The sequence below is a fragment of the Leguminivora glycinivorella genome, chromosome 10 (genome assembly GCF_023078275.1).
Source record: "Leguminivora glycinivorella isolate SPB_JAAS2020 chromosome 10, LegGlyc_1.1, whole genome shotgun sequence".
Taxonomy (NCBI): Eukaryota; Metazoa; Arthropoda; class Insecta; order Lepidoptera; family Tortricidae; genus Leguminivora; species Leguminivora glycinivorella.
In genome coordinates this window covers 16,373,192-16,495,087 of record NC_062980.1, presented here as the reverse complement: position 1 = coordinate 16,495,087, position 121,896 = coordinate 16,373,192, and the positions used below count along the sequence as shown (strand labels likewise).

At 37.2% G+C, this 121,896-nt stretch overlaps 4 protein-coding genes across 5 annotated transcripts; 1 reads left to right on the top strand and 3 right to left on the bottom strand.

Annotated features, from left to right (window-relative positions):
- Positions 1–5,113: 5,113 nt before the first annotated feature.
- On the bottom strand, positions 5,114–6,718 carry LOC125230407. The gene is made up of 2 exons (XM_048135545.1): positions 6,095–6,718; positions 5,114–5,191 (listed from the first exon to the last, which is right to left on the bottom strand). The coding sequence occupies exons 1-2, from the start codon at positions 6,716–6,718 to the stop codon at positions 5,114–5,116; spliced, it is 702 nt and encodes a 233-aa protein (XP_047991502.1).
- Positions 6,719–16,501: 9,783 nt separating this feature from the next.
- LOC125230108 (putative inorganic phosphate cotransporter) lies at positions 16,502–61,452 on the bottom strand. Its single transcript, XM_048135132.1, has 11 exons — positions 61,313–61,452; positions 56,700–56,821; positions 29,710–29,889; positions 26,159–26,297; positions 24,995–25,212; positions 23,966–24,115; positions 22,828–22,960; positions 21,261–21,385; positions 20,743–20,862; positions 18,567–18,696; positions 16,502–16,651 (listed from the first exon to the last, which is right to left on the bottom strand). Exons 1-11 carry the CDS (start codon positions 61,341–61,343, stop codon positions 16,605–16,607), a joined length of 1,395 nt encoding a protein of 464 aa, XP_047991089.1. The 5' UTR covers positions 61,344–61,452; the 3' UTR covers positions 16,502–16,604.
- On the top strand, positions 44,906–52,529 carry LOC125230111. Its single transcript, XM_048135134.1, has 2 exons — positions 44,906–45,082; positions 51,531–52,529. The coding sequence occupies exons 1-2, from the start codon at positions 45,068–45,070 to the stop codon at positions 52,407–52,409; spliced, it is 894 nt and encodes a 297-aa protein (XP_047991091.1). The 5' UTR covers positions 44,906–45,067; the 3' UTR covers positions 52,410–52,529.
- A 22,936-nt stretch (positions 61,453–84,388) lies between the features above and the next one.
- LOC125230107 (putative inorganic phosphate cotransporter) lies at positions 84,389–100,873 on the bottom strand. 2 transcript variants are annotated; one of them, XM_048135131.1, is made up of 11 exons: positions 100,750–100,873; positions 97,127–97,251; positions 94,100–94,279; positions 92,967–93,105; positions 90,422–90,639; positions 89,617–89,766; positions 88,610–88,742; positions 87,142–87,266; positions 86,152–86,271; positions 85,388–85,532; positions 84,389–84,423 (listed from the first exon to the last, which is right to left on the bottom strand). In XM_048135131.1, exons 1-11 carry the CDS (start codon positions 100,769–100,771, stop codon positions 84,395–84,397), a joined length of 1,386 nt encoding a protein of 461 aa, XP_047991088.1. In that variant the 5' UTR covers positions 100,772–100,873; the 3' UTR covers positions 84,389–84,394. The 2 variants fall into 2 exon arrangements, with proteins under 2 accessions (XP_047991088.1, XP_047991087.1); XM_048135130.1 differs by lacking the exon at positions 100,750–100,873 and adding an exon at positions 98,281–98,463.
- Between the last annotated feature and the right edge of the window lie 21,023 nt (positions 100,874–121,896).

Sequence of the window (121,896 nt, the reverse complement as noted above, 5' to 3'; positions counted from 1 at the left end):
GATAAAGTCATAGAAAGGGCGGTTAGTTGGCTTGGCTCTTATTTTGGTTGAGCATTTTGATTCGAATATTCAAATGCCTACAGTCAACAACGCAAACGAAGTAAACTGAGTAAGATTACAGAAGTCGAGTTATAGAATAGTCCTATTCTCGACGACACGGATATCTTCATACCTGAGATATTTTGAAAAATATTAATACTCCTGAAGTCCTGACGCGTAGCTGCATAAGGCCGATTTCACATTATCTGATCCGGTATCAGATCGGAAAATGAAATAGACGGATTGAATGGTCTACTGATACCATAGGACTTTGTAAAATGTATACAATCAAAGACAAAAACATCTGAAAATATTTTGCCTTCCTCGCCCCAGGTTCCTATGAGCCTCGGCTCATCCCGGCGTTATCCCGGCTTTTGCCTCGGCAAATAACGCAATAAAGTAAGGAAAATTTTCTAATGCCATATTTCCTTAGCAACACACACAGAACACCCCACTAGAAGCCTAATGCAAGCGATATTGTTCGAGACACAAATCACTAATTCTTGCGGGGTGAGGCGGGAGCGCACGGTGCTGCCATTGGTCGTTTCAAATAATGGCGCGCCTTTACGATTAGCAGCAGGGATGGGAATGGGACATGTCTATTATAGACAATGGTACCGGTACCAGTACTGTGGTGAATTTGTTTTGCAACAAATTAGTCCATGGGCCAGCTGGTCTAATTTTGCCAAACGGTATAATTTGGGGTATTGGTACTAAGTTTCCTTTTTACAGCAGTTAGGTAGGCCTATAAGGATGTTAAAAAACCATGATTGCCATCTCAAAATGGTAGCTAAACAAAATGGCCGCCAATCCAAGATGGCGGATATTGAGTTTTAAAAAATCGACCATAACTCCAGAAGTATTGGTCCGATTTCATTTTTATTTTTTTAAACGAAAGCTCTTTTTCTGTACTTAAATACTTGTCATATTCATTGTTTCGCTAAATTCAACCATTAGTTAGTAATTAACGAAAAATATAAAAAAAATATATTTTTTTCTAAAACTTTCTGTCAAAAATCATGTTTCTACAAAATACCTTGCATATTCTAATAAATATTTAAATGCAGAAAAATAGTGCCATTAATCACCTTTAATTTGATGTATAAAAGATACATATTTAATTTACAAAAACACATAGAGGCTAAATTTAAAGCTGCCTTCGTTGAAATTCACCGTTGTGCATACAGTACTAAAAGCTTCAGGTTGGAGTGCATACAGTACTAAAAGATGTGTGCAGTTGGGGTGCATACAGTACTAAAAGATGTTGTAGAGTACAAATATGCTGTTTTTAGTTTATTTTAGCAATTGTACAATTAGAATAATAGTTTATGTTAATAGAACATGATAGTATCCATGAGTTTGTAGATATTCGATAGTACTAGGATAAAATTTGTTTAGATACCATATGTGCAACACACCTCAATGATGAAAATTAAGTATTTAAGTGTACTAGGTATATGACTAACATGTGTCGAGACTGTAGAACCATTAACCTTTTGACCGCCACGGACGGCCACGGTGGTCACCGGAAATTCTTGCCAAGGACGCCAACGATACGGACGCCAAATGAAATAAAATTGGGACTCCGTAATGCCTAATTACGCTCATATATTCGCGAATTCGCAATGCAATTCTGTTGCGATTGTGCCTGGGAGACGGAATACTCCGTCATCATCTTGCGTATAAGGGTTAGATCGTATTCCGGATTGAAAATCGTTCCGCATTCAAGGACTCTCAGATTTGAAAAAAAAAAAACCTACGCACGAGCGGGTTAGTGAAGAGCACCCCCAGAATTCGGGCAAACTTTAGAAATGTTCTTTAGTACAGAATTAATAGATATTTCTTACCTATATTTTACCGATTACTAAACAACGAAGCCGTTAAATACCGGATGGACAAACTTTGAGACAAATATCACCGCTTAAAGTAGAGCCAAATATTATTAACATGTATTGTTCGTCATTACCGAACGAAAAACGTTAGAAGACGTTAATAACAGACGTTTTAATTACCTACTCACGTGAGTTGAATTTTCATAAAAGGTGTACCAAAATGTGAATGTTTCTATGCAACCTGCTATTGAATCAGAAGAAAAGTTAGCACCCGTATCGACGAATCTTAATTAGTAGCGAGTAACTCCGGGGTTATGCAATCTGGCCAACTTTTTAAACAGGTAGGCATTTATAAAAGCCTCAATAGGGATGATAGATGTATAAATGTATGCCTCAATTATCTTCGATATGCGGATAACATCGTCATCTTCAAAGAAGCACATGTTCCCCGTCAGATGCTGGAGGAACTGTATGCCGTCGGTGAGTGTTGGGTTAAAGTAGTTAAACATATAGAGGTATGTACAAATTGAAAGTTACGGCAAGGACAGACTTATCCAAAGCTCCATATTTCAGCCTTTATAACAAGTAACAGCAGGCCTAGCACATGATGGCCGCGGGAGTATGTCGCCGCGAGATAGACTACCCGTCCTTATGTCATTAATACAATTAGACAAAGACGTGTCATCTATCTCGCGGCGACATACTCCCGCGGCCATCATGTGCTAGGCCTACAGAAGATACGTTATCCGGAACAACAAATAAAGGTTGGGTTAAGGAATGCCATAAACGACTAACGGAGGTAAGTCATAATAACAAAATCATCCTTCAATGGGTCCATTGACCAAAGGACACAGTGGATGTCGAGGTGATGATGCGGCCTACGAGCTGGCCAGGCAGCTGGGGTCGACTGCCGATTCTCCCGATGTCCTTCAGCAAGGTATGCTCAATATGAAACTACACACAGCACACTGGCAAAACCAGATCAAATGCTGCAGTCAAACAAGCCAAGCCTAGCATCAATGGAAAACTCACAAAGACGCTCCTTCAACTAGGGAAAGTCCGCCTGAGAATGGTAACCAATGTCAGAACAGATCGTAGACTACTTAACAAACATATTTTCATAACAGATGCTATGAACATTCCCCTGTGACGAGGGTGCCTCTCACCTGGTGATGGAGTGAGCAGAGTGGCTCCATACAGGAAGAAACATCTCGGATCCCCGAGAGACCTCTCCAAAGTTCTCCTACTCAACATTAAAGGTCTAATAGGATTTCTCGAGGAGATAAGCTGGCAGGATTAGCTAAATCCCCCACATCACGCAAAATAGGCACAAAACGTCGAGTTGTGGCGAACCATAACACAATACAGAGACTTGGGTCGGCCTCGCTGCCGGCGGAGATCACAGGGAGGACTTGGATGCCTTTTGTACGCTAAAGGACGTATTAAGGGCAAGGATACCAGTCACTGGAGACCAACATGTTTGATCAGTGTGTAACTGGGTACTTCCCACCGTGACATAAGCTTGCGAGACGTGGACACTAACAATGTACTAAATGAAGAGGCTAAAAGTTGCATAGAGGTATAGAGCACAACACGTTCGGTATGTCTTTCTACGATGGAAGCGAAACGAGATGATGCTGATGCGGCGACGGGTCAGAATTATAGAGATCGTATTGCTACTCTAAAATGGGCTTGGGCCGGGCCAGGGCACGTAAGTCGTGATTGAAGGTGGAATGCCTGCTATAAAAGTTCGAAAAATTAGGAGAAAATTAATCTGTTACCTGTGATTGTCTTGAAGGCTTGATATTGGTGATATTGGCTCTACAATCTACATTAACGGTAATAAGTAATATATTTCTGTGCGTAAATTAAGGTTTATTCGGTAGGTACCTATATCACGTTGTTTAGTAGTCGGATACTCCATAGATTTGCCTTATTAATGCATTATAGTGAATTTCTCAAGACTATTTTTCTTTTGGGGTGTGTTCTTCACCTTTTGTATGCAAGGATTATTTTAACTAAATATAAGTTTTCTCGAACACGGATCAGGGTTAGGCTTAACCTTTTAAACGCCAAATAGTGAAAAAGAATACGTCGTGCCCCGGATACCAGACAGACGTGGATCGCGATTATTTGAGCAAAATTAGGCGTTAAGAAGGCCCGCATGGGTCCCCAATGTAATTGGCAAAACTGATGGCCATGGTTGGCGTCCTTAGGAAGCATTTCCAGCGACGGCCATATCCGCCCATGGTGGTCAAAAGGTTAATGTGATGAGATAGGACCTCAACTATGTCTAGTTTATTTATTTTGTATTATCTCGGTTGGTTGGCGCTGTATCACTAAAGAAATTTTATACAAATAATCAAATATCTAAAACTGTACTTTACCTATGACATATTTTATTATATTCTTAAAGCTAATGGATTTCGGATACTAACATGTTCAGTTCTTTTCTTAATTGTAAGTACAATTGCAGAAATATACTAAAAACAGCATATTAGTAATCTACAACTTCGACCTGAAGCTTTTAGTACTGTATGCACAACGGTGAATTTCAACGAAGACAGAATTAAAATTAAGCCTCTAATGTGTTTTTGTAAATTAAGTCTGTATCTTTTATACATCAAATTAAAGGTAATTAATAGCACTATTTTTCTGCATTTAAATATTTATTAGAATATGCAAGGTATTTTGTAGAAACATGATTTTTGACAAAAAGTCTTAGAAAAAAAGATATTTTTTTTATATTTTTCGTTAATTACTAACTAATGGTTGAATTTATCGAAACAATGAATATAACAAATATTTGAGTACACAAAAAGAGCTTTCGTTTAAAAAAAATAAAAATGAAATCGGACCAATACTTCTGGAGTTGTGGTCGATTTTTTAAAACTCAATATCCGCCATCTTGGATTGGCGGCCATTTTGTTTAGCTACCATTTTGAGATGGCAATCATGGTTTTTTAACATCCTTATAGGCCTACCTAACTGCTGTAAAAAGGAAACTTAGTAGCCCCAAATTATACCGACTTCTTCACTGGCCCATGGACTACTACCCTATCCAGTAACTTCCCTCAGTACGTCATATTAAAATCCACTATACATATACCACATAAATCAATAGGTGGCGTCTGGCTAAGCTAAATAACCAACGGGAATCCACAGCAAGGACATTTTGCACTTTGCCTTTGCTCTCTGCGTGCGACGCAAAATGTCTTAAGCTTATACAAATATAAGGGCGCTTACGATGTTTCCAAATTAGCTGTACTTTGTACGGTGCTATATTTTGCATTACTTTTAAGACTAGGTTGAAATATGGTCTGGAACGTTGAGATACGAGAAACATAAACTTTGTATAAGGTGCGTTTATCTTCATATTTTACGCGGACAGTTTAAAACGCAATTTTACAAGTCATATTAAAACAGCAACATGCATTTAAGACTAAACTTAAATTATGCGATTAGTATAATATATTATTACAATTGCGCGATAATCATAAATTCAGTTAGGTAAGTATACATTTCAAATTAATAATTGTTCAAAATTACGTTAAATTAATTTTTCATTATTTGTGTCGAAAATATACAATTTACATCTTATTATTTAAGTTATCATTTAGGTTATCAAATTCATTAACATCATAACAAGCCATTTTTATAAGTAAGGCTTTTAACTTATTTTTAAAAATTGTATCACTGTCTTCATTTCTCATCTCGAGTGGAATTTTATTATATAGTTTTGGCCCGAAGACGCTGAGAGACGCTCGGGCCTTAGCCAATCGTCGGCGCGGGGGCACAAGTAGGTTTTGCGCGCGATACCTATCGCTTCTTATGCCGAACGTTGAGTAATTATGTTTATTTCCTCTAACGTATAGGCATGCGGTAAGTACATATACACTGGGCAGAGTTAAGATTTTGTGATGTATAAACAATTCCCTAGCCGGGTGATCAGCTGTTTTTCCTGCAATGATACGCAATGCTCGCTTTTGTAGTTTGAATGGCCTTTCTCGATCGGCAGATGTGGCCCATAGATCCACTCCTTGTATAAGGATGGAATTAAAATAGCCAAAATATGCTTTTTTGAGATTATCAGTAGATAACATAGGGGCGAGCCTAGACAATGCAAAGCACGCCGATGCCAGTTTATTACATATTTGGTCGATATGGGGGCTCCATGTTAGTCCAGAGTCTATGATAAAACCAAGGTACTTGGTCTCCCGTACCTGTGGAACCGGTACATCATTTATTGAGATATCAAGTTCAATGTTATCATTATTTTTTAGTTTGAAGTGGATAATGTTAGTTTTGTCGACGTTGAGTAACATTCCGTTAGCCGAGAACCATCTACATATTTTTAACATTACTATAGATAAAGTGGATTTCAGTTGATCAATGTTGTCAGCGTTAACAATAATGCACGTGTCATCCGCGAACATTACGTACTCTGGATCGTCGCAGGCAGATGTTATGTCATTCATTATCACTAAAAACAGGTTATTACCCATAGACGAGCCCTGAGGAACAGAGCAGCCGCCTATCGGTTCCATTTCTGACCTTGAATTTTTGACGCTAGTACATTGGCTACGGTTATTTAAAAATGAGGCGATCGTGTCATAGAAACCGCCTGTGAAGCCGTATCGTGACAATTTGTCTAGCAGAAGCGCGTGATCAATCATCTCGAAAGCGCGCGACAAGTCGCAGAACACAGCTGCGACCTGTCGCCCGTCCTCGAGATGCTGGAGAACGCGCGCCACCACGTCCCGTGCAGCGTCGACCGTCGAGCGCCCAGGCTGGTAGGCGTACTGCTGGCGGTTAAGAAGTTGGTTATCCGTCATATGTTTTATCATCCTATCGCATAGTAAGCCTTCAAAAAGTTTTGAAACGACTGGAATTAGCGATATAGGCCTATAACACTTAGGTGAGTGCATTTCACCTTTACCCTTATAAATGGGATGAATTTTTATTTGTTTTAAGGCATCAGGATAGATTCCCACACTGACACATCTATTGAATAGTAGTAAAAGTAATGAGACTACGCTTGGCGGCAAACTGTCTATGACACGAGTCGTCATGTCGTATATGTCCTTTGTCTCCTTTCGCTTAATCCTTTTACATATTTGTAACATTTCTGAGAGTGTGAAGGGTATAAAGTCATAAACAGGAGGTGTTATGTTTAAAATATTTAAATGTTGGTCTAGATATTCTATCGCTGAGCGAGTACATGGGGTAACATTGTTTACGTTTGCTTCAAGATAAAACTGGTTTAGCCGAGTGGCGGCCGAGGCGGCGCGCTCGTCCGTACTATCGCCAGCTGATTTGTCAATGAGAACTTCTATCGCGGTGCAAGCAGTTTTTTTGTTATTACATGTTTCGCTAGAGATAACGCGCCATATGCTTCGACACATATCATTATTGTCAGTTGAGATTTGCTTGTTGACGTAACAGGAGCGTGCATTTCTTAACTCTGCCCAGTATAATAATTCGTTCTTACTTAGGTCGTCGCGTAGCCCAGCGTCATCGGGGTTAGAAACTAACTTTGTTTTTATTTTGCGAATGTTAAGACGTAACCTCTTTGTTTGTACATTGACCCACGAACCAGCACAATTTTTTATGCGATGCTGTTTCAAGGGGAAGTGTATTTCATAATAGTGTTTAATAACATTCATAACGAGTTCGGTTTGTTTACCGGGACAGCTGTTTTTTTCTATAATCGGTTCCCATCTATATAGGTCAAGGCTTTGTGTAAAATGGAATTTACTCTGATTAGTAAAAGATCTCTTTAATTTGTGCAAGTTGTGGGTTACGATCTTGTTATGAATGTTGACAACGATATTTACTGATAGGTGATCAGATAAATGCATATCTAGGCAATTTACAGACTTTATTTCAGATTTTTTAAATTAGAGTAGGCGTGATCTAGGCATGTCATTGATAAGTTTGCTATTCTAGTGGGTACATTTATTAACTGGTTAAATCCAGATTGCCTTAAAGTATTGAGTAACATTTTGGTATTTTTACATTTTGTAAGAAGGTCTATGTTAATATCTCCGACTATCAGTACACTATAATTTTGGATAGTGCTTAAGTTTAATAGATTATCTAGTAGGGATAGGAATAAATGTACGTCACCAGTTGGGGGGCCGGTACGCACAAACTACTACGAGGTCGAGTCCAATACACTCCACGGCGCAGGCCTCGAAGTGGGACTCCACGGACAGCTCTGCTACTTCCTTGCGCTCGAAGCTCGGGATGCTGGACTCCACGTAGATACAGGCACCTCCTCCAGTACGAGAAGATCGGCAAAACTGGGCGCGTAGCTGGTAGTTTAGTATGTTTACAGATTTTAATTTGTCTTGTTCGAGCCAGTGTTCTGTAAGGCACAGTATATCGACTGCCTGGCTTCGAGTCTGCAGCTCGGATTCAATCCTGAGTGTTTTATTAGCTAGTCTATTGATGTTCTGATGTAATACGCTTATTTGTGACATTTTAGCGGACGGTATGAGCTTATTTTTGGCAGTTATATTTTGTTTAGTCACTGTAGGGAGATCTAGGCTCCCTAGGTCTGAGAAAGGGCTGCCATTCGGATACACAGGTGTTTATAGGCCAGGCTGTTGTCACTAAGAAGTCTTCATATACAGCCGAAGGAATGCCTATTTTGTAGGATTTATATGTGTCTCTTTTTGATGGTATTGACTCGACGGTATACTGGACGCCTTTTCGTATGCTATTTAGATGTTCAATTATAGTTTCTGGCGAGGAGTCGTTTTTGAAAAAGCATCCATGTAGGTACCGTATGACTTCGACTCCTCGGAGTTCGGTATTTTGGGCGGACCCCCTAATAGACAGAGGTTTTTTATAATTTCGCTTGCGGCGGTTTCTACTTTGGACTTTTTCCCAATCTGCTTCTGGTATATCGCAGTCAGGATTAAGTTCTTCATTTGGGTGTTTTGTATCAGTAATCATGACATGTGTGTCACGATTATGTTCGTCTACATTTGTGCAGGAGTTTGCAGTCGTTAATATGTCCTCATTTATAGGTTTCTTTGTCAGATTTATTTTCTTTGTCGTGGCGGCCGGCAATTGCGGTATTTCTTTTTTGGCTAGCGGGACGGTTGGTTTGGGTTTTGCCGGTAGTTTCGCCTGTGTCGCGAGCCTCTCTTTCGTGCGCATTGCGGCTGCACGGACTTCCCGCGTTCCTTGCGAGTGCGTTGGAGCGGGACGGCTATTGGGCGTAGATGCGTTGCTGCTCGGTGTAGATAACGCGCCTTTGTTCTCTACTTTACCCGATATTTTTGACGACCCGTCGGTTCTAGTCATATTTAACAGCGATTTAATGTCGGATATTTCATTTAATACGCCGGCGATTTTGTCGGATAATTCACTCACTTTGTGTTCTAAGGGTTGAAGCATCCTCGTGAGGATGTTCTTTAGAGTTTCACAGTCACTTTCTTGCATTTTATCGCACGGACACTTGTTTACTTATTTGTGACCGTCGTTAACGTTCGGCCGACCGCGCGCGACTGAATAAAACACCCTACACTAAAGGACAGAATAAAACACCCAACAGTACAAAAGTAAAAGTACCTACACATTTAAATTTGTTTTGCACAATTTTTTTTAATTAACTTGACTAAATAAACTCTTCCACGATATAATGGAATACATTATAAAAAAACTTAAATAGCATTTTATACAATCGTGATATAATACAGAGATTTTCACTCGAGTACCATGTTTAGGCCACGAAGCTTGCTGAGTGGCCTAATAGTACGGTACGAGAGTGAAAAGCTTAATTATATCACTATTGTATACAATACCTTTTCTATGAGTCATCATCTTCATCATCAATGGACGAAAAATATCATCATCAACCCAGGCCACCAGCGGGGTAATTGCCGCGAGCGTTATGGGCACTTTTGCACCGGAAGCGGTGCGGAGCGGTATTGACTGATTACTTTTTGTAATTATTTCTAGTGAAGGTGCTTTTTTTTAAATTAATATATTATTAGTACATATCTTCTTCTTCTTCTTCTTCAACCTAGCGTTTTCCCGGCCTAGCGCCAGGGTCCGCTTTCCTGCTCAGCCTTCTCCACTTTGCCTTCTCCACTCTATAAATAGGTAGTCGAAACGAAAGTAAGGGAAAATGGGTAAACAAATACCTATATATGTATCTTTTTTTATTCAGTTTTTTTTAATTATATTATTAATACATATAATAAAAAAAAAACTGAATAAAAAAAGATACATATATATATAGGTATTTGTTTACCCATTTTCCCTTACTTTCGTTTCGACTACCTATTTATTATCATGGGAATTCAGAAAGACAGTCATATAAGACGTGTTACTACGTGATTGTGTCACACGTCCTCGTGTCGGAGTTATAATATTCGCCAGTGTTTCTATTATACTCTGTCAAACAAGTCTGTCAGTAAATAAGAACAAAGAAAACTATATGCATCCTTTTCTTTAGGGTGCTAGAGAAAGGATACCTATAGTTTTCTTTGTTCTTATTTACTGACAGACTTGTTTGACAGAGTATATCTCGGCCCGGCGCAGACTTCAGTTGAGGGACCTTAATACATCTCGCGACTTGAATACTAAAAGGTGACATAGAAGAGAACAGTTAGAGCACTAGGATTTCCTACTCAATAATAGGGTATCAAAGTGTGTCGCTGAACTTGAAACTCGGGTAAGGTACAACAGCAGGACAAATCTCGACTGGAGGGCAATTGTAACTAATCCATTTTTTCCATTATTACACTATGATGTTGAGTTCTACATGTCATTGTATCCACTGAACACGCCTGCCATATACCTTATTTAACCGGTTGGCAGTCTATTTCATAATGCAAAAATCATGAAACATAGAAAAAATGGACCAGTTACATTTGCCCCCATCGAGATTTGCCCCGCTATATACATTCTGCGGTAACGTTGATTCTTTTTAGATTATATAATATATATATTTTTTTATACATATTCAACCTTAAAGCAGAATGGATTTACTCGAGTTTGAAATTAAGTGACACAATTTTATTGTTGACGACGTTAAAATAAAAAAAATAAAAACTACAAGTGACCAGAGAGATTTTTAGGTACAGTCAACCAATTGGAACTAGGCCACTCTACAACCATGTCAAAATGACAAGCAGTAAGAGATGTCTTACAATCTGATATATAACGTCACTGTAACATAGTTCTACAGTGGTCTAAGGTTCCAATTGGTTGACTGTACTTACTGATCAATGACCTGAGGTGGATCTTGGCCTCCGACACTAAAACCCGTCATAATTTTTTGTCTAGTTAGTTGGTGCTCTGTCGGAAGTATAATAAAAAATATAATTTAAAAAATGAATATTTCTAAGATGCAATCCTATAGGCAAGTGCCACGACGCGGTTCAAATAAAGATAATGCGTCACTCATAGTGATCATGGTGATTCACTGCCAGTAATTTCATTCACTTTTTATTGGTCATTGATGGTAGTCAAACGGTGCTTGTTAGGAATACGGGCAGCCCATTGCTCTTTGTTTGATAAAGGTTGTATTTGTTGTGATTTGTGGCGAATTACAGTGTATTTTATTGTTAGGTTATGTTCCCGCAATAAAAGGTTCATTGAAATAGATATCATACACGAAAGAAAAAACGATAAGGCCCACCGGTGGCCGAGCTGGGAATCGAACCCGGGTTTTCAGCTTACGCGGCTAACGTCATATTACCACTAGACCACCCGGTCGCCGTGGTACCCCAGGAAATGTCTGTAGTGTATGTTATCTCTGATAAGGCTAGGCGCCTTTTGACCAACTCTAATCTATAATACCCATATTTCAAAGAACATTCCAATTCTAATAACCAGTCCACGCTATGCTACGCTGTGACGAATTTCATGTACCAACGACTTTATGTCATTGACAAGCGGTCTGGCCTAGCCGGTAGTAAGTATAGTCGTATAGTGATCTTGCCTGCTACGCCGATGGACCTGGGTTCGCATCATTTAATTGTGTGTTTAACACGACGTGTTTATAATAAATATGTAGTATACAAAATTTTGCCCGTGGCTTCGGTCGCGTTACATTCGAAAATTGAGGAATGTTTCATACAAACTTTCACTCCCAATTTTAGGGAAGTGGGGTGTTAGGAAGACACAAAAAGAAGCTTGTTTGTCTTTCCATCCCTTCAGCTACCTCCTCTTAAATAATCACGTCTATTCTTCGTTCCGTTTTGCCGTGAAAGACGGACAATTAACAAACAGACACACACACTTTCCCATTTATTATTGTTCCAAACTCTTTGCAGAATTGAAATATGTAGTATAGATTTTTCCTGTCAATTTGGCATATGTTTTTTGTTTAGTTATAAATTGTCATTGATTGTGTTTGGTTTTGTAATCTCATGATATTTATTAAATATACATTTAAAAGGTAAACCAGCAGTTATCATTCGTAATTAGTTCCATACAGTCCATCTCCGTCTTTTTCAATTATAATATATAATATATAAGTATGGATGTCACAGCGATATACTTTCGCTCTAATCATGTTGACTTTTAGATGCGATCCCTGCAAACGATCGATTACCTATTAACGAATATAATAGAAAAAAATCATCCTCCTTGCGTTATCTCAGCATTTGCCACGGCTCATGGGAGCCTGCAGTCCGCTTTGACAACAACAAAATACGAATATAATAGACAAAATGAACTAAGTACGGAGAATGAATTACATTACGATATAATCTCTAACATGTTACCCGTGATCATGATGCATGCAACTGCGTCGAAATAGGGAGCTCGGCAAAAAAATAATCACAATCTATATCCCGATTAGTACCAGAGTACACTGAGAGAAATTTGCATTATGAATTTAACAAGTTCGACTTATTGCGGTTTATCCGTTTTAATCAGCCAAACGTATGTTTAAAACAATATGTGTCAGATTGTTTTTATAAAATCGACTTGTTGATTCAAATATATTGCCGATTCAAATGACAAGTAGCTTGTTGTTTGAACCAAAGAGCACGTAGGCGCTATTTTTACCAAAAAACTTGTTGAACGAACATGAAAACTGTTTGTATTTTCTCTCAGTGTATAACCGTGATTCGTTCAACTCTTATAAATGTTCAATGTTCAACAAATGTGACATAGTTACATAATATACAATTTCCATACATATGTGTGTCATTATCATAGAGGAATAGTAAGGGAAGGGTTGTAACTTGTAACTCCATACATCAGTAAATGCGGGTTTTTTGTAGTGACGTCTAACGACAATCACGCGTCAAATAGCGTTAATTATCAATTTTGCTACTTGTCAATAGATGTCGCGACGAACGAAGAGTATAATAACTCATGAATTTTTACCTAACATTATAACAGTTATTAATCACCATTCTGTTTTCAATTCCTTCTGCTTGTAGTATAAGTTGTACACTGTTCTAATATAATTTTTTTGGCAGTCGCGACAGTGTTGACACCTAGTATCGAGTAGATGTCACTACAAATAACCCGCATTAGCGGAGTTACAACTCTTATCATTATTATACGTTTTTCTATCCAAGAATCAGGCGAGATTTTAAATATTTACACGGATGTCGTACATTTTGTCACCTAGTGTCTGCTAACTTAATGCATTTTAAATTTTCATGAGCACCTTGGACCGGACCTTATTATAGTGTTTGTCCAGGGTTCCGTCTTTGAAGAATGGTGAAAGTATTTTATTTTCATTTAAACGTAACATATAAATTCAGGATTGAAGATCATCATCATCAGCATCTTAAAATAGATTCCACGCTGACTATTGGCGACGTGCATGAAGTAGACACGTAATGTTATAGGATATTCAACATGAATGCTACTGGCGACCGAACTGCATGAGGGGGGGGGGGTCATGACCACCCTAGAAGATCAGTTTGGCCATTCAAAGACCATACGATACGTATACACATATATAGATATTTGACAAATTAGACAAGCTCACGAATTTTTTTTTAATAAATAGGCTTACTCTTGGCCACAAACTAGCTAAAGGCAAAAACGTGGCCTACGATTTTTAGTTTTAAAGTATATTATCTTATCCTATCATCCTTTGAAAATCCTCTTTATAATTTTTTTTTATACTACGTCTACGGCAAACAAGCATACGGTCCGCCTGATGGATAGCGATCACTGTAACCTATGGACGCCTGCAACTCCAGGAGTGTCGCATGATGCGCGTTGCCAACCCATTAGAAACTTGTACACTCCTAAATGCTACTGTATTAATCGATCTGTAAAAGATCTAAAAATAAATCTACGTAGAAATTCACTGTCGCAATATAAGGAAGCAAAAAGGAAAAAGCTTTATTTTCAATTAATTACTGTAAGCACGTAACAAGACTTTACTTTTCATTCAATTAAAACTTTTCAATTAAGACACGGCGGAACCAAACGACTTTGCAAGTTACCAACTTTATTTTATAAACAATTTTTGGCACAGCCCAATTATGGCAGTAGCCTTTGAAACGTTGGTAATGAGTCACTGAACACTCTGAACACTGTACATGTTCATAAATAATAACTGACTGATTACAAAGTACATTTTTTTTAACTTACAAATTATTGGTAAAAAAAATGATGTACTTTTTTTAATAAATTGGAAAAGTTGGTTCAAATAATTCGAAACCTTTGCTGCCAACGACTACAGTTCCGGTATAAACGTATCGTGAACGAAAACGTTGTTCTGAGACAATTATAATAATGACAAAAGTTGTTATTTTGAAATAAATCAATTCTAAAGTAAAAATAGATACCGTACTCTACAAAAAAGTAAATGCGGACTGGGTGGTTTAGAGGTAAAGACGCTAGCCTCGTAAGGTGAAGACGCGGGGTATATTTATGGCTCGGCTACGGAGTACTATGTAGCTTGATATTAGTTCAATAAAAATACTTACTTTGTCAGCGCGATGACTCGAAGTGATTCTTGGCATCTAACACAAGAGCACGCCACATTACGCGGACCAGTGTGCGTAGCTGAATGTACTAACGCTCGCGAAACGCTGACACTTTCGTAGCTATCTATCTCTATCATTCTTGCATATTGGCGCGATAGAACCAGACTACATTTCTGCTGCGTTTTGATTGCGTTTCGTTTCGCAGAAATGCCATTCGGCTACGGGGCCAGAGCGACATCACGACAGCACTCGCCGACGACGCCAAGTTCACGGAGATCTGCCTCCACTCTGTCCGCCCAATGTTTTATGAAAATCGGTCCACTAAGTATATCGCGATCGAGGGGTTTTTTCAAAATTTTAATTTTGTGGTTAGGTTATTAACTTTTAACATTGTGTCAATCATGGAACCAGTTAAAATTAAGGCAGAAGCGTGGCATCACTACCTGTTAATATTTAAAGCGACACCTTCCCCCCATAAATAAGGGACCCCATTGTTATTTCACGTGTGGGTTTGTTTGGAAACGAAAAACGTGTTGGATGTCAGAGGCTTATTTTTATATAGAATGGTTTCTGATGTTTGAATAAGGGGCTAACGTATAATGGCGATTACTCGCACGTCGCGTTTCAGTAAAATAAACAGTTGTCGTGTACTCAATTATCGGGGAAGAATTTGAGTGAGATGGATTACCTGGATCTAACCTAATCCTATCCTATCATTTCATTTGTTTTCATCACAGCATGAAACACTGAGCGTAGCTATTTCCTTAATCATCTTCATAAAGAACTGTAGAATCCAACAGGGACCGTCAGACCGCATTTTTAACAGCCACTAAAGGCCTCGATGGGTGTCGTAGAAGTCGACTGTGGGATTTGGGTTAAATTGTGGTGTGGATGATAGTCTAACAACCTGTCACCCCTTATCACAATTTCGTTTTGTTTTAACCCGTTAATTGCAAAGAGTGTCACTGATAATTGAGCAGTTTTAAGTGCGGTAGGCCCTACGTCTTTTAAAAATATAGGCGTGAGTGAGTAGGTACATGTATGTACAGTCAACCAATTGGAACCCAAGGCCACTGTAGGACTATGCCATAGTGACGCTATAAATCCGATTGTAAGAAATCTTTTACTGCTTGTTATTTTGACATGGTTGTAGAGTGGCCTAGGGTTCCAATTGGTTGACTGTAAAGCTGGCTCCTTTATTATATACAAATGCATTCTATCAGCAGTCGTTCAATTGTGCCTCCTTGCGCGTTTTAGGGCTAGTATAAATCTTCAAACCTGGCGTAGTCTTGAGTTTCGCTAAGGAGTATAATGAATAGTAAAATACACTGAGAGAAAAAACAACCAATTTTCATGTTCGTTCAACAATTTTTTTGGTTAAAATAGCGCCTACTACGTGCTCTTTGGTTCAAACAACAAGTTAGATTTTGTTAAGTGTAACAAGTACATTTTACAAGTTTCATTTTATTTGAATTAACAAGTCGATTTTATAAATGAAACATGACTCATATTGTTTTAAACATAATTATGTTTGGCTGATTCAATCAAATATCTTTTAACAAGTTTGACCTTGTTGTTCGAACAAATTCGACTTGTATCATCAACATTGTGATTTATTCCGTTTATTAAAATACTTTTGTTTCAAACGGATAAACCCGCAACAAGTCGAACTTGTTAAATTCACAATGAAAACTTCTCTCTGTGTAATAATACAGTTTTATTTACATTTAACACTTATAATTTATAAAAGTATTATTTTTTCAGGTACAGCTATCAGTATTTAATTAATCAGTCAGCCTTTTCTTCAAAATTTGGTCGTAACATTGTTTGTCTTTTCTGTGATCCTCATTTCTGCGGACAAAAAAGACATGGATTTAATATTGAATAAATAATTACGTAAATGAGGGTCCGATTCTTAGAACAAATTAATTTATCCTCATAGAGAATAATTTAATTTGTATTTTTAGTAGACACACTACTATTTTAACTATAAACTGAAATAAATGTCCTATACAAAAAAAAATGACCAAGGCCTCCAAGTGTTCAAAGCTGAATTCGAACCAGCGTCCTCCGTTATCGCGACGGATGCCTAAACCACTCGGCCATTCGGACACGGTGGCAAGGGTCGAACATATATCACATGACATTTATTTGATTTCAGTTTAATGGTCAGATTGTTTGAAATATGTTTTGGCCTTATAAATTAATATGGATACATATTTATGAGTCGTTGATGTGAAAGAGATAATGGATTTTACGGGGTAAAATTGTAATGAGCAGCCATACTTCGCATAGTGACATAAGGACGTAATGAACAACTTTTCTATGGACATTGTTGTACACAATTGTAGGTAATTTACGTTATTTTAATGATTCTGATAATCTAGCAACATAGTTAAAGTGTTAGTTTGTTATTTCATGTATAAAATGAACGAATATGTATTTTTGTTACTACATTAAGGTTTTTAATCCAATATCATTAATCTTGTGTTTAGGCGTTTTCAAAACGTTTTTTCCAAAACCTGATTCTTACTTTGCTGGTGTTTTTGATTTGTCCTACTAAATTGTAAGAAAATCGTAGTTTCCCGTAGGTTACTCGAATACAAGTAAAAAAAAATCTTTTTACTAAATCGAGGATGTAAATTATGGGATGTTGAATTTGAATAGTTTCTTGTGCCCTGACCACTTCTTTTGGGAATACAGGCGTGAATATGTGTGTTTATGGTAGGTTGGAGGGTACCTACTGACGGTTCTAAGTAGAACAGTGTGCGTAGCCAAATGCACAAACGCTCATGAAACGCTCACGATATTATCTCTTTTGTAGCTATCTATCTCTATCGCTCTTGTGCATTAGCGCGACCGAGTCAGACTATATTTTTGCGGCGTTTTGCATCGCAGAAATGCCATACGGTGTCAGGTCAGGAAAGTCTAGGATTTGTGACAGTCAAATTTTGGACAACGTTTTGTAAAAACCTCATTTTGTTTAGCCCACCTGACTATAATCTGTCTATAGCACCATAACTCTTGTAAATAGGTCGGGAAGTAGTGTTTGGTAAAGTTAACCATGGAAAGAAATCAGCAGGCAGACCTGCAGAAAATTCCATAACTGATACGAGCAATAAACTCAAATATATTAAATAATAAATATAATTGTAAAAACTCAATATTTCCCCAACACTGTAAACAACATTATAAAAAAAAAAATTACTACAAGTGTTGCAAGTTAAACAATAAGAGAACATATTCCGAATTAGATGCATCAGATTATTTAAAAAAATCATTCCATTTTGTGAAATAAATAAATTAATACAAAATAAAAAATATAGTATGTTTTTCAATAAGAATACACGCCAAGACAGCTCTATTCTCTTTCTGAGTACCTAATAGTGCCTATAGTCTGCCGTCAGATGCAAGAAACAGTTTTTTTGAGAAGCGTAAACTACCTATGCTCTGATGCTTCAATTAAAAAAGCGGTTACCGCAAACCACGTTCGGCGTATTGCTTTCCTATCCGCGACAAAGGCAAGAAAGCAAACATGGTTCGCTACTGTGAACGGCATGCGCCCCTCCCCCTGGAGCCTTGGCTCCCCATACAAATTGACCACCTAACCCCCCTCTGAATACGAAGCTGGATCCGCCCTTGCACAGGAGGCCCTCGACCCAGAGTTTTGTTTTATCTCCCCTATTGTCAAAACAAAATATTGCTTGTTCCTTGTTAGAAATAATGCAATAGCAGACAAAAATAAAAATAAAAAACAATAAATTACCGATATCCTTATCTTCAGGTTCGTTCCATGGCTGCCTCTCAGACGTACTGAAGAGTACAAAGAAGAGATTTGTAGCGAAATATACCGCTGATGCCACGAAGAATACCTTGCGCCATTCAGCTGGGTCCGTCTGGTTAAAAATATTGACATAATGTTAGTAATATAATATTCTAATTAATAAGAATTTTGAATGATTCACGGTTATTTTCATTAGACTTGTATTGACTGGGATTTAAAAAGATCGTCATTACCTTTTTGTTTATCGAGTGTGAATGCGACCAGTGGTAACGCTGAAAGGGAACGCACCCGGCGTGCGCGAAGCAGGGTACATCGCGCATTGTCTACACAACTTTGTCATCCACCCGCCCTCTTCAGTTTTCTGATGTGATCATGACGCATGCAACTGCGTCGAGTATCGGAAACTCGGCAAAAATGTAACCAGTCACGGTCTATATCTTAGTCAATATAAGTCTAATTCACTAATAATACCTACACTTAAAATATATTTTATTTTAGGTCGAACGCGGTTTTTTAGGGTTCCGTAGTCAACTAGGAACCCTTATAGTTTCGCCATGTCTGTCTGTCCGTCCGTCCGTCCGTCCGCGGATAATCTCAGTAACCGTTAGCACTAGAAAGCTGAAATTTGGTACCAATATGTATATCAATCACGCCAACAAAGTGCAAAAATATAAATGAAAAAAAAATGTTTTATTAGGGTACCCCCCCTACATGTAAAGTGGGGGCTGATATTTTTTTTTCATTCCAACCCCAACGTGTGATATATTGATGGATAGGTATTTAAAAATGAATAAGGGTTTACTAAGATCGTTTTTTGATAATATTAATATTTACGGAAATAATCGCTCTTAAAGGAAAAAAAAGTGCGTCCCCCCCCTCTAACTTTTGAACCATATGTTTAAAAAATATGCAAAAAATCACTTATAAAGACTTTCTAGGAAAATTATTTTTAACTTGATAGGTTCAGTAGTTTTTGAGAAAAATACGGAAAACTACGGAACCCTACACTGAGCGTGGCCCGACACGCTCTTGGCCGGTTTTTTTTCAGATATCGCGAAGCGTCTGGTTGATGGATCTGGTGACGCGACTTCCTCGCACAACGCCAGCATCTTTTTAACCGACTTTTTTTTAACCGACTTCAAAAAAGGAGGAGGTTCTCAATTCGACTGAATTTTTATTTTTTTTATTTTTTTTTTGTATGTATGTTACTCGATATCTCCGAGAATCGTAGACCGATTTTCAAATTTTTTTTTTTGATCGAATGGGTATAACCCCGAGATGGTCCCATTGGCACCAAGTCGTGGTCTGATCATGGGATCTTGGAGAAATCGAGGGAACTCTTCAAATGTTATAGGCACATGTAATGTTTTTTGAGTATTTTTCAAAGGTGCACCAGTATTTGCGCCTGATGGTAATAATTTTATGTGGCTGAGCTGATGATGGAAGGTCAACTCCTCAATGGTTAGGAGTTAAAGGACAATTCTTTCACTACTGTACATATATTCGGACATTTCGGACTGATACATATAATATCACTAGGAACCACTAAAAATCAACAAATAAATTAACTTTTTAACAAAAAATAAAACCGCCTTCAAAAAAAAAGCGTGTCACAAAACACGGAGAAACTAAAAAGCCAAAAATAATAAACCTTCGAATTCAGATTTCTTATCGGATTGCAATAATCTAAACATCCAAATTATAAACAAATCAATTATTTTTGGAGTCGGGACCAGCCTGCGTATGGTTGGGTAGGGCAAACAGGAAATAGCAAGGCGACGAACAGGTCTGGTACCGACTACAAAAATAATTGATTTGTTTATAATTTGGATGTTTAGATTATTGCAATCCGATAAGAAATCTGAATTCGAAGGTTTATTATTTTTGGCTTTTTAGTTTCTCCGTGTTTTGTGACACGCTTTTTTTTTGAAGGCGGTTTTTACTATCACCAGTGGTCGACAGTGTCCCCAATTAACCAGTATCAGTAGGTAAATAGATGCAACTGTCGCTATCAATAAATGCCTATACTTATTGGGCATAAGCGTGACAGCACTAGTACTTTTATCTTCTGCTTAGTGTTAGTTTCAATAGGTAATTAATATTCTTGCATAAAAATATGTTATGATAATCAGGCGGTTTGTAAAAATATGGAAATTACCTCGTCATTAACAATAAGTCCGCAAACAAGTGGAGCAATGATGGAGATGATATTTGCCGCGAAATTCGTGATGCCCATCAAATTGGCGCTGAAGTTAGGCGCCAAATCGATATGAACCAACTGAAATAAAAAAGTAATTAAAATGCAAGCCAATTTCAATTTAGATTGTGATTCCCTCGCACAACGTGACAGTATTGCGATAAAATGAGGAAATGCCACCAGCATCCTTGGTATTAAGCCTCTGAGCGGCATGCACTGAGCCTGTGGACATTCTCCCGATCGGGCGATTCCGACTCTATTCGGGTTGCAATCATTAGAGTTCGTAGAACTTGAAGTACTTGATACATGTGTTTTGGACAACCCCAAAATACTCGAAAGGGTTATTGTTATTGCCGTGATTTAAAGAGCATGATTTGACCTCGAACTACCTGTGTCATAGAATCGCCGGATTGAGACAATGTCTGACCACTGACATTCATTCAATACCTTTATCTGTGATTTCTGTAAGAAATACTTACCATATAGCCAGTGTACTGACCAGCGTTGATACCAACAGCTACAGTAAGCATGATTACAGCCATCACCATATTGCCAGCTGGCGAATATGATAACCCGATTAGAGCTATAGCAGGGCCCCACAAACCTGAAGAAAAAAAAGCAAAGTGAATGAATGTTTCGTTTTCAAATTAATATTCGTTAACTGTTTTATGGAAAATTATTAAAATAAGTGAGGTAAAATGGGAAAACAATGAGGCAACACTGACACAGTTGTGTAAGGAATCCTCATGTTACTTATGCCTCGGGTAAAAAAATATTAGTTTTACTGGGGTAAGGCGAACATAACTAATTTTTAACCCTCGGTAACTCAGGACCCACTAGTTTACTACGATTATGTCTGACTTTAGAGACGGTTAAAATTAAATTAATAAGTCCTTTGATCGGTCAAACCTTTTGCCCAATTAATATTGTATAAATAGGTATAAATTCAAGATAGAAGTGAGAGTTCCTTAAGTGTCCAACTTGAAATTCTTATCTTTCAACCCCATTTCATAGTCAATTTGCGTCACGTATAGTGCAAACTTCCGATGTTTTCGTAAGCGATTTCTTACACCCAGAATCTAGAATGTAATGCTAATTCTAAAGTTTTTGTGAATTTTGAATCAAAAACGTAAGTAGAAATTGATATTTTACACCAAACTCTCGTTAGCTCAATGACAAAAAAGCTAAATGCTTCAGTAATGATCTGCCGAAAAACTGGAAGTTGTGATGAAATACACGGGTAACTTTGTACAGAGCATGCTCCAAAAAACAACTTTATTTCTTTCTATGGACACTTAGCTAAATTTCATTACAATCATTTCAGAGTGGCTTCGTGAGAGATTGGGCCCCTATTACTTGAGAGATAGATAGAGTCCTTTGATTGGTCAAACCTTTTGCCCAAATCATCCAACGGTGCGCGAACATCTACCCTGCAGCAATTCATTTCCTCACTTGGAGTTCATTATAACGGTAATTGACTAAAATACCAATATTCAGCTTTCTGCACCAGAATTGAAACTGTAGTTAACAAAAATACCTATTAAATTAGATAACTCAGCTCTGTTGGTTTTTGAGGTTCCGTACCAAAAAGGTTGTACAAGAGGAATAGGGATTGACTCTGTCCGACCGATTGTCGTATTGCTAAACTAATAAACTTAAACACTTAGAGGTCTTAGAGTATGCATGGTCCTTTAAAGTAAATCATCATCATCCTCCTTGCGTTATCCCGGCATTCGGCGCGGCTCATGGGAGCCTTGACAACCAATCCCAAGATTTGGCATAGGCACTAGTCTTTGCGAAAGCGACTGCCATCTGACCTTCCAACCCAAAGGGTCACTTAGGCCTTACGGCCCAGCCACGACATTGGTCTAAGCGCGACAGCGGTGAGCGGCAGCCATATGTGCGAATGAAAAGTCCATCGCTGTGTCTCGCTCCAATGTATGGCCGCCGCTCACCGCTGTCGCGCTTAGACCAATGTCGTGGCTGAGCCGTTATTGGAATTAGTCCGGTTTCCTCACGAATTTCCTTTAAAGTAAATGATCATACCTATAGAATTGGAAAGTTTCCTAGTATTCGAGACGCTGAGCCAGTTTCGTCTGATGATAAGATCTGTCATCGCGCCCATTGGGAAGCTTAGCAAATACATCGCCAGGTACGGAAGAGCTGATAACATGCCGTTCTGTAAAAAAATATTGATATTATAATTATTTGAGTTAAGTTTTAACATGCCAAAAGCAGTCTCCTTTGTAAAGTATTAAAGTCTACTTTATTTAGTTCTTAGCACATAATAGCATCATGACTATCACGAATATATCGTTAATTTTTTACCAAATGACCAAAAATCAATATAATTCTATAAGATTCTATGACAAAGTTTCATTAAAACCAAACAAAAGGATACTTCATACGGTTCACGTAGGTAGCAGTAGTACTTTTAATATTAAATTACTATTGGATGATCGAAGTGACTCAACTACAAATTCAGAGCACATTAAAGGATCAAATATTCGAAATTGCCGTATTTTAGTAAAAAGCTTACAAACCCAGGCAAGTTGCAAACGATCACGCTTGGTAAGCGTATCGTCTCTCTATTGCTCGTCCGTATTAGCGCGACAGAGTCAGTTTCATTTCGATTGCTATGAAGCATAAAGAAATCACTTTGGCTAGGCCTGCGAGTCCACCGATTCTAATTTACGTTCAACAAAGCTAGCCAACCAATCTCTTATTGCACCATTCAATTTGTCCATCGGTCTCCAAAAACGGCCCTGAATGGCCATCGACGAACTGTTTTGTTAAGAGTTACGAGATCACAATAATTGAAAGGGTTTATTTATAAAAAAGGGTATAAAATAGTGTGTTATAAGACGTTTAAACTAAAAATATTATTTCATTATAAAATACATGTGTTTGAAAAGTTTTGACAATTTTTGAATCGCGCTACCATACAACTGACTTTTTTTTTTGTTTTCTGACTTCCATGAGAATGCAAGTTTTTGTGAAAAACTATCAAAATATTCTTTTTCCATGTTTATCCAAACCAAAAGTAATAATGCAGTTAGTTTTAAAAAACGTTAGGTCTATGATTTTGTTGTTTTAATACTAGTTTTATTTAATGAAAATGTCTTAGAAGATTTTCATATCAGTTTTTCACTCGTTAATAATATTGAATAGAAGTAATACTCACACTTTTCAGGTTAACTCCAAGTACTTTAGCCATGTAAGTAGGTATTTCAGTCATCAGTGTGAAAAATCCCCAGTTTTGTCCACAATGAGCGATTATCACTGCCCAGAAGGGAAGCGATGTCATTATCTTTAACCACGGGGTCGGGTGTTTCTGAAATGGAAAAGAAACAAATATTAAGTCTTTCTATCACATCCAATATCAGACATAATACGCTACTAAAAATATAGATTTGGAACGGTTAAAAAATATACAGGCTGAATTTTTATAACAGGTAATATATTTAAGGAGGTGATTTTATAGCTCAAAACAATACAAAAGTTTTCACCACACCAACTGGTAACGGCTCTCTTTGCTATTCGAAAACAGATAACAAATTACTTGATGTCATAAACGAGCTGGTAGATTTTAGATATATAAATGATGATTTTGAATCATAAATATTTAATAATTTGATGGATTTGATTTAGTTTCATGTTTTTTAATCAGTATTTTGTTCGTGTTGGTGTGGTGAAAAAATGTGTGTTTCACTCGGTGGCAAAGTTTATTTAACCTACGTGCCTTGAAACCCTCGCAACGCTCAAGATTCCACCTTTTAAACTACTCGCTACGCTCGCGGTTCAATAATGGAATCTTTAGCTTGCTCGGGTATCAATATTGACACGTGCGGCTAAACAACAACTTTGCCTCCTTGTAAAACAAATAACTATTAGTGTACTAAGTTTATCCAAAATTATGAACACATGTGTATAAGATTAAACTCGCCCGTGCGTGACGTCACCGCTGTGTGGTGGTGTGTGTGCACGTGTAGAGAATTAAAGGGGAAAATTAGGTTAAATTGAATTAAATATTTCGTGTTTTTTCTACATAGCCAGATTAGCCAGCCCATAATATCTAGGAAATATTGCCAGTTATAAAAATTATATTCTGTATTTATTTGAACGCTCTTTTTGGTCCCAACATAGATTTTTGTCTAAACAGAAAACTAATGAGTTTTTCTGTCAATTGTTTAATTTTTTGCCATCGCCTCACCTCATGAGCTCCAACTCTTCCCAGCGACTTTTGTATATACTTGAGCTCCTGTTCCGACATAATCTTTGATTGTTCCGGAGAATTAGATCCAAAGCACAAATACAACGCCGTCCATATTGCCCCTAGGGTTCCGTTTACGTAGAAAATGGACGCCCATCCGAGGTACGTCGCTAAGAAACCAGCTGCGATTAGCTGAAGAGCAATGCCTAGTTGAGCGCCTGGAAGAAAATAATATTTAATAATACCTATAGTCATTTGTATTGTATCGAAGATGATGAATTGCTTTACAACAGGCGCGGCTAATTTTGTATTCTATAAGCACTTTGAAATCATTCAAGTAATTTATGTTAATAGCTCCCAAATCACAAAAATATATACCATATTTAAAATTTTTATTTTCCCAAATTTTTTACTTAAAACACACTAAAATTACAACCTGTATAATTTACCGTCTCGTGATAAGGTCAAAAAGAAGTGGGTACTTAGACAACGATAAACAAACAAGCCTGAATGTGTGGAAAGTAGGCAAATTAAGTACTTAAAAAGAACACTTAAATAAATAAATAAATATTGAGGAACAACTTACAAATCAACCTTGCCCCAAAGCAAACCAAGCAAGCAAAGCTTGTACTATGGGTGCTAGGCGACGATATACTTACTTATATAGATAAATACATACTTATATACATAGTAAACATCCCTGACTCAGGAGCAAATATCTGTGTTCATCACACAAATAAATGCCCTTACCGGGATTCGAACCCGGAACCGCGGCTTAGCAGGCAGGGTCACTGCGCGCTAGGCAAAACGGTCATCTCATTCCTCTAAAGCAAAGATATATATAACTACGTATAGACAGATAAAGTCTAAGAAAAAAACGTACCTCAGTACCAAACAGAAAAACGTACGGTGGCCTAGATGGCATTACACCTTTGGGGTACGCTCAGCTAGATGGCGCTAATATTAATATTTGACATTTTAAAACATATCAAGCTAAGAATATGGGCTAAATATAAATTGTCAAAACTGAGGTTCAAAAGTTTTACGCCTGTGTCAAGAGATGGCAGTCTATGCACTGTGATTACACATTTTACTTCGACAGTAACTCTCTATAATACTCGATCCTCTTTGCTCTAAAGTGACCTTCAGACTTGCACAACATACCGGCATAAATAATAGTTGTTAGTAATCCTTTCTCCTCAAGGGGTATCCACTGTGCCACCAGATGGTGCATGGATGGAAAAACGAAGGCTTGCGTCAGACCCTGGAGGACCCGGAATCCGCAAACCATCTGCCAGCCTCCCTGCAAAATAAATAAATAAATAAATATTGGGGACACCTTAAACACACATCAACTTAACCCCAAACTAAGAAAAGCTTGTACTATGGGTGCTAAGCGACGATATACATACTTAAAATAGATAAATACATACTTATATTACATAGAAAACACCCAAGACTCAGGAACAAATATCTGTGCTCATCATCACACAAATGAATGCCCTCACCGTGATTCGAACCTAGGACCGCAGCTCAGCAGGCAGGGTCACTACCGACTGAGCCAGACCGGTCGTCAAATTATTATACACATAAATAATAGTGTTTTTCTACTCCAGCACTTAAATCTGTCAATTAGATTATTGTCAGCGGTATCCAAATTAAGTTCATTTGAGTAACGATAGAAAAGTCTATTTGTCTATAGGTTCATATGATAACTGCTGAGCAGTATTCATATGAATATAGGAGTTCTGTAAGTTTATTTTTAAAAGTACAACTTCCATTTATCAGGTATGTTTTCATTTGCAATAATAAATAACTCTTAATAAATAATATAATATTTAGGTTCATAATTTAAATCACGATGAAAAAATAAACTGAAATGCGTTTTACATATTAGATATTGCAAAACAAAGGTAAAAATCATAAGTTTATGAAATAATTTTATATTTGACATTTAAATATTCTTGAACGCAACCACATTTTTCGTAATTGAAAACCGGCTTATTTTCTATTTCTCTTGTCTATGGCATGAAGAGTTCGGTTAATGTACGACCCAGAAATGTACAGCCCAAAATCGGCGTCCACTTTTTTGGACGCGAATTACGGGTCGTACAATACTGCCGCCCTGTAAAAAACCGGCCAAGAGCGTGTCGGGCCACGCTCAGTGTAGGGTTCCGTAGTTTTCCGTATTTTTCTCAAAAACTACTGAACCTATCAAGTTCAAAACAATTTTCCTAGAAAGCTTTTATAAAGGTCTACTTTTGTGATTTTTTTCATATTTTTTAAACGTATGGTTCAAAAGTTAGAGGGGGGGGGACGCACTTTTTTTTCCTTTAGGAGCGATTATTTCCGAAAATATTAATATTATCAAAAAACGATCTTAGTAAACCCTTATTCATTTTTAAATACCTATCCAACAATATATCACACGTTGGGGTTGGAATGAAAAAAAATATCAGCCCCCACTTTACATGTAGGGGGGGTACCCCAATAAAACATTTTTTTCCATTTTTTATTTTTGCACTTTGTTGGCGTGATTGATATACATATTGGTACCAAATTTCAGCTTTCTAGTGCTTACGGTTACTGAGATTATCCGCGGACGGACGGACGGACGGACGGACGGACGGACGGACGGACGGACGGACGGACGGACGGACAGACAGACATGGCGAAACTATAAGGGTTCCTAGTTGACTACGGAACCCTAAAAAGTGGCTTCGAATTATCGCCCGGACCAAACGTGTACAGCCCGAGAATGCCCAACCCATCAATTCACGGTCTAAGAACTCTCGTACATCATGGACGCCAATTCCTGGGTCGTAAATTCTTGGGTTGAGCATTCTCTGGCTGTGCATTATTGGTTCCCGCATTTGTAAACTTAATAGTTGGCGTAAATTGCCTGTACCTAGTTGTCATAATCTCTAAATTATTTTTCTTACTGCACCCACATTCGCAAACTTCTGTTTTGCCTTATGGTTTTTACTCGTAGAGAATGCCTTATGGCATGAAGTCCGCCATTTGTACTTTTTGTATGTTTAAGTAAATCATCATCCTCCTTGCGTTATCCCGGCATTTGCCACGGCTGCTGAGCCTGGGGTCCGCTTTGACAACTAATCCCAAGATTTGGCGTAGGTACTAGTTTTTACGAAAGCGACTGCCACCTGACCTTCCAACCCGGCACCTGGCCCCGTAGCCGAATGGCATTTCTGCGACGCGAAACGAAATCTAAACGCCGCAGAAAGGTAGCCTGGCTCTGTCGCGCCAATATGCAAGTGCGATAGAGATAGATATGTAGCTACGAAAGAGATATTATCGTGAGAGTTTGTGCATTCGGCTACGCACACTGTTCCGGTATATTTGGCGCTTTGGCCGTCACAATGTATTTGACGCTGACTGTACCTACGAAATACCTGTAAATGTCAAAAACTTTACTAATTAATTGCCCTGGGGCCCGTTTCTCGAAAGGTACAAGCCTTGTATTACAAGTGCGCAAACTGTCAAATCGTATGGGTTGTCAAGGAAACACACTTGTAATACAAGGCTTGTACCTTTCGAGAAACGGGCCCTCTGGTATAGGCTTTGTCGACCATAGGTCGGTTGTTATAATGTGCATCTTCAAAAATAGACTAATTTGCAGTTATTTTTATGTGGATATAAACCTTGTAATGTTTTTGGTTAAAAGTTAACTATATATATTCACAAATGGCAGAAACTAAGTCTTAATTGGTTAACGGATAACAGTAGTATTATAATAACAAAGATAGTGTTACTATTTTTGCTAATCTTATCTATACGCATTTTATGACTCCTCTGACTTAAAGATATAAGGTTACTCAAGAAGGGGAGTCCGGCAAACTTGAGCCAATTTTTAGGTGGCATTATTTTTAGCAAACTATCCAATGCCCATAAATTAATATTTTTATTTTGACACTAATCTTGTCTACTGGACTTCCCCCGTAGAGCTGTTGTGTGACGTCATCCCGCGTCGCTCCGTCGACGGTCTGTCCCGTCCCAATGTGAGTGGTCCTTAAGACATCTGTAATTCCGACTTCAATTACTTTAATATCCCTGTTAGTAGTTCGCCTTGAACTTAGAACTCGCATTCGCCAAAAAATTATGCGCACTTCAATCGGGCCAGTGATATCTACATATATCGACGAGCACAAATTATGAAACAAATGCTATATATCGTCACTACTTTGAAAAAAACTTGTATCTTCTTCTGTCAATGAAAAGAAAAATGTAATAAGTATGTATGGAATGCATATAGACTTACTGCGTTTTAACTTTGAGGAGCAGTGTGAGATACGAGATTTTTTCAAAGTAGTGACGATATGCTTTAAATTAAACATGGAAGGGTAGATTAAAGGATGATTCACATTAGATCGATCCGAGTCCGCGTAGGACCTTTCGGCGTTTCATTTTGTAAGGAAAGCATCACGTTTCTGACCTGGGTGTGCTTGGCGTCGGAGAAATGCCATTCGGCTACGGGGCCAGGCCCCGTAGCCGAATGGCATTTCTCCGACGCCAAACGAAAGCGATACGCCGCTGGCTCTGTCGCGCCAATACGCAAGCGCGATAGAGATAGATATCTACTAGCGCTTCGTTTCGTGAGCGTTTCGTGAGCGATTGTGCCATTCGGCTAGCCACCCTGACTGGGTCCCGGCCTGTCCTGAGTCAAACTTATAACAACAAAACTCTTGAAAACTCACGTAAGTGGCCCCAAAGGGTAGCAGGAGTGACAGAGCCGAATTTACACTGATTGCTATGGCCATAAGCATCTTGCCCCCAAACCGACTGGCCAGCTCACCAGCTGGTATTTGCAACACCACGTAGCCCCAGAAGAAGGATGACAGGATCACAGACTGCTGCACGTGGCTCCAGTCGAAATACTGGAATAAAAAAGTTATTTTAATACTAAATAGTCTAAATAGATATTAAACTATGGCTCTGTGAGCTAAATACCTTGCGAATCTGCAGTTTATGTCAAATCTAACTATAAAGACAGAGTCGCGCCATAAACCCTTATGGCCATAACCTAATCACAAAATTAAAATTTTGAAAAAAACCCCGACCGCGAGTAGTAGACCGATTTTCATGAAACATGGCTAAGAACATCCCTGACTAACTCAGCTTTCAAACAAAAAAAAACTAAGTCGGTTCATCCGTTCGGGAGCTACGATGCCACAGATAGACAGACAAACACGTCAAACTTATAACACCCCGTTGTTTTTGCGTCGGGGGATAAAAAAGAACCCTCCTTTTGTATGTTTTTGGTGCTAAAAATGGTTTATAAATTAAGGTGAAACGGCCTATTGTAAAAAAAACCTTAGTTTTTATTGGTTTAAATACTTACACGTATTTACCTTGCACGTCATAAACTCAAAATGCTTAACGTTACAGTGCCATTCTTATTGCTAAAGCCGTGGCTTTCGTGGACGACGTCGCGCGACCGTAACCGTCGCATAGCCGCGCCGCCTATAATACATACGCGTATAGGTGAAAAATTTAAGAAAGTCACGTCATGTTACCTGCCAATAGGCGTTTGTTTTGTTTGTGTTACTAATTTTAACACGTTCACTGCGTTACGGGGGTTTTTGAACCCCGTACGCTGTCATCACTCAGTGCGGGTGAGAAAAATCGTGTTCACTCCGCTGGTGCGGAAGCTGTATTTTGGTCATTTTTACAACTACGAAAATGACAAATATACATTTGGATTTCTGTTCAAAAGTATTATTTGTTCATATATTAATTATATACGGGGTCTCAGGAACCCCGTACCGACCAGGGGACAAAAATTATCTTCTAGTGCGATACGGGTCTCCGTGAGCCCCGTAAAAGAATTTGCTGGCCCGTACGGGGTTGTGGGCACAGTATCGCTAGTGCAGTGCTTACTGAAATACTTGTTATCGGCAAATTAAAAATGAAGCGCTTGAACCACACGTTAGAACTACTATATTCCAAAAACAAAGGTTATCCCACACAATAAACGTCAAAATCACCACAAATTGACATCTAATTGCAGGCAGGTAATTAAATATATGTTTTTAATATGTAAAAACGGTGGTGGTTTATCTTATTTTATTTATCTTTGTTACTTAATTATATTAACTACTTTCACAAAAATACAAGAGTGCGAAGTATCATATTTTTGATGTGTGATTTTTTTATTAAAACAGCATATACATCGATTTTTTTTATTTCCCATCACTACTTATTTATCGACCTTAATACATTACATGCGTTACGGGGTGTACTAAACCCCGTATTTTTTCAATTTTAGTGCGATACGGGGATAAAATAACCCCGTATTTTCTTTTCTATATAATTTTCTGAGTTTTTATCGTATACACGTGCGGGGATAATGAGACGTAGGAAATTTCATACTCTTACAGTAAGTCGAAAAAAATATTGGAAAATCCAATATTTCAGGAACTTACAGCACTTTTAACAGACTTAGGCGTACGGGGCACTTTTATACCCGTAACGCACTACGATGTAAACTATTACGGGGCGGATTGGGCCTCGTAACGCACTAGATTTTGGGTTAAGGTTTTGGCTTGCCGCAGCGAACGTGTTAAATATGTGTTCTCTATTCGAACACGTCACTCACACATACAACAGGTGACTTTCTTAAGTTTTTTACCTGATAGCTAGTTTCATCAACGTCGCCTAACTAAAACACTTCCATACTCGTAGAACTCGAAGGTATGATTTCTTTACGGCTTCGTCCACATAGGCCACGGCGTAACAATTATGGAGATAGAAGATATTATAACGAAATTATGATAATGAATCCATACCCCACAGTCGACATTTATGTAGCAAGACAGTAAAATAAATAAAATAAATATTAAAGAACATTCTTACACAAATTGACTGAGGCCCACGGTAAGCTCAAGAATGCTTGTTTTGCGTGTGCTCATACAACGATGTATATAATATATAAACAGTAGTAAACATTCCATCAAAGATTTTACAGTGAATTGAGTTCATTGAATAATTCAATATTATACAATTTAACTTAATCTTGCAAGCCGCCAGTGATCACAAAGTTAGTAGACAATGAGGATCTTAAGTTAGTTACCCAGAAAACCACGAAATTAGTGCCAACTAATATTGTATTCGATTACCACAATAGTTACTATTACCAAAGACTTATGTAACTCCGTAAAGACCAATAAAGTCTAAGAAAAAAACATACCTCAAAACCATACAGAAAAAGGTACGGTGAGCTAGATGGCGATACACCTTTGGGGTATGCTCGGCTAGATGGCGCTAATATTAATATTTGACATTTTAACACAATGTGTATATCAAGCTAAGAATATGGGCCAAATTGTCAAAACGGAAGTTCAAAAGTTTTAAGCCTGTGTCGAGAGATGGCAGTCTATGCACTGTGATTACACATTTGACTTTGACAGTAACTCTCTATAATACTCGATCCTCTTGCGACGTTACCTAACTGTAAAACATGAAAGTTAATCCGTACTAATATTATAAATGGGAAAGTGTGTGTGTCTGTTTGTTTGTCCGTCTTTCACGGCAAAACGGAGCGACGAATCGACGTGATTTTTTAGGTGGAGATAGTTGAAGGGATGGAGAGTGGACTTGGGCTACTTTTTGTCTCTTTCTAACGTGAGCGAAGCCCACGGCAAACGCTAGTCAAACATAAATTTAAGAAACATTTTATGACTCGAAATCATCATTTACTCGTAAACGTCAAAATTCTACCAATAATCTTTGGGAATCAAGTGAAAATTTGTATAATAATATTACTTAGTACTTTTGTGGATAAAATGCAAATTTGTCATTATGCATAGGATTTTTAAATTCATTGAACGCGACATAAGTATAAGTTTAGTTACCTATGTCAGAAATACAAGTGCATTGCACATCGCATAAATCATTATGCGAGCAAATTAAAGTAAGCGACAAATATGTAAAAACCCACGCAGTCAGCTTAAGGTATAGTATATAATATTTTTTCTTTTTTTATTCTAAAATTATTAGCGTAATAAACATTTTTGTTATTTCTCCCTCAAAAATAAACCACGTAAGGGTAATTGAAAAGGCGCAACTTATCTTAACTAAAACGTAAATTACACTAATTTTGAGTATCTGTTTAGATTTTTTTCTAATTAAGTACTTTATTTTTTGGAGCTAATTTGATCCAATACCTCCTAATAAAAAAGCGACATTACACAAGCGTATATTTACATATTTTTTTATACTTTTTATACAGCATTCGAAAGAGCGCAAAATTCTGAACAAAACTGTATATTTATTTAACTCATTTTCGGCATTTTGATTACTGTAATTAAACTTACGGGTGACGATATAGTTACGTAGCTAAACTTGTATTTGGTAACATGTATTTTGTCAGTGTTTATCAAACTTGGAAGGTAATAATCTTGTTTAGTTAAAGCTCTCCAGAATAATTTCTCTTGTAAGTCCTGCAGTTGCTTTAAGTACCGCGTCTTAGCTGTGCAATTTCTCCCTTGATGGCAGTATATTCGTCACACCGCTTTATTTGTGCTATAACTTTATTTAACTAGGTAATGGCGACACTGTATCTTAACTACTTAGAATATATTCCTGAGGGATCATGTTAAGCAGTCTAAACTACGGAGTACAACATTCAAATTGTAACATGACCACAATTTAACTAGTATCTAAGTTTAATCATATTATTAGTTTTAGTAACTTTACCTTTAGTTGGGTTCATTCAAAATTCATATAATGCATGTTAGTATAGCCATAAATTAAATATAACAAGATCATACCATCCCATACATTAAAATGCGACCGCCTACGAACGCGCTTACACTCCACCACACATAGATGGCGCCAAAAAAAAATGCCTTGTTGCTACCGATTATTTGTAGATTGGCATTAAGTGTCAATTCCGAGCCGTAAATCTATGTCAAAAGTGACACTTAACGTCATATACAAGTATAATCGAAAGCTATAAGACATTTTTTTGTGGCGCCATCTATGTGTGGTTGAGTGTAAGCGCGGTCTTAGGCGGTCGCATTTTAATGTATGGGATGGGATGATATGATCTTGTTATAATTATTTAATTTATGGTATAGCTTAAGAAAGTCACCTGTTGTGTGTGTGAGTAACGTGTTAGAATAGGAGTATTTTTTTTTGTTTGTGTTACTAATTTTAAATATGTGTTCTCTATTCGAACACGTCACTCACACATTATACAACAGGGCCCCATTTAATAAACAATAAAAATTGTAAATTGTAAATTGTACCGACAATTTACAATTCTACAAGTTTCTGTTCAATAAAAATTACAAGTTACAAATTTGTCATAGTGGAAAATTTACATAATTGTAGGAGTTTAGCTACAATTTTACATATTTCTGTTCAATAAACATTTTCACTTGACAGGTGATTTTTAACAATTTTGTAAGGAAATGTGCTTTATTGAACACATAATTGTAATTACAAGTTTACATATTATGTAAATTGTAGTACAATTCTGACAGGAGATTAATGCTGTGTCAAAACTCGATTTGAAGTGTGCTTTACGATCTGCATAATCAAAAAATATGGTTCTAACAACTAGTAGTGACAGTAATGGGACGATTATGAATATCGACGATTTTTTCGTAAAAGGATACATTTTACTTTGGATGTAACGGATTTTACTGTGACATTGCACATTTTAGCTTAACAATTTAACACGGGCAGTTTTAAATTTGTCCCGAACGTAATTACTTTTTGCGCATAGCAAAGCCTTTATGTGATCTAGCAACTGGATCGATACTGGATGACAGTTCGATTATCCAATCAGAATCAGCTGTCAACAAAGGGTGTTGCCAGAATACAAATATGCACAATTTTCAGAATATTTAATTATTTAGAATTAACGATTTAAATGTAATTAATAAATCAGAAAATAGTCACTTTATTGTTGGAAAATTAAATGGAATTTTGTGCACTAGGATTTTCAGTTGGTTGAAATTTATTTCTGCAGAGGACTGCTGAGGTGGTCATTTTAGATGTTATCCCCAAGCCTCTCAAGGTCGTTAGGGCTCCTGAGATTTTCCTGCACTTGCTAGCTGTCTCCGGTCCTGTTCAGGCCTCGAGTGCCTGCTTTTATTTATCGAGTTTCATCTTCGATCCAAAAAGTGATCAGATTGATGGAGTGCTGGCGGTCAATCCTTGTGTAGCCTAAGGGCATTCTGGAGGAATATTTTCCCACCATGAATTGTAAGTAGAATATTATGGGTGTATCAGGTTGATCACATTATTGATCCTTGCCTCAGTTTAATTTGACCACGTGTGTCTATTTCCAGTCTTCTGGTGGACTATGTGGAGGGAAGGGTCGTCAGAGCTGAGAAAATGAGCTCTCTCAAGTTCCAGCTGGTAAGGAAATCAGAATAGTAATTGTCCACATTTAATAGGTTAGACCACATTCACTTTTCTAATGATGTCTTGTTTTCCTTTTCAGCTGACTGGAAATTAGAACTATAATTAAAAATACAATTACAATTAAGTCTGTGTTTAGGCGTACTCCAGGTTATACTGGTTATACAGACATTCAAGTAATGTCTTCTTTATAAAGGGGGACGGTTTGTCCGGCAACTCCAATTTTACCACAAGCGTCTAATGGTGCGATAGCTTGCTTCCGGGGTCGAGCCTATCCAGGTGAAGAAGATGCTCTCAACTTGCTGATGCGTCGGTTGCGGTGGTGCTTCATTGTGTCACAGCGCCTGGGGCGACCAGCTTCAGCTCGCAGAAGGAGGGCTTACACATTGTATTAGCGGTAACTTCTGGCTTGAAGGTTGGTGTCATTTTCTTTCTTCCTGGAAGGCAAGATTACTTAGTTTAGTTAAGAAGAATTCCTATTATCTATGTTGGCACTGATAACTAGGGACTAACAGAACTTAGGAACGCTTGTAAATCATTTAGAATTTGAACTATTGCACGGCCCGGCTCTACCGTCTGGCAATACATATTAAGGTGCTAGCTTAAGCTTAGAATAATGATTTACTGGCTATAACTTGCTTTGTGTCCGTTAGACAATAAAATAGTGTGTCACAATCTAACCGTTTTCTTTCCACCCAATTAGACACCTGAAATCTTGAGGAAATCGTAGTGCACCTTATTAAGTACTTTTTTTGCTTCCTTTTCGTGGCGGACGATCCGCCAAAGTTTTAAGACTCATTTTGTGTAAATTTATTGTCTGGTGCTTTCCCATACTTTCCCCCTTGCCGGGCTGGGAAAAGTTGACCATGACATTACGTTCAATGAAAAATTCCGGGTGAGCATAACTACCGTCGAATATTTACTTTTAAGAATAGGGCAATAGGCCAAATAGGGGGTTATCTTCAAAGTGAGACTAATAGAAATGCAGCTCTTTCACACACTGAACAGATTTTGTGTGCGATGCACTGGATGAGCTGTGGCTCTCAATATCATGTGGTAGCAGATGCATATGGAGTATTCTAGCCTTTTTAGGGTTCCGTAGTCAACTAGGAACCCTTATAGTTTCGCCATGTCTGTCTGTCCGTCCGTCCGTCCGTCCGTCCGTCCGCGGATAATCTCAGTAACCGTTAGCACTAGAAAGCTGAAATTTGGTACCAATATGTATATCAATCACGCCGACAAAGTGCAAAAATAAAAAATGGAAAAAAATGTTTTGTTAGGGTACCCCCCCTACATGTAAAGTGGGGGCTGATATTTTTTTTCATTCCAACCCCAACATGTGATATATTGTTGGATAGGTATTTAAAAATGAATAAGGGTTTACTAAGATCATTTTTTGATAATATTAATAGTTTCGGAAATAATCGCTCTTAAAGGAAAAAAAAGTGCGTCCCCCCCTCTAACTTTTGAACCATATGTTTAAAAAATATGAAAAAAATCACCAAAGTAGAACTTTGTAAAGACTTTCTAGAAAAATTGTTTTGAACTTGAAAGGTTTAGTAGTTTTTGAGAAAAATACGAAAAACTACGGAACCCTACACTGAGCGTGGCCCGACACGCTCTTGGCCGGTTTTTTTATACATATTCAAGGATTTCAGTTGCTCGGCAATCTCTATCCACTTCTTTATTTTAATCTCGTGCGATTAATTTTTCACTAAACAGACCAAACAAAATATCCTTATTTACGTAAATGAGAGATAAAATTTTAATTTTTTTGTTGATTTCCATACTTAATATTAAACAGTTAAACGGTAAACCAAATGATAGAGAACTTGTTGAAAATTTACATTTTATGTAAATTGTAAGTTACCATTACAAATTTGTGAGTACAATGTTGTCATTGTAAACTACAGGCGTTTTTTACATATTTAAATGTTTATTAAACGGCTTTTACAATGGTTACAATTGTACATTTTCTAATTGTAGGTTTCTTACTTATTTGTAGGTTTTATTAAACAGCACTTGTAGCAAAACTTTACAAATATGTCACTTTTTTACAAAATTGTTGAATTGTAATGTTTATTAAATGGGGCCCAGGTGACTTTCTTAAGTGTTTCACATATATCGTTTACCGTAGGTATTTTGAATATTAAATCATTATAAGGTGTTATGTACAGAGGTAAAGGCGGATAATTGAAAAATCGACTTTTCATCAACTCATCAGAAGTAACTACCGTACTGTAACACTTATTTAAAACAAAAACCGGCCAAGAGCGTGTCGGGCCACGCTCAGTGTAGGGTTCCGTAATTTTCCGTATTTTTCTCAAAAACTCAGTAGTTCACTCAGTTAAACCTATCAAGTTCAAAACGATTTTCCTAGAAAGTCTTTATAAAGTTCTACTTTTGTGATTTTTTTCATATTTTTAAACATACGGTTCAAAAGTTAGAGGGGGGGGGACGCACGTTTTTTTCCTTTAGTAGCGATTGTTTCCGAAAATATGAATATTATCAAAAAACGATCTTAGTAAACCCTTATTCATTTTTAAATACCTATCCAACAAATATCACACGTTGGAGTTGGAATAAAAAAAAATATCAGCCCCCACTTTACATGTAGGGGGGGGGGAGTACCCTAATAAAACATTTTTTTCCATTTTTTATTTTTGCACTTTGTTGGCGTGATTGATATACATATTGGTACTAAATTTCAGCTTTCTAGTGCTTACGGTTACTGAGATTATCCACGGACGGACGGACAGACGGACAGACAGACATGAAGAAACTATAAGGGATAAAATAGTTGACTACGGAACCCTAAAAGAGATGTGTGTATATAAATTATAAGAATAATAATATGATACTTGAGATACTTATCCAGATTTACATATTATGTAAATTTATATTTAAACATAACTACCGTCCATGTTTTCTTCCAATTATGTAGTGCTTTATTTCATACACTGATAAGATATTTTATTTTAAATGTAGGAAACTAGCCTATTGGTCTTGACTGTACGTGTCCAGCGAGCACATTTTTGCGACACTCATGTTAGTAACATAATTATTGAACGCGACTGTACCTGTACATATATATAATTTTAACCTCGGAAAAACTACTGATAGTTTGAGAACTCATCGATTATTATACACATCGAATTATATAAATTTAAATAGCTGCTGACAGATAAAATATTTAATTTATTTACAAAGTATTGTCTTCGGTTACCGCGATAGTTACTCATGAAATAAAACTATGGAAACGGATTAAATCGCGTATAATGAATTTAAAATACATCCCGACGTTTCGAACTCTTTACAGCGTTCGTGGTCAACGGGCGACTGAGGAAAAATTAAAATGTGCAAAAGCTACCCACTTACAAGAAATATTAACGAACCATGACCACAAATAATATAGATTTCTAAGGCAGGTTCACACACTATTAATAAAGCCAGTTATACAATATTCAAAACGTCGGGATGTATTTTAAATTCATTATACGCGATTTAATCCGTTTCCATAGTTTTATTTTATTTACAAAGGTTAAATATTTTATGTGCCAAAACTATTTAAAATTTTTCTCTGTCAAGTTTCGCAATAACTCATAAATACTTGCAAATTTTAATTAAAAGTCAGACAATTTATCTAAATGATAAATTCCTAAAGAAGTAATTATTTGTTTGTCAAACTTTCTTGAAAACATTAAACTGATCTGGGACAAAATAGGCGACAGTTTAGTTTTAATAAAATAAAGTTCATTTGATCATCAAATATAAACACTGAGCGACCTATTTTTAAACTTCTTATTCGGTCGTTTTAGTATATTATACAATCGTGATATAATGCACAGCTTTTCAGACGAGTACCATGTTTAGGCCACGAAGCTTGCTGAGTGGCCTAATAGTACGGTACGAGAATGAAAAGCTTAATTATATCACTAATTGTATACAATACTTTTTCTACGAGTCATCATCTTCATCATCAATGGGCGGAAATATCATCATTCAAGTTAAAATTAATGTTAATAGCGTCGTTCACCGTTGCCTAGCAACCAATTGTTTGTAATAGTCGTCTCTGATTGGCCGATAACGCGACAGATAAAAAAAAATGTGTTTCAGATGCAGAAAAATTGGCCAGGTATCGCAAATTACTATAGAAATTGTATGAAGTTCTATTTTTGAAATTATTACAGTTAACTAAAGTCAACTATAATGAGATATTATATTATAGTTGAGTCGGAACTGCCATAGAGTATCCAACACTGAAAAGTTAGCACTTATAGTTAGTCTGGATAGTTTAGTCTGTGGTGTCCTAATTGACAGATTACAGACGACGAGTAGAACATAGTACATTACGATACAAGTGCGTAAAAAAGGAAGTTCGAAACGAGTGGCGATAAATTAAAACACGACCAAACGGAGTATTTTAAATCGACACGAGTTACGAATTTCCTTTTCGCACGTGTATCGTACAACGTTTTTCAGTACAGATGAGACTCCGAAGTTTCGACCTGGCATATAATGAACCACTTCTCGCACTAGTGCGTAAAAAAATCATTTTTCAGTACAGATGGTGTTTTTTCACGCACTAGTGCGAGAAGTGGTTCATTATATGTCAGGCCGGAACTTCAGATGGCCATCTGTACTGAAAAATGTCGTATGATACACGTGCGAAAAGAAAATTTGTAACTCGTGTCGATTTGAATTGATTTGATTTATCGCCACTCGTTTCGAACTTCCTTTTTTTCGCACTAGTATAATAAATTACTATTCATTAACTCAACTGGTTCAAGGAGCCATTTGAGGGTAGATTTTGTTACTCGTACATTATTTTAAATGCCCGAAGATACAACAGACCTGTGTATATGACGGAACGTGCTTACATAAATTCTTATTTTTCTTTTGCTCATTCATGTTGTTTATTTATTTATTTATTTGGTTCACCAACAACTGTTTACACTGGCCTATAAGAAATTGGAATTTATACAAGCAAATGGTTTACTGACTAAGTGCAACAATTACTTACAGGTAAACACAGCATGCGTTTCATACAAAGAAATACTAGAAAAGGTCCCGCAAACAATAACTTATTAAATATATAATTAAGGTAACTGATTCTTCTACAGATGATTCAGTACACTAGATGTGGATAGATAACTATGTACTTGCTGTTTAAATTTACTTAGCGAGTCAAAATGTATGTCAGTGTGATCACTACACGCATTAAGAAGCTTACAGAACCGCGGTACAGGCGAACTGCTGCCATAAACAGTTCGTCTGAGAGGTGGACATAGAGGAGTAATGGGTTAAAGTGTAATATCGATAGCTTATTATGCAGTAAACTAATGTTATAGTGAGCAGCTGATGAATAATTAATCTCGAAAAGCGTTTAGCCACTTTTTTGTCGTCAACGGCCGGTAGTCCACGTGCTCTTGTAAAATCTAGCTATCAATTTACAAGTGCCAACTCACCGTACACTGTCGTACTTACCGTACCAAAATCAATAACAATTAGCTTATATCATCTTGACAGTGGCAAAATAGTCCCAATGGGTTAACCCTCGGGTTAACCCTCCATTTTCGTTGGTGCAAGTGGCCCTTATTCAATGAAATCCAAGTATGTGGACATGTCTCCAAAATTAATCAAATAATTAATCATTTAATTTATTTCTTACTTGACATATAATTTGATTCCTAGTCAATAAATACAAAAGTTTTATTAAAGAAAATAATCAGTATTTATCGAGTTAGCATTTATGCTGAGTCGGGACCATTTCGTGGTAACTTGTATGTTTTAATTTCTTTTATTTGCTGTTTCTGTTTTTTTACTTGTGTATTTTTATTGTAATTATCATGAATAAATAATTGATTGATTGATTATTTTTTCCAAATTTTCAGCAGTCAGTCTATTTCTTGTTACATCAAAAACATACTTAAGTGCTGAAAAACTCCGCTCACAATCCACTGATGTTAATGGGGCAAACTTAAGTAGTTTTATAGGAATATTATTATTTCAGTATAATTCAGTTTATTTTCTGTTCTAAGTTGTGGGCGATAACCTCAAAATCGGGATTTCTGTCAAGGACGGCTTTGATTTTAGTTTGCAAACGGTTACCTATTTCTCCTGGTATACCTACTGTCCAGATTATTTAATATATTTATTATTTTACTTAAAGTATATTCGACAGTATTTGAAGAAGATTGTAAATTCTCTATTACAACCAAAATGGATTTGAAATGTTGTGAAATGAACTGTAAATTGTCAAGAACGTCATCAACTTTTGTATTTATTGACTATTAGGAATCAAATTATATGTCAAGTAAGAAATTAATTAAATGAATAATTATTTGATTAATTTTGGAGACGCCATGTCCACATTATTGCGAGCAATGACGCAAATTTTTCCGATCTCTGCACATAATACTTAAAGTCTAATACAGCTACTTATCTTTTTCTCACATGATCTGCAGTCTAGATAGTGATTATCGTTTAAGTTATATGACGCAGTATAATCCTCCTACTATCACAAAATATATATAAAAGCTACTATAAACATATATGTGACGTTATCTGGGTAAAGGGACCTTATTGTCGATGGCGCTTACGTCCCGCGGTGTCGTATTTGTACACGAACATCGCTCATAACGCCGTAAGCGCCATCGACAATAAAGTCCCTTTAACCAGATAATGTCACATATACCAACATTGTTCTAGGGTGCTGGTTGTCATTCTATTATTGTTTCAGCTGTATTTTCCATCGTATTTTACAAGCTATAATTATACTCTAACAAAACTATGTACTTACCAGTCATTTAATTTCGTTTATAAAGGCATATAATTAACCAGGCAACTAAAATATTAAATGGGAAGTTAAGTACATTAATATAATTTGGCTGTGTATTAATATTAAGGCATCTTCATGGTGGTTTTTACGCACTAGTGCGAGAAGTGGTTCATTATATGTCAGGTCGAAACTTCGGAGGGCTATCTGTACTGAAAAACGTCGTACGATACAAGTGCGTAAAAAAGGAAGATTTTAAATCGACACGAGTTACGAATTAAATACTATTTTAAAATTCCATAAAATGTAAATGTAATTCAAGAATAAATAAAATAAATTATAAAATTATAAAATTTATTAATTTATTTAAATTAATCTTATAAAATTGAAAATAAATTTGATGTGGAGAATATTTCTTATGTCTTGAGCTTAACTGCTACTAAATTACTTATAGACGATGTGTGAACCGAGTATTACTTCACGGAGACCGCAGCCCGGGCCAACTTGTTGCGGCGCTGCGTAGCCGAGCCACGATGACGTCTGTCAACTCGTGAAATGTTTATTTATATTTTGTGCAAATAGTGTACAAAATACCGATTTTCATCAAACATTTTAGCAAAAAGTCTCTCCTGCCTTCTTCAGTGTATATTAACAACCCCACCCATAAAATAGTGCCAGTAAAAGTGTGTGTGTGAAATCGTGCTTCAAGTCGTGACTATCCCCTTATTTTTCATACCTACCTATTCTTCTAGTATAAACTCGTTTTATACATAGTTTTAGTTTATTTATAGCTTATTTTTATTTTATTTTGTAACCTTACGCTTGAAATAATTTGTTGTTTTTCTTAGATAAGTACCTACCTTTAAGAAGTAATGTTGTTATGTCCTCTCAACCCTGCCCTAACCGCCCGGAGTTGCTATGTTGCCCCGTTTGCAATGATAATAAGCAATACAAAGGTCGGCGGGGCTCGCGATACATACTGCTGCCAAGCATGGCACCCGTATGGCTGTCGACCCCCGCTGCCCAGCGCCTCTCAACCTGCGCCGGCATCCCCCACCCGGGGCAACACTGCTTCTTCTACACCACCAGGAGTGGAAATATCTCTGGCGGATAGGTTAGGGTTACTTAAAGCTAAAAATCCTGTTATAAAGAGAATACCCCGTGGTGCACGCTTCAGTGTCGCACGCTGCCTCGCAGAGTGCGTAGGCAAGGTTGTCACTGAAAATTCCATTCAAGCATGGGAGCGCCTTTTTACTTTGCCCCATATAGTTTTGCACGCAGACAAATCAAACAAAGCTTCACTGACATCCCAAATAAAAAATAACATATCATTTATTTCTCATTCGACAGCTAGTTTTCCAACTAATCAAAATTATACAGACGATTTATTAGGAAGACCTCATAATTCACACAGTGACAAAATTAAATTAATTGAGAATAAATTTTCGGAAGGGGATATTAGTGGAGCCGCTCGCCTTTTATTTTCACGTGACGACTTGGCTGCGCACTCTCCTGACACCTATGCCGCCTTGATAGAAAAACACCCCTCCCCTGCCGCCTCCTCCACGCTGCCAGCCCCTCCCGGCTCTGACGACTCTAACATCCATGTGTGTGAGGACGCAGTGATGCAAGCCATATCATCGTTTCCGAACGGGTCTGCTGGCGGAATCAATGGTTTATCCCCGCAACACCTAAAGGATCTAACTACGAAGTCCCTTGGCGAAGCAAGATCCGACCTGTTACGACAACTCACAGGGTTAATAAACCTTATGCTATCAGGACGCGTACACCCCGAGATTGTTCCGTTGTTGTATGGTGCTAATCTTGTAGCCTTGGCAAAGAAAGATGGTGGGATTCGCCCAATCGCCGTAGGTTGCACCATAAGAAGACTGGCTTCAAGGCTCTGCTGCAGGAAGATAAAAAAGCAACTGACAACCGCCTTTAAACCTCAGCAGCTGGGCTTTGGGATCAAGGGCGGCTGCGAGGCAGCAGTGCACGCTGCGCGCACGTTTCTGAATCGTTCGGATTATGAGGTATTCGTTAAATTAGACGTCAAAAACGCTTTCAATTCGGTTGACCGCGGGGCTCTGTTAGCAGAAGTTAAAACAAAATTGCCTGCACTTTTTAATTACCTTTGGCAATGCTACGGAGCCCCTTCAAAATTATTCTTTGGAGATAAAACTATTCCTTCGAGCGTGGGCTGTCAGCAAGGAGATCCGCTTGGGCCCGCCATTTTCGGTCTAGTCATTCATCCCATCATCACAAAATTAAATTCAAAATTTGGTATTTAGATGACGGATCCCTTGGAGGCGATGCCATAACCGTTCTCCAGGATATCCAATACATTATTAATCACTTTTCAAAAATCGGCCTTTCATTAAACTTTACTAAATGTGAGATTTTCATGCCAGATCACCTTCCATCCGAAGAAAAAATCGAAATTTTAACAAAATTCAACGTTACTGCCAAATATTTCAGTCCACTCTAAATCATCCCTCACCCTTTTAGGCTCCCCAATTTTCGATGAATCCGTCACCCCTGTAGTAAACTGCAAACTTAATTTATTCAATAGTACATCTGATCTTCTGTTTAAAATTAATCCCCATATTGCGCTTTTCATCATCCGTTTCTGTCTTTTCACCCCAAAATTCATGTATTTACTCCGTAGTTGTCAAATTTGGAAATTCACATCAATCCTTTCATCCATCGACTCCTCCCTCCAGGACTCGTTATCAAAAATTTTAAACATTAATTTTGAAAATAGGTCATGGACCCAAGCGGTTCTCCCAATAAGATTTGGGGGACTGGGTGTTCGCACATCGTCTAGCGTGGCTTTACCTGCTTTTCTGTCCTCTGCTTACGGTTCGCTTTCTCTCGTCGGCATTATCTTAAACCGTTCCACGATGCTTGACGATGAGATCGCCGTGTGCCTGCTATACGGTCACAATTCAAAAAACCATTTTTTCGAGAAATCGCGTCTCAAAGTTTTGAGAGTATAGTTGAGGCTGTTAAATAGGATCTTACTTCTTGAGTTTTAGGTCTACGAATTTGAAATTTAGCTTTTTTTACTCAGAATGATATAACCCTTCATAATATCACGCCACTTTTCACTAAAAAAAATTTTTTTTTAAGATAACAGGCCTGAAAGACAGGTATTTAGAGTTATGGCTGTATTGCAGAAACATTTTTTTAAGATTTTGAGATGCGTCCAAAATTAAACGATATTATTGGATAAAGGTATCATGCAAATATATATGAAAAAACACCATATAGTTAAAATAATTTTATTTATGAACTTTGCCAGTACCGGTAGCAATAATTATGTGTAACTAGCTTATATTCATCAACATTATATTACGTCATTACCAAATAATATTAATAATTTAAAATTGAAACAAATAAAACTTTGTAGCTTACGTATCTTGGTGTTACGAACTCTTTTAGTGTTTGTGGTCAAGTTAAATGTCAAAATATTTAAATTTATGTTTTCTTATTGATTGTTATGTTCTTCTGTATGTCACTCTAGGAATAAATGGCGAAACGTATCGTGGTAGTTTTCTTCCAGCTCATTAATTATTTAGTTTCCTTCATCTGGCGACCGTTAAATAAGATGGAAATACTAAAAAAAGAACGTAGTGTAGCCAGGAGGCTTTTTACAATCGCGAAAAGTGAAATGAACGCTATTCTAGAGTCGGCAAATATCGACGATATCACCGCGGCCTTCAATAAACTCCAGCTTCGAGCCGATTCCCTGTTCAACATTGACCAGCGTATAAAAGAACAGTGGCTAAAAACGGACGAGATGACTGAAGACGAAATTTACGAGGATTGCATGACCAGCGATAAGTATATCACCGACTGGGAGCGTATAAAAGTCATGTACGACAGCGTTTCCCGGAAGAATGAACGCGTGAAGAGGTCTCGCAAGTCTAGCGGCAGCGATGTGTCGAATAATACAGATAAGTCTCATCAATATTGTGAGAAGTCGACATGCAGTACAGCATGTCATACAAGAAGATTTCGCCTACCAAAATTTGAGTTACGCAAGTTCGACGGAAATTCTAAAAATTGGATTGGTTTTTGGTGTCAATTTCAGAAAATCCACGACGACGAAACAATTGACGACGGAGATAAGTTTCAGTACCTCTACCAGTGCACTGTTCCAGATACTCCAGCACGAGAGATCGTCGAGAGCTTTCCGCCGTCGGGAGCTAACTACAAGAAGGCTATTGAGCAACTGAAGTCCAGGTTTGCGCGTGATGAAATGTTGATCGACATTTATGTGCGTGAGCTCCTTAACCTTGTACTAGCACAAGCAAAAGGTAATACTTCTTATAAATTAGGCCACTTATACGATAAATTAAATACGCAATTATTAGCACTGCAAAGCTTAGGTGTCACTATAGATAAATATGCTGCTTTACTTTTCCCTTTAGTTGAGTCCGCCTTGCCCGAATCTGTTTTACGAGCATGGCAGAGATCCCATGCAACCGAGGAGAAGGGCGACGATCATCTGAACCGTCTTATGAAGTTCCTGAAACGCGAAGTAGAGTCGGAGGAGCGGATCCAGCTCGCGCGCAGCGGGATAGCATCGGGTGACAGTTTGCATAGCGTTCCTACTCAACAACCTACCGCGGCATGCTTTGTGTCCACGGAAGACGCAGGTAAGAGAATTTGTTGCGTTTGGTGTGAAAAGGCATCACATAGCAGCTTCGAGTGCTACAAGGCTAATAAAATGTCGTATGAGGCTAGGAAGGAAGTGTTAAATAAAAAAGGAGCATGCCTAATTTGTTTGAAACCGGGACATAATGCGAAAAAATGCAAGAATTTTACAAAATGCCTTTTCTGCTCCAAACGTCATTCTGTATTGATGTGCCCTGACATTAAAACGTCAAGTCAAATTGAAAACGTGAAAAATTCGAATGTTGGAACGTCAAACTTAAGTAACAACGTAACTCAATATAAGGCTAGTACCACACTGTTGCAAACGTTTATGGCAAATATTGTCAGCGATAATAAATGTATACAGGTACGATGTTTAATCGACTCGGGAGCGCAGAAGACATACTTACGTCGCGACATTATTGAAAGCTTAGGCTTGAAACCTATCGGTAACGAAATCGTGTCAAATTGCCTTTTTGGAGGAATAGAAACTGAAAAGGAACTGTTTCATACATACGCGATTACTTTAGGAAGCCTTGATAAAAAGTTTCAATGTACAATGACCGCGCGAGGGAAGTCAACGCTCTGTGGGTATGTTCCTCGTTTAAATATAAATCACGAGATGTTCAAAGAGTTGCAAAGGAATAACATCACTTTGAGCGACGTCGGCGACGCGGCCGCACCCGACATCGGGCTACTGATCGGCGCGGATCACGCAGGCGCCTTGCTCACTAAAAGTTTTCTGGAACTGAACAATAACCTCGTTGCGATTAAAACCAAATTCGGTTGGACTCTTCAAGGACCCATTACAAACACATGCAGTGTCTTGACGAACGTAGTATTGGTGAATAATTTGCAGATATCAGAGCTTTGGGACTTAGAAACTCTTGGAATACGAGATCCAGCGGAAATTGCGAATAAGGCGCTGACAGATACAGTCATAAAGGATCAGTTTAGAGACTCGATCAAGATTAATGACGAAGGACGGTACGAAGTTGACTTACCGTGGAAACCACATCGTGGAGAACTCCTTGATGACAAACATTTAGCTGAAAAGAGACTGATGTCAACAACGCAGAAGCTAGAAAAGCTTGATAGCTATGGACAAGGACATGTCTTCGAAGATTGGTTAAAGGACGGCATAATCGAAGAAGTTGATGACGCATCGAAGCCTAAACACTACCTGTGCCATTACGCTGTCATTAAGAATAATTCGCTTAACTCGTTTCTAGAAAAAGGCTTGAATTGTCTGGAATTAATTCCAAAACTACTAATAAAGTTCAGAAAACATGCGATTGGGATAACGTCCGATATTAAAAAATCATTTCTGCAGATATCATTGAAAAAAAGAAGACAGACAATATCTGTCATTCCTGTGGTGGAAGAATAATGAAAGGAAAGAGTTTATAACCTACCGCCATTATCGAGTCGTATTTGGTGTAACTTGTAGTCCATTTCTTCTAAGTGCGACAATAAACTACTACTTAGAGAAGTACACCGAAGAGTTTAAGGATACAGCCAAACGACTAAGGGACTCATTCTATGTTGACAACTGTGTCATCAGTTTAGAATCGGAAGAAGAAGCCGAAACCTTCATAGAAGAAGCAAAAAGAGTTATGTCAGATGCGAAATTTGATTTAAGAGGTTGGGTGACTACTCCCATGTCCAAATGTATAGAAACTATTTCAAATGAAAATAACTTCTCTGTACTCGGCCTTATGTGGGACGTCAATATGGACCAACTATTCTGTAACGTCAACTTCGCACATGGTACTGGCATAAAAGAAAACGTTACAAAAAGAAGTTTGCTCTCTATAACTCAGAAAGTTTTTGATCCTGTCGGCTTGGCATGTCCAGTGACACTTGTACCTAAGCTAATATTACAGAAAACTTGGAATTTACGCCTGAGTTGGGACAGTGAGCTACCTGATAATTTACAAAAGGAATTTTTGGAGTGGTCTAAACATATTCACTTGCTGAACGACTGCCGAATCCCACGTCGACTTACTTGTAAGCCTATAGACAAATGTGAAAACAGTCTGCATGTCTTTTGTGACGCAAGCAAGGTTTCATTTGCAACTGCTATCTTCTTACGAAGTGATTATGAAGGAGAAGTCACTGTACAACTAGTCCAAGCCAAATCGCGCGTGTCCCCAATCCATGAGGTCAGCATACCGCGTTTGGAACTGATGGCAGCATTGATTGCTACACGGTTATATCTTCAGGTTAAACAAGCCTTAGATATGTCAAACTGCCGCGTTTTTTTCTGGACTGACGCAAGTGTAGCTTTTACCTGGATTACTACTGAAGGTGATTGGAACATATTTGTCAAGAACAGGGTTAAAGAAATCCGACGACATACAAACGTGGAAGATTGGCGTCACTTACCAGGCATAATGGACCCTGCCGACTTACCATCTAGAGGCTGCAACGCCAAACAACTGCTGAAAAGCAAATGGTGGGAGGGACCTGCCTGGCTAAAAGCAAAAGAAAGTGAATGGCCTAACTCTCAATTAAACGTAGATAAGCGAGAAGCTATTACGTAGTTATTACAGCATGCTGATATTGCTTTACCACCACCTTTACCTCATGACAGAATATAACCGGCTACCGCCTTCGAATTGACAAGTATAAACCTAGCCGGTCTTCTTTTTCTGCGGTCGGGAGGGGAGGTATGGATAATTTGGGAGCGTTTAATACGTTAAATTGCTCGTTCTCTCAAAGACCTCCTTAGACGAAACTTAGGCCAGAAGATATTAGCATACGAAGAGCTGATGACTTTGATGCACGATTGTGAGGCTTTGATCAATTCAAGACCTTTAACCTACGTCGCGGACAACTCCGATAAGCTAAAACCCATCACTCCCGCGTGATTCACACAAGGGCTTCCTTCGAGCGAGATGCCGGACTTAGACCAGCTCGATCATGACTCACTCAACAGGCGCCTCAGGTATCTTCATAAGTTGAGGGAAGATCTACGAGAAAGGTTCAGGAACGAGTACATTGGGATGCTCATCCAGAAGGGCAAGGAGAGGGACTCTCATTTAAGGGTAGGTGATGTAGTTTTAATAGAGACAGACTCTAAGCGTATTAAGTGGCCTTTAGGGAGGATTGTAGAAACCTTTGCTGGTGCTGACGGTTACATAAGAGTAGCCAAGGTACGCACTGCTGATGGAGAGTATACACGAGCAGTTCAACGTTTGTACCCACTTGAAGTGCCATCAGATCAGACACAATATAAGGAAGAGTTTTGGGCCTCTGCCCCAAAAGGTGGGAGGATGTTACGAACTCTTTTAGTGTTTGTGGTCAAGTTAAATGTCAAAATATTTAAATTTATATTTTGTATTGATTGTTATGTTCTTCTGTATGTCACTCTAGGAATAAATGGCGAAACGTATCGTGGTAGTTTTCTTCCAGCTCATTAATTATTTAGTTTCCTTCACTACCTGGGGTGCTAACGCAGCAACATTTCGGACAACCGCGCTATCCCTAGTCTACTCCTCTGCCGAGTACTGCTCAGCGTGGTTAAACAGCATCCATACTGCCGCGGTAACGCCCAGCTGAACCACACTATGCGACTCATCAGCGGCTGCCTAAAACCAACTCCCACACACTGGTTGCCGGTGCTGAGTCATATTTTACCTCCAAACTTCCGCCGAGAAAATTCCCTTTTTCGTAAAATCGCCAAGATTCGGAGCAGACACAAGTTTACCCATCCACCGAGACCTCGACGCGCTAAAGTCTCTCAGACTGAAGTCTCGACTACCCCCCCGATATTGAATTCCATTAAAGTGGCTCACAAGTAAGCCTCTTATCCATGCCTCTGGATAATGGACTGGGTAGCCAGAGCTCTTCCTACAGAGCTGTTCGAATTCGATACTGGGACCCGACCGGTGGGATTTAAGGAGCCTCGACAGGTTTGGTGTCGGCTGAGCCGTATCAGGACAGGCATCGGCACTGCTCAACTCTGTGGTGCAGATGGGGATGGCGCGAGTCTGCGGAGTGACAATGTGGCCACCCAGATCCGACGGTGCACCATATAGCCTTCGAGTGCCCCATAACCAAGTTTAGCGGAAAAAGGGCAGATCTTAAGACAGTTTCGACAAATGCCGTTGAATATCTTAAGTCTAGTTTATTAATAATTTAAGTAGAGAACAACGTGTAACTCGTGCAAACCATACGATAAATAAATTAAGACTGGAAAAATAATTATGATAGTAATGAGCCATATTAGTCAACTCAACTTTGTTTTCTTACAAGTACAGTTCACTTGTAAAAAAACAAAGTTCAGATTTGTTTTAATAATTTTGTGTAGTAGTTTCGGGGTCGGGCTGGTAATTTTGTAATAATAAGTGTTATACTGACTGCTGTGACACAATATTTAAAGGGATTTATCGCAATTATCACTCAAATTTTTAGGACGCAACTCAAAACTTACATTTAAAACGTGTGCTATACAGCCACAACTCAAAACGGCCGTCGGTTTACATGCGAACAGACTGGCAAGTGGCCGTATTGCAGTGAATCTTCTGACAATTTATGGTCTATTCCATACGGCCACTTGTGAGAAAAAGGCTTTTAAGGACCTTTTTTGCTATGGCTCTCGAAATAAGGTCGTAAATTGAACGATTTTGAATACGAATCTGCAATAATCCAGAAAATTAAAAATTTTGAGTTGTGGCCGTATAGCAGGCACACGGCGAGATAGCGAACCTGAGGGAGGCCAGAGAGGCATGGTGTGAGTCGTGTCCGAGTGCGGACATCCCAGTTGCCCGCCACTGTCAGCGGGATTGGGACTCCCCACGTCTCAAAATAGCCCATGCCTCACTAATTGACCAAAGTCCAGACGATTCTGAACGTGCGCGCATCCTTGCAGTTTCAGCCCCCGAGTCGGGCCACTGGCTGCAAGCTCTACCATCGCGAGCGATTGGCACTATTCTGGATCCAAGCAGCTTAAGGATAGCAATATGCTTGAGGCTTGGGTCCAGAATATGTGTTCCGCATACCTGCGTCTGCGGCAAGGACGTGGACCGGCTGGGCCGACACGGCCTCTCATGTTCCCGAAGCGCCGGCCGAATGTTCCGCCACGGCACAATCAACGATTTGGTCCGTCGCGCGCTTGCCACCGTCTCCGTGCCTGCGGTGTTGGAACCCGTGGGCATGACAAGGGACGACGGCAAGCGGCCCGATGGAGCGACGTTGGTGCCGTGGAAACTCGGAAGGACCCTGGTGTGGGACGCAACGTGTGTAGACACTTTTGCTCAGTCCCATATTCAGGGGACTCGCATTCAGGCCGGAGCTGCGGCTGACCAGGCCCAAATTCTCAAGCGCCGTAAATACTCGTCGTTGCTCAACGACTACGAGTTTGCGGCGCTCGCAGTTGAGACTTTGGGTCCCTGGTCGGCCGATATGAAATCATTCATGGGGGCACTGTCGGCACGGCTGGTCGACACCACAGGGGACCCCAGGGCTGGCGCGTACCTCTGTCAACGTATCTCACTTGCGATACAAAGAGGTAACGCCGCCAGTGTCATGGGGTCCATGCCGCAAGCAGACCTACTGGAAGGGGTATTTTCTTTGTAACTAGGTTATTACTGTAGGTAGGTAAATATTTTTATATGTGTGTAGGTATAGTTTGTTATGTAGTTTTATTTATTTTTAGATTTAACTTTAGTTTTAATAGTATGTTTAATCTACAATGTAGTATTAGGATAAAAGTTATATTTTTTATAATCTATATTAAATAAGCTTTCTAGTATAATATTAGTATGGAAGTATGGAATGGATAGACTACCTTAAGGTTACACAACTTTATAAACATTCAAGAATTGTAACATTATAATAGGTATTTTCACAAGCTTTTATTCAACTGCCTTGTCAGTATGTTAGTTTGGGTTAAAACGTAGAAGCTAAAGACCCACTTCCTGGTTTCCGATTGAGATGAAATTTTCCACACATATGTAAATCACGTGACAATGCAATATTATTGTATCATGGAGCTGATCTGATGATGAAACAGAAAGGTGGTCATAGGAACTCTGTTCTGTGTTAGGGGTTTTTAGAAACGTCTCGGAGAGCATTAGATGACTGTTGAAAGAAAGGTACAGTCGGTGATAAAAGCTTGTGCCAAAAATTGACTTTTTGCAAAAAACTTATTATATAATTCATTGCACATTGCAATAGGGACAAATTGTCTACAAAAATTCAAACGACCCTAAAAAAATTTAAAGATCTTCGCTTTGCAAGTTGACTAAAAAGTACGTACTTATAGGGTGCTATAGGTACATATATTTTTTGGGTGCGTATCGATCGGTATAACTTTTTTTGATATATTTTTAGTCGTTATAACGATCATTTGATATAATTATTGAATCATCTAACAACAAATAATATACTGACAAATTGTATAATTGTTATTTAATATAATGATCATTTTTTCGAATAACATTTATTATAACATACCTACTTTGAATATAATGCTTATTTCCGATAATAAATAAATTGTATAACACAAATTCTTTCTAAAGCACAGTTAGAATTGCACAATAAATTAGATCCATCATTTACCAGAAAAGTAGATTAGGTTAGAACTGTGACCCTTACACACAACGCGCTGCTACCAGACAAATAGGTAAGGTTAGGTTAGAACTGTGACCCTTAAACATATGTACTGCTATCAGAAAAGGAGGTTAGGTTAGGTTAGAACTGTGATCCCTTCAAAAAAGAATAAAATTAATTCATGAAATGTTTTATACTGTTTGCTAGTTATATTATAGTAGTCGTATATCAATAGATAGTTATACCATACCACGATTATTATAAATAAGTGTTATACGAAATAATGATTATACAAAATAAAAGTAGATATTTTGTGGTTATACCAAATGTTAATTATGTCAAATGAGTGATTATACCCTCTAAATAAGTATATACCAAATGTTGTTATATCAAATGTTACTATACCAAAAAAAGTTATACCAATCATTACACACCCATATTTTTTATATGTCTATGTTAATTAGCATCAAGTCAAATGGCTAATTAATCAACCGCAGCTGCCGTTCGTATAATAAACATTTAATGAACATTACGGAATATTCCGTTGGACATCAAAATATTATCTCCAATTAATTAACCTATGAGAGTTCAGTCAGATCTTTGACTTCGTTCTTTAAATATTATATTAAATAAAATAGAAACGCGCAAGAAATAACATCATTTGTTCCGTCTTATTGTATTATAGTATTTAACGCCTGTTAAAGGAGGTCAAAAAAGACGAGTGGCGTAGGTACCTACCAATTTGAGGCGAAGCCGAAAATTGTTAATAAAAACGCCACGAGTATTTTTTGACTCAGTTAAACACTTGCACACAATATTTTTATTACGACCATGCACTTATTTATTAATAGTTTTCTAGAATAACTTTCGTGAAATTCGCACTGTTTCCTGTATTTTACACTGCCCAAAGCCACCCCCCGCTGGCTTCCCGAACACGTTGCCATGGTTACAGATGAGCCAAACAATGCGTTTAAATTTTTTCGTTACTGCGCGCATGCGCGGGAAACCGGCGGGCGCTGGCTTTGGGGAATAGACTTTTAAGTATGTAGGGTTTTAAAGATCTATGCACGACCCTTTTAAAAATGAAGGTATAGCCACAGAATATATAAAAGTACAAGTGTCAATGACCTGTAAACAGCTTGCATGTGACGTTGAGTTGTATTACGCAGCGACAAGATCGTCAAATTTTATGGGCCTCGAACTCGTGACCTCCAGAATGTATGAAAGAAACGCGGAGTGAGCCGCTCCTGGTCTATACCAATTTACCAATATATTACCAATTTTGGCTATCCAAAAGCTTACTACTTACTTTTAATTTATTTTAATATTTAAAAAAAATCGAGTTTTAATATAAAGTGTCGTTGTGCTAGTTTCACTCCAAAAAAGCTAGTAAATACCTAATAAATTGAATTTGTAATATTATTACTTGCCAAATAATATTATTATGTAAACAGAATGATAAATAATAATGTTTTGACAAAAACGCAAGTGATGGTTAAGCAAAAGCGGTGCCTCTTGTGAGCTCCCAAAGACTAATTATAATTTACATGAAGACACCAGCCATCGTCTACTGTATTATACATAATCTATCTGTAAGTGCTGATATGTAAAATAAAGAAAAAAAAAATATTTGGAAACAAAATGAATGAATGAAGTTGAATTTTGATTGTAAGGACAAGAAGATTTACATTCAAAATTTCATCAAATTCACATAAGCTACTGCTGGATGAAAACTAGCACACTAAACCGTTAATTAAAATAAACAGAATTGCATGAGACGCGCCAATTCATAGATATTTACTAGATCCTTCATGCAAAACTTTCCTGGAACTATAAATACATTCAAGTACATTTAATATGTATTTGACCCGGACCAGACGAGCCCCTCAGATAACTGACCGATAAGTTCTAGTGTAATTTATTATCTATAACAAGCCAATTCAAACCTATGTACACTGATATCATTATGACATCTAAAAGATCATCATCATCCTCCCTTGCGTTATTCTGGCATTTGCCACGACTAATCTGGAGTCCGCTTTGCAACCCAAAATTTGGCATTTGCAGTTTTTATGAAAGCGACTGCCATCTGACCTTCTAACCCGAAGGGTAACCAGGCTTTATAGGGATTCGACCGGTTTCCTCACAATGTTTCCTTCACCGAAAAGCGACTCGCATATATCAAATTACATTTGGACATCATTTTTGAAAAACTCATTAACTTATGAGTCGGGTTTCGAACCCGCGACTTACAGATGGAAAATCGCACGCTGCATTTACCACTACATATTAGGCTACCAGCGCTTAAATACGTCTAAAATATATAATTCAGATATTATGTTCATTTCACTTGCTTGACTGTAGCTGTGTTGGTGCGAGTGAGACGCACAGTGACAATAATGTAATGACATCATTTAGATATCGTTCTCATGTCAGTGTACGTTTGAATGGACCTGCAACTCATTGTTTACAAATGAATGGTTGAATTTAAGAATGTCTTAAGTAAGCATCAATGTACAATAAGTACGTCGCAATTAACTAGAGATATCGTTGGATTATAAAATAAAATTTAATATGTGATTATAAATTGATGAATATCACTTGTCACTATAATAATATACGTAGTTAGGTAAACTATTATTGCCATAAACGGGCAAGATTTATATTTTATAAACTTTTTTCTTTCCATAGTAACAATTACATTTTGAAATAGGTAAGTAAAATAGTGCCATGCGTCATGCAAAAGATGTATTACAATTAAATACTAGTGGTATTTGATCTAATTCAGCATTCTTAGTGTATTGATTACGATCAAACTACACTAAATAAAATTTCATTACAAACACTCAAGTATTCTTAAAGGATGCTTTAATATTAGATATAGTCTCGAACTCTGGACAAAGGAACCTTTTCTAGAATTTATTTGCTAGTTAAACCACTAATTGTCACTACAGACCTTTAGAACGCCACCAACTAAACGTGAGATATTCCCGCAATATTTATAAAACATTCTTATTTTTGTAGAGTAACATAAAGGGCTTTGGATATAAGGAAATTAGTTTAGTCCGATTATATGCAAAACGTAATCATGAATTATTAATTTAGCCCATTCCCAAACTGCACCATGAACTTTAAAAAAATATTATCTTACATCTTTGCTGGTCTTGTCAGTCATACCAACGATTGCCATACCTACTGATATTGACGCACATAGTAAAAGTAAAAGCCATTAGCATAGCCAGGAACAGTAGCGCGGTTTGCGCATGACGAACGCCCAGTCCTTCTGAAAATGTAGTTATATATGTTGTAGCTTACGTTTTCGTTCGTTTTGTCTGTCATGCTGACGATGGCCATGCTCATGTTGACACGCATTGTGTAAGCTAACAGCATCGCCAGGAAGAGCAATGCCGTTTGTGCATGCCGGACGCCAAGGCCCTCTGAAAATAAATAAATATAGGTACAATATAGAAATCTATACATATTACATTCTTATACATATTGACTTGAGTCCCACAGTAAGTTCAAGAAGGCTTGTAATGTGGGTACTTAGGTAAAGAAAAATATATACAAATACGTGAATAAATAGTAAACACTCATGCCTTAGGAACTATTTACTAGTAATTAACCTAATCTAAACATAATATTCTATAGTAATTGGTAATTATAAGACAGGGTTTTATAAACATACATTCCTACTAACCTGTCTAAAAATATAAACTTCCGCTACTTTTACGTTATTGTCTAAAAGATATTGAGCTTTTTGTCGATAAGACTGCCTTTTTGCTATGATGCCTTCTCCTATGTTGCTGATATCTATTATTTTCATCCAATAAAGAATATTTTATTGTGAAATATAACTATGAAAACGGATTAAATTGCGTAAAATGAATTTGTAATAGGTACATCCCGTGGTCAACGGGGCATTCGCAATATGAAAATCCGTTTTCATGGTTTTATTTCATGAGTAACTATTGCGCTAACCGAAGAGGCTATTTATAATATTTTAATTCTATTCAGGTATAAATTTAAATAGATATCATTCACGAAAGAAAAAACGACAGGGCCCACTGGTGGCCGAGCCGGGAATCGAACCCGGGTCTTCAGCTTACGCGGCTAACGTCTTCACCACTAGACCACCCGCCCGCCTCTAGCCGCCGCCGCCGCCGGTCTAGTGGTGAAGACGTTAGCCGCGTAAGGTGAAGACCCGGGTTCGATTCCCGGCTCGGTCACCAGTGGGCCCTGTCGTTTTTTCTTTCTTGTATGATATCTATTTAAATTTATAATTTATATATAGTAGTGTGACTACTTGAAAAAAGAACAAATCGAAAAATATTCAATAAAATAATTTGATTTGTTCCCTAGTGGTATTTTAAGGATCTTTTAGTAACGTTTTGTTCTTAAAAAATAAATATATTTTCGTATCAACATTATCACCTGAATCCAAATTAAGCGTATTGAATTACAAAACAAAATAACAGTCAAAATCAATTTAGAACGCTAATTATATTAGCTAACATTGTTTACATACTTCTATTCGTATATCATAACACGTTCTTATTCAAAGTATATTTAAAAAGGTCAATATTTATTGCTAAATATACAAAATCGTGTAGGGCAAGTGTTGTTTATAGAGCAAACTGTTTTTACGTGCACGTGAATCTAATCTTATGTTATGGACGTTGGAAGATTGCCTTTCGACCCGTTGGTTTCTTATCTGAACACGAGGTATCGGGTTCAGTCGTCATTTTGTAACTTTGAATCGAACCAATGGGTCTTACGACAATATTGATAATTAATACATAATATTGTTTTTATTTTCTTGCTGCAATAATATTTGCAGTAAGACATTGCAATATTTTGATAAATAAAAGAGTCACAGTCATGAGTGTATCGATGAAAAAAGACGAATGTAAAAATAATTTTTTATGCTAGGCAAACTAATAAACTCAATTAACTAAAAGTGATACCTATACAGGATGGTTCCTTATAATGAACCTAACGACGTGTCGAATTTAATGGAAAAAAGACGGTGTATAGAAAATCTGTATCATGCTTTAATAGGGTAAACTCGCCTCATTTGGTGACACGCCTAATTCGGTGAAACAACCAAAAATCATATTTCGGAATAGTGCTTCAAAGCTTGTATCACCGAATAAGGCGTGTCACCAAATGAGGCGGGTTTACTCTACTACTGCTGAAATTAGTTTGTTACAAAGAATGTAATACATTTATTTATAAAATTATTTATTAAAAAGTAATATTGGCCGCATGTTTACATTCGAATTTATGCAGATTAATATTTCTCATTTGATTGTTCTATTTTAAAATAGGATTCAATGTTATTATGACTTCTATAAGATTATTTTTAATAGAATTAGAGGATCAGTTCTGAATAAACTAAACAGAAACCTGAGTTAGTAATAAAGTATAACTTTTCTTGAAAGAAAATATTTAAAATTGTCTATTATCAATCGTAATAACAAACAAGCGATCTACTCGCATTTTATTTTATCTTTTCAGACCTGCATCAGATATCTTAAAGTCATTGTCATTTATATAAATGTCATTACGACTTATTGGTTTAAAATGGACAGATACTTGCATGAAAAGATAAGTAGGTACAACATGATAAGTTATCCAAAATGCAAATAGGTAACGTAATATTTATTCATTGTATTTCAAGGTTTTAATATCGACATGAGCAATCAACCTAAATAAATAAATCTTTTACACAGATTATTATTATTTTTATTTATTTATTTCAAAAAACTTATGACTATATTACATTTTTTCTTTTCGCCAAACTGGTACCAGTTTGTTGGCGAATAGTGCGACTGAGTCCCACGGTAAGCTCAAGAAGGCTTGTTTTGTGGGTACTCAGACAACGATATACATAATATACAAATACTTATATACATAGAAAATATCCATGACTCAGGAACAAATATCTGTGCTCATCACACAAATAAATGCTCTTACCGGGATTCCGGGAACCCCGGACCGCGGCGTAGCAGGCATGGTCACTAACGCGCTAGGCCAGACCGGTCGTCAAAGTTATGGAAACACTACTGCACTATTTGCTTTTGTACTGAACTAGAGCGTGTGAGTGCGAGTTTTTATATTATATGGGTTTTCCCCATAAGACAATACCATATTATTATTTTAACCATTAATATGCATACGTTGAGTAAACTGCAAGGTCATTTTTTAGTATTTTAGATGATTTTATCTAAGTACTTGATAGTTAGTAAAGTTTGAGATTTCAGTCGCAATACAAATATAAATGCGTTTAAAAAAGATACCCTAATGAACAAAGTCGCTTCGCTTACGCAAGTTTAGGGCCGTTTGTAAAAAGTGATCAAATTGTTTTTGCCATTATTGATATTTGTTTTTATTCGCAACGCTCCAATTAGTTGAGAAGGTCACACTAACGGGTTCAATGTTTGGTTATTTTAAGAATATGAACATTAAACAAGTCAGTTCAAATTATGCAAAAATAATACGTTCCTTTTTTGGACAGTCTCGTAAAAAGAATACAACTGGCAAAGTGCGCATTGGACTACACATCTACGTTCATACAATACAAAATATTATTTATTTTGTTTTAATATGAAGCTCAGGTTTTTACTAAACATACTGACCTGCAGTAATATAGTACATTGTGCGACAAGGGGAGGAAGTTGAATATTACTAACGAGAGTAAGTTATATCGCGACGGCTTGCCGGAGCGATTTAAAGACTCGAGTTTGTAATATCGCGCAATGCAAAAAATATGTAAATAGATGTAAAAAAGTTAAGTACGGTACAAGACATTTCATTTTTCCCTTGGGAGAACGATTTCTCTATAACTCACGCTCCGCCTGCGCGCAATAGCACATTTAAAGTGCGGGTGTGATGAAAAATTATTTATGTTTATGTTTGTTTTGTTTGTTTTTTTTTTAGGTTTTACTTCAAAACTAAGTAGCGGCTCACAAAGTACACCTATGTAGATTGTTTTGTGGATTTTGTTGACAAACATAATTATGTGGATAGAAATAGATAGATTTACCTAACGGAATTATTATTTTTTTGTTCTTGCCAATTTGGCATCTAATCCTATAAAAAAACATCCTAAAATATAATCTAAAACGTTAATGGATTTTCCCATTGGCTATAACTTGAGGAAAACTTATTTCGCTTAAGCCTTTGGTAAAAACAAGTTAATGAATAAATATGAGTCCTTTAATGTTTAATAGCAAATAAATTGATAATTTTTCATAGATGCAATGAAAACGGCATGCAATAAGGAAAAAATCATAATCAAGGCTAACTTATCCCGAACAGGAATTTCTTTAATAAGGATATGAAGTCGTGTATTGGAAAATTTGGTAATTCAAGTAATAAGTGAATTTTTGTGGTCGCTTGGCAGGGTAAAATTGTTTTCGCAAACATAAATAAAAGGATGGGTTAGACGTTACATTATATTTATTTACTATATTTTTAACAGGTTAATAAAATAATAGCCAAACATGCACCAGTTAATTAAAAAAAATCTATTTTCCTCGTAATTCATTGATTTAACTTAAAATAAGGTAAAAGTACCAAGAGAAATGTAGTTGAACCAATTTAAAATCTACATTTTAAAATCGACTATTAGTTATTTATACCGTTATTAAAAAAAAACTATTACTTCGCTGAACTTATTTGATATTTTTATATTTTGCCGAATTGTAAGATGGAAACTTTAAAAGTATACCTACTGATTTTTTATTTGTTAATGTGCATAATGTCCACGTTGAACAATCATAGTAGTAACCAGTGTCTACGGCCCCATGCCTAAGCAGGTTACTTAGTTCTTAATATTTTTTTCTTACTTAGGTATTTATTTTTATATTAAGGTTTAGTTTATGATTAGTATTATTGTTTTTATTTTAGAAGTAATTACTTACTGGGTCTCACATTTTCTTCATTCACTCCCATGTTTGATAACTTTAAGCGCAAATGAGATGTGTCATTCACACGTGCGTCACTCACTGATGCGATACCGCATCTGGCAGATGCGATAGAAACCGTCGATGCTGCTTATCTGTTTTAGTTCACTGTGTAAGTATATAAAAACGGCGTTGTGTGAACAAGAGATTCGCTTTCACAGAATTGGTCTTTGACTCAAGAATAGAGTTACCAAGATTTAAACAGTCAGTCACTCAGCAACAAAGATTATGCATACAACCAAAGTGCCAATGATATGAATATAATATGAATTTATGGCATACTAGCTTTTACCCGCGGCTTCGCCCGCGTAACAAAAGTATTCTTATTGAAACGTTTACAAAAAATAAGATTTTCATTTGGATCCGTAGGTTTCTTTGTAGGTACATCTGTCCGCGATTATTTCGATTAAGGTAAAGCGGGGCAATTCTCGACTGGAGGGCCATTGTAACTGATCTATTTGCTGTACGGTCCGGTTTTGGCTGACTGTACCTTACACATATTAATATTGTTTTAAAAGAAATTCTTGCAATGATTGTAGAATTGTTACACAGCGACCACAGCGTAGGTGCGAATATGTATGTATTTTACCTATATAAATATTTATACTGGGGAAACTTCATACAACCCACATAGCCAGTATCTCGACGCTATGGTCGGTAGGGTAAAAAGTACTTCCTTGCATTATCGCTTACAATTTTTTCCATTTTGCTTATACTTATTGCAAACGTAAACATATAAAAGGCAAGCAAACAACGATCTTCTTACAGCACATTGAATGTAATAGTTTACGGATGCAGGATACTCGCCGATGCCTACTTACTAATACCTTCCCACTGGGCCACCTGCATTTTACACTGCCTAAATATCGATTGCCGACCGATTATTCCGACCCCAATCCCTATTCTTATCCCCGTCCCTATCTCTATCTTTGTCCCCGTCCCCGTTCCGTCCCTGTCCCCGTCCCTCCCCTATCCCTATCCCCGTCCCCGTCCCCTATTTTTATCCCTATATCTATCCCTATCCCGATCCCGATCCCTATCCCCACCCCTACCCCTACCCCTACCCCTACCCCTACCCCTATCCTTATCCCAATCCCAATCCCAATCCCTATCCCTATCCATATCCATATCCCTATCCCTATCCCTATCCCTATCCATATCCCTATCCCTATCCCTATCCATATCCCTATCCCTATCCCAATCCCTATCCCTATCCCTATCCCAATCCCAATCCCAATGCCTATCCCTATCCCTATCCCAATCCCAATCCCAATCCCAATCCCAATCCCAATTCCAATCCCTATCCCTATCCCTATCCCTAACCCTATCCCGTTACTGTCCCTGTCCCTGTCTCTGTCCCTGTCCCTGTCCCTGTCCCTGGCCCTGTCCCTGTCCTTGCCCCTGTCAAATTATCATGCTAGGAGGTGAACTTTGAAAAATCCTTTCTTAGTGCTCCTCTAAGGAACTTCCGTGTCAATTTGAAATCTCTTGAACCAGAAGTAAAGATAAAAACTTACTTATGGCTATTTTGGATATTTTAACTCCATTGCACAATAACAGGGGAGAAAATTTCTTTTCCACCTCATTAGATTTAAAAATCGTTGTATTTATCGTGATCAGCGACCCGATAAACCATAAAAACGATACCCATATTGTGTTTTTGACTTTACCCCCTTTGCACCCCTTTAGGGGTCAAATTTTCAAAAAACCTGAAACATGTATTTAGTCATATGTCTTTAGGAATCCTCCTGTGAAGTTTCGAATAAAATAGTCAAACTAATCTTGTTTCCCCATACAAACTTTGAACCCCCATTTCACCCTTTTAAGAGGAGAATTTTGAAAAATCCTTTCTTAGTGCTCCTCTACGCCATATAAGGAACCTATGTGCCAAATTTGAAATCTCTAGGACCAGCGGTTTCGGCTGTGTGTTGATATGTCAATCAGTCAGACAATATCTTCTTTTATATATTTAAACCCCATTGCACCACAACAGGGGAGAAGGTATTTCACTTCCGCCTCGTTAGATTTTAAAAAACGTTGTATTTATCGTGATCAGCGACCCGATAAACCATAAAAATGATACCCATATTGATTTTTTGACTTTATCACCCCCTTTTCACCCTTTTAGGGGTTAAATTTTCAAAAAACCTGAAACACGTATTCAGTCATATGTCTTAAGGAATCTTCCTGTGAAGTTTCGAATAAAATAGTCAAACTAATCTTGTTTCCCCATACAAACTTTGAACCCCCATTTGACCTCCTTAGGAGGTGAATTTTGGAAAATCATTTCTTAGTGCTCCTCTACACTATATAAGGAACCTACGTGCCAAATTTGAAATCTCTAGGACCAGCGGTTTCGGCTGTGTGTTGATATGTCAGTCAGTCAGTCAATATCTTCTTTTATATATTTTTTTGATATTTAAACCCCATTGCACCACAACAGGGGAGAAGGTATTTCACTTCCGCCTCGTTAGATTTTAAAAACGTTGTATTTATCGTGATCAGCGACCCGATAAACCATAAAAACGATACCCATATTGATTTTTTGACTTTATCACCCCCTTTTCACCCTTTTAGGGGTTAAAGTTTCAAAAAACCTGAAACATGTATTTAGTCATATGTCTTTAGGAATCCTCCTGTGAAGTTTCGAATAAAATAGTCAAACTAATCTTGTTTCCCCATACAAACTTTGAACCCCCATTTCACCCTTTTAAGAGGAGAATTTTGAAAAATCCTTTCTTAGTGCTCCTCTACGCCATATAAGGAACCTACGTGCCAAATTTGAAATCTCTAGGACCAGCGGTTTCGGCTGTGCGTTGATATGTCAGTCAGTCAGTCAGTCAGTCAGTCAGTCAGTCAGCTTCTTCTTTTATATATTTAGATACATTATTGTCGTGTATAAATGATGCATTTACTTTGGCTGTAGATATTCATATATTTCATGACCTTATTTTTTGGGAGAACTATATCATGATATCAATATCATAAAAGCTGCTAAGCCATGTTTGACATCATTTTCGTAAAAATCATAGACGCATATTGATTATATTGATTTCATGAAGAATTTATTCCGAATTAGAGAGTTTTATAGTTTAAGATTCTTAATTTGATAGTTTGAGTTTACTCTTAGTTTTAGTCAAAAAAACCTTATAAGTTTATGTGGAGCTTATAAGAAAAATATATAAGTTTAGACAACAATTATTATCAACCTTAGACTTCTCCAACGTTAAAATTCCCCCCATCTCCTGCGTCAAAAATATTTGTGGCTCACTTTTTAAATACATCTTAGGAACACAACGATTAGTTTTGTCAGACCAAAATTATTTGTTCAGTCGTCGCCGTATTTCTCTTTTTTTAGATTCTGCACAAGCAACTATTTCTTGTTTTCAGTAGTTTGATAATACGGTTGTACAAGTCATGCGTCTTATGACCCCTAGGTCAGTTCAGTTTTATATTTAGTAGCTCTCACATTAAATCACCACATCTATCACCCTTTCAAAATATGTAAAAACGATCATAAGAAGGTAATGAAAAGTGTGGCTACTGAGAGTTCCAAATACGTAACTAAGATAGCGAAATCGGTATAGATTTTTTAGACGATCTCACTATAGAGTAACGTTTTCTGAAATAATGTCAGCTTTGTTTAGAAATTCTTTATAAAACATCCCATTGTGTGTACTCTCTCATTCTGTAAAACAAGGACATAAAACGAGTAACACGAATATGATTTCAAGTTAGGTTAACATTATGTTCCGAAGCTACATAATTATGATAAAGTCGCGTTATAAGTGCGTTTTCTAGTAAATTCCATTAGCGGAGATATTATGTAACCTATCTCTTACATTTATAGCGACAAGAAGGTACTGTTTAATGTAGGCGATCTTGCACCTACGGTTGACTGGTAGAGAATGCCTTTAGGCCTGCTAAGCCTGCCTGTCTTACTGAAAGTTTTTGTGCAATAAAGTTTAAATAAACAAATATGTAACTTTAAACGAGTAGCTACTACAACATACAATTGGTATTTAATATCTGTTGAATATAAATTGTAGTAGAAATAATACACGAAGATAACTTTTCACTGGTTTATTATAGAATAAACACAAATTAATGCAACTCGCGACATGCGATGGCCATGATCGAACGAAGAAGGAAGAAAATGTTGCCATGTTAAGAAACATAAAATTGGCCATAGATAAATTGTCACAAATAGACTTTTTGTTCTTCAACATAGTTGGGCCGGGGCGGCTATAGCAGAAAAAATACAACTTAATTTTGTTATACATAAAATGGCCAGAAGAAATAAAAATTAACATAAAAATTGCATAACTTATGCATCACAAAAAACAACTTAATTAATTATCATTAATTGGCAAAGGACATAACTTTCTATAAGAGCGGAGAAATATTTTTCCGGAACCAGCCATTTTTATTTCGGCCACTCTCACTTTACCATCAGGTCCTGGTATGACCTTTACAATTCTAGCCATAGGCCATTCTAAAGGAGCAGTATTATCTGTCCTAACAATAACTAAATCGCCTTTTTTAAATTGGGCTGCACATGCTGCCATTTGGGGCGATTTTGAAGTTGGGTAAGGTAGTCCTTTGACCATAACTTCCAAAAGTCTTGCTTTAATTTTTCTACAATTTTCCAAAACTTTAACCTATTTACATTTACATTGGAATGATCAACTTCCGGAAGGCTGGTCAATGGTGCACCTATGAGGAAGTGCCCAGGTGTTAAATATCTGTAATCACTGGTCTCCGCACTTATTGGCAACAGAGGCCGAGAATTTAAAACTCCTTCAACTTGAGTAATCACAGTATAAAATTCTTCAAATGTAAGTATTACATTTCCAACTACTCTCTTTAAATGATACTTTAAACTTTTCACACTTGCCTCCCACAGGCCGGCAAACTCAGGTGAGTAACTGGGTATAAACTTGAATTGAATATAGTTGTTGCAGCAAAAACTGTCAACTTTCTGTCGGTGAGCCTCTGTGGAAGTCAAGTCATAAAGCTCTTTTAGTTTATTAGAGGCTCCCTTGAATGTCTTGGCATTATCTGAAAATATTTGCTTAGGAACTCCTCGCCTAGCTATAAACCTTTTGAGGCATGCCAAGAATGCTTCTGTAGTTAAGTCACTTACTAATTCTGCATGTACTGCTTTAGTCGCAAAGCAGACAAAAATAGCTATATAGGATTTGGTTATTAATGGTTTTCTGATTCTGCCTACTTTCAGGCTAAATGGTCCACAGAAATCTACACCTGTAACTTCAAATGGGCGTGCAGCTGTTACTCTTTGAGCAGGTAAGGAACCCATTAATTGCTTTGCAGCTGCAGCTTTCAGTTGAAAACATTTAACACATTTTAATACTACATTTTTGACTTGTCTGATGCCATTTACTATGGAGTATTTTTGACTTAATGAACTTAGCACTAATTTGGCACCAGCATGTAACAATCTTAAGTGTTCCCTATGTATAAGTAACCGGGTTATGTGACAAGCTTTTGGCATTATAATAGGATGCATTTTGTCATATGAAATATTATTTGCATTTTGTAACCTACCACCAGTCCTAAGAATTAAGTTCTGATCAAGAAAAGGGTGTAGGCCACTTATACCAGTTTTAATTGGAATGTCTTTCAACAAGCAATCAATTTCTTTAGCAAAGAAGTATCTTTGAGTTTGTCTTATTATGATAATCATAGAACTATTTAAGTCTTTTGGTGTCAAGGAACCAGTACTTTTGTCATTAGGTTTTTTACAATTATTGCAAAAGCGGAGCATATAGGCTACAACGCGTTGAAGTTTATTGATATCTGAATATTTATTTAATAAATCTAGACAGTCTTTATTTTCTTCATTGTCTTTGGCAGTTTGTACTAAAACGGTCTTTATTGGTAAGTCATAGTTAGTAGGACAGGCTTTAATGTCGAAATTTGTATCTAATAGATATGCTGGCCCATGAAACCATAAGACTTGAGATTTCAGCTTTTGAGGAGATAAGCCTCGAGACAAAAAATCTGCAGGGTTTTCTGAAGTTTTGACATAGCTCCACATAGCGGATCCTGTTAAGGTATGTATTTGTTTTACCCTGTTATATATGTATGTATTACCTTTAGGTGGATTATTGATCCAGGCAAGAACAATTTGTGAGTCACTAAACAATATTGTGTTGTGCTCAAATCGAGAACTCAATGTTTTGCTGACTTTATTTACCAATCTAGCTAATAGCAAGGCAGCATTTGTTTCAAGTTGTGGAATAGTGAGCGATTTACCTAGAGGTGCTACTCGAGACTTGGAGCACAGCAGATCTACACTAACCTTTTTATTTTTATCTGTTACTCTCAGATATAAGCAACAACCATAGGCTTTAAATGAGGCATCTGAATATCCTATCAATTCTACTTTTTCAACTTCTTTTACATTTAAACATCTTTTTATTTCAATTTTATCCATTTCATTTAATTGTTTCAGATATTTTTTCCAGGTCTCAAGCTGTTGGTCAGGTAAGACAGAGTCCCATGAAACCTTTAAAGCCCATAGTTCCTGCATGAAGATTTTGGCAGACACAATAATTGGATTAATTAAACCCAGCGGATCAAAAATTCTTCCTATGAAGCTTAGAATAGTCCTTTTAGTATTTAATTTATTTTCATCTTCTTGTGGGCTTTCAAATGTAAATGAATCATTATTTATGTCATATTTAACCCCCAAGGTTTTTATTACATTATCTTTATTGAGATCCAAATGATCAAAATATTTTTGTTCCGCAGGTATGTCTGAAATAACCTCATCAATATTGGAGCACCATTTGTGCAACTGAAATCCGCCTTTTTCTAATAGAGATATTATAAGCTCTTTTTTCAGATTTTTTAGAGTGTCAACATCATCAGAACCACCGATGACATCGTCAACATAAGTATTTTGCCTTAAAGCTTTTGCAGCCAGGGGATATTCATTTTCATATCTAGATGCAAGCTCTATCAAGCAGCGCGTTGCCAAGAATGTAGAAGCTTTTAATCCATAAGTAACTGTCTGCAACTGCAAGCACTTAATGGGCTCTGACGGATTATCACGCCAGAGTATGTTCTGTAAGCATTTTTGCTCATCATTTATAGAAATATTTCGAAACATTTTTGCTATATCGCATATTAACGTATATAGATACGTACGTGAAAGAACTAATATATTGAAAAGTTCATTTTGGACAACTGGTCCATTCAGCATGACTTGGTTTAAAGATTTATTATTTTTTGTATTCATGCTCCCGTTGTGTACTACCCGCAACTTTGTTGTTTTACTAGCCTCATTAATAACACCATGATGTGAGAGAAAGTAGACAGCACCATTATATATGTCATACTTATTTATATCTACAATCTTGGCATGCCCCAATTCCAGGTACTCTTTTATAAAATTTTTATACTGTTCAAAGTAATGTGGATTGCTTTTGAACTTTTTCTCTAAACAAAGAAATCTTTGCAGAGCAGCAGAGAAGGAGTCACCGAGCTCGAGGTCACTCATAGGAGCACTTAAGGGTAAGTCTACTTGGAATTTATTATTTTCTAATTTAACTGTTTTTTGAAATGTTTCCTCTGCTTTCTTAAACTCACTGGATTGCTTATTTGCTCCAGGAATTTTCTCTGATTGCCAAAATTGTTCCATTATATTTTCTAATTCATTATTCTTTTTTCCACAGGCAACAAAATTTGAAACAAATGTGGTTTTTGAGGCGCGGCACAACGGTTTCAAGCATTCCACATTACCTCCCACAACATACCCAAATACAGTGTTTTGCAGTGTTGGTCCATTTTCCAACTGTATTATGCCCTCTAAGAGCCCACTAAAGCATACATCTGCACTTAAAAGTATTTCTATCTCTGATGTCTTATTGAAAGAGTCATCAGCCAATTGAATGTTATCTGGGATTTTTATCTTTGAAAGATCTATAGGATGTTGTGGCAAATTTTCTGTTATATCATCAACTAAGTGGCATTGAACCTCACAGTTTACATTGTGTACACATGAATAAACTTTTACATCACAATATTGTTGCATTTCATTATTTTGCTTGGCAATGCCAGTAATATCAGTTTTCTCAGTTTTAGTTTTTAAATTCAATTTGCTAGCTAGCTTTTTTGTTATGAAAGAAGCCTGAGAGCACCAATCGAGAAGTCCCTTTACAATATGCTCACGACCATTATTGTCATACATTTTGACCTTTATAGAAGGTAACAGTATATTTACACATTTTTTAATATTTGCATGGCAAGTGACAATTGGTTCAGGTGTGCTTGAAGAATTATCTTCATGTAAGAGGGTATTGTGCCCTTCTTTATACACTTTACATCTAAAATTGAATTTACAGGCATTTTTATGTAACTTCAAGCACACTCTGCATAAATTGTTTGATGTTACAAACTCTTCTCTACTTTTAAGATTTTCCATTTGGAATTTTGGGCATGCATATAGAGCATGTTGCTGAGTTTTACAATATGCACATGGAGGACTGGTATTGTTGCTTAGTGCTACATTTACTACTTTGCTATTGGTATTTGATTTGTACTGCAGTGGAACATTATTTCTTTCCGGACTGTCTTCCAATGCTATAGCACGTTTTTCAAGAAAAGAGATAAACTCTTCCATGGTCGGCATTTTGTCAGGATCTTCGCGGTCTAAATGGTATGCTCTACTTGTATAGTGATCCAATTTTCTGCCTAATACAGATATTAGTAACATATCCCAATCTTTAACGGGTTGTTCCAAGTTTTTCAAAGCATACAATTGCTGCTGCACCTGTGATATGAAAGCCCTAATGTTGGCAGCAGTCCCTTTTTGCATAGTAGGCATATCCAATAGCAAAGCAATATGGTTATCAATGAGGCGTGGTTTGTTATCATATCGCTTTTTAAGTAATTCCATCGCCTCATGGTATGATTCATTGACAATGGGTAAATTCACAATAATGCCTAAGGCATCTTCAGTAAGATATTTTCTTAAATAGAACAATTTTTGAACATCAGAAAGTGCTGGGTTTTTATCGAAAACTGCACAGAAGAGGTCCATAAAGGGCTTGAATTTTGTAAAGTCCTTACCTGTAAAGTAAGGGATGTCTATATTTGGAATTTTACAACCTGTATTTTTTGAAATGTGTGTCTCCTGCGGAGTTTCTTGTAAGCCCTTTATGGCTCCCTCTAATTGACCTAATGTCTTAAAATATTTATCTTCAACAAGTGAGACGTCATCACTTTCAGTTTCGTTAATAATTGATATATCGAAATTCACTGATTGATATGTTTGGAATGTACTCACAAGACTGTCTTTTCTGGCACACAATTCTCCTACCGTTACCGAGCCACTTGCAATATTGCTTGCAAAGGCTTCGGCCCTCGTGACGGCTCCCTTGAGCGCCGCCCGCTTAGCCTTAAGGCGCTTGAGTTCTAGCTCCATTGCAGCTTTTTCCTCTGGCGTCATTTTAAATTACCAAACAATCTCCCAATGTTTATAAATAGCATAACCTCTTCGACGATGTCATTCGTACGTCAATGTCATTCTGACATGTGTCATCTGTCTATAGTTTTTGACGTTATAACACTGCTGCCAACTTGAAGAATGAATAGCTGTCATTGAGCGTCACCGGACATTATTCGGCGAATTTTGAACTGAGGCGGGAACGAGCCGCGGCGAATGGCTACCGGAAACACTGAAGTCGACTCGAACTTTTAATATGCACTAAGTATGGATATAGCCGTACTTATTTAAACTTTGCACAATTTATTGTTAAAATCACTTTTGTTCGCAGGGCGAATGCTTCTTGGGCACAAATACACGAAAATTATAGATTTTCTTTGAACAAAGTTCCACGCCCGGCATACGCACTTTCACTCACGAACTGTTGAAAATCGATGTTAAACACCACTTTTTATTGTTTTTACGAAGGACCACAATCCATGTAGTAGAAATAATACACGGAGATAACTTTTCACTGGTTTATTATAGAATAAACACAAATTAATGCAACTCGCGACATGCGATGGCCATGATCGAACGAAGAGGGAAGAAAATGTTGCCATGTTAAGAAACATAAAATTGGCCATAGATAAATTGTCACAAATAGACTTTTTGTTCTTGAACATAAATGTGTAACACTTCAGAGGTTACGCATCTCTATAGTTTCTAACGTATTAAGCTGCAAGTAGATGGATGGATAAATGGAAAACGTAATGCAGTATAAATTCCCAACACTGAGCCCTAGAATGGAGTTTAAAGTATAAAAACATACCGGTAAAATTCTGATGCCGGAACTGATGCACTATTTTGCTATTTTACACATATTTCGTAGCCATATGGCCCTGCAACTTTAAGATGTACTTCACTTGTAATCCACCACACAGCTTTAACCTCATTTTGTGTAATATTCACTCACTTTTCGTAATAAATTCACTTTGTTTTGAGACCCTGCGTGGGTTAGATGTGTTCTGTCACTTCTGACAGTTTGACGTTTATAAACTGGTTGGGGAAGATTTGAGTCACATAAATACCCGTTCAATGAAAGTTTTTTTTTCTTGTCGGAGAAAATCTGATTTCATTTTCATTAAGATAAATTAACATTATAACATGTAAAGTAATTCTAGGATATTGGATTGCAATAAAATTTAGCTAATAGTTTGGTTTTGTTTTTCTTCTGCGGCGTTAGTCGTGTTCTCATTTGTCTATGATACGGTCATTAGCAAAGGTGACTATTTGCATTACGGGGTTGAAGATTCGTTTAATGTAAGTTAATTTCTTCTTTCCATATAAAAATACTTAGAATTTTAAAATGAGGGGTATGTTGTTATTTGTCTTAATTTTTGGTGAAAGTTTTCACAATCTAATATTTCCTTTTCTTTGGTTGGATACGTGGCTAAGGTCTCGGGCCACCATTAGGATTTTGTGATTGCCTGAAGTGAATCGCAGTTGGAAGGATGTGAAATAATAAATTGATAATATCCCAGGCAATCCATTCATTCCGGGGTATGTTTTAGTGTTCAAAGAGTGCTTTGCTTTCTTTATTGTGTGGTCTTCACATATTAATTAATATTTTGTTCTTTTAGCCGAGCCCGTTAAACTCGATTTTAACCTAAAAATGTGAGCCGTCCTTACAAAGAAAAGTAAACAGCCAGTTTTATTTCGCCTTCAATCTTCCCATCGCTGCCACGTGAGAACGTGACGGTGACATCCAGAGGAAAATAAGGAAAACACCCAGCCTTTCTGGTAAGTGGTTTTATCTCTGTTACACCAAAAACCCCTAAAAGCAACCCCGCGATTAAAAATATAGAATTAATTAAAACAACAAGTTACCGATTTCCAAAATTATCTCACCTGGTTATTTTGTTTGTCCACCAGGGTGTTTTTATCCGGGTATATGTTCCACATACTATCCTGCTACTATCCTGGTATTATGTCCTGAACTGGAGTTAGCAGTTTGCTGCCAAAACTACTCGTGAGAGAAACCGCCCAAGTTTGTGAAACGGATTAATACCTAGGATATTTTACATTTATAACATAGCATTTTTAATTAAGGATATCCATCCAGGAATAAGACCAATATAATTTTGTGAAGCGATATAAATATATATATTTCCTTTAATAAAACTTAAATTAAATACTTCCACCTCCGTTACACTGTACGGTGGTGATAGAAAAGAAGAACTTAGTGAAGGTTGTTCTTACAATAAATTAATTAAATTAGTTATAGTTGTTTCTTTCAATTGCGATCATTCGTTAGCTAAAAGAGTGAGGAAAGGGGCGCTCTAAAAACTTAAATTTGTTCTTTAGTACTTTCGTCAACAAGTTTCAATATAAATACCTACCTCATTCTTTGCTCCCAGGCGAACGATATCCCATGACCCTGCTCGAGTTCTTTAAATTAGCTGAGGCATAAATAAAACGGGTGTCCGAACTTATCCACATAGAAATAAAGTTATTATCCGAACTTATCCCAACCTATGTGCATAGGTGAAAGACACTGTTACATGTTTCTAGGGACCCCTCTGTGGTGCCGAACATTATAAGTGGCGTTCCCAACGTTGAGCCTTAGGGAGAATATCGCAATTGGAAAAAATAATAGAATTTATTACTTTAGTATTAGTGAAGGCGAATATCTGGCTGTACTTTAATTTAATATAAGTTCTATTATCTGCTGTATTGGCGAACATTTGTTGGCTATTTACAATTATTATTATTGACAAATTTAAGCTTAGAAACTTAAATTATTCTGTGTTACTTGTCATAAAACTTAAAAAAAAAAAAAAAATTGTTAAGCTTATAAACTTAAACAATTAGAAGTGTAACTTTTTATATATAGAGGTTGTATATCATACAAAATAATTTTGGAAATCTTTTCTTAATTCGGACATTTCGATAAAAGTATACCGTACTTTAAAAACAAAATGGATTTCATAAAAGCAGGTTGCAAAATAACGCATTTACACAAAGATGAAATCACACACGAGTTGGCGATTCGTAGGCTTCCAGTAAATCCAGTTTCCAGAAGGACCAGTTTGTGTCAGGCGTTAAAAGAAACAGCCGAGCTTGCTCGAAAGGGTAGTTTGAAATTTCAAGACCTTGTCGTCAACGATCCAGTGGGAGAAATCAAGCTGTGTCAGGATAAGATTCAGGAAATTGAACGCGAAGTATCTGATGATATTTCGGCAGTCGCTAAGGATAGGTTACTTTCGCGTTGCAAGTACTTAATATGTCGTCTCTCTCGGTTGGATCAAAATCTTGAGGAAGTTCAGCTACTGAAAGGAACAGTATCTACTATAATGGAACGGTTGCTGGGAGATGACTCGTCAGCCTCTTCTGAATCTGACGGAGAAGATCCTGCGTCTGCTGTAGGTGACCGAATTGTTCGAGAAGTGGTATATAAACCGGAAAAGACTTTTAATATAAATTCCTTGAACTTGAAATTCAAAGGCGATACTTGCGTTCGCTCTTTTGTGTCGCGGTTGGAGGAACTACGCGTTGCTCGTAGGATTTCCGAGAACCGAATTTATAGGGGTTTCCCCGAGATTCTTGAGGGACCGGCGTTGTCATGGTTTCGATCTCAGCGTACAGACTTGTTGTCCTATCGGGAGGTAGTATCCGCTTTAAGGGAAGAGTTTGATATTCCAGATTTGGATCATCTTCTTTTACAAGAGATTAGGAACCGGACACAGGCTAAGTCCGAGACTATCGTGTATTTTGTCTCCACGATGCTGGGAATGTACGACCGTTTGAGCCGTCAGGTTCCTGAAGAGGATAAGCTGGACACGCTGATGCGTAATATTAGGCCGGAGTTTTCGAAGGATTTGGCTCTTCATGATGTCAGGTCCATTAAACAACTGAAAGACTTGTGTAGGAGGATTGAATTGGCTCAAGTTAAGGCAAAGCAGTTTCATGAACCGCTGTTATCAAAGAAATCGGGGTCGTCATCCCTAGGTACTGAGGAAAATAAGGGTGAGACTAGAAATAGGTTTGGTTCTACTCGTACTTCTAACATGTCTAAGACTTTTGTCGCTGCTGTAGGGCAGACCTCTTCCGGAAGGAATGACCTTTTCTGTTTTCGTTGCGGGAAAACCAATCATCCTACTAGGACGTGTAGATCTTCTAGGGAAACTGTGTGTTTTAAATGTGGTGCGAAGGGAGTTCGTACCCCTGAGTGCCCAAAATGTAACCCGGTTCCAAAAAACTGAATAACTTTGTCTCTTCTAAAAAGAAAACATCCCTCCTATCCACTCCTGTACAAGTAGAAGAGACAATTCATTTTAATCCTCCACAGGGTGATAATCGACTTTACTTGCCTTTGAAAGTATTTGACTTAACAGTGAGAGCGTTTATAGACTCAGGATCATCGGTTAGCCTTTTGGGTCGCGGTAGCCAGTCCATTTTCGAATCGATAGGCATCCCAGTACAGGAACGCGACAAACCTCTTTCTTTGAGGGTGGCCGATGGCCATCCACTCTTAATTACTCATTACATGATGATACCTATAAACTTCAAAGGTGAATTAAAATTAATACATTTTGACATTCAACCGAATATTAAAAATCGGATGATTCTTGGCCTCAACTTTTGGCGTGCTTATGATTTAATTCCGGAAAAAATTAAAGATGTAGTAGAAACTTTTAATGATGGACGCGTCTCTTGCAGTGCTACTTTACCCAGCGCGTCGGGATTAAATGATTATAACAATTTGACTCACGACCAAAAGAATCGTTTAGAAAAGGCTAAAAAATTGTATGAACAAATTGATACTGACAAGGTAGGATTGGGAAAAACCCACCTCATAGAACATGTTATAGACACGGGTAATGCACACCCGATTAAACAAAAATATTACCGTCTTAGTCCGGATAAGCTTGCGGCTTTGGAAAAGGAGGTAGACCGTATGCTTAAAGAAGGAATAGTAGAACCTTCTCACTCACCCTGGAATTCTCCTGTAGTAATGGTCGAGAAGCCCAATGGGGATATGAGACTCTGTCTAGATAGTAGAAAGGTTAACTCCGTTTCCAAGTCCGACGCCTACCCAGTACCCTATGTTCACTATATTCTCGATAATTTGCGTGATGCGAAATATCTCACTTCTCTTGATTTAAGTGCAGCGTATCATCAGATTACGTTGAGTGAAAGCTCGAAAGAAAAGACTAGCTTTACAGTGCCCGGAAAGGGATTATTTCATTACAATAGAATGTGTTTTGGCCTTGTAGGTGCCTCAGCCACCATGCAAAGGTTAATGGATAACTTATTTACAGCAGAATTTGACAATAAAGTATTTTGTTACATAGATGATATAATTATATGTACATCCGATTTTGACGAACACATACGTTTAATAGAAGCTGTTTTTGAAAAGCTCAAAGCAGCAAATCTTACCATTAATATGAAGAAATCTTTATTCTGTAGGTCTGAGCTAAAATACTTAGGATATCTGGTAGATAAATATGGCCTTCGTACAGATCCTTCTAAAGTAGATGTAATTGTAAATTTTCCCATACCCAAGGACTCAAAGAGTGTCAAAAGCTTCCTTGGTATGTGTGGTTGGTACCGAAGGTTTATAAATAATTTTGCTAAAATCGCTCGACCTTTATCTCGATTAACGAGTAAAAAAGTACCTTTTGTTTGGTCAGAGGAAGTTAATAACTCTTTTAATTTATTAAAATCTGCTCTTATCTCTGCACCTATACTAAAGTGCCCTGATTTCAACGAAAGTTTTTATATTCACTGTGACGCATCCTCGTATGCCATTGGTGCCGTCTTAACTCAACGGTATGACAACCTAGATCATCCAATTGCTTACTCCAGCCGTACTCTTAATAAACCAGAGACTAATTATTCGGCAACTGAACGCGAGTTGTTGGCCGTAATTTATGGTTTAGAGCAGTACCGAGCCTATGTAGAAGGTAGGAAATGTTATATCGTGACGGATCACGCTTCGTTGAAATGGTTTCATAATTTAAAAAATCCCTCTGGTCGTTTAAATAGATGGGCCTGTCGCTTAAGTCAGTTTAATTTCGAGATCATACACAGGAAAGGTAAAGAACATGTGATTCCGGACTGCCTTTCACGCATTCATGTGGATGCCATAGACGCATCTCCTATTCAGGACCCGTGGTACTTAGATTTATACAAAAAGGTCTCTGAAAAGCCTTCTTTATTTCCAAATTTTAAAATTGAAAATGACAAACTGTTTCGATACTCTAAAAATAAATATCGCCTTACCGCTCAATTCGAATGGAAGTTGGTATTACCCTACGAGCTGAGAAACGAAATACTAATCAAGTACCATGATGATCCTACGGCCGGTCATTTTGGAGTGGCTAAAACTCACTCTAAGATCGCCGAGCTATACTATTGGCCTACTCTATTTCAAGATGTTAAAGAATACGTCAGTACCTGTGAAATATGCAGGACTTATAAACCTATAAACTTAGCTCGTCCTGGTTTGATGGGTAACCCACGTCGGGTATCTGTTCCAGGCGAGGCCATTTCCTGCGATATATTAGGACCTTTTCCGCCTTCTTATTCGCGGAACCAATATCTATTTGTATGTACGGACTATTTTAGTAAATATGTTACGTTATTTCCTTTACGCACTATCACTGCGAAAGCAATAGTGAAGTGTTTAGAAAAAGGTATTTTCCTTGTACACGGGATTCCAAAGATTTTATTCTGTGACAATGGTGCTCAATTTACATCCAAGGATTTCAGAGATCTCATGACTAAATATGGGGTTCCCCATATTTTCTATAACCCTAGATATCATCCTCAGACGAACCAAACGGAGCGCGTAAACCGTGAGTTAGTCAGAACCATTGCCTCCTACGTGCGTTCTGATCACCGTAATTGGGATAAGAACGTCTCAGAGATTCAGTGCGCCCTTAATACTGCCAAGCACGAAGTTACGAGACACTCCCCGTATTTAATCATGCATGGTCGTCAAATGATATTAGATGGTTCTATTTATAATCATGAGACCCCTATAGATCCTGATTCTGTAGAGATAGATACCAGTGGTATTTTTTCGGATAAGTTGAAAGAGCTCCAGTCTGTATTTAATAAGGTGCGTCATTTGCAAACTGCTTCCCATGAACGTAATGCTCGATATTACAATATGAGGAAGCGACATGTAGTATTAGAAGAAGGTCAAATAGTATATAAAAAGTGTTTTCCTTTATCGAACGCATCTAAAAATTTTTCAGCTAAATTGGCACCTCGTTACGAAAAATGTGTTATACACAAAAAATTAAGTCCCTTAGTCTTTACTTTAAAATCCCTAGGAGGTAAACTTTTAGGTAACTTCCACATAAAGGATATTGTCCGTCCGGGTGAAGCAGAGCCTTCCCTAGATAGCTAACATTTGTGATTTGGGCCAAACTCCGTACATACGTATAATCTGTTTGTTAGGAATCTGTGGATCTCCTACTTTCTCTTGCAAACTAGGAATCTCTATATCTCCTGTTTGTATAGGCTTGGTTGCGCGCGAACCAACCTACCTCTCTAATAGTTATGTCCTTATAAAGACGTAAATACTTAAAGAATATATACACATAAATATGAGTCTTACTCGTTAATATTTCTAAAAAAGGTGAACTTTGCGAAGTCCACACTTCTAATAGAATATTTTACATAGAACCGTTACTTGGTAAGTCTAAGAGTTCTATCTCTTAGCCTGGTAGTATTCGAGATAGCTTGTTGTTAGGATAGTTCAGATAGAAAAGAATCGTCCAGCACAACCTAATCTTACCTTTTTAGGCATTCTGTAATAAAGGACATGAAATGTGCCTCCCTCTTTAATTTAAGAACCGTGGATCCACAATTATTTTACACGTAGGTTACATTAGTTAGTTCCATATTTAACGTAGTATCTCTCTCATAAGATAGGATAGTTTCTTGCATGATAGAAGTAAATCCATTCCAGTAGTTATAGTTAATTTCCAAATCCCGTGGATTAGAAAGTCGTTCCTAAGGTAATAAAAAAAGAAATAGTTTGTAGTTCCGTACATGCCTGATCAGCCTCTGTACCAAACATATTTTGAATTAAGTTAAGTTTATTTAGTTTCTGTTGCTTCTTTAGACAGAATTTACGTTTATTCCGTGTTCCTACTCATCCTACGAGTTCATTTTAGTTATCTTTAAATAAAATTAAGAGAACAAATCCCACTAATAGTATAACATAAAATTCTGTTTGAGTATCTATATCCTTACTAACCGCTAACACTCTCCAAATTTCTGCTTATTAACCGCTTTCAAATGCAATCAACTAATTCTCTTCGCTTATGCTCCTGCACCGTCATTCTATATTCAAATCCCTAATAACCGTTAACTCCTTAGATGCTACTTACGAATGCTTATATCGCCATTAATACTTCCGCTTTTGCTAAATAGTTCCCTGTTCTATCCCAGATACATAATTAAATTCATTCACCTACCAGTTAAAAAAAAAAATTTTTCAATTCAAAAATTTTGTTTTAACCCAACCAAAGATGAACTGTAACACTTCAGAGGTTACGCATCTCCGTAGTTTCTAACGTATTAAGCTGCAAGTAGATGGATGGATAAATGGAAAACGTAATGCAGTATAAATTCCCAACACTGAGCCCTAGAATGGAGTTTAAAGTATAAAAACATACCGGTAAAATTCTGATGCCGGAACTGATGCACTATTTTGCTATTTTACACATATTTCGTAGCCATATGGCCCTGCAACTTTAAGATGTACTTCACTTGTAATCCACCACACAGCTTTAACCTCATTTTGTGTAATATTCACTCACTTTTCGTAATAAATTCACTTTGTTTTGAGACCCTGCGTGGGTTAGATGTGTTCTGTCACTTCTGACAGTTTGACGTTTATAAACTGGTTGGGGAAGATTTGAGTCACATAAATACCCGTTCAATGAAAGTTTTTTTTTCTTGTCGGAGAAAATCTGATTTCATTTTCATTAAGATAAATTAACATTATAACATGTAAAGTAATTCTAGGATATTGGATTGCAATAAAATTTAGCTAATAGTTTGGTTTTGTTTTTCTTCTGCGGCGTTAGTCGTGTTCTCATTTGTCTATGATACGGTCATTAGCAAAGGTGACTATTTGCATTACGGGGTTGAAGATTCGTTTAATGTAAGTTAATTTCTTCTTTCCATATAAAAATACTTAGAATTTTAAAATGAGGGGTATGTTGTTATTTGTCTTAATTTTTGGTGAAAGTTTTCACAATCTAATATTTCCTTTTCTTTGGTTGGATACGTGGCTAAGGTCTCGGGCCACCATTAGGATTTTGTGATTGCCTGAAGTGAATCGCAGTTGGAAGGATGTGAAATAATAAATTGATAATATCCCAGGCAATCCATTCATTCCGGGGTATGTTTTAGTGTTCAAAGAGTGCTTTGCTTTCTTTATTGTGTGGTCTTCACATATTAATTAATATTTTGTTCTTTTAGCCGAGCCCGTTAAACTCGATTTTAACCTAAAAATGTGAGCCGTCCTTACAAAGAAAAGTAAACAGCCAGTTTTATTTCGCCTTCAATCTTCCCATCGCTGCCACGTGAGAACGTGACGGTGACATCCAGAGGAAAATAAGGAAAACACCCAGCCTTTCTGGTAAGTGGTTTTATCTCTGTTACACCAAAAACCCCTAAAAGCAACCCCGCGATTAAAAATATAGAATTAATTAAAACAACAAGTTACCGATTTCCAAAATTATCTCACCTGGTTATTTTGTTTGTCCACCAGGGTGTTTTTATCCGGGTATATGTTCCACATACTATCCTGCTACTATCCTGGTATTATGTCCTGAACTGGAGTTAGCAGTTTGCTGCCAAAACTACTCGTGAGAGAAACCGCCCAAGTTTGTGAAACGGATTAATACCTAGGATATTTTACATTTATAACATAGCATTTTTAATTAAGGATATCCATCCAGGAATAAGACCAATATAATTTTGTGAAGCGATATAAATATATATATTTCCTTTAATAAAACTTAAATTAAATACTTCCACCTCCGTTACACTGTACGGTGGTGATAGAAAAGAAGAACTTAGTGAAGGTTGTTCTTACAATAAATTAATTAAATTAGTTATAGTTGTTTCTTTCAATTGCGATCATTCGTTAGCTAAAAGAGTGAGGAAAGGGGCGCTCTAAAAACTTAAATTTGTTCTTTAGTACTTTCGTCAACAAGTTTCAATATAAATACCTACCTCATTCTTTGCTCCCAGGCGAACGATATCCCATGACCCTGCTCGAGTTCTTTAAATTAGCTGAGGCATAAATAAAACGGGTGTCCGAACTTATCCACATAGAAATAAAGTTATTATCCGAACTTACCCCAACCTATGTGCATAGGTGAAAGACACTGTTACATGTTTCTAGGGACCCCTCTGTGGTGCCGAACATTATAAATGTACTCGTACTTAGAAGGAATCACATCTGAATGGGCGCATTTCTTCATTTCTTTCGGACGATGGAACCAAAAATATATGATATAAAAAGTGTCTATCACGCTCGTAGCATTTCCGTCGACCACGATGAAAGCTTAGAATCGAAAAGGACTCAAATAAAGGATCCAAATCTTACTATCACATCAGTATTTTCTAAAAACAATGTCAAAGACACCAGCAACTTTATACTACGTCGGTGGCAAACAAGCATACCGTCCGCCTGATGGAAACCTTAAGGGCAAATTAATATTAATCAAACACAATAAGTATGGCATTAATTAAATAAGGTTTGACAGATTAATAAGGTTTAGTGTAAATAAGGTTTACAGTATATTAAATACCAATAGTAATTTTAAAACAATATCGACCTTAACCGTATCCTTGTTTGCCTACAGCGATAGATTAACTGTTTTCTTGATAAGTTTTATTACTGTAGTTAATTTTCTAAATATTAGATAGGAATCTAACCTGTTCTTATCTTCACACGCAAACAGTACCTAACTCAAGACAGCCATGATATCCACAGCGTCTATTCTTTCATTCTACGACTTAGTAGTATGTATCAATGCAATATGCGGGAAAAATTACATTTTATGTATTTTAGGTGTCACCATAACTGTCTGCGTCATCTTAAATCACATACATTTTCAAAAAAAAATTTTGTTTGGTAACACGTGCTGTGCGTTCTCCGTATCATACATAACCTTCTCGTGTTTTCTTCATTTACCTCTACTGGTCCCTGCCTGCTGAATTGCCTATGTTATACCTATACTTTTGAGTGGTGGTGAAGGACATAATAATGAATTATATTTTTCCCATTTGTTCCACTCCAGTATCTTTTCAAAATGCTGATTCTCACGCCGAGTGTCGATGCAGAATATGCTTGCCTCTCTTCATAGTCTTTTCTTAGTCATTCTTGTTTTTTTTTATCGATCGTAGTTTGTTAATACTAGTTTAATAAATGATGATGATGAAAAAATTAGCATAAACTGACATACGTCATATGTTTGTATTTCCAATAGAGGTATGCAGAGGCAGGCAGAGCACATCCAAACACAAACTGCTCAAGTCTCAATATTATTATGAATTTAATTATTAAACTGTATTGTTTTTTTTTATTATTATAAATGGGCTTACTCTTGGCCAAAGACTACCCAAAGGCATATGTCGTGGCCTGCGGTGGAGTAAGCTCGCACAGAAGATGCCTGTTCACTCTTGATTTGAAGGTTGCCGGGTTTTATGGAGCGATGGAGTAAAATGAATATTATTCTGAGTTTTTCATTACCAATATATGTCTAAAATGTAATTAATTGTCACAAAATTGTATCCTCCTAATCTTTATACTTACTTGTTAAATGGTCCCATGAAACCGCAATTTAAATAAGCTACAAACAAACATACGGGTGCCACAAATAAGGAAAATGTAAATAAACTCGCTTGAGATTACTATAGGGAATACCCCGAATTTAGATAATGAAGTATTTATGATAAGTCTCATATGAGAGAAGTATAATATTCTAAACTCAAATAGATACCATAAACTAAAGAAAAAGAGGTGGTGGCGAAGCTGGGAATCGGGAATAATTTATATTAGTCCTAACTACTTAAAAGACGTGACTTAACTAATTTTTAAACTAACCTCCGATATTGTAACTATTGTAAGGACAGGGTCGTCTAACATTATTTTGATTTGCTCGCCATATTTTTCGTCCATCACACATATTATATTTCAGAGAATAGTTCATTTATTTATAACAACATAAAAATAATATAATAAACACTTAAATTAAAACTTACAATAAAACTTATAAATAAAATATTTGTTCCAGGTCTTGCTCGTTCGGTTGGGTAAGGTGCCCAGAAGGCTGGCCGCATTGCCCCGCTGGATAGCAATGCTGATCCGCTGAGCAAGGTATTGACCAGCCCTCTGGTCACCAGAAGCGTCTATAAGGCGCTTAGATAGCTCCTTGTAGAGGCAACGCGCACAGAGTATTTTTTTATCATGGTATCCTCAGAAAACATCAAAACTTCACGAAACTATTATGACCAGACAGACACACATAACATCAACATTACAAATCATTATAATTCAACAGCAAAGAAAAATACATATTATTAATACCATGCCAACGGCATTGCGATTTCAATGAAATTCTATGCATGGCAATGTCGCTCTGTGCTGCATTGCTATTGAGATCTCCAATAACGCTCGGACGAATATTGAATATCTGCTATCGGATATTTGTTTTATTTTTACTTTGATGTACTTCGGGGTAAAGAGGATATTGAAATTATACATACAACATATCGTTATTAAATTCTTTCCTCTTCCTCGGTAAAAGGATTATGTCATATTTCTATATAATTCTATCTATATATTTCTAATTAAGGGAAAGTACTTGCGACAGGTGTATTCAATACGAATAGCTCGGCATGTCCAAATTGTCCGATCTCCTTCCTTTCTATAGGTATATACGTATCTGTCTGTCTAAATCCACTTTTGGGGACCTACCAATTTTCCCATCCTACTAGCAGTGGAAACACCTGGGGGGCGATTTTTGAATCTCCGGGATTTTGTCACCGGTTGAAAACGGTGACTTGCCTAGTATTGCTAGTGCAAATTTTCTGAATTCGAACGAGTGAGACTCAAAAATCGGTCTCCTGGACTCATTTTGTGGCGATTGGCAAAGCCGTGACGAATGGCAGAAAACAGGGGAGGCCTTTGCCCAGTAGTGGTTCACATTGTAGACTATAAAAAAAACTAACAGGAGGCAAAATAATGGCGTATTTTTCAATTTTCTCAAAAAAAAAGTTTCAGAGTTAACGTTAACGTGTGCATTTAAATGCATAAACGCACAAACGCATTATCGTAGCTATCTGTCTCTATCACTCTTCCGTATTGACGTGGCAGGTTTCACTGAGTCAGAATGAGAGACATGATACAAAATACAGAAAAAAATTCAAACGGATTTCTATAAGTTTTATTATATCCTTAAAAACAATTAACAATTATACCAAGACTAGTAATAAACTAATTACCTACATTGTTGAGTCTTATAGTTGGTAACTTGGTATCAGACTACTTTTTCAGTTTTATCAGCATCTGAAAAAAAACATGTAAGATTAGTTATTATTTACAATAGGAACACTTAACATCATTTTTGAAGTAGTTTTTTTACTAAGTATATAATAGAAAACTTAGGTACATAATTTATAATTTTGTTACGATAAGATCTATCGTTGGCAAAACCTTGAGGTAGGTAAGACAGTAAGTGCGTTTTCACATTATCCGACCCGATATCGGATGTAGGACCGCTATCCCACACATTTAAGCCACCATCTTTGATTTTTGCCTTTGAAATCCTTCCGACATCCGATATTTGATCCGATAATGTGAATCCGCACTAATATTAACTTATTTTGTTTCTGATTGTAGGAATAGGGCCGTCTTAAAATTCTCGTGCCGGTTTCTACAAATCTCAACTTCGTTAAATTGTTGACTACGTATGGCTCATTTAATTCAATTTTCTTTTTTCAAAACATTTTCAATTCATTCCCCAGTTTCACATCAGTTTAAAGCCTGTATAAAAACAAATTAAAACCGGCCAAGTGCGAGTTGTACTCGCGTTGTAAGGGTTCCGTATACTACAAGAAGGGCTTCAGCGCCTCCTTTTTAGTAAGAACTTAAGTCATTTTTGCGAATAATCGATATTTTGAACAAAATTAAACAGAAATAAGTTTATATGTAATATGTATTTAAAAAACATTTTTGAAATACTTATAAAAACCTCTTTCATTTGATATGTAACACAATATAGTTCTAGAAACTTTGATTTTTAATTTGCACTTTTACCCCCGAAAAGTGGCCGCTATAATTAAATTTTCTGAATTAAATTACATGTCCGTTTTTGGGTCACAGGTTTACATATGCGTGCCAAATTTGAAGTTAATTGGTGCAGTACTTTCGGAGAAAATCGGCTGTGACAGACGGACAGACAGACGCACGAGTGATCCTATAAGGGTTCCGTTTTTCCTTTCTGAGGTATGGAACCCTAAAAAAATCTCACCATTATTATTTTCGATGTTCTTCTCAGTTTTAGGTTCATTCCACGCCTGCCGAATACTGGTACCAAAGATGAGGAAGATGGTATTGCCTATGATGTATATAAATGAAGCCAGATAAAAGATCTTCCGCCATTCTGTCGCGTCAGTCTGAAATAAATCAATAGTTTAAACGCGTATTTATTTCGCTCATATTAATAAAATTGTTTGCCGGGTAACATTGACGACATTGAAGTAGCTGAGACTCTTTCAGAAAAATACTTTTTTTTAACAAAGCCCAAAACATTCAAATAACTCAAAAATCAGTGAGTGGGATCCCTGGTTCCCTGGTCTTAAATTATTGCAAATGATCCATGGCACAACAAGAATAATATTCAAGGATATCAATGGAATTTCCAATCGTTTTTGTTTATTCTTACTTTTTGCCTTGTATTCATGTAGGTACCGGTAGAATGGGGTTGTTCGTGGGGTAACATTGATCATCGATTTTTTGAAGAATAGGAAGATGAGATTTAAACGCGAATTCAAACAATGTTCTATGATAATATGTTTGACATGCTTAGCAGAAATCGATAATGAAAACCTTTAGAAACGAATTCATTTTGGTACAAAATTCAGCGATCAATTTTACCCCACGAATCAAAATAACCCCTGTTGACGGTACCTATTTCTTCAACTCAGAGAACTAAACTAGCTTGATTAAAATTACTTTTTTTTTACTGAGGATAATCATCTTTTTTTTAATTTAATTACTAATTGAAAAAGTTACCTCGTCTTTTATGATAGCGCCAGCGGCTAGAGGCGCAATGATGGAGATACAGTTCGCAATGGCGTTTGTAATGCCAAGCATAGTTCCTGCGAAGTTGGGGGCCATGTCTAGATGAACTAGCTGAAAATAATAAATGGAAATGAGAAATTTTTCGCCGATTTACACAGCTAAATATCAACTACGATCTAACTGCACTAAATGCAAACGTTTTTGACGCCCGGTCTGGCCTAGCGTGTAGTGACCCTGCCTGCTAAGTCGCGGTCCCGGGTTCGAATCCCGGTAAGGGCATTTATTTGTGTGATGAGCACAGATATTTGTTCCTGAGTCATGGATGTTTTCTATGTATTTGTATAGTATATAATTATATCGTTGTCTGAGTACCCACAACACAAGCCTTCTTGAGCTTACCGTGGTACCGGTCAATCTGTGTAAGAGCGTCCTATAATATGTATTTATTTATTTTTAATCTGCAGTAAGAAAACCTTTTACATTGTGATATTTAGGTACATTCTTTTTTTGAATGATAACAATTAATATAGGTCGATGATGATCGATGTTTGATCGACAGTTATACGAGTAGGTGCATCTTATAATTTTGGTCGCACTATATATGTAATATTTTCGGACCTCTAAGGGGGTAAGGGTACAGTGGCGGCTGGTGAAAATTTTTGCTAGGCAACACTGAGCACAAAAGAATCCTACCTTAACATTAGGTACTTTACTAGTAATCAATTTAGGCAAGCCGGTGGGAATTGGCATGTATGGACCAGCCGCTGGTGTAAGGGTATTTCCACAAGCAACAACACAATTCTTCTAATACCTCTGAAAACGCTACGAAAGCGATTTTGAGTCTGACACTGAAGCGATTTCATGACTTCGCTGTAAATCCACGGGCTTTACGGATCTGATTAAGTAGCTGCCATACATTGCAAAAGCATATTGTAAGGGTCATTATCGTGTAATGAATCTGTGATAAAAAAAGTTAATTACCATGAAGCCAGTAAAGTGTCCTGCGTTGAGTCCAACCACGGCAGACAGGATACCGACAGCAAGGCCCACGTTACCAGCAGGCACATATGCTAGTCCAATCAAGGCTATCGCTGGTCCTACATAACCTGTCGAAAAAAGCATATTGTTAAATCCAACTCTTATCAAAAGAGATAATGCTAGGGCACCCTGCAACGGCACGACAAATTCATTAAAATCATCATACAAGGACATCCAACTCACGTGGCAAAAAGAAAAGGAAAAACCAAGGCTCAGTAGAATAAAGAGTACTATCGCACAGTATGGCCACTCCCGCTCTCCGCTGAAAGTGCCGGCTACCCCCTCTCGGTTACCTCACAGTTACCGCCTGTCAAAAACACGAACAGTCGACCTGTCATATTTCACTCATACAAGCATAGTACGCGTTCACCTACACGAGCTTAGACTGTGTGCTAGGAACGCGCCTCTTTCATATATTTGATCGCCAGTATCCGAGATGTGACCAAGGAGAGCGTACATGAGTCAAATAAAAGAATAACAACTTCGCGTCGTTATAAAAGTGAAGGCAGAAAGACTGAGCAGAATCAGAATTAGAACTTCTTCCGTGATCGCTATAGGTTTTGCTCCACCCGTACAATTATTTTTGATATCAACAATTTCTAGATGCTGTTCCGGGATGTTATTTTTGTGAAACTATCACATGCTTGCGTAGCCAAATGCACAAACGCTCACGAAATGCTCGCGATACTATCTCTTTCGTAGCCAGACTACAGTTCTGCGGCGTTTCGCATCGCAGAAATGCCATTCGGCTACGTGGCCTGATGGTTTCCCTTAGAACTCGATGAAATTATTTTTCCATGACACGGATATTAGATAGGTCTAGTTACTTCAGAATAACAATGTAGTAGAAGCAAAAGTAGATTTGACCTAGGATAGACACTTCTGGCTACGCTGCATAAGAGATAACCACAAAATTAAAATTTTAAAAAACCGCCCACCTCGACATAGTGGACCGATTTTTATGAAACATCGCACGGCCCGATTAACTCAGCTTTCAAAGAAATAAAGCTAAATCGAAATCGGTTTATCCATTCGGGAGCTACGATATCACAGACAGACACACACAGACACAGAGACAGACAGACAGACACGTCAAATTTATAACACCCCGTCGTTTTTGCGTCGGGGGTTAAAAACCGATCACCAGTAAGTTTTTATCAACAAGTACAGGGTGGCTAGCCGAATGGCACAATCGCTCACGAAACGCTCACGAAACGAAGCGCTAGTAGATATCTATCTCTATCGCGCTTGCGTATTGGCGCGACAGAGCCAGCGGCGTATCGCTTTCGTTTGGCGCCGGAGAAATGCCATTCGGCTACGGGGCCAGGCGTAAAATGGCGTAATATGCGGGAAATCGTATTAAACGTGATCGTTTTAAGCGGGTTCTACTGTATATGTAAAAATAGATTACCAATGCTGTTGCTGATCTTTCTGGCTGCAGTTGTGCTGACCCAACCCTTACCGAGGGCATAATCAGATATGAAGCCAGCGGGAAAACTGAGGATGTACATCACGACGTAAGGGGTCGCCGACAATACACCATTCTGGAGACCGAAATACAGTTTTTAAAATCTTTAATATTTTACAAGCGACAAAAAGCTAAGGTGAGCCGACGGGCCAAAGGCACTGTAATCACTTAGTATAAATCCAACAGTGATATCGGACGTGAGCAAAATATTATGAAATGGATCTATTGCACAATTTCACATTAATATATGCTTGTACAATACTGGATGGATGGGGGCATATCAAATTTTTCATCACATTTGCTGTTTAAAGGTCTCATTGCTTCTACGTGTACTCGTTGCTTCTATGTATTTTTTTATTCCCAAGGGAATAATTAATGGATTTAGTTTTAAAAATTAATACAATCCGTACAATACTTCAGGCAAAGGATGTTTCAATCAGCCAAGGATTTTTTTTGCACAACTAAAATTTGATTATTAACCTATAAAAACATATTATACGGTATGAAAAATGCATTTTATTTATGTTTTACAATTATTTCAGTGTGTTTTACATTTATTTTGTAAATTTCACGTAGATAAATCGTTATAATTTGCAATCTGGCAGGAAATTGTGACGGCCATTTCGATTTGCGCTTGACCGCGTTGCCATAGCAACGGGCAGTACAACACCGCCATTCATTGAAAATTTTGCCTTATGATTTTTTTTCTCTGTGTTTTCATCTCAAATGTGATGAAAAATATTGTGTGTAACTCAGGAGGTAAGGATTTTGTAAACTCGTGTCTATAACTCTCTCCAGCCTGCGGCTGTCGCGAGTTATTAACACTCGTCGACAAAATCCCCCTTACCTCCCTTGTTGCACAATATACTATTAAAATAGTGCAAACGCATACACACCCCAAAATTCCTAGGTAAAAGATTTGTATTAAAAAAAATAGAATATCTTCTTACCGCTTTGATGTTGACCCCGAGAACTTGGCTCATGTAGGACGGCATCTCAGTCATCAGGGTCCAGAATCCCCAGTTTTGGCAACAATGTACGATGATCAAGCTGATGAAGGGCATGGACGTCAATATTGACAGCCATGGCACTGGTAGTGTCTGCAATTGTGAGGCAATAGGAATTTACATACATACATACATACAATCACGCCTGTATCCCATGAAGGAGTAGGCAGAGCACATGAAACTACTCAAGTTTCAGTGCCACTCTTAGCAAATAAGGGGTCGATAGAAAACGAAAGTGTGACATTGCAGTGACAGGTTGCCAGCCTCTCGCCTACGCCACACATTAACCCATATCTCACAGTCGCCTTCTGCGACACCCACGGGAAGAAAGGGGGTGGTGAAATTCTTAACCCATCACCACACGGGATAATAGGAATTTGCTTGTGAAGAAACTTAGAAAAACATTTATGAATCAAAAAATTCACACAGGACTCGAAGTTGCGACCTTATTACAGTCTTCAGGGTTAGCACATGATTGGCGCCAGATTATGTCGCCACGACATAAACTATTTACCCTTCCGTAAAATAGGTATGTAATACTAATAACTTAATAAATAAAATTTTAAAAAAATGTGAAAATCTGATATTTCCAACATTTAGTGCAAAGATACAACATACTTTTACGAGTTCGTACATTCAAAATCAACTATACAAAGAGAATTTGCTTCTTATGTTACAGAATTTCCTTTTGTTTGGTTTCCCTTGACACGTTGTATATATATTTTTAAAATATTCAGTTAAAACAAACCTTCTTGCCTCCAACTTGACCCAAAGAAGTCTGAATATACAGTTTCTCTTCTTCACTTATCAATTTAGAGTCTTGCGGCTCTCCAGCTCCGATAAAGAAGTAAATGACTGTCCAGACGACTCCACAGGTACCAATAAAGTAGAATATGGCGGACCAGCCCCAATAGTCTGCCAAGAATCCGGCTGACATCAGCATTACTGCTGTCCCCAATTGAGCTCCTGAAAAAGATTTTACGAATGACGAATAAAAAATATATCACAGCAGCATCTTTGCCGTAAGGTAAGCGGGATAAATCTCAACTGGGGACCAATTGTAACTGATAATTTTTTTCCATTATATTATTACACTATGACGTTGAGTTCTACATGTATCCACTGAACACGCCTACAATATACAGGGTGGCCCATTCAAATCGGTCAGTATGGGAAAGTCTGAAACTATAAGACATACGAAGATTTGTTCTTAGGAACCATGTCACCGATTTTGATAAAAAGAAAAACTGCATTCATACAATTAAAAAAAAAGTGTACCCAGCTGGGGAATCGAACCCGGTTGTTTTGAAAAAATAAACTTACACTATTTCTATTCAGATATCGTTTGTGTAGGTCTTAAGCAGTAAATATCTCTAAGAAACATAATGTCTAAAATGAATAAAATGCATTTTTTTCACATACTTTAATTTATCATAGTAGGTGTTCAAAGTGACCACCGTCTTTTTCAATAAAATATTCAACACGTCTAGGTAACGATCTTACTATTGCATTTTGTATCTTCATGTGGTGAATCTGCGTTAAAGTTGACTCTATGGCTACTTTTAGGTCTTCAACGGTGTTATAGCTATTTTTGTACACTGTTGTAAAGATGAAGTGAACTTGCTGAATATTGTAACGGTGGTCACTTTGAACACCTACTATGATAAATTAAAGTATGTGAAAAAAATGCATTTTATTCATTTTAGACATTATGTTTCTTAGAGATATTTACTGCTTAAGACCTACACAAACGATATCTGAATAGAAATAGTGTAAGTTTATTTTTTCAAAACAACCGGGTTCGATTCCCCAGCTGGGTACACTTTTTTTTTAATTGTATGAATGCAGTTTTTCTTTTTATCAAAATCGGTGACATGGTTCCTAAGAACAAATCTTCGTATGTCTTACAGTTTCAGACTTTCCCATACTGACCGATTTGAATGGGCCACCCTGTATAACAGGTGGACACTCTATCTATTAATGCAAACATTGTAAAACATGGAAAGAATGGACCAGTTACATTTGCCCCATTTTCAAAATTTTAATTTTGTGGTTAGGTTATTAATAATAAAGTTTTGTAAATGTTTTTTTTTTACATTTAATTTGTTTACCACAAAATTATTCAATCAAAAATAGCACATCCGGTATCCGGCCGGATAGTACCTACGCCACTATCCAGTATCCAGCCGAATATTAAAATAAGGGCCGAATAGGCCGGACACCGAATAGTAACCGAATATTCGGTGCATCTCTTACTTCCACAAATGAATATTAACATTAAAAACTTTTGAACTGTTGAATTTTGTGTCTTATTTTAACTACTTGGAGGTGGAAAAGTATTTCTACTTTTTACTACATAAAATAAGTCATTTGAAACTGAATAGTCATTAAATTACGACAAACCACATGTTCACAATCTAACTGAAACAAAACAGTAATAAAGAAGGATAACTTAGTAAAAATATTTCATCAGTTAATTTTCATTCTGTGTCAGCACGCTTTGTAATTTGATATTACGAGGTTGCCTTTTGCCGTAAACATTTTACGAGCTACAACGCCATTCTAATCACTTATCTAAACTTTATGTTTGTGTTTTGTGTGTAACACGATTATTATCTTTAAGTGTTTTGTTACATTTTCGTCTAAACATGTACCTTCTTAGTATTTGCTTCTACGAGTATTTAAGTATTTATCCCTTTTCTCTCGTTCTAGTATTTATACCTACTTGTGGCGCAACGACCCGAAGTGAATCCTAGCTTCCGGCACAAAAAACCGCCATGCTTCTAATCTCTATCAAAAGCTGTTTCTGTATAACCGACCTAGTCAAGGTCACAATCACTATCGGTTTGACAACAATACAAAGTGTGTCTCTTTATCACACTTTGAAATTAGTGCAACAGTGAGAATAGCGGGAGAGAGAAATCTGAGAGTATTCTCTTTCTGACTAAGCGGGCCAAATCTCGACTGGGGGCAATTTGCAACTAATCCATTTTTTACCATTATTACACTATGATGTTGAGTTCTACATGTATCCACTGAACACGCCTACCATATATAACCGGTGGACACTCTATTTAATAATGAAAACATTGTAAAACATGGAAAAAATGGACCAGTTACATTTGCGCCTTATGATTTTTTTAGGGAACCACAGGATAAAGATCTTGTATCCGAGCCGAACATAATTCTAGAGGGAAAGTCACCAAACTCCAATAGCTCGGTTGCGTAATATAGACGGGGAAAGATCGCGCAGTCTGGAAAGCTTACAAGAAACATTCAATAACTAAATTTACCTGCATAAATGAAGGTCCCTAGTCTACTTTTTTCTTCTAGCGGGACCCATTTTCCAATAAGATTGTGCATGCTAGGATAAACGAATCCTTGGGCCAAACCTTGCAGCACCCGACAAGCACATACTGCGTACCAGCCACCCTGGAATTAATAAAAGGTTATTTTTATTTCAGCTTATAACAGTTCCACTCACTGATGACAAAATATTTACAAAATAAAAACAAAATGTTCGAAACATACAATTGAAGGGCGTTTTCCAAAATAAATATCGAATTTTACCAGATCTGTACGTGTCTGGGCTCATTCTTCTCAGAATCACGAGTTGATTCAATCCTGACACATTTTTTTTTATCGTCGAGATCGAATCAGCTCGTGATTATGAGAAGAATGAGCCCAAACACGTCCAGATCTGGTGAAATTCGATATTTGAGATTTATTTTGGAAAACGCCCTGAAACTTAGCTACCTACTGGAAACTTACTGGCTAGAGTTTCGACATTTGAAAATGTGCAGAAAATAGAAAAAATATAAATTATTTGGGAATTTATTGGTAATACATTACATTAACCATTTATTTTCTTTGTAGAATTGAAATGCGTAGTACTTCGTAGAGATAAGATTCAACCAAACACTCGAAATCACTGATTTGAAACTAAAACATCTTTCTGGTTGTCATCCATAGCTTAGCTCGTAGGTGTTAGTGACATATTGATTGATGATGACATAGGGTCACTTGCACTACCAAAAATGGAGGATTAACTCGAGGTTAACCCACCATTTTATATGTAATTTGACAGTTGACAGCTCACTAACCTTGAGTTAAGCGGGTGGTGCAAATGGCCCTAAGAAGTATAAGATAGATTATCAATGAAAAGATTACAAGAAGTCTGTCAACTCTTAAATGAAATTGAATTGAAGAATATTAAGTGTTTAATTGTGTTTCTATGAATGTTTGTTTTCACTTGTATTGACAGGGTTATTTGTACACTGAGAGAAATTTGCATTGTGAATTTACAAGTATCTTTATCCGAATCAGTAAACGTATGTTTAAAACAATATGAATCAAAATAACTTACGTAAATGACAAGTATCTTGTTGTTTGAGCAGCGAACATGAAACTTGGCAAAATAACTTACGTAAACAGCAGCCGTTGGCAAGATCAGAGAGATGATGGAGTTGGCTCCAATACTGATGCTGATGAGGAGGCTGCCGCCGACCTTGTCAGCTAAGAGACCGCCAGGCACCTGAAGGACCACGTAGCCCCAGAAGAATGAAGACAGGATCACGCTCTGAATCTGCATGCTCCAGTCGAATGTCTGAAAAAAGGTAGTAGTTTTTTTATACTACGAGTACGTCCGTGGCAAACAAGCATACGGTCCGCCTGATGGAAAGCGGTCACCATCACCTATGGACGCCTGCAACTCAAGGAATGTCACGGGGGCGTTGCTAACCCGTTAGAAACTTGTACACTCCTTTTTTGCTGTACACTGCAAAAAATTGTGTTCAAGTTCTAAGGAGAACACAATTTTTTGCTGTGACTCAAAGGACAATAGACGGAACACGGAACGGACGGTAGTTCCGTAGCGTAGGTCCTTTCGTCACTAGCACACCGCATCCTCGTTGAGTTCTGGCAGACTTACTCACCGGCAGGAAGACAACACTATGAGTAGGGTCTAGTACTAACGATAGTAACGTTCTTTAAGAACATTGTTTTATAATAAGAGTTTTGAATGATTCACGGTTATTTTCATTAGACTTATATTGACCGGGATATAGACCGTGATTACCTTTTTGATTTTTGTCGAGCTCCCGATATTTCGACGCAGATATTTGAACAAACGTAGTGACACTGTGAGTGTAGTGTGTTTGGACAGACCATCGAGTGTGAACGCGACCAGTGGTAACGCTGAAAGTGAACGCAGCCGACGCGCGCGAAGGAGGGTAGATCGCGCGCTGTCTATACAACTTTAACATCCACCCGCCTTTGTCAGTTTTCCGTGATCATGATGCATGCAACTGCGTCGAAATATCGGGAGCTCGACAAAAATCAAAAAGGTAATCACGGTCTATATCCCGGTCAATATAAGTCATTGTTTTATAGATAATACTCGTATTTCAAGTAGTACTAGGTACCTATTTTTAAGTAGAGACACTACTTAAAAATACTAATTACTCGTACATTATAGCCACTAAGTGCCAGAGAGGCGATCTGTTGTGTCAGAGGCTAGCTGGCGTAGCCGAATGGCAATCGTCGACGCCAGACGCCGACAGAAATGCAACCTGGCCCCGTAGCCGAATGGCATTTCTCCGACGCCAAACGAAAGCGATACGCCGCTGGCTCTGTCGCGCCAATACGCAAGCGCGATAGAGATAGATATCTACTAGCGCTTCGTTTCGTGAGCGTTTCGTGAGCGATTGTGCCATTCGGCTAGCCACCCTGGCCTGGCTCTGTGGCGCATTGTTGCGTATTGGCGCAAGAGCGATAGAGATAGAAAAGAGCGAAACAGATATTATCGTGAGCATTTGTGTACTTGGCTAAGTACCCAGGATTCTTATTTGGTCACTGAGCCAGTGAAGTAAATAAGCTGATACACTACTGTTCAATTATAAACTACTTAAACTAAATGTTACATACCTAATGAATACAAATATCTAAATGGAAAACAAATGACCAGTACTACCAAGTGCCAAAGCTGGATTTTGACCAGCGAGTAATTTCAGTTCTTTTTTATATCTTTTACAAAATAAATAAATATTTTCATTAATAAAACAGAGTGGTCAGTATTATGGCAAGCGAGCTCAGGGGACAGTTGACATAACACTCAAGTGAGGTAGTGTAAAAAACCAAAAATAAAATTTTGACAAATGACCGCGACATAGTTTAAATTGTCACCATGGCATAAGAACATGTACCTAATTTGAAATTACCTAAATCAAAATCGATTCTCCGTTCGTGAAATGCCGGACAGACACTACACAGACAGACAAACAGACAGACAGACAGAAAGACAGACAGACGACAGACATACAGACGGACAGACAGACAGGCAGACACGTCAAATTTATAACACCCCTTCGTTTTTGCGTCGGGGGTGAAAAAATGAAAAATATTTCGACAAATGACCTGCCAGTTTAAATTGTCACCTCATGATAATGTACCTAGTGTTAACTTGTAAAAGAATAAAATACGAAAATGTTATAACCTTATAGGATTTAGCTGTTAAAAACTTGTTAAGAAGTTCCGGAGTCTCGTCTATTAATAAATGTCACGGTATTTTCTTGCATGATTGCGCGCTCATTGAGTTTTTTGAGTAGGCAAGTATAAAAATCTGTTTGAGGTCATGTTGTTAAATTGAGATGTACAGTCTTCTAGTTTCTATATTATTTATAAAGTATTAAAGTATTTAATATTATGTTTGTATTAAATCTATGTTGAAATTAGCGAACAATTTCCCGCCATGTCGTTAGTTTCCAAAGGACCCAAAATTCTCGTTAGCAATGACCAAAGACAAAATGCAGCGAGCCGAATGGCAATCGTCGACGCCAGATGCCGACAGAAATGCAGTCTGGCTCTGTCGCGCCAATACGCAAGAGCGATAGAGATAGGTAGCTACGAAACAGATATCGTGAGCGTTTGTGCATTTGGCTACATACCCTGTTCTCCTTTTACTCTTTACTTACTACTTAATGTATCTGTTATCCGACCTGTCTTGTATCACTTGTATGGAAGTGAGTGCTGGGCCGTCAAGAAGAAGGATGAGAGAAGTCTGCCTGTGAATGAAATGAGAATGTTGCGATGGACGTGTGGTGTAACAAGACGGGATAGGATTCGGAATGAGTATATAAGGGGAAGCCTGAGAGTAGCGCCAGTGACAGAGAAGGTGAGAGGCAGCAGATTAGCATGGTATGGGCATGTAATGCGGAGGGATGAAAGTAATGTTATAAAACGAGTGGTAAAGATAAAGGTGGATGGCGACAACGGTAGTGGAAGGCCTAAGAAAAGATGAATGGAATGTGTGAACAATGATATGAGAGTGAAAGGTGTTAGTATGGAAATGCTGATAGAGAGGAATGGAGGAGGAAAATCTGCTGCGCCGACCCCAAATAATGAGAACAGGGCAAGAGAATGATGATGATGACTTAGTACTTAATGTAATACTCACGTTTTCCATCGTGGAGTCTGTCATGGCGACGATAGCCATACTCATGTTGACCCTCATACCGAAGGCCAACAGCATAGCGAAGAATAGCATCACACATTGTACATGCCGGATGCCTAACGCCGCTTCTGAAAAAGTTCATTTAATGATAGGAAGCTTCGTTACAAATTAGAGATAACCGTTCATCCGTTCGGGGGCTACGACGCCACAGACAGACACACACACAGACAGACAGACAGAACCCGTCGTTTTTGCGTCGGGGTTAAAAAAATACGACATTGAATCGCTTCTCATTCGATTCTAAACTTACATACATTGATGCCATTTTCCAAGTTATACTGCCAGTCTTAGGGGTTGAAAGAAAACGAAATAGTGATAATGCAGTGACATGGTGCTAGTCCAATTGCCCACAGCACGATTGAAACCGCATCTCACTGTCGACTTCTACGGCACCCACGGGAAAAAACGCGGTGGGCGAAAGTTTTAACCCTAGTTCTAAACTGTCACGTATATTTCTATATATTATTGTTATTAATTAAGTTAAAAAAATAAGTAAGTTACTGTATATTCAGGACGTTTCTAATAATATTTGCACGTGCGTTAGTGCACGTGGTGTTATTTTACGTCACTAGTGTCGATTAGCGCATTATGTAACTATGGCGAATTTTTTAAGGGCCACACTGTACCTACGTTGTACGATATACAATGTGCGAAAAGGTGATATCCGTACAGTGTAACTCTCTTCAGTCGTGTTCTGAGATAAAAGTACCAGTTCTGGACAGTGTACCAATCGATGCCACTTTAAAACATAGTCATTATCAAAAATGTGACAGAAGGATGTCATTTATTAGGCATTAGCATGTCGAGAACTAGTACTTTTACTTCACGGCCACTCGTAGACAATTTCACCACTGCTACCGGTAACATAGACTTTGAGAGAAAGCGAAAAGAAGAGGATAGACGCTCTCGAGATGTGGTGCTGGATATTATCACCCCATGAGATGGACAGACCAGGTGAATTGCACTCGCAGGGCAGCTGTCAGAGAAGAATAACGGAAATTTGTAAAACGTATCTCTCAGGATAGCATTATGACCACCACAACTCTGTTAAGAGTGATACGCAGAAGAAGAAGACCGGTAACATAATATTGTTTTACCTTTCGGAAGAGGGTTGTACTTTCCAAACGCCAAAAACACTATCGTTAATTTCTTTACACATCTCACTATTTTCAATTGGATCCTAGGCACATGAAACATTGCATTTAAAAGAAACACAACTAACGAATCAAACGATTAATAATCGTTTTTTCGACACTCAATAGTCAGTTCTTTTTATTAAATCTTAAACATTGTTGAACGATAAATTCAGTGCAGTCAACTTTAACAGTTAAAAGCAAAAATTAAACTAAATGCTATTTTTCCTTGTACTCGAACAATAGTACCTACGCTAGCGTTTCAAGGTTTATCATTCGATATCACGTTGGGCAGTCAATGAGTAATTAATTTTCCGTAAATTAGATTCGCGTATGTAATTTATGAGTTTTGTTGGTACGAGTAATTACTTGCAAATAACAATATTTAATGTAACAATAACACATTCAATTGCGTATTTTCATTGCAATAACACATAAGAGTTAGAAAATGGCTGCCGTTTTGAAATAATAGTGCAATTTAAATTTTAATGAGAACGTTTTGATGACGGCGGATTCTTTCAACAAATAATTAAGAATGTAAGTACTTAACTACTATGTTAGTAGTTCTAATTATTAATGAAAAAGACGTAAGAATCATCTATCTACTCTACCTCTATCGTGTCAATTTCCTAAAAGAAATATGGGCGCGAATGTTTAGAAAATATATTCCTATAGATAATTTGTTTTTCGCGCCTTCTTCTAGTAACAAACTTGGTTGGAATTATGTTTTCTATAAATATTAGTTATAAATATACACACATCGCTTATTATTATCTGGTAATAACAAAATAACAGTTACTTTTGAAGCTTTATTTGATACGCTATATTAAATTTGATGTTGACACTCTGATTTAGGCGCACTACTAGGTACGTAAAAGACGCCGATTAGCAGAAGAAACCATAATCAAAATCCGGATCAGGCCCCGTAGCCGAATGGTATTTCTGCGACGCGAAACAAAATCGAAACGCCGCAGAAAGGTAGTCTGGCTCTGTCACGCCAATACGCAAGAGCGATAGAGATAGATAGCTACGAAAGAGATATTGTCGTGAGCGTTTGTGCATTCGGCTACGCACACAAGTTTTTATTTTAGAGGCAGTCAGTATAGATGATTCTTTAAATTAATTTCATAATATTTCCACAAATAATGTCGTCGTATCTTATAAGAGAATCCGTTTCAATTGAGCTTAAGGGTGTAGATAAACATACATCTTTATTCATGTTATCGAGAAGTTATCTCTTTCGTGCTTTTTTTCTTTGGTGTATATCGGAGTCAACCATTCGTGAGAGGTTGAAGGAAAACTGGAAAACTAAATACATCATCGCGACAAGTAATTTTTTTTTTCGAGCGCAGACTTTTGGCCGAAGTGTGTGGTATTTCGTCGGTTTGGGCAACCTGCCGAATCCTACGCCGAGTCAGACGACGCAACGGAGCCACGCTGTTACGTCGTCGCCCAAATCAAATGTTTAATTATTATTTATCGTTTGTGTCTTGTTTTGTATTTTTTAGTTTCACAGTGCCTTAGTGTAAACTGTAATGCTGTGTTACTTTTTGATTAAATAAATAAATTACGCTGTTTACAGCTTACAGCTATGTAATAAATATTGTGAAGGATGTGATCTTTCATATAATCAAAGCTTATTACCACATAGTGGAATTTGATGAAAAACCTTTCATTATTACGCAATGCTTAAGAAAAATGATAAAATTAAAAAAAAAAAAATTTCCTTCGTACATACAATATTGTTTGAGCTAAATGAGAAGAAAATTTCGCCTGAGGAGTCGCTCTTGATACTCATAGATTATTATCGCCATTGCATATAAAAGTAGAAAAAAAATGTTGATTTTACCTGTACTGTCTAGAAATGCCACATGCTAGGTAGTTAACACTTATTAGGTATACCTATACATAAATATAATAGAACACATGACACGTGTTCGTATAATAGGAATGACAAATATGTATAATTTAATCTGGAATAATTAAGTAATATTGCCTTACTTATATTTTTAAAGATCAAATTCCGATCTAAGGTAGCCTAGGTACCTACCCGTACCAATGAAATTTTTAGGGTACCTTCCCATACCAGCGCAGTTTCAGAATTTGGGCCCCCCACTTAGCGTAAGTTCTTAACTCAAATTAACTCGATGTCAGTTTTGTGACGACTATTAAACATAAAATCTTGCATAAAATTGCATTTTAAATTAAGTTGATTTTCCCTTGTTTTAAAAATTTTAAAGACAATAGAAATGCTACTTTATTTATTTACATGAGAGTTAAAATTCCAATGAACCGAAATGTACATCTCATTGCACATTGGGCGGCAAGAGGATAAAACTACCAAATCGTGAAACGTGACTGCATTTTAGAGTCAGTCTAACCGTTCATGAAATCCAGTTTTTAAAAGAATATAATCAGAAAACCACAACTTACTTGGTTTCTTTACTTCTTCCATTTTATCACTTTAAAATACTTTGACTAAAATAACCTATTTATATTTTTTATCGAGTTTCAGAATTCATTAGTTTTTTGTAAGATTAGATGCGCGAGTCTGCGCATAGCGTTCCGCATGAACTGAGTATTGTTTTCCTTAACTACGACATATCAAAGACAATGCCGTAAAGGTTTAATCAGCTGACCATTGATTATTTCGTCTTGATGTTATGAATCAGCATATTTTATTGACATTTTGTCGTACTTGTATTGATTGCTTATCTCCTGGCGTTTAGATACTTGTTACAAGTATCTAAACGCCAGGAGATAAGCAATCAATACAAGTACGACAAAATGTCAATAATATGTCATGTAACTTGAGTTACATGATATACGCGTAACAAGTTTAATTCGTGTTTTTATGAAAGTCTTTACCTACCAAGTGAAAAAAAAATCATACATCTCTTACCAATTCCTCATACGAGCTTGTCACTAAACTCGTGTAACTCCGTTTTTGCCCTAGTGAGCTGTGGCTATCTCCCGTAACTAACAGTTACAGTAGATAGCCACGACACGCCTTTTACGCATCGAGCAATTTGGAACTCAGTTACGGTACTTAGGCACGACAGACTTAGTCTTATATTATAGGCAAGGCAGTCATAGAAGACTTTGCCTTTATAGACAGACATAGAAAACTGTACTGAGAACACTGCATCTATAGCTCAGGCAATAACTCAAGTCATAGCCATATTTAACATATATTGTCCTTGTATTTAGAAGCCAACAGAATGGTGTGGCGGGTGTTAAGAGTCATTTCTATACTAATCTTTATTTTATAATAAACGGCTCGTTGTACCGAGAACCGACAGAATGGTACCTTTTCACGGCCGGCATACAAGCGCAATTACGTTCCTTACCTGCACCTAAATTTTACGGCATGCACTAAACAAAGGATTACTTGACCTAAATTGTAAAGAACTAACCTACATTGTGTATTGTTAGCTAAGCAAGAGAACATGCAAACAAAAACTGGAACAGGACAAAAAATGCAACAGCTTACGAGTCATTGCTCCTTTCTTTATTATCTATCCATCCCATTGTATTGTTGAATGTGGGTTACTAGGCCAGTAGTAATAAGGAGGTCACTGACCCATATTTCGCTAAACAATAGTACGGATAGATAACAAAAGATTTGGGTCAACCTGCTAACAAAAAAGGTGCATTGTTTATCTACAATTTAGGTCAGTAGTACAATCCTTTGTTAAGTTTATGCCGTAATTTATAAGAACGTAATAAATATAAATTTAACATCATATTAAGGCTAGATCTAAATGTGATCTAGATTACATACCTATATAGTTATCTGATCAAACATTCAAATACTATATACAACGTGCTTTTATTGAATTCCGACAACTTTAAGGGAAGGTTTGTTTATTAGGTCAAATACATTTTTTTAAGAAACTGCTGTGTTAACTCTTATTCACAAAAAATAATTAAATTACTGAACACGGGTGGTTCAACATTTACCACTTTCTAATGTTATTTGTTTTGACATGTGCCGTCAGACAATTAACACGAATTAATTAATTTATTATGTATGAAAACGAAAAATAATTTATTTTTTATATACTGCGTGTTTTCTGTTAATGGGCCTAACTATGTGTCGAATTTAACGGGAAACGAAAAAAACACGATGTATAATTATTAATTGATTGAATTACAACATTACTACAACAATAAACTTGTATCTAAGCCAACTGAGAAAAATATTTTAGTTAACGTGTCGTGCCAAACTACTGTAACTTGAGTTACAAGACGTCGCAAAACAGACTTTGTATGGGGAGCCTGTCGTGCCTAACTACTATATAGCCTATAATTTTAAATATATCCAAAAAATATGTTTTTTTTTGTGCATCTACATCAGCATTACACTTACTACAATGTAACTGTATAGTTTTTTCTTAGTATTTCCACACCAGTATTGAATGCAGATCGAATTACCAAAAAAAACTTTAAACTGATTTTACTCAAAACTATGTTTTTCGAGTTACATGAGATAGGCGTGACACGGCAGTGTAGCTTATGCAAGTTGAATGATAAGTAAAACAAGAAAAATGGTTTTCTTCACATATATAAATCGTGATATTGTCCTTAATATTATTTGATGTTGTTGATTGTCCTAGAGCACCCCATAGGTACATAGGGCCTCCACAAGATCCTTACACGCCTTTCTATCTTGAGCCACCGCCTTGTCCTCGTTCCAACAGTCCGAACTCCCGCAGCTCGTTCTCTACGCTCCGCCTCCAGGTGTGTACGAGGCGTTTGAAGGCTCGCTTTCCTCCTTGAGGCCGCCACTCAAACGCGATACTGGCGCTGTTAATAGCTCCTCTTCGAAGGGTAAGACCGATCCATCTCCATTTCCACTAGGCCACTTCCTGTGCGATCGGAGGTTGTCAGCACATACTCCACAAATCCTCATTTCTTATGGTCTTCGGCCAGAAGATACGGAGGATCGACTGGAGGGACTTATTGACAAACACCTGTAGTTTGTGCGTTAGCCCTTTGTCCCTCCATGTCTCACAGCCGAAGAGCAGCACGGACTTGACAATGGATTCGAAGAGGGAGATTTTTTATTTGGACAATAATTATTACAGAAAAATGAGACAGAAGTTGAAACCGGAGTTGGAAAGGGTGTACTTTCTCTGATCTAATCAGCGATGTCTTTATAATGATGATTTTATAACGGCAATGCAAGAGGTTTAACAAGAATTTAGTTATAAAAATGAAAGCAAAGATTTGAGAACCTTATTCCTTCTGTCAGCGCCTTCAGTCAAAGTGGAAAGCTAATCAAAGATTTAAAAAGTACCAAATAATCGTTTGATGTGCCTCGGTGTAATGCCACAACGCAATTGGTTGGCGAATTTGCAATCAGGTGCGCGATTGGTAGCAACTAATTGTGTTAGACTGTACACTGTACAGGTTGGCTCTAATAGACCGCTGCATTCGGTTGACGAAACATTAAGTGAACCAATATCTCAAACAAGATCGGTTCACTTTATACAGAGTGTAAATTTAACCCTTAATCAAATAACGGGAAATTATTTCCCACTTCATCATGTCACCACAAAATATTTATTATCTTTTTATTGGGACTACTGAGCGATGCCAATCATACAGATCAGATTTGAAGTCTCAGTATAACATTTTTAATGAGAAAAAAGGCAGCAATTTTCTAATGGTCGCCATTTGTGACCAAACGTCAACGTCAAAGTCACATGTCATGATTTTTTGTGCGTGCTTGAAGGCACTTAAATTACCTAAAAACTGTTCTTAGTTTTAAAAAATCTCAACAAAAAACATAAGAAATATAATTGAATAACTTATACCTTCCTACTTATAATTGAAATTAAAATTTTATCCATACAAAATAATGCGGTTCGTAGTAATGTAATGCAAACACACTCGCGTTTGGCAGTGTCATTAACCTGTCATCGCAATCATGTTTACAGTACATCGCTGTAGAGAAAATCAAAAATAAATTCTGGATGAAAATTAAGCGTAACTTAAAAACACCCCTTAATTAATGATAACACTAAGAAATTCTATTTCTGGTTTTAATTTAATTTATCGCCCTTAAAAATAACTGTATTTCGTCAACTTTACCATTTGGACCGATTTTGAAAACAATTTTTTGATTGAATGTATTATGCATACAGATTGGTCCTATTTTTATCAGAACCCGGTTCTGATGATGGGATCCTGGAGAAATCGAGGGAACTCCTCAAATCTGAAAGGCATACATATGGTGATTTTTGTGTTTTTAAAGGAACACCATGCATTTACGTACGGAACAGTGACATTTGGTGCAGTGGAACTGCTGATGATGGTCAGAACGGAACTCTTCAAATCTAAACGGCACACTTATAGTTAATTTGGTATTTTTATAAGAACAGCATGCACTTACATCCAGAACAGTGACATTTGGTGCAGTGGAACTGCTTATGAAGATCAGAACGGAACTCCTTAAATCTGAACGGCACGCTTATAATGACTTTGGTATTTTTATAAGAACAGCTTGAGTTTACGTTCAGAACAGTGACATTTGGTGCAGTGGAACTTCTGATGATGATCAGAGCGGAACTCCTCAAATCTGAACGGCACACTTATAGTGACTTTCGTATTTTTATAGGAACAGCATGCATTTAAGTTCAGAACAGTCACATTTATTTGTTAGGAGATTTGTTCTATTTGTTATGCTTACATATTGAGTTTTCAAATTTGTCAAGCTCGATTTCTTATAATCGGATATCGGATTCATGAGGAATTGAGGAAACTCTTCAAACCTTAATGGTATAGGTATTTCCTTTGTGTTTCCATCAAATATTTACATTAAAAGCAGTTTAAAAAAATACCTACACATTTCTACATAATCCAACATTCGGAAGTACCTTTCACCAGAACCCCAAAAGCGGCGGTTTTTTTTTTCCTTAAAAATTATCTTAGTAATCTTATCATGCGTCTTACGCAAATCTACATCGATGCGTGAGAATGAGTCGGAAAACATAACATCTATGTGTCCCTTTGGCTGTAGTAGCCGTAAGGTACGAGATGCTCGATAAGATACCCAGGGTGTACTTTTTATAACCGGCAATATTTTCTGGTTATACTTGGCTGTCTATGTAAAAATTTCTCTTGTCAGTCCTGCGGTAGACTATGTCGGTCTCGCATCGGTCTAATAAGTCATCAGAAAAGGTGCTCTTTGAATATTACACCATAAATCGTCTGCAACAGACGTTAAGGCCAATGATGATGATGTAAAAATGAAACAAAACGTCAAATATCTTATTTATTTCAATTTTAACTCAATTTCACCTTTTTATTCCGTCACAAAAAGTTCTGAACGCGTGCCCGCGCAGCGATGACGATTGACAGTGTTGATCGGGCGATTAGGGCGATTTAATACTATTCCTATTGTACCGTCATGCGATTGGTATCTTAGGAAAATATTAGGTAAAATGAAGGCAGCTATAGGTAGCTCAGTAAATATTGTCAGTTATAAAAACCGGCCAAGAGCGTGTCGGGCCACGCTCAGTGTAGCCCAAGTAACAATTTCTGGTCCTATAGTGGTCGAGAGCACCAAATTAAATCACATTAAATGGTCCTATAAATAGTCTATATTGGTACTGTAGAGCCGATTTGGCGCAATTATGCAGCCATTTAGTGATATAATAGGGCTATAGCAGTATCATCCGTGACGTTTAAGGTCTATAATGGTGATGTGATGATGACTATTGTGCTAATTTGTTGACATAGAGGACACAGTAACGCTATTATAGTATCAATTTATGCTATAGTAGCATTTGAGATTCCGTTATACAGTTTTTTTGTTCTGTAATAGCAGTTGCCGTCCCTTTTAATGCGAATGAATTAAATTTCTAAAATAATTTAATGTGTGTAATATTTAACAAAAACTGTTCTAAACGAGGAACTTTATGAAAAGTGGCGTGTGAACTTGTGAAGTTTAGTGTCAATCAAAATAATTTGGATTTCGTATAATTCCATCATTACTGCAAAAAGGTATGCGATGGAAATTTTACCGTTAAAAGAATATTAGTTTAATGGAGTATTTTAAGTGCGCCCTCGATTTATACCTGTTTTGAATAAAATAAATAAATATAATTTAATACAATAAAATTATTGGCACCATAGTTTCTACTATGGATCCAAGAAGTAAAACACACGCTTTTATAGTTCGACTATGTCACTTATCATACGCATTCACTGCCATAAGCCCGCCATTGTGGATTCAATTAGGGTTGCATGAGACTTTAACTATGATCCAGTTTAACTTATAAGTTCTTTATATAGAAAACAATACTTGTTTTCAATGTTTTACTATAGAAAGATCTTCTAAACAGTTTTTTTTTTTTATAAAACATATAGTAAACTCAGCTATAACGCTATTGTGTTTTAAAAGAGATATCGAAACCATTATTCCACAGTTCTGTGATATAAAAGAGTAATTGTGACGTATACGGCGATGAGATATAAAAGGCATTAGAAAACGACTATTAACGCTTTTCAAAGCTATATAAACGTATCCTAAAACTTCATTATATAGCAAAATAGCTCTATAATGGTATTCATATCACTACTACAGTGTTAAATACTGTAGCAGTGTTTTCCAAAGCCACTATATCCTTAAATAGTGGTATAGTTAGGTTTTAATTTCTGTTAAAATACGACTACTAAAAATACTATAAGCGGCTTGTTGGGAACCTTAATAGGTCAAATTGATAGCATAACAGTGATTCCTAGCACTATTATACAATAATATTGTTCTTTAGTAGGTTATTTGATCCTGTATAGACCAGGCCTATAGCGGCTCTATAAAATGGTGATATAAACGTTTACATCACTTCCTAATAACACCTTTTAGCTGTATAACACAACAACCATAGCGGCTTGTCGGGAACCTTAATAGCGTAAATTGATTGCATAACAGTGATTTCTAACACCATTATATAATAATATTGTTCTATAGTAGTCATATTTGATCCTGTTATAGACCAGGCCTATAGCGGCTCTATAAAATGGTGATATAAACGTTTACATCACTTCCTAATAACACCTTTTAGCTGTATAACGCAACAACTATAGCGGCTTGTCGGGAACCTTAATAGCGCAAATTGATTGCATAACAGTTATTTCTAACACCATTATATAATAATATTGTTCTATAGTAGTCATATTTGATCCTGTTATAGACCAGGCCTATAGCGGCTCTATAAAATGGTGATATAAACGTTTACATCACTTCCTAATAACACCTTTTAGCTGTATAACGCAACAACTATAGCGGCTTGTCGGGAACCTTAATAGCGCAAATTGATTTCATAGCAGTGATTCCTAACACTATTATACAATAATATAGATCTATAGTAGTCATATTTGAGCCTGTTATAGAACAGGCCTATAGCGGCTCTATAAAATGGTGATATAAACGTTTACATCACTTCCTAATAACACCTTTTAGCGGTATAAGCTTATAGAGCTAAAAGGTGTTACTGGAGGCTTTTATACGACAAGCGGTCACGCCGAAAACCTTTATACGACATCTATAGTAGCTTTTGGCGTCGAAAACCAAAATTATAGCACTAAAATGTTACTTGGGAGGGTTCCGTAGTTTTCCGTATTTTTCTCAAAAACTACTAAACCTATCAAGTTCAAAACAATTTTCCTAGAAAGTCTTTATAAAGTTCTACTTTTGTGATTTTTTTCATATTTTTTAAACATACGGTTCAAAAGTCAGAGGGGGGGGGACGCACTTTTTTTTCCTTTATGAGCGATTATTTCCGAAAATACTAATATTATTAAAAAACCATCTTAGTAAACCCTTATTAATTTTTAAATACCTATCCAACAATATATCACACGTTGGGGTTGGAATGAAAAAAAATATCAGCCCCCACTTTACATGTAGGGGGGGTACCCTAATAAAACATTTTTTTCCATTTTTTATTTTTGCACTTTGTCGGCGTGATTGAAATACATATTGGTATCAAATTTCAGCTTTCTAGTGCTAACGGTTACTGAGATTATCCGCGGACGGACGGACGGACGGACGGACGGACGGACGGACGGACGGACGGACGGACGGACGGACGGACGGACAGACAGACATGGCGAAACTATAAGGGTTCCTAGTTGACTACGGAACCCTAAAAATTATATCCTGTATTACAGATGCAAAACAAGATTAAAGATATGATCTACAATAGCACGTTTTTACTATCATAAGATACAGTTGACATTATCATAACACTGAAAGGCAAGTACCTACTGAAATAAAAATCAATACATCTGACATTATCATAAAAATTGACTTTTGATGACAATGAAAATATATGATATGTGTAGGACATAAACTTTTTTTTCTATGCATATTTTATGACTATTCTCTCATGGGTGTAGAAGTCGACTATAAGAGGCTCTATTGAGGTGGATCATGGGCTAGCCTAGGGTTAACCTCTCGCTGCTAAACGTGGCACAAAAAATTTAGTACTTTTGTGCTTTCCCTGCCCATTTTGGGAATAACTGGGCATTTACATCTGAAGCTAATAAAAGGAGCGGAAAGGAAGTTGCTCTATACAAAGATAAATAAAATTCTTTATTTACTTATTTTGTAATATTTTGTAGTATATTCTTTAGTCACAGTTGTACTTTAACAACCTTTATAATTACAAAACACAAAATAAAAGCAAAATTACAACTCAAATGATTCTAAAAGTCACCGACATTCAACTTTACGTTTACGAGAATCTTTTCAAACCCTCTAGTTTTACTGTGCCTACGTGCCTGGCAACCGAACGCTTACAGCTTACTGTTAGGTGTTATAGCAATCGCTACCCGAGTCTAAAAATATCGATTCAGGAATTCGATTATGACAAATTATTTATTATTATTCGTCAAATTAGATTATGATCAGGGTTCGGATATCTCGTAGCATGGTAAGACGTTAGAGAACCATGGAGTCGATAATTAACATTAAATTTAATTTATACTCATCACAGAATTAGATTTAGATAGAAGAAACGAGTTCATTTATTTGTATGGCGGCCGAGCGTGTCAGATTTTGTACTGAAGTTGTTACTTGCCTGTGATTTTAAATATGTCTCAGGCCCTTGAGTGTTGATAAGTTTTATGTTGTTGCAATTAAATATCATGTAACGAGGCATTTTTAATGTTTTTGTTGACTTCAACTTACAAAAATTGACGCCCGAAAGCTGCAAGCTGCGATTAAAGACGGACAACTCAGTGGATTTCACTGAGTTCATTTGACACGCTAAGTAGATACGTTTGCTTGATCTATGGTTTATATGACATCTGTGATACTCATACTTATTCTCATGTATATAATTTGTCACAAAATGCTTTTAATTTCATCTAAAACGATGAATTATTAAAACTGTATGACTTAATGTTAACTATTAAGACAATAAATGAAAGAAAAATTAATTACCTACCTAGTTATACAGACTTTTATTGCAGTAGAAGCACTGGCTATTTCATCAAATTTAGTCACTTGCGTCATGTACTGTGTCAGTCATTAAAGTAATTTATTTACAATTTTTTTACGTAGTATACAACATAGTGTAGCAGTCTTTTTTTCATTTGAAATATAGTTTTATTCAATTCCAAATTATATTTAATTCGTTTATAATCAACTTTTGGAATGAGTATGTGAGTATGAGTGTGAGTTAGTTGACTTTTATGTTAAAATCGACTTCATGGTTCTCTAACGGCTTACCATATATCTGAACCCTGATTATGATACACTATTTCAATGCCCGTTTGATCTGTAGTGACTCTGTCCTTGAATCCTAATCCTAGATTTGGATACCGGTAAGGATATTTATTTGTGGGATGATGTAATTTTTATAATCGGCAATATTTTGTGGTTAAATAAAACAACATCAAGTACCTACCCTATTTCGTTAAAAAGTAGCGCGTGCGCACAAGCCGCCATATAGCAGTGATGTCATGAGGCGAGTTGTTTGGGAAATTAAGCAATTTTTACTTTAATGCACCGGCGCGCGCTTGGTGTCCGTAATTTCTTGGAAATATATAAAAATTGTAGGTTAAGTATAATGTACACATACTCGTAAAAAAGTGTTTGAAGTTCTGTATACCTCCATAAATGTTGTCAGTTATGAAAATTACAGCCTGTATTGAAACAAAGTGCACCTGAGTAGTCAATGTTTCACCTGCGCAAAGAATGTGTTTACGTGCGTAACACACTTAAAGCATTTAATTTTATTTCAATGGCGATACACTACAATACATTTCAATAGTTTTTTTTTTTACAATAAAACGGACCTAATGAAAACTCGTATTTGTATATTTATAATATCGTTATCTGAGTATCCACATTCTTTTCTCAGGTTTACATTGTGACTTTGAGTAAGAATGTACCTATTAGTATCGAGGTCTCAGCGTCATCATCATCTGAGCCATTACAGCGGTGGATGGGCCTTAGCCTGGTCAATCAGGTCTCTCCACTCCGAACTACTTCCTTCTCCTAATTTTCACTCCTAACGTGTTCTGGTATACGCCACCTAGCTATCAGAACATGGCTATATTAAATTTCCGAGCTCATATAACCGGACAACCTTCAAATCAAGAGTGAACAGGCATCTTCTGGGCGAGCTCACTCCATCGTAGGCCACGTCTTGGCCTTTTGCTAGTCCGTGGCAAAGAGTAAGCCCAGTTATAATAAAAAACCGGCCAAGAGCGTGTCGGGCCACGCTCAGTGTAGGGTTCCGTAGTTTTCCGTATTTTTCTCAAAAACTACTGAACCTATCAAGTTAAAATCAATTTTCCTAGAAAGTCTTTATAGAGTTCTACTTTTGTGATTTTTTTCATATTTTTTAAACATATGGTTCAAAAGTTAGAGGGGTGGGACGCACTTTTTTTTCCTTTAGGAGCAATTATTTCCGAAAATATTAGTATTATCAAAAAACGATCTTAGTAAACCCTTATTCATTTTTAAATACCTATCCAACAATATATCACACGTTGGGGTTGAAATGAAAAAAAATATCAGCCCCCACTTTACATGTAGGGGGGTACCCTAATAAAACCTTTTTTTTCCATTTTTTATTTTTGCACTTTGTTGGCGTGATTGATATACATATTGGTACCAAATCTCAGCTTTCCAGTGCTTACGGTTACTGAGATTATCCGCGGACGGACGGACGGACGGACAGACAGACATGGCGAAACTATAAGGGTTCCTAGTTGACTACGGAACCCTAAAAATGGGCTTGTGATGATCGAGGTCTCATAGCACTGGTTTAAAACGTAATACCTAAGAGTGCACGTGCTCGATTCGGTAGGAACTGGCGATCTGGGTCGTAAGTCCGGGCGTAAGTACCTACTATCCCAATTAGGCCATAACCTCAAAATGTTTGACACCTAGTCGTCGTAAAGCGTTCGGCATAAAACCTCAGCGTCGGGTGCTCAAACATTCAACAAACATTTATTTACTTTGTACCTAGGTTAGTATCCGGTAATATTAAGGTTGGTGTTTTTGGTTTCGATTTTGCATATACAGGCTGTAATTTTTATAACCGTCAATATTAATTTTGACATGATGGGCTGGCTTTGTTAAAAAAAATAAAGCATAAAATAACATAAACTTATAGTTTGATTTTACAAAACTCTGATAAACTAAAATTGCTTGACAATATCTTTGAAACTATCAATTTCCCGAATCCGACTTTTCCCATAAACAATGCACTGAATTTGCTTGCATTGTAAACTTAATAAAAATGTTTGACTTAGTCGAACAAAAAACTATGCACTATCAGAAATGAAACTATGACAGTCAAAACAAAAGTTTGTAAAACACTGGCACGATCCGGTCTACCTGTCCATTTACGATTGCAACATTGATCCCTTTATCCGAATTTTCGACTCGGGGCCCATTCGATTCCACCGTACAATACCCTTGTCACTCGTATAAAGGCAGCCGGTAACGTGCATAGGAACAAACGTATGCTTTGATGTTGATGGCTCATAGCCATTCTAATAATAGGCTTACAAACATACACGTGGAATACGCGTGCGGAAGTGCGGTGTGGCAAAACATAATTATTAATAGACGATTAAGCAAATCTTGTCACTAAAAAAGGCGCATAGAGTGAGAGTTTCGTAATCACATGGTTTGATTCAGTTAGGAGGTCGAACTAGTTCCGGTTCTACCTCAGAGATAATAATAATAAATAATAATAAATCGACCCTTGCCGCCGTGACCGGTTGGCCGAGTGGTTGAGGCATCCGTGGCTATAACGGAGTACGCTGGTTCGAATCCAGACACTTGGAGGCCTTGGTCATTTTTTCTTTGTATATGACATTTATTTCAGTTTATAGTTTCGAGTGAGTGAGTTGCAGGCGTCCATAGGTTACGGTGGCCGCTTTCCATCAGGCGGACCGTATGCATGTTTTTTTTTAAATACCTCGTCGGTGGCAAACAGGTATACGGCCCGCCTGATGGAAAGCGGTCACCGTAAACTATGGACGCTTGCAACTCAAGGTTTGCCACCGACGAAGTATAAAAAAAAACCTTCGGCCCTAAATTACATTAAATTTCTCAGTCGACTTTGTTAGTGACTAGATTTGCTTGACCGTCGTCATAAGAAGTTTGCTTTTTATTTTCATTGGGGAAATGCTTTTACGCATGCCACCCGGTCCGGAGGAACTAGGAGCGATGACAGACTGACCAATCTAGAAGACCTCCGTCTTAAACCACCAACAAATTCCGGGTCCGCCGTGAGTGACCAAGTATATAAGTAGTATATTGTTTAAAATACATATATCTTGAGGTATGATTCTCAAACTTTCACAGATAAATATCACACGAGATTATGCACGATACTTTTTTATTGCCCTGACAGGAGGTACCTACATAATAACTTTATAAATTAAAATTAGATCAACTTCACGCATATTAAACGGGATCGCAAATTTTCAAGGACCCATAAAAAGTTATTCCTTTCTGAAGTTGACAAATATTGTTTTCAAAGATATTAAACATTTAGATAGTGAAATCGAGCCCGATTGAAGTTAAAATTAATTCCATATCGACAGAAAGCTTCATATAGGTTAAATAACAATACTTATATAGGCTTAGAATCATTCATTTGCATGCTAATTCAATGGCATGGATAAGACTAGGCTTAATTTATATATATAGGAAAGCCATTTAATTTAAAGTAAACATTTGTGTAAATTAGGTGTAAGTTTGAAAACAATCGAAAAACAAACAACTTATTTGTACGCGTGGTTAATTTGACTGGATATAAATTGACCGGGATATAATACCGTCTAAATCTCGGTAAAATATTTCTAGTCTTTTAATTTGTATTGATGTCATATTATTTTGTTCTGCTCTATTTCAGCAAAAGTCGAACTCTCAAAAAAAGTTTACTTTCCAAAATAATAGGTAGGTATATTATCACCTCCTTGAATATTGATTTAAACTTTCACGATTTTTACACATCCTTGAATATTGCCGGTTATAAAAATTACACCCTATATAATACTTTACAAATTTTATAAAAGACTTTTTTAAAGTTCGGATGATCAGATGATAGACATCACAAAATAATGCGCTTAACCTAACCGCTCTGTAAGTAGAGCTATAAATCTAAAAAAAAAATAGGATTAATTTCAAGAAGTACGTTATTTGAGGTTTTTTTTACATACCCTGCCAATATATCCAGCAAATATTGACGGTTATAAAAATTACACCCTGTTTGATAAAGTATATAAACCCACTTATGCCAAATAATAAACCGTCACATACATAACCAAACAATAGCCATAATTGGCACAATCGCGGTGCCATTTAATTGGTGTCATTACCCTAAGAGCAACGTAAACGCGAACACGCGTATTCCTTGAGACCCACTCCTTGCTTAATGGACATTTTCTAGATAAGATGCTTAATAGCTGGTAATAAACATTAGGGATGCCCCGGTTTTGGCCGGATAATAAATATTCGGCCTGGCGAGCATTTTGTGTCATGTTTAATATGAAAACTGGCGTACCTATCCGAATAGGGATGACGAATACATAAAAAAATGGCATTCTGTTTAGTCCGTCAGTTAGATCGTCCAAAAATACTGAACACATATTTTTCGCTTTTTCTAATTAATGAAAAAATACAATGATATAGAGCGGAAAGTTCCAGGGTTGTGACGTAACTTGTAAGTAAAAATTGTACCTAGGCGTGACGTTACGCGAAACTTCAACTTTTCGTTTACGAGAAAAAAGAAAAAATACGTGTCAAATATTCTTTGATAATCTAGTGGACGGACTAATTAGTTTTTTTTAGTCGTCTCGCCTAATTGATACTGGTACGTAGCCGAATGGCACAAACGCTCACGAAACGAAACGCTCGTAGATATCTATCTCTATGGCTCTTGCGTATTGGCGCGACAGAGCCAGACTACCTTTCGCGGCGTTTCGTTTTCGTTTCGCGTCGCAGAAATGCCATTCGGCTACGGCACCAAGCATCGTATTAAATGAAACGTAACTGACTTTGGCCCTCTAGAGAAGCGAAATCGTTGAAGCTCCTTATCTCTCTCTGTCATGTCGTGTGTTCGTTTGGCCATGATAGATAGTAGATAAGCAAAATTCGGCCGAACAGTGGACACTTTATTTATTCTATGGCATAAGTATATTTACATGTCACTGCATTATACTCGTACAATTAAAAATTTAATCTAGAAGTGTAAAATAGTCCACGGCTTTCCCGTTCAAGATTTTGAGCTCTCAAGGCAATAAGCCCTAAGCCCTAAACGGTTCCTGAATATTCGGCAAAGAGGAATAGTTGACGAATATTCGTGACATCTCTAGTGCACATTTCCTTTATTCTCAAGTCGCTGTCGGGCGCACGCCTCTGAAGAATCAACACCGAACCCTGCTCAGATCCCTGGATTTGAGATCCTAATCCAAAAAATGTTTGATATTTGATTTATTAAAAGCTGTATTTAAACGGAAAATATTTTGTTTATCCCACAGCCCAGTATTTAATTAATTAATTTCATACAATCGTGTAGTAGATTTCATCAACTCTCAAATTAGTCCTAAGGTACATCTTGGCGGAATCTGCCTCTGCGTTCGTCCTATGACGCGGGCAAGGTAGCATCTGCTCGGTGTACCCCTTACATTTCGTTAAAGTGTCAGGTCTAGTATACCTGAGCATTTCTTTTTTTTTTGCCACTTTTATGAAGTGTTATATTTTTGAAAAAAAAAAAAAAATGCTATTTCCACTCAGAATTACTAGCTTTTTCAATCCTAGTAGTTAAAACAATTGTCCCATACGATTTTTTCTTATTTTGTTACCATTTTCCGTGCATGTTGTATGGGGTAACAAAAGAGGAAAGTAACAACACTGACACTTTTTGTGTCCCAGTGAGATTGAAAGTACTCGTGATTCTGAGTACAATTGACCTAAAATTCCCTAAAACAATCAAAATTGTTTTATTGGCAAAAAAAAAAGAAATGCTCACCTAATGGTTTCCGTGATGGAAAAGACGGAAAACCATAATAACTACTACTACTAATGTCAACTGAGAATTTTGGTACACCTTTTGAAGATATATTCTAAATGGTTCATCCATGGCCAGTGAATCTTTTCATTATCCATACTCCATACTAATACTATAAATGGGAAAATGTTTGTGTCTGTTTGTTTGTCCGTCCTTCACGGCAAAACGGAGCGACGAATTGTCGTGATTTTTTAAGTGCAGATAGTTGAAGGGATAAAAAGTGACATAGGCTACTCTTTGTCTCTTTCTAGCTCGAGCGAAGCCGCAGGCAAAAGCTAGTATAGTTCTAAAGGGAAATTACAGATACACACACTTGGTTGCTCATGCTCATGTAATATACCGCTATTCATTTGTAGCTATTTAATCCCTGAGCTAAAACCGAAAAAATCTTCGATTGCGGGAATTTTCCTCTCTAACTCCCACAAAGGCGCCATTAGAGTGAACTTACGGATTTAGATTTTTCCGCTTATAGTCCATATAATATAATTTGAGATACAAATATTCACGAGTGACTACTGGCTCACTTTTGGCTCACACTTGCCTGCGGTTGCTAATAGCAACAGCATGGATCAGGCGTTCGTTATTTCCGCTCGCACAGACTACTTCTTCACTAGACGGAGCATTCAAGCCAAATCAAAGTCACCTACACATATTTCGCACGTAGTAATTTAGTATGGAAACCAAACCGCTTCAATCAGTACTGTAGTGTCAACATTGACAACCAGAACTAGTGTAATTTTAAAATACTAGCTTTTGCCCTCGGCTTCGCTCGCGTTAGAAAGAAACAAAAAGTAGCCTGTGTCAATCCCCATCCCTTCAACTATCTCTACTTAAAAAACCACGTCCATTCGTCACTACGTTTTGCCGTGAAAGACGGACAAACAAACAGACATTTACACTTTCCCATTTATAATATTAATAATAAGTAGTAAAATATTATATCGGATATTCTTACACAGATTGACTAATACCCACGGTAAACTCGAGAAGGCTTGTGTTGTAGGAATCCAGACAATAAAATATATGATTTACATTAATTATACATAGAAGCCATCCATGACTCAGGAACAAATATATCTTTTCATCACACAAATAAATGCCCATACCAGAATTCAAACCCAGAACAATCGGCTTAGCAGGCTGGGGCCACTACTCCACAAGGCAGCCAGTTTTACGCCGTGGCTTGCGTGGGCGACGGTCGCGCGATGGTCGCGCGACGGCGATGCGACGCATACGAAATCAAACCTTATCGATATGGAAGTATGAGACACGACGGCGACGGTCGCGCGACCGTCGCCCACGCAAGACACGGCGTTAGAGTTGAACTTTGGCTGTTAAAGTATGTTATGTTGTAAAATGCTTTTCAGTTGCGCTGTTCAAATCGCGGTAACAGTAAAGTTGCATACATGTCTGGTGATCACGCACCCTTTGTAAACGCTTCTTAAGACGCTACAGGAGTGAAAATGCTAAAATGGAGAGGAGCCCCCCTTTCAATTTGGGAATTTTAGTTAAATATACTGGTGTTGTTAACTAGATTTATCGAAAAAAAAATGTCCATTAAGAACAACTCAGTTAAAAGATATTGCGACAAAATCTTTAAAATCGAGGTTCAGTTGTCGACTGTTTCCTCCTTCAAAACTTATCAATCGTAACGAAATTTGAGAATCTGAACAACAATGAAATAATCTGTGTCGGACTGTTTAGTTTGTTTGGCTAATTGTTACCAATCTTGAGTATCACACCTTTTTTTGCGCCATAATGAAAAAGGCCGTCTTTGGAATTTTTTGATTGGCTCTAGCGTCTTTAAAAATAAAAACATCAAAAATATCAAAATGGTCCGACACAGATAAAAATAATAATAATCTGTGTTGAAAAACTCATTGCTCTATCTTCAAAAACCAGGAAGGAAATAGTCGAGAGCAATTGTATGGAGAATTGACCCCACCTGTATCGTCTTAATGCGGTGTCTATGCATTCTGTGGCACCACGTCAAGGATATATCCGTAATTTTCCGCTATCCCTACGCCCGGAAGCAGGATATCTTTGCCGCCGGTAAATGCTTTTGCCGGTCGCGTAAATAATATTCAATAGCATTAAATATCCATATATCCAGGGTGCCACCAATGTGGTTTGCTTCATGAGCGTATCGTAGCTACTCTTAGTTCTTCCTGAAGCTCTTCTGTTGTGGTTTGACGGAGCCTGAAGTGACTGCGTTTCGATTGCCGCGTATCGTCATCGATTGTCATTTGTCAGTATTGTCACTATGTCTTTGACCGGCAGGGTGGCGTGGCGTTGGAAACGTGTTATCAAACGTAGAGAATTCATTGTTATAATCTTAATTTAATGCTGTAAAATAATTGATGAACGTGTAATATTTATAATATTAGTAATAAAATGTCTATGATTATAGTTACCTTTTTATTTGTGTTTTTAATATTAACATATATTTGAAGCCTTCATGGACTCACTTTAGACTTGGTCAGATCATGACGTGGTAACTTTTCAAGGGAAAGCTTCTCTTCATTCGATTATAGAAAATTAAACTACCAAAACTCTGGTCCGGACCTGGCCCCGTAGCCGAATGGCATTTCTCCGGCGCCAAACGAAAGCGATACGCCGCTGGCTCTGTCGCGCCAATACGCAAGCGCGATAGAGATAGATATCTACTAGCGCTTCGTTTCATGAGCGTTTCGTGAGCGATTGTGCCATTCGGCTAGCCACCCTGGGCAGTCTTAGTTATAAACAGAGATCTGACAACTGGGTGCGTAGCCGAATGGCACAAACGCTCACGAAACGAAACGCTCGTAGATATCTATCTCTATCGCTCTTGCGTATTGTCGCGACAGAGCTAGACTACCTTTCGCGGCGTTTCATTTTCGTTTCGCGTCGTAGAAATGCCACTTGACTACGGGGCCTGGGCGTCATTTGTATGACGTTTTAAGAATAATGAACCTTATGTTGTTAGATTTGATACCAAGAGTCCGATCACTGGTTAAGGCCGTTACGTCCTTTTATAAATAAGGCATTGGATTGTAGTTTTAAAATTATTGTAAAAATTGCAATTTAAAGTAAATTTTGTGTGAAAATGCGATTTACCGCGGCCCGTCTCCTGTTGTCATAAGACGACCCTTATTACAAGATAGATTAAAATATCAACATCAACCAGACTGATTTGATCTACTCCGCAACATCTGTACATACACAACTGGGTGGCTAGCCGAATGGCACAATCGCTCACGAAACGCTCACGAAACGAAGCGCTAGTAGATATCTATCTCTATCGCGCTTGCGTATTGGCGCGACAGAGCCAGCGGCGTATCGCTTTCGTTTGGCGTCGGAGAAATGCCATTCGGCTACGGGGCCTGTAGACGTAATTCTCTCCACGTGTTTCTGTTCAAACAATTGGAGATACCTTAATTAGGGTAGACGCATTCCGAATAGAACGGGAATATTCATTTACTGGCGTTTCCTTGGCAACGACAGCAACCATTATCTTGCCACGACATAAATAAATCACACATCTTTCTTTAATTGTAACGATGACATTAAGGATGAGTGTCCATCTTGCGGAAAATACAATCTCGCGTCATATCATGTGCAAGCCCTGTATATTAGGAAATGTCTCATGTCTACGAGCGTTTGTCAAAAAACTATTCATTACCTACACACTCATTTTACTTGAAATTGTTTGTACTTTTATGCCTCATACATAAAAAAATGTGTACCATTATTTTTTAATATCACTTTTTGTATGAAGCTTTGTTTTACTTGAACAAACACGTAGAAAATTTTGTTACTCTGGATAATAAATTCCGTGTTATGAGTCTTAAAATTTGAATTTACTTTTAATTTTTTCAACGCGTTATTATATCAATTACATACCGAGGCAGTTGCGGCTTCCTTGTGAAGTTTAATATTAAAACTGAATTCCGTAGAAAATCCGTTGCGGCGGAAGTAACGACTATTCTCCTATATCCGTTATTAAAGTTCTGAATAGTAGAGTGGAAATTTGTATTTAAATGAAACTGGTTAACGCTGGTGTAATAATTTAGCGGATGTCGCTTTCAGCTTTCAGTTCGTGTTAAGATTAAAATAAATGATAATACTTCATCATCATCCTCCTTGCGTTATCCCGACATTTGCCACGGCTCATGGGAGCCTGGGGTCCGCTTTGACAACTAATCCCAAGATTTGGCGTAGGCACTAGTTTTACGAAAGCGACTGCCGTCTGACCTTCCAACCCGAAGGGTAACTAGACCTTATTGGAATTAGTCCGGTTTCCTCACGATGTTTTCCTTCACCTAAAAGCGACTGGCAAATATCAAATGACATTTCGCACATAAGTTCCGAAAAACTCATTGGTGCGAGCCGGGGTTCGAACCCGCGACCTCCGGAACGAAAGTCGAACCCGCGACCTCCGGAACGAAAGTCGCACGCACTTACCGCTAGGCTACCAGCGCTTATAAATGCTAATACTTATCCGTAAAAAATATGTTCGCGAGTGAATAAGTTTGAAATAATGTTTGCAAAAAGCATCATGTGGTAACCCTAATATAATACTTGTCATAAAACAATATCTGGTTTTCTTTAAAAATGTTTTATTACGATTTAATTGCCTTCCCATTTGTATGTCATTGTCAAACTCATACAGTGTGGAAAGATAAATTGGGACCTTGAGTAAAACTAGGTACCTTAAATCCTTATTTAAGCTTGCTCATTTTACTTTAAAGGAGACACATTCCTTTGTTTTTAAAAATAAGCAAAACTGCATACAAAGATTTCCTAAAAATCGCTTGAATCGCCCGGGACTCGAATTCAAACTAACAAAAATAAAAAACATAATCTCGATCATCCATAGGATTATTACTCAGTATAAAATTTGGTCTTAAAAATAAAAATTATCGTTTAGATTTAACGATAATTTAATAAAGAAGCGAGTTTTTTTTTTATTTTAGTACCGGGCGAGGTAAGCGAGTTTTACAAAATCTATAGATGCAGTTTTTTTTTTTTTTTTTTAATAAGAGAGTGTCTAATTTAAGTACGAAGAGCCAGGTTAAGACGATACGATACAGGTCAATTCTCTATACAAACGCTATCGATTATTTCTTCCCTGGTTTTTGAAGATAGAGCAATTATTTTTTCAACACAGATTATTATTATTTTTATCTGTGTCGGACCGTTTTGATTTTTTTGCTATTTTTATTTTAAAAGACGCTAGAGCCAATCAAAAATTTCTAAAAACGGCCTTTTTCAATATGGCTCAAAAAAAGGTGTGATACTCAAGATCGGTAACAATTAGCCAAAAAATCTAAACGGCCCGACACAGATTATTTCATTGTTATTCAGATTCTCAAAATTTGAGATTTATCTCAAATTTAAGGTAGGTCGTTAACTTTAAGGTAGTTTCTCTCCGGGGCCTTTTTTTTAACGAGGGGAAATGCTTTACGCATACCATCCCAGGCGCAGGGACCGGCCTGGGATGGTTATGTGGGACTCCCATATAGGCTAATGAGACCCATGGTTTACCCACTAAAACCCCTCGATTGCCGCCTCAGGGCTATAGGATGAGGTCGCAGGCACGTTTCGGCACTCCTCCGCAACCTCGCCAGCCACGAACACAAACATCTATGGAGGATTTCATGCCCTCCGAATCACTACATAGCGCCGGGGCCTGACCTATCTTTCCACTCTGTATATTTGGCACTTTTCAACCAGTCTAAATCATGTTTGATTTATACGTTATCAGTAAAGTTTTAACTTGTGTACATAGTCTTGATAAATTAGGGGCTCCAAGAGAAGTTAAATCAACTTAAGCTTTTGTATTAATTATAGAGGACCCTCTTAAATTGTGTTTTAGGAGATCAAGTGAAGCGTATAATTAAATTTTGTTACCGAATGCTATTGAGCAATGTTGATCGGATTAGGAACTCAATCGAGCTATAAATAATTGTCCGTTTTGGATTAGGAAATGACATTTGGGTTTATGTTGTACATATTAATAAATTTATTTATTATTTATTTATTT

What these genes read in the sequence shown, in the direction of transcription:
- LOC125230407 (XM_048135545.1), bottom strand. Translation starts at nt 6,718, where the DNA reads ATGATAAAACATATGACGGATAACCAACTTCTTAACCGCCAGCAGTAC. An exon ending in ATGATGTACCGGTTCCACAG is followed by an intron (nt 5,192 to 6,094) that starts GTACGGGAGACC and finishes TCAACGTTCCAG; the next exon opens with ACCATATTTCAACCTAGTCT.
- LOC125230108 (XM_048135132.1), bottom strand. Translation starts at nt 61,343, where the DNA reads ATGGGAGTGAATGAAGAAAATGTGAGACCCA. An exon ending in TGAAGAAAATGTGAGACCCA is followed by an intron (nt 56,822 to 61,312) that starts GTAAGTAATTAC and finishes ATTTATTTTCAG; the next exon opens with AGGGCCTTGGCGTCCGGCAT. An exon ending in GTCAGTACACTGGCTATATG is followed by an intron (nt 20,863 to 21,260) that starts GTAAGTATTTCT and finishes TTTTTATTTCAG; the next exon opens with TTGGTTCATATCGATTTGGC.
- LOC125230107 (XM_048135130.1), bottom strand. Translation starts at nt 98,380, where the DNA reads ATGTTTCATGTGCCTAGGATCCAATTGAAAATAGTGAGATGTGTAAAG. An exon ending in GTACAACCCTCTTCCGAAAG is followed by an intron (nt 97,252 to 98,280) that starts GTAAAACAATAT and finishes GAACTTTTTCAG; the next exon opens with AAGCGGCGTTAGGCATCCGG. An exon ending in CAGACTCCACGATGGAAAAC is followed by an intron (nt 94,280 to 97,126) that starts GTGAGTATTACA and finishes ACCTTTTTTCAG; the next exon opens with ACATTCGACTGGAGCATGCA.